Here is a 121896-nt window from a genome sequence, read left to right as displayed (position 1 = left end):
TCTATGATGAGATACCCCCATCCCACTGACTGCCCAGGGGAGTGTGAGGAGGCATCTATGTGGGGTAACCCTCCCTCCCCGCATAGGGAGGTAAGGATGCCAATTTTGCTTGGACGTATTCCTGGAGGTTTCATCACATAAGCTAATCTTTAATTAAAAATTAATCTTTCAATTCTTGGAGACTCCAGGACAATCCTGGAGGCTTGGCAACCCTAGTGGGAGGGGGCAGCTATGCGGTAACCTCCCCCCCCCTTATGTAGGGAGGTAGGAAGAGGCATCTGCGTGTGCTGTCCCGCACCTGTGCAGGGAGAGGGCTTCGGCGTGTGATACTATCTCGCGCCACATAGAGTTCAGCAGGGAATTGAGAGAGAGAAGGAACACACGTGAGTCCACGGAATGCTCTAGCCGTCTCAAGCGTTTGCTGTCTCCTGTCACCTAATTGGCCTTCCTGTAAACCTTTGACCTCTCACCCCCCTTTTTACTCCAATCGCCTCACTCCTTTCATGGACGGGGGAGGTGGAGGGTGTGAGCTGTGGGGGATGGAATTCTCAGAGCACGAGTACGCTGCCTGCGTTGGGCGGGCCTATTGTTGTGGGCGGAGGGCTCGGGGCGGTGCTCTATTTGCGTAGGGCCGGCCTCGCAGGGGGAAGGGAGGGCAGGAGGCTGTCCCGGGCCCAGGTGAATGGAGGAACCTGACAGCTGGGGGGAGTGAGGCGGCGGCGGGGAAATGGCGGCGGGAGCAGCACAATGAGACGCGGCCTGTAGCGGGGAAGCTCTGGGCTGGGTCCAGTCCGGAAGGTAGGAGGCGGCCCTGGCATGCGCCCTCGTCGACGGCTTCATGGCGGGCTCGGGGCCCCAGCACCGGGGATGGGCAGCTTCTGCCGGGCGAGTGGTCACGGCCCGCTCCGGACATGTGCGCGGCTCAGCCCCCTTCCCCAGTCCTTGGCGCCCGGCTGAGACTCCCTTCTCTCCCGCCGGCTGCAACGCATGGTCCACCTGCCGGAGCCGCGCAGGGCCCCCGGCATAGCCCCCCGCCTGGCACTGCCTACCCCGGGCCCAGCCATCCCCCTTGCCGCCGTGGCCCCGGCTCAGTGGCGCCCACGGCGAAGGGTCTCTGACGGGGGCCTGCGTCCCAGCCCTTCTCGCTGGCTTTGTCTTCTCTCGCCCGAAGGCCAGCAGCACTTGGGGCCTGCTGGGGCGTGTGCGCTCGGCTCCTGGGCCCCGTCCCGGACACCGCTGCCCGCTCAGACAACAGGCCTGTGGCTCCCGGGAGCTGTTTCCCCACCGCTACTCAGGGACCGTCTGCTAAAGGGGCCCTTGTTCTGGGTATGAGTTGCGGGCGGAGGAGGGAAGTAGTTATAACTTAAAACTCGCCAAGAGTAATATTTTAAGGATCTTTATTATCTTTCGCTTCCTTCGCCACCTCCCCCAGTTGAAACGGCGGGGGCGGGGGGGGGGGGGGGCTGTATGCTGTAAATATACAGTGATAACATTGAAAGATCCTCTTCCAAAACCTGTCTGTAACATATTACAAAGTGAAAGTAGTGCCATTAAAGCGTTTGGATATTCTAGTGCCATATGCTATAGAAAGGTCTACAGTAGGGGGGAAAAAAAGTGGGTCATGTATTGATATAACCTGAAACAAACTCAGACGCTTCTTTGTGTATTGGTTTTCTTCCAGAGGTAACAGGCCTTCTTCGGTAGAAGGTATCTTGTTGATTAGGTATCAGGGGGTAGTCGTGTTAGTCTGTATCCACAAAAACAACAAGGAGTCCGATGGCCCCTTAAAGATTAACAGATTTATTTGGGCATAAACTTTTGTGGGTAAAAAAAAACCTCTTTTTCAGATGCAAGATTAGGTTGATTAGGTTAACTTTAATATTAGTAGTTATGGCTGTTCATTTTTTTAAACATCAAATGATTGTTTAAGCCCAGTGACAATGCATTCCATTAGTGGGTGAGAAAGTTCCTGGCAATTTAGTTTACAAATCTAGGCACCTCTTCTCCCTCCCCCCCCCCCCCCCCCACAAAAGTGAAAAAAACCTTGACCTATATCTTTAGTCAGCCAGTCAGTATATGTTTAGTAATGCTCATCCTCCCTCTTCTGAACCATTGTCCTGTGTCTTGTTTTTCTCTGCTAGATTGTTAAATTCATTGGGACAATGAACATGTCTTTTATATTTGTGAAGTGCTATGTACAGAAGTAGTGTTACATACATATTTTTAATAATGGGTCTTTTTTGATGGTTTGATGTAGGCACATATAGGAACTGAGTATATTTTCAAATAAAACAGGAGTACTTGTGGCACCTTAGAGACTAACAAATTTATTAGAGCATAAGCTTTCGTGGACTACAGCCCACTTCTTCGGATGCATACGAAGAAGTGGGCTGTAGTCCACGAAAGCTTATGCTCTAATAAATTTGTTAGTCTCTAAAGGTGCCACAAGTACTCCTGTTCTTTTTGCGGATACAGACTAACACGGCTGCTACTCTGAAACCTATTTTAAAATACTTTTCTAGAGGGAAGGACTTTCTACACTGGTCACATCTGTGGGGTCACAATCTGTAGTACTTAATGAAAAATATGAAAATGTTCCTCTTTAGTCCTAAGTAGCTCACCCAGTAAAAAGTTGTGATTTTTCCCCCTGTTCCTTCACTTTTAATTCATAGAGATAATGGTGCTCAAAACTATTAGATTGCACTAATGAGAGAGTTCCCCATTCAAATATTCTAGGCACTGAGCCTGGAGTTCAAAATTTTATATCCATATTTCTGCTCACTTCATAGCCTTTATTATTGAGTAAGGCCTTATATCCTGCTCAAGAGGTCTGTAAAATATCATTCCTTCCCATTTTACAGATAGCTAACTTGAGGTCATTTCCAGCAGAGCTGAGGGTAGAGCATGAGCCTTACCAATTCATCCACACTCTTTCATTATGTGTTTATCAAATTAATGTTCCTATTTCTCACTAAATGCCATGCTAACCACAGGAGAAAGTAAATCAGGAATGTTTGTCTATTCTTTTTCTTAGTATAAGAACAATAGGACAACTGGAGAGACTGAGAGATTGAAAGTTAAAAATGATAAATGGAAATACTTTTTCACACAATGTGTGATTAGCCTGTAGGTCTAACTGCATGATATAGTTGAGAGCAAGAGCTTAAGAGGATTAAAAAAAATTATACAGCTATATGGATAACTAGTTATTGTAAATATGAAGAGTATAGGCAAGAGTTTTGGGAAGAATATAAACCCTCATGCATAATCTAATCTCTGACTGTTCGGAATAACTACCTATTAGTTATTTTTTTCTTGGTTGTTTTCTTGGTCTTTTGTATCTTCATCTAAAGTATCTGGTACTGGCCACTGTTAGTGACAGAATACTAGAATAGATGGACCACTGGTCTGATCTAGTATGATGGATCCTTTATTCCACTCCCAGAACCAGAGGGTCATAATCTCCAAAATTCTGCTGCTATTTGAGAAATATTGTGTCACTTACTGATAATGTGTCCCGTCTCCTTCTCGTGCTTAGTTCATGTAGAACAGAGTTGCTCAACCTTTTTCAGATTACCACCCCTTTTTTGAAGTAAAAAACATTCACAATCCTCTTACATTTTTTACTCTTATTTTATGTAAGTGCATCAATTTTTAACAAGCCTATTTAATTTGTGTTTGTCTTTCAAGAGGATGAAAGAGAACACTTGAGCTTGAAGGGTAAGGGTATGTGTGAATGGGGAAATGATATTTTCTTTGGTTTAGATTGTAATAAAATTTCTAACACTTTATAACTCCCCTAGGAGTCATGACAAACTGGATGAGAGAGGCTGACATAGGGGTAGAGTACTACTTTAGCTCAAAAGATAGAGGCTTGTGGTGGGAATCTGAAGGTCTAGTATTCAAATGGTGCTGGTGACTTATGCGGGAAGAGCCTTATGGTTGTACATGATGAAATTTCTAGTTTCAGTTTTCTGTTTAAAAGATGGTTAGTTTACACAATGTAAAACTGTTTTTTGTTACTCATTTATAGAGCAGCACACTAGAAAACTCAGGTGTTCCACAGTTTGGTCAGTTGTCACACATTTTCAGGTTTGAAGGGTTAGCAGGTATGCCCAGGATCATCTCTTGCTGCTTTTGCTCTTTACTACAGATTGCATCAGTTTAGTGAAATTGATCTGATTTTGTAAGGGTATGTCTACACTACAAAATCATGCCCACTTAAGTTATGTCAACATACAGCCACTGCAGTAATTAAATTGTTTTTGCATGTCCACACTACACTCCTTGTACTGGCAGTGCACATACTTACCAGGAGTGCTTGCACTGATTTAACTGTCATTGTGGGACAGCTTATGAAAGGTGGTAACAGTCGATGTAAGCAATGCAGTGTCTGCACTGACTCTGCATCGACCTAACTATGATGATCTAAGCACTACACCTCTCACAGAGGTGGAGTTAAGTTGGCATAGTGGGCAAGTTACATTGGCAGGAGCAACATTTTAGTGTAGATGCTTACTGAGTTAGATCAATGTAAGCTGCTAAGTTTCATATTGCTGATACTCTTGGGGTAGAGGAGCTGTAACATAAGCCTCAAGAAGGTTGCTTTCGTTGATGCGCCTGCTTATGTTCAGGAACAGCAGTGACAACAAACATGTCTTTTTGCTAGTGTGCAGGAAAGAGGCAGAAAAATAGTAATATCGCTTCTTAGGTTGTCTGCAACAATCTTGTTGTGTGGAGACTAGATTATGTGTTGCTTTCTTCCAACTCATCCTGACTCAGTGTGTCCTTGGCCAATTCACTTAACTTCTCTGCACTTCTGTTTCTCTTATGTAATATGAGAATAATTGTTACCTCACAATATAGGGATAGAGGAGCATTTTTAAAGATGTGACCATAACATGTTCTCATGTGTGTGGGGTGTTTTTTTTTTTTTGTGTGTGTGTGTAAACTCTATTATAAACTTTTCTGGGCTTGGGTTTGTTTAGAGCAGGGGTCGGCAACCTTTCAGAAGTGGTGTGCCGAGTCTTCATTTATTCACTCTAATTTAAGGTTTTGCGTGCCAATAATACATTTTAATGTTTTTAGAAGGTCTCTTTCTATAAGTCTATAATATATAACTAAACTATTGTTGTATGTAAAGTAAATAAGGTTTTTTAAATGTTTAAGAAGCTTCATTTAAAATTAAATTAAAATGCAGAGCTCCCCAGACCAGTGGCCAGGACCCAAGCAGTGTGAGTGCCACTGAAAATCAGCTCGCTTGCCACCTTCGGCACACGTGCCAGAGGTTGCCTACCCCTGGTTTAGTGGATAGGCTGCTGACCTGGGGACTATCCCTAGCTCTGTCACTGAACTGCTGTGTGACCTTGGGAAGTTACCTAGCATCTGTGCACCTATTTTTCCTTCTTTCCTTTGTATATCCTTTCAATTTATATTGTTAGCTCTTTGGAGCAGGGATTGTCTTTTACTGTGATTGTACGTTGTCTAGATGATAATGCCTGTAGATATAAATGTAATACAAATTGGTAGTAAAACATGTTACTTGGGAATTTTCTTAGGCAACAGGCCCTTAAAAATGTTAGTTTGAAATTTGTGTGTGCCATGTAGTTAAAAGTATGATCACTAATCGAGGATGCTTGGTGTGGGTTTTTTTAATTTATGGGGATAGCAATAAGTGTGGTTATCTCCAAGATTTTAAAAACAATGGTGCTATCTGAGTTGCATACATGGATGCAAGAGGGAGATGCAAAGGTTCCCTACAGCAGATTTTTTTAAGAAGTGGCTTCTACCATTTTTATTGCTTTATACTGTGTAAAGAGGGCCTGAAAAGTTCTTTCTAAAAAGGGAAAAAATTAGAAGTATTTGGATTACTAAAATTGGTCTTGCCACTGTTGCTGGAGTACTTCTTGGTTGTCTCAGAGCAGGTGTATTGTGAGCCGTCTTGATTGAAGTGGCAGGGATGTACAATTTTTGGCTAGGACTTCCTTTCTTCAGAATGTTCATTATTAACTGGTGTTAAACAGGTGTTAACAAAACCAAATTATTTTTAACAGCCATTCTAAAAATTCCTTCCTTTTTCAGTTGCTCAGCTTTCACTCTCCTAATTCATATATTATAATATCATTAGTTCTCCAGTCACCATGGGCTTCCGGATTGGGCCACCTGAATCTTTTGTTTAAGACAAAAACATCTTTCAGATTTTATAAATTGTAGAGAAGCAAAAAAGCACAGTGAACTTTGCAGGTTACCTTCAAAGCGCTTAAATTTTAGTTGAGGTAGGTCCCCCTAATCCACTCTTCACAGGAGTAAGACATCAAGGACAATTCACCCTTTGAAAGTTAAAATTACCACTTGCTGTTAATATATCTTAAATTTGGATCAGTTCAATTCACAAGGCTGGATCAAGGTATTTTAAATCCTAGGATTATGCTTTGAATAAATAAATAAATTCAATTAGACAGAATTGAAAGTAGTTGGGAAGCCATCAGAAGATGCTCAGTATGGTGGAATTTCTCTTGAACAGTGGTAACTAGAGCATTTAATCAGGAATTTTCCTACTGGGATCTTTTGGGGAAAAAGCGTGAGCTGTAACAGATGACAAAATTTTGGAGGAGCAGGTGTTTTTTTGGAAGATTATAGGCGCTCTAGGCCTGTACTTTACCTTGAAGTAGTTCATTGAAAGGAACTGGGAGAATGCCAAAAAGGTTTATGAGCTTCATTGGTCTTGGAAAGACATGCAGTCAGGTCCCAAAGGACAAGTAATTTTCTCTGTGGCTTACTTCACATAGTTAGTGCTTTATTTGTGTAGGACCTGAGATGTGAAACCTGTGTCTTGGTTAATAATGAGTGCTCTGGCAAAACTGCAGTCTGTTCAGGACTGCATTTTACTTATGCAGAATGGAAGGGGAGTTCCAGTAAGGAAAGTAATGGTTTCAGTAATTCTGTTTACAGACAGCCTGATTGCCTTTATCTCAGTGGATAAGGGCCTACAAGGAATTACTGGATAGCATTTAGTGTATGTTGTGGCTGGGACAGGCAGCAGGTGTTTTTTTCTGGCAGGGTTTCAAGCAATATGTCTAACTATTTTAAAAATGGAAGTTGATTCCCAAGAATATTTATAATTTCTAAAAATGTCCATCAGTCCATTCTCTCCCTGCTGCCCACCACCACTAATGTTCTCCCCTACTAAACTCAATCACTCTCTCCCTGAATAATCAATAAGGGACTTGCTTCTGGAACTCTACATTTATTGCCATTAGAGCAAGACCATTAACACAAGACAGCAGGACAGAAGATAAGTTAGTGTGTGTTTCTCTGTAACAGTCAAAAGCCTGTTATCCAAATCTCTCTCTCAAGCTAAGTAGCTTCATGTTCCATGATATATAAAATACCCTCTTTCCTTTATTCAATTAATTCTATATCCCACACTCCTCCCTTTCTCTCACTTTCCATTTAGATACTTAGCTTGTTTTTTGTAAAGAGAGATGCTTGATTAGGATAGCTGGTGCAGTCATCTTGAGCTGCTTATGTCACAAAAATTGGCTAGGTAAAGCCATGATTTGGACCAAAGTAAGTATTCTGAAGATTTTCTGTCTAATATATCATCTGGGAAGAAGCAACTAGATTGAACAAACTAGTGTATTTGGCTATCTAATGAAAGATTTCAGCAGCTTCATAAGCAAAAAGCTAGCTACTGTAAAATCTAATAACAAAGGTTTAAATTTGGAAACTCCCACGTCTAAGCTTTTGGTTACTCAAAGCAAGTCTGGAAAGGAGTAGTAACAGAGCAGGGTGGATAAAAATCATGATTTAAAAAAAATTTTTTAAACGTACATGTTGCTAGTGTTTATACTTTCCATTTTGAAGTCTTAAATTGCTAAAGTGGATATTTTGTACTTGTTTCTCTAGTTTCCTAATTGTTATATGTAAAATCTAAAATTATACTATCTTTTTTTCTAAGAAGTTTCTCATTTAACAGGATGATCTATGGAAAGATTAAGATCTCATTAATATCCTGACCATGAGAATAACACAAAATTGATTAGCAAATAGTCTGCACTATATTTACCAGTAGCACCATCTTCTGACACACTGAATTTCCACAAATCAAGAAAGCTGAACAGCTTCAACCTTGTTGTATTCCTCTACCAGGCTTTATCATTTGAAATTAATGGGACTTATGCTCCAAAGTCACTTAAGTGCTTTTGACAGTGTCAGCCTTAGGTGCCTAAGTATGGGCTTTGGAATCTAATTTTAGATTTCAGTGTTTGAAAATTTTGGCCTGTGTACAAAAAAGTTCACAGTAACTTTGTTAGTGTACTGAAAGTCTAAATAACTTTTCATTGTTAATGCTGCAGCAGTTTTGTTTTGAAATGACAAAGATTTAATGTCACTAAGAAATTTTTAATAAAAATGCAGCTTTAGTGCCTGATGCACATAGCATGCTTATCTTTAAGCATATGAGTAGTCCCATTGACTTCAATGGCACTAGTCATGTGAGTTAAGCTATGTACTTGCTTCTGGCCTGGTCTACACTACAAACTTAGACTTAACCTGGCTTATGTCAACCTATCTAATAATATGTGTCTACACTACCGAGCCCCTTCTGCCGACCTAGGTGGCCTCTAAAGTTAACTTCTGTACTCCACCTCTGTCAGAGGCATATCTCTTAATTCGACATCCACGAGTCGACATAGGGATAGTGTAGACACTGCGTTGTGTAATTCAAATGAATTGGCCCCCAGGAGGTGTCCCACAGTGCTCCGCTGTGACCGCTCTGGAGAGCACTTTCAACTCCACTGTATGCCAGCCAGGTACACAGGAAACAGCAGCTCCCCTGTTAAAGCCCCGGGAACTTTTGAATTTTCGTTTCCTGTTTTATAAGCATGGAGAGTTGGCCAGCACAGCTGATCATGGAGACTCAAGGCCGTAAACGCGCTCCAGCATTGAGTACACAGGAGGTGGAGGATCTTATTGCTGTGTGGGGAGAAGTCTGTGTAGGCAGAGCTCCAATCGAGCAGAAGAAACGCTGATATCTATGCCAAGATTACATGGGGCGAAGGACTACACCAGGGACATGCAGCAGTGCCACGTAGGGTGACCAGACGTCCCGATTTTATCGGGACCGTCCCGATATTTCCTTGTTTGTCCCGCGTCCCGACCGACGTGCGGTCGGGACAACCGGACAAACAAGGAAATGCCCCGAGCCTCGAGCCCGGAAGTGCTCGTGCCCCCCCCCCCCCCGCCCCGACTCCGCCCCCTCCTCCCCCGATTGGCTCCCTCCCCGAATCCCCGCCTCTTCCCCGGGCTCACCATTCCCCCTCCCTCCGCAAGTGCTGGAGGGAGGCCCGGGAGACTCAGAGGCAGCGCGGGGCCGGGGTGAGTAACAGTCCGGCCTGGCCCAGTGCAGGCAGGACTCGGGTGGTTGGGAGAGGAGGGGGGCGACCCGCGGGGGCCAGGCGACGGGGGAGGAAGCGGCCATGGCGCTCGGCGGCTCTGGCGCCCCCGAACCCCCCGAGCCGGGGCCTGCAGCAGCGCGTACGCTGGGCCCAGCCCCTGGCTAGGCACGTCTGGGCTGCCCAGCTGGTGCTATCGCGCGGTGGCCCCGGGGTGGAGGCATCGGCCGCCCAGCCCCGTTCGTTCCCCTGCGGGACGGGGGGGCTGGGGCCTGCTGCCCCCACTCCAGGGCCGCCGCGCGATAGCACCAGCTGGGCAGCAGCCCAGACGCTGGCCAGGGGCTGGGCGCAGCGTGCGCGCTGCTGGGTCCCCGCAGCAGGCCCCGGCTCGGGGGGTTCGGGGGCGCCAGAGCCGCGGGCGCCAAGCGCCATGGCCGCTTCCTCCCCCGCGGCAGTGGGAGCTGCAGCAGCGGCTGCTCCCGAGTCCCGCTGCCCGGGGGGGAGAACAGCCGCCTCCTGGCCCCGCGGGCCGCCCCCCTCCTCTCCCTACCGCCCGACTGAGTCCTGCCTGCTCGGGGCCAGGCCGGACTGTTACTCACCCCGGCCCCGCGCTTCCCCTGAGTCTCCCGGGCCTCCCTCCAGCACTTGCGGAGGAAGTTTTTTTTTTTTTGGCCCCGCCCCCCGCCCACGTCACCCCCCCCGCCACGCCCCCCCCACGTCACCCCCCCCCCCCCCCCCGCGTCCCGATATTTGTCTTTGGTGATCTGGTCACCCTAGTGCCACGTGAAAATAAAGGAGCTTCGGCAAGCATACCAGAAGACAAGGGAGGCAAACACTCGTTCTGGTTCTGCCCCATAGACGTGCTTCTTTTATGAGGAGCTACATGTGATTCTTGGTGGCGACCCCACCACTATCCCAGAACACTCCCAAGGGACCTTGAGCAACAACGAGGAGGACATTGTTAACTAGGAGGAGAAGAATGTGAGGCAGGCAAGCAGAGGATTCATTCTCCCCGACAGCCAAGAACTGTTTTTAACTCTGGTACATCCCTTCACAGGACCAATTGACAGCAGAGTGTGATGTTGGGGAAGGCACCTATGGTGAGTACACATTTCCAATCAAACTGTAGGGCAGGGGTAGGCAACCTCTGGCGCACGTGCCAAAGGCGGCACAGGAGCTGATTTTTCAGTGGCACTCTCACGCCTTGGTCCTGGCCACCCATCCGGGGAGCTCTGCATTTTAATTTAATTTTAAATGAAGCTTCTTAAACATTTTAAAAACCTTATTTACTTTACATACAACAATAGTTTAGTTATATATCATAGACTTATAGAAAGAGACCTTTAAAAAGGTTAAAATGTATTACTGGCACGTGAAACCTTAAATTAGAGTGAATAAATGAAGACTCGGCACCCCACTTCTGAAAGGTTGCCGACCCCTGCTGTAGGGGTTACACGTTTGTTTGTTTGTTCGTGAATCTGAACAAAAAATTAGGTGTAATGGGTATCTGAAACATTAAAATACAATGCAGTTTGCTCAACTGTAACAAAGATAACTTGTTAGACAAATGGCAATTGAGGGAATGTCTACAGAGCAACTAGATGCCCGTGCCAACTGACTTGGGCTTGCAGGGCATGCGCTGTGGGGCTGTTCCATTGTTGTGTAGACTTCTGGGCTTGGGCTGTAGCCCGAGCTCTGGGACCCTCCCACCTTGCAGGGTCCAGATGCCAGGCTCCAGCGCAAGCCCAGAAGTCTACACAGAAACAAAACAGCTCCACAGCCCCAGTCCAAGTCAGCTGGCACAGGCCAGCCATGGGAACTCTGCTGGCATCATTGCAGCACACAGCATTGTAGCATAAGGGCCAGATCTCTGTACCCAGAGTGATAACGTATATGGTCACCTAGGGGAAACGGGGACGTTTTCAATGTTAGCCCTTAAAAACTGCGAACTGTTCAACAAGTAATCGACCCCCTTTCCCCCCATTTGGTGAACTATGGGTGACGCAATCATGCTTTTCCCAAACATGATGTGGTTGGAGGGGATCACCGTATATTGCAAGCAGTATTGGGGGAGGGGAAGGGGGGTGGCAGCTTCCTGTTTGTCTCCCCCCCCCCCCCCCGACCCAGTGCTGCTTATGTAAAAAAAACAAACTATGTGTGGGGGGAGGGGAGGTTTACTCTGGTGCATGTCCTCAAGCACCATCCAGGTTGCTAGGGGAACGGGCCTTTTTTCAAGTTCCAACCTATGATCCCAGGGATGTCTTCATGAAAGCAGCAGCATAAGACTTCTTGCCCATGCCTCGTGGTCTTATTCACCATGGTTGAAGTAGCAAACCGACTCTTGCAATAGCCAGCAGTTGTGATTATGTTGTGGCTTGCAGTGAAGTGTATTGAGGGGTGATTTTTTATTTATTTATTTATTAAAGTTAACCTTGCACCAGAAACAACGTATGCATTGTCAGTGCTCCCCTTGTGCTTTGCTGAAATCTGGTCGGTCGGTGCATCCTTCACACAGACTTTCCCAGATTAGAAGGCGAAAAAAAAAGATTTAATGCATGCCTCCGAGAGTGACAAGACCGAGCTCAGAGCATGGAGGATGAACCTGGATGTGGACAGGAGAGCATACAGGGAACAAGAGTGTGCCATGCAGGAAGAGATGCTGTGGATTATGAAGGAGCAATCAGACATGTTGAGGTTCAAGAAAGGAAGCTGGATGCTAGAGTCCCTCTGCAGCCTATGCTGAATCTGCCGCCATCATCACCCAGTTCTACATTCTCCTGCCCAAATGTCCTATGAGGTGTCGGAGGAGTGGTTCAGTATCCCTTGCACTCAACACCAGGGGAGGGTACAAGGACCAGAAGGCGCTCATTACCACACCTTTGATTGTTGTTGCAGTGTAAGCAACAACAGTAAGCAAATTTTCCTTGTTCCCCCCTCCCCCCCCAGTGTTAGCCCTTTTGCTCCAGGTTATTTTACTTTTGTGTGTGTGTGTGTGTGTGTGTGTGTGTGTGTGTGTGTATAATAAAACTTAATGGATTGAGGAGAAAAGGCTCTTTTTTGTCAATCAACAAATGGTGGTTGGTGGAGGTGGAGTTTACAGGGGAAAAAATGCAACAGAGGGGACACTTTGGTAAGGAACAACATAGATAAGTGTCATATTACTCTGGCTCATTGCTGAAACTGGTTTTCAAAGCCTCATGGAGATGCAGAGCCCCTCGATGTGCTCTTGTTGTTGCCCTGGTGTCTGGCTGCTCAAAATTGGCTGCCAGGCAATCTGCCTCAACCCCTCACCCCGGCGGAAACTTTTTTCTTCCTTTGTTTCACAGATATTATGGAGCATACAGCAGGCAGCAATAACAATGGGGATATTGCTCTCACTGAGGTTCTAACCTAGTAAGCAAACAGCGCCAGTGACCTTGTAAACGTCCAAAGGCACATTCCACCACCATTCTGCACTTGCTCAGCCTATGATTGAACCGGTCCTTACTGCTGTCCAGGCTGCCAGTGTATGGCTTCATGAGCCATGGGAGCAAGGGGTAGGCTGGGTCTCCCAGGATCATGATTGGCATTTCAGCATCACCAATGGTTATTTTACAGTCTAGAAAGTCCGTCCCTGCTTACAGCTTTCTGAGCAGACCTGTTGTGTTCCTAAAGATATGCGTGTCGTACACCGTTCCCGATGTTGGTGAAACAGCCCCTGTGATCCACCAGTGCTTGCAACACCCTTGAGACGTGCCCCTTTGGTTTATGTACTCTTTGACAAGGTGGTCTGGTGCCAAGATAGGGATATGTATTCTATTTATCGTCCCACTGCAGTTAGGGAACCCAGTGGATGGTTTTGCCATTACGATGTCCTGCACATTGCCCAGAGCCACTACCCTTCTTAGCAGAAGTCTGTTAAGGGCCTGCAAACTTGGATCAGAACGGATCCCACGATAGATTTACCCACTCCAAAATGATGCAGTGCCAGACTGTTACCGGGCAGTGGGGCAAGCTTCCACAGAGCTATTGCCCCTTGCTTCTCCACTGTCAGAGCAGCTCTTATTTCAGTATTACTGCGCTTCAGCGCTGGGGAGAGCTCTTCACACAGTTCCTGGAAAGTGGCCTTATGCATTCAAAAGTTCTGCAGCCACTGCTGTCATCCCATTGTTACCCAGGGTTCTTTCAACCCAAAGCTCTTGGTAACTTTTACTGTGCAAGGAGGTGTCAGGAAATAAATTGGGAGACATGGCTGTCCGACGGATAGAGGGCTGGCACAAACAGGACAACACAACAGTGCTTCCACTTAAAGCTAAACTTTTAGACTCAAGCACTTACACACGTCCGCAACAAAATTAGTAAAATACCCCCAACCCTTTAATTAACAAAGCTGAATGAGGCTCTCGAGTGGCACAGTGGCAGCCCGTCTGCCAGTGGGGTACACAAGATGCATCCAGAGGGAGAGACCAGTCCCAAAGAGGTCCCCCCCCATCTCAAGCTTTTTCCCCTTATTTATACATTATAGTAATGCAATGACATGTCCCTTAAAGAAAACTTGTCAAGCAAGCAGTTCCCATGGGCAAGCAAGAGGCTCCTTCTGATTATTGATTAACTAGGTGTGGGTCTTTCCAGAGCCTGCAGCCTTGAGACCCCAATAGACATTCCTGGGGGTACATCCTGCTCTTTTAAAATGAATGTATCAGCAACTTTAACACAATTCTTATCAGGAAGGACGTGGGGTCAAGCTGCCCTTGCTGTGGCACCCCCAAACCCCCTCCCCTCCTGCCTTGGTCAAGCTGAGATTGCTGAATGGCCAATTTACAGCTTCCTGATTGGCCGCCTTTAACAATAAGCCATAGTGGTTTTAGGCACTTTACTGGTTTGCCATAGTCTCCCCATACACAATGGGCGCATAATGATGCGGTCCCACCAGCCAGTACTAGTTTCCCGGGCCCAGAAATGGCACTCAGCAGTGTCAAGGTGATGCGTGACTGTTGCCAGCAACTGCCAACTGCTCCGCCCTGTCTTCCAGCAGGGTTGCTTGTGTGACATCACATTGTTCCACACGGCGGCTCCAGTATAGGCTGTGTAGATGCTGCAGGATAAGGTGCAAGGTGTTTGTAATGCTCACAACAACAGTGTACAGCTGAGTGGGGTCCATGCTTCTCGTGCTATGGTATCCGTGTGGATAATCCAGGCTTACGAAAAAAGGTGTGAAAAAGGCTTGGCTTGTTTACTGTTGATTTCAGAGAGGGAGGGAGGTAAGTGCCATCATGGGAGGCTAACACCATGTTTCCATAACCACCCATGCCAATGTTTTGGTCCCATAAGGCATTGCAAGCCCAACCCAAAATTCTACTCAGCTAGGTGCGCTGTGGGATAGCTACCTATAGTGCAGTGCTCCATGTGTCAGTGCATCCTCACTAGCAAGACCTACATCCCGCTGACTCAACGAGTGTAGTGTGGACCCGCAGGATTGATTTGCTTAAATTGGAGGCTCGATGTCAGTTTACAGAAAGTTGACTTAACTTTGTAGTGTAAACATGGCCTCCGTCTTTGCAGGTCAAGGCCCTAATTTTCATTGTTTTGTTTTTTGCTTGTAGCAGTTCTGTAAATCTCAAATAAAAGACCTACTAGTAGTGGTATTTAACACCTGTTCCCCTCCTCTCCCCTACCAAAATACAGTATTTATAATTTAGTTTGTCATTAAATAAAATCGTTTAAATCACTTTGGTTTTATTTGCTCCACACAGAAACCGAGAAGGCTTTAGTATTTTGTGACGTGCTTGCTAAACAATTCTTCTCTCCACATTTGGCTTAAGCTTCTGGCTACAGGACCATCTTAAGATTTTTGGAGAGTGCCAAAGTTCTTTAGGACCTTCCTTACCTCCCTTCTCCTCCTTGCTATAATAGTACCTTCTGTGTAAAAGAATTGAAGGGGGAAAATTTTGGACTGCCACTAGCCTCTTTCTCTGCAGAAGAAGAAATCCAGTTGCTTATATGGATCTGTTAATGACTATACATTTACATTTTTTGGGACAGTTCTCCAAATAAGGTGGGGATCTTCTTCGAGTGATTGTTCATGTCCATTCCAAGCAACTGTGTGCACGCCAGCCGGAAGATTTCCCCCTAGCTGCGAGAGCGAGCAAAGTTCTAGCTAGCCGTCACCGGCGGTAAGAAGGAACTGAGGGGGTGGAGGGTCAGCGGGCCCCTACATAGGGTGCCATGAAGGCTACACTCCGGGGGGCGCATAGGCCGACCCTATGGCGCTGCTAGGGGAAAATCTTCCAGCTGGTGAGCACGTGGTGTGCACATACCTGCTTGGAATGGACATGAACAACAGTTACAAAAAGGTGAGTAACCATTTTATTTGGAGGTGCAAGGTCTTCCTTTGTCCAAGCATTTTGCAGACATTTGGTGAATGTTAGGTTCTTTTTTTCCTAATTATGTAACTCTAGAATCCAAATTATCCATCAATATTATGCAGTCATGACATCATAGATAAGGATCCCTATAGGAAGATATTTTAAACCTTAATTCAAGGGCTTAAGATATCCATTCCGCTCCTTTTCTCTCAAACTTAGAGAGAGTGAGTACATAAAGGAACATAAATTAAATATGCTAACCTAAAAGTTGTGCATCTTCCTTCATCCCATTTTTTTCCTCCTTCCATGCGTGATCTATTTTATGCATCTACATACCTAAGATTTAAGACACTTACTACTCGGAGTAGGGGGTGGGCTCTGGTGAAGGCTAGGGTAATGCCCGGGTGAGACACCCAGACCATACCCCCTTGAAATAACTATAAGCAAATGGGCCCTTAACTCCCGTTTTGAAATTAATCATCTTTGATCCCAAACTATCCACAACAAAAATCATGAACTGTATGGGAAATTGTAAGCAGTAGCTACAAGGTGAGCTAGATTGAGATAAATAAAAGTGAAAATCACAAATCAGGGTAACTTTTTAGTGACTTACAGGTTAAAAACAGCCTCTTCTCTTTCCTCCCTCCCCCGATATTGCAGAAATATTTTTGTCTTAATAGCAAAAGTGGAAAATTTCAGGTCATGGAAAATTTCCAAGCCATAGTTTTAGGGGGCCCCAAATAGGGCTTCATAATGAAAGTTGGTTGCAATCTTTAATAGGAGAGGCTACAAACTTTATAATATATGAAAAGGAGATAAATGGGTTACGAGGGATAGCATGGGTGAGATAGGAGCCTTTTACCAGAATTCCATCAAAAACTAAATTGAGTCGCTTCCAATGTTGGTTATTTGGAAGCCATTATTGGGGTTAATGCTTGCGTGGTTTGTGTAGATTGTAGTTTAGTTTATCAGTTTGTATTTACAGGCTGAATAATTGATGTCAGCCTTACTGGCAGTTACTGACATTATTGGAGCTAGTTTCACAAGTAACAGTTTGAGAGTTAACATCTGTAATATTTCACGGTTCTATTGAACACTTTTTTGTGAAATATTTATGTGAACACTTTGTTGTAAGAAGTAGGGCTTTTACACCTCTAAAAATGTATGCAATTAGACTTCAAGTCTCCTCTTGCTGTTTACATTGAAAATTCCTGACTTAGTGCCATAGGATTAAATAGAAGAAAACGGATTGCTATGTTGCTAAACAACTTTGAATATGTAAATTTATAATTTAAAGCATTTGAAGAGCAAATATAGCTTGACTCTAAAGGAACAAGAAAAAACTAAAGTACAAAGGAAGTTGTATTTAAACACTTTTTAATCTCATTTTATAACACAGAGAGTAGTTAATACAAATTTTCATCTTCAGCATGTGTTTTATAACATTAACTAAAAATAACAGACTCAAAGACTCTAAGGCCAGAAAGGACCATCATCATCTAGTCCAGTGGTTCTCAAACTGTGGGTTGTGACCCCAGAGTGGTTCAGGGCTCTGTTTTAATGGGGTTGCTGGGCCTGGCATTAGACTTGCTGGGGCTCGGGGCCGAAGCTGATGCCTGAGACCCACTGCCTTGAGGATGGCGTGGATTGCACCCTCAGCAAGTTTGCAGATGACACTAAACTGGGAGGAGTGGTAGATAAGATGGAGGGTAGGGATAGGATACAGAGGGACCTAGACAAATTAGAGGATTGGGCCAAAAGAAATCTGATGAGGTTCAACAAGGACAAGTGCAGAGTCCTGCACTTAAGACGGAAGAATCCCATGCACCTCTACAGACGAGGGACTGAGTGGCTAGGCAGTAGTTCTGCAGAAAAGGACCTAGGGGTTACAGTGGATGAGAAGCTGGATATGAGTCAACAGTGTACCCTTGTTGCCAAGAAGGCTAATGGCATTTCGGGCTGTATAAGTAGGAGCATTGCCAGCAGATCGAGGGACGTGATCATTCCCCTCTATTCGGCATTGGTGAGGCCTCAACTGGAGTACTGTGTCCAGTTTTGGGCCCCACACTACAAGAAGGATGTGGAAAATTGGAAAGAGGGTAACAAAAATGATTAGGGGGCTGGAGCACATGATTTATGAGGAGAGGCTGCGGGAACTGGGATTATTTAATCTGTAGAAGAGAAGAATGAGGGGGGATTTGATAGCTGCTTTCAGCTACCTGAAAGGGGGTTCCAAAGAAGATGGATCTAGACTGTTTTCAGTGGTAGCAGATGACAGAACAAGGAGTAACAGTTTCAAGTTGCATTGGGGGATGTTTAGGTTGGATATTAGGAAAAACTTTTTCAGTGGGAGGGTGGTGAAGCACTGGAATGGGTTACCTAGGGAGGTGGTGGAATCTCCTTCCTTAGAGGTTTTTAAGGTCAGGCTTGACAAAGCCCTGGCTGGCATGATTTAGTTGGGGATTGGTCCTGCGTTGAGCAGGGGGTTGGACTAGATGACCTCCTGAGGTCCCTTCCAACCCTGATATTCTATTCTATATTCCATAGTCTATGAAGCCCTTATGCTTTGACCCCTCTCCCCCCCCACCCCTTGCACCTAGGGCGGTGGGGCTTGGGCTTTGGCACCTTCATCCCCACCCAGAGCAGTGGGGTTTTGGCAGGCTCAGGCTTCGGTTCCCCCCTCCTGGGGTCATGTAGTAACTTTTGTTGTCAGAAGGGGGTTGCAGTGCAAAGAAGTTTGAGAACCCCTGATCTAGTCTGATTTCCCGCACATTGCAGGCCACAGAACCTCACCCCCCACTTCGGTAGTAGGCCCATAACCTCGGGCAGAGTTACTGAAGTCCTCAAATCTTAAAGACATCAAGTTACGGACAATCCACCATTTACTGTAGTTCAAACCAGCAAGTGACCCATTCCCCATGCTGCAGAGGAAGGCAAAAAACAAAACAAAAATCCCAAAACAACCCAGGGTTTCTGCCACTTTGATCTGGGGGAAAATTCCTTCTCAACCCAAAATATGGCAATCAGGTACACCCTTAGCATGTGGGCGAGACCCACCAGCCAGACACCTGGGAAAGAGTTCTCTGTAGTCACTCAGAGTCCTTCCCATCTAGTGTCCCATCTCTGGCCATTGGAGATACTTGCTGATAGCAGTCACAGATGGCCACATGCCATTGTAGGCAATCTCACCATACCATCCCCTCTATAAACTTCTCAAGCTCTGTCATGAAAGAAGCTAGGTTATTTTGTCCCCACTGCTCCCTTTGGAAAGCTGTTCCAGAACTGCACTCCTCTGATGGTTAGAAACCTTTGTCTACTTTCAAGCCTAAACTTACTGATGGCCAGTTTATATCCATTTGTTCTTGTGCCAGAATTGGCCCTCAACATAAATAACTCCTCTCCCTCCCTGGTTTTTATTCCTCTGATGTATGTATATACAATAATCCTATCTCCCCTCAGCCTTCGTTTTATTAGGCTAAACAAGCCAAGTTCCCCAAGTCTCAATTGTAAGGCAGGTTCTCCATTCCTCTGATCATCTTACTAGCTCTTCTCTGTATTTATTCCTGTTTGAATTAATCTTTCTTAAACATGGGAGACCAGAACTGCAGACAGTATTCCAGATGAGGTTTCACCAATGCCTTGTATAATGGTGGTAACATTTTCCTATCTACACTGGAAATTCCTCACCTGATGCATCGTATGATTGCATTAGCCTTTTTCACAGCCGCATCACATTGGTGGCTCATAGTCATTCCCCTTCTTTGTCGCTTTCAACTAATATATCCCCAGTTTATAGTAAAAATTCTTTTTGCTGGTCCCGAAGTGCTATTAAATTAAACCTTGCATTATTAAATTTCATCCCATTTCTGTTACTCTAGTTTTCATGGTTGACCGTATCTTCTTGTATGATTCCTGTTGTCCTCCATATTGGCAGTACCTCCCAAGTTTGTGTCATCTGTAAATTTTATTAGTGCACTCCCACTTTTTGTACCAAGGTCATTAATGAAAATGTTAAGTAGATTGGTTCCAGGACTAATCCTTGAGGAGCTCTAATTGTAACCTCCCTTTCCAGGTCTCACTCCTGCTCTTCTTTTCCATCTCATGGCCAGCTAAAGGAATTTTCTGTTTTGTAATAGAGTGTAACCGCTGGAATGGATTCACTCCCTGAACACCAGATGTTTTCCCCATACTTTCTCTTGCAGCCAAAGGTCTTTGGGTGCCTTTTGAATAGCTTCAAAATGAACTGGGGCTGATTGAGACGGTCCAGCAAGGTGGTTTTGGCACCTGAACATTAGTCTCCACCTCCCCCCCACCTCCTCTTTCCGGATGACCATTTTACTTCCAGTGGAACCTCTACTTTGCTGGCAATCAGTTTGGGATCACACCGAGAGAGCTGCAGAGCAGTCTTAGAGATAACACCCTGCCTATCTGCTGCTGTTCCAGAACCTGCATCATACTGGAAAGACTACAACCATATTCAGATAGGAGGAGGAAAAACACCTTCAATGGCACTTCACACAAATACCCACCATAACTACTTCCACTTGTCCTGAGAGTCTTGGTACCAGTACCCTCCCCCCCCCCCCCCCCTGCACATACTCCTTCTGCTAAACCCTTAAGTCTTGTAATTCTCAGAAATGCTCCCTGCAGTGTACTTCAAAGCTATGTATACATGCTCCCTATAGTCGATTTACAACTCAATAACTGTCTATAATACAGTCAATTAAGGGGAAGGAAGTAATTTCCTGTGCCCGTGGTTGTGTGTTGGTTAGTACTGTGCGGTTCCCTTTTAACTGAAGGTCTCTCCCAGCTCTATGTGTACTTAGCCTCAAAGCAGTTTGTTAGACTATAGAGAGAGTTAGGGCTAGTTAGAAAATTTTGTACTGTCTTCACTTTCAGAGCTCTGCAACAGGCTTTTATGAAAGGTTGTGGAATCCCCATCAATGGAAGGTTTTTAAGAACACATTGGGCAAACACCTGTCAATGATGTCTAAGTTTACTTTGTCCTGACACAGCACAGGGGGCTGGACTTGATGGTTTCCCGAGGTCCCTTCCAGCCCTACATTTCTATGACTATCTGCCTCTAATGGGTTTTCTAGCCCTATTCAAAACTCAGGTAGGAGTAGAGAAGTTATTTTACCTCTCTGTTTGGCACTGATGCAACTGCTGCTGGAATACTATGTCTAGTTCTGGTGTTCTCAATTCAAGAAGGATGTTGATAAATTGGAGAGGGCTCATAGAAGAGCAACGAGAATGATGAGGATTAGAAAATCTGCCTATTAGTGACAGACTCAAGGTGCGCAATCTGTTTGGTTTAACAAAGAGAAGTTTAAGGGGTGACTTGATTACAGTGTATAGACAACATACAGTTAATAATGGGTTCTTCAATCTAGCAGAGAAAGGCATCACACAATCCAATGGCTAGAAGTTGAAGCTAGACAAATTCAGACTGAAAATAAGGCATACATTTTTACAATGAGAGCAATTAACTGCTGGAACAGTTTACCAAAGTCGTCATGATAGTGAGAATTAAGTGCCCCACTATAGACCCCTCAAAGAGACCTGACTTTTCAGAGTAGAAAGTCAACATTTCTGAAAATCAGACTATTTAAAGTTGTCTCAGGTGGGAGCACTCCAAAAATGAAATCCCTAGTCACTTCTGAAAATATACACCACTGTTCTGTATAATCATAGTGGGAGAAATGTTCCCAAGTGATCAGTAGTTCGGTTCACAGTAGTGATGAGGAAAGACTTTCTTAATGTTTGCCCTTAAACTATTTGCTTAGGAGGCTACTTGGAGCCTGATGTGAGTTTTGCTACTGACTTCAATGGCAGAAGGATTGGGCCCATGGTTAGTAAGAAATCAGACAGTAAGGGTAATTGCTGACAGAATTTTAGCCCTACTCTTATACGGGGCTGGATTTAGGAAGTGCGGGGCCTGATTCGAATACCCGGCGGCGGTTCGGGTCTTCGGCGGCACTTCGGCGGCGGGTCCTTCACTCGCTCCGGGTCTTCCGCGGCACTGAAGGACCCGCTGCCGAAATGCCGCCCAAGACCCGGAGCGAGTGAAGGACCCGCCGCCGAAGACCCAGACCGCCACCGGGTGAGTAAAAATTTAAAAGGCGCCTAAGTTAGGCGCGCTTCTTTAGGGCGCGGGGCCTTCTTAGGTGCGGGGCCATTTTCGGGGGAATCGGCCTAAAGCAGGCCCATCTCTTATAATTAGGATGGTATTTTATTTTACTGTATGTATCTTTTTGTGTACAAAACGTGTCTATTTATAATGCTAATAATTTCATCTAGTCAAAGAACTAATTTTTTTTGGTTACTGTAATAGTGTCATGGCTTTGTTTTGTTGCATTTTGTTTTCTAAAGAATAATTTACATTTAAACACTGCTTACCTTAGGAAAAGGTTTATTTGCTACTTAATGTTACTATGGGCTGCCAATCACCCTGAGTTGTCAAACCATTTTATTCCTTCTGAATGCTTTGTTTGGTACTGAATGGGAAGAATGAAGATTTTTTTTTTTTTTAATCCCGGAGCTTTTGCATAAAGTCTTTAGCAATTTTAGAAATGACTTGGCAACTGTTGACATAAATACTGTTCCTGCAATTGGACCCATGCTGGCAACCCTTACTCCTGCATGGAGATCGATTGACATGAGATGAATTGTGCAGATCCAGCAGCAGAATAGGGGCCTAATGAGTGAATTTTGTGAATTATTTTTAATATTTCCATGATTCCCTATGGTTTTATTAGAAAATTAGTGTAGCAATTTGAGGGGGGAAATTTCTTTATTTCAAACTATAGAAGATTTTTAAATCAAACAGCAGCTTTGATAATTTTGTGTTGGAAAACACTGTCATTGCCACACTTCTGGAGGTTTTTTAATTCTGAAATTCTATTTTGGCTTTTTTTCTGGCAATCTTTGAATTACTAACTATAGATAAAATAAATTAAGTTTTTATTCTTTTTACAGCACAGCTCTTTTAATTACTTTTTAGGTACCACAATGCTTGTGAATCAGTGTCTGCCCTTCCTACTGGCCTGGTGTGTTTTGGCTAAGTTTACTGACATTTGGCTGAACTTTAAGTAGCAATTAGACAAAATGCCTGGAAGATTCTTGCCAAGGTTTTCAGAAGTGACTATTGAGTTTGGAAATTATATTTTTTGAGTGCTCAACTTGAGCCACCTTAAAGATGCCTGATTTTTAAAGGGAGGGTCCTCAACACTTTCTGAAAATCAGGACCCTTTAAAATTAGTATAGTTAGGCCTCCCAAATCAATAGTTACTCTTGGAAATCTCAGCTTTTAGCTTTAATTATAAATGAATTTTTTTATATTACATAAACAACTCAAAGAAAATTTTAGTTACATACTGCTAAACTAACCTTGTAAAACTTATGAACCAATCATAGGAAGTCCCCATGTTATATTGTTCTTAATGAACGTTTGTCATTCATTTTACCTTTATTAATCACAAATGAATGTGTGAGTCCTATTATCCTACAAAAATGAAAAACTTACTTTGGCTATACAATTTCTTTCTCCACAGTAACGCCATTGTACATTAAATATCTTCTCTTTCTAGTTTTGTCATTTAGCAGTGTCATGGTTTCCCCTTTTCTTCTTTGTGTTCATTTAACACACTTCCCACTTACTGTAGATTGCTTGTTCAGTGTATAGTAAAAGAGACCTTTGACTGTAAAATTTGACTGGTATCTGCAACACACTTCAGTGAAGGAAGGGAGTGGGTTTTGTAGTTTGTTTTGGTAACCATTCGCTATTGCCATCTTTCAGCAGTGCTCACTGGCAAGTTGTTGATTCCTTTGGCCTTCAGACAGGAAGGGTTGGCTGTCTGCTGCAACAGGTCTTTGTCCAAGGTTTCAACCAACATCATTTAGATGCTAATGTGTTGTAAGCTTGCTGTTTTGTACTAGAACTTGACTGAGTTTCTGGTATGTGGCCTATCTGGGATACATGTTAGTTTTGGCCTTAAAAGGCCTATCGTGCTGAAGGGCGGTCAGTGTCTGTGATTAATTGATGCCCATCAATTAAAATTTCAATCCCCTGTTTTACAGCTATGTAGTGTTAAAACAGAAGTTGTCAGTGAATTTTTCATGAATCAGTGATACTTAATCCATTTCCATTTTGTCACCTTAATGTGTTTGCTTCCTACATTAATAATCAAAAACTAATATTATGTAGTATATGAAGTTAGATATTATGCCGAAGGATTCTGTCATTTTTTTCTGTTCAGATTAGTACATCACTGGAAATTAAAAGTTTAATATTATAATAATATATTTTGACTACCTCTCTGCATCAGAGAAAACATTCTGCTCCCCTTGTAGAGAGAACCATTTCTATCTTTAACAAGGTTTTTACCCGATTTAGCAATTTTACTAGATAGTATATTATTAAAGGAATCATTGTTTTCTAACAGCATCTGAAATGATTTTACTGTTAGACCATATGCTATTTCAATAGAAATCATGCACGCTTTAGACTGTGTGAATGAGCAATTTGATGGTAACTAACAAATTAGACATAACAGGAACTCATTAAACTTCAGCACTGATCACTAAATGTACCAAGTGGTTGTCTGTACTTTTCTGGAGAAAAGAAAGGAAAAAAGAAATTTTATCCTGGAGAAAAGGGTCTTTACATGAGACAGATGTTTAATATGGTAGCTTGGGATATAAAGTTCAAGCAGTTCTCTCTTTTGCACAAGAGTGCAAAATATATCATTTGATTTTACATATTTTCCTGAATGTAATGGAAAACCCTTTTGTAAAATGAAGTAATAATTGTGTTTGCATTTATTTCACCATAAAACTAATGCATGCTGTAAGCCTTTTAAAGTATGGTCAATATTAAGTTTCTTTAAAACTCCATTTTGGTAATAACTGAAACACACAGTGAAGTGTGGCTTTTTTGTTTGTTTGTTTTGTTTTTTAAAGCTGTAAATCTAATTGGACTTTAGCAATTACTTTAGCAAATAAAACAAAAAATATGCAAATATCTCCTGAGCACTTAGAACCGATATTTCAGACACTCACTGTCTGTATCCCCAGCCAAGAAAGGACATATGATGATTAGATTTTGAAGGACCATGTGCTGTTGCCACAGAGCTAAATATTAAAATGCAAGAAAACAGACTACCACATGGCATGATTGATTTTTATGGGAGTTCATGTTAAAGTGTTCTCTTTTTATATTACCTTATAGGTTACCTAGGGTGAAACAAAATTACAGGCTTGGAAACTCTGGAAAAGCTCAGTAGCAGCATTGGAGGTAAAAATGAACACACTGAAGTAATCTTTAGGAATGTCCTTTTTTGTTTACTTTATTAAAACTGATTAGGATAGAAATTCTTATCAAGGTTCATTTTGTATTTTATCTTTTCAGTAACAGTTTGTTTACAAAAATGGATTTTAGAGCTTTTTTCTTTTGGTGAATGGTTCAGTCATTCTGGGAATAAATTGAGTAACTTCTGTTGCTCCCTTTTCTCTATGGGGATGTATATAGTGAATACACGAAGTACAATTGCTGCTTAGAGACTATCCATACTTTTGTGGTTCAGATGCAAATCTGTGGAGCAGCAATTACAATGTTTGTATTAAACTAAATTATTTGTTAAATCCTGATAGTTGCATTTATACAAATGACATTTAAATATATGGATACTTTTTAATTTGAACTTCGATTTTGGACAATGCACCATCTTACTAGATATTAATCAATAAGATATTTTAAAATTAATTCAAATATGAATGTATTGACATGTTCAGGAGGCAGTAAAATACACTCAGTGCTTTTTCATGCATTGAGGGCGTTTTTTGAGGCTCAAATTAAAATTTGCACAAAACATAATTTGAACTGTTTTTGCCTTTTTCGTTTGTTTATCACTTAGAAGTGAAATGAAAGGAATTCTGTATTGGTGTGTGTGAAAAATGTAGCATAATTAAACGAGATACAGAACTACTGCATTTCTCTTCTAATTGTCATTCTTGTTGACTACTAAAAGCCTATTGGTTTTCAGCAGTTGCTGAATTTAAAATATGATTTTTTGTAGTAGTTTTAAAATGTCCAGGTAAAATAAATCTTGTAATTTGTCTTTTCACTTCTTGCTGAGTCTTTTCCTTTTTTGAACTTTCATTTCTTGAAATATTTTTTACTCACTTTAAAAAATACAAATTCTGAAATTTTTACATCTGATTCTCACTGTTAAACTAAAATACTGGAGAATATGTTGTCACTTTCAGGATAGACCTTTAACATAAGAGCTTACCTTTCCTGTGTACTGATATAGATATATCTCTCTGGATGGTTTTGAGAAATTACATAAGGGACCTTTACATTACTACTTATGACCAAAATATTATTGTCCGTTCTTTTACAAATTCCTTGTATTTTGCACTATTTACAGAATTTTTGAGCTATCCTTTTTTAATTCCACACCGATGATGTTAATTTTTTTCATTTTAGAGCAGAAGCTTGCAAATGATGCAATTAATGTACAAACTGATATCATGATGTCAAAATGCAGTTCAAAGAACACAAACACAGAGATCTCAGAAATTAAAACGGTAAGTCTGCTTTATAATATGAGAGAAACAGATTACAAACAAGTATATGTGTATCAAATTAGGCATTAACATGTTTTATTGAATTTCTTTAAATGGCTAAACCTTTAGAACAATACTGTAAAGGCTTTTTAGGTTCACAATCTAGGCTAATATAAATATAAAATTATTGAATAATCTGTAGTTTAATTTTATATACACACACACAATTTTTACGAAGTAGTAGCATTATTTTCTCCATAAGTGCGGACTATGTAAGAGGCAGGTAGCTAACCAAAAACAATTATAAATGCTTACTATTAGATTAGTCATAAACTACAGACCTTTAAAAATCATATTACGTTTCATAAAATTAGAAATGTTTAACTTATTTTTAAATTTCAATGATTTTTTAGATTTAAACATTTGCAGTATTGTGAACTCAAGCATTATGATGCAAGTGAATTAGACTCAGAATGAATATATACTTTTTAAAAAAGGATGGAGAGGTGGAATCTTGCCAGTGTGCTTATCTAAACTGAAAGAAATACAGGAAGTAAATAGCACAAAATATGTCAGACTTGATTAAAAAGTACTTTGTTTTAATGATAAGGCAAAAAAAAGTAAGGATTTGCACTTGACTCAATTTTAGCTCCATATATAACTTCAGGAGAAGAAAACACTGTCAAAATTATTTTTCATAGTGGGGGGGGAAAGGTGGGGTTTTTTTTTAGTTCTCTAGGAGGTTTCACAATGAAGAGTGATGCAGAATTTATTTATTTATTTTTTTAATTTGCAGTAGTGTGCTTCTATCTGTGCTACATTTTTAGCTAACCTGGAACTCTGCTCAGTTAGCTGATGGGGTGAAGGTGTGCTGTCCTGATTCTTGTGACTGTTGGGAGCCGGGGCTGCTCTGACATAAGCTTGAAATGGCCCCAGTGAGCAATCACACGAGGCTGGGTCTTCTGGAGCTGGGTGCTTTGGCTACTCTGGCTCTGTCAAGGCTAATTCCTCACTCAGGCACTTCGAGTGCAGAAGGTGGGGGCCTGCAAGGATTCTAAAAATTAATACTGGCCACTTGAGGCTTGTATTAAACTCCCAAGGTTACAGCTTTTCTCTGACGTTGGATTAGTAGATGCTGCCACCATCCAAGTGCAGAACCCCTTTGAGAGCTCAGGAAGGTGCACTTGGGAATTTCTTCCTGTTGGGTACCCTCAAGCCCTTTTACCCCCCCCCCCCCTCCAGGGAAGAGCTGAGAGAGAGAGAGAAAAAAGGAAATCAGCTGTTGCCACCAGCTAATTAAACAACATCTGCACAAACCTCTTAAGACACACAAATCCAATTCTGTTCTTAAAGGGAAATTTTATTTTAAAAAAAGAAAAGAAAATGCATCTGGGAACTCAGGCTATTGCTAGATTTTAAAAGAGCAACTACAAGAATTAAGCACCAAGAATAGCTTTCTTGAGGTCCAGCTTAACGGTTGCAAGCAAAACAAAAGCACTTGGGGTTAGCACAGAGGAATCCACAAGCCATAAAGAAATAAAAGGGATAAACCTAATTGTGTCTTCCTAGCCATTTCCTGATCTACTTACATATCTGGGGTTTTAAATGAGTAGTTTCTAGGTATGATACTGATAATATTTTCATACCTGGCCTAAGCTTCTTACAGCATAGTTGCTGCCCTGTCTGCCCCTCCCCAGGAGAACAACCACAGACAGACAAAAAGGGGAGTTTTTTCTTAATTTTAACAAGTTCTAGCTTTCCCATTGGCTCTTTTGGCCAGGAACCCACTTACTTCCTTTTACCTATGAATACCAGTGAGACTTTTTAACCCTTTACAGGTAGGGCCATTAGAGAACAGCTACTAAGAGGGATTTTATAGCTGTTGGCTAACTGGGTGTCCATAAAAGGGAGCTATTCCTCCCCCCCCCTTCATTTATCACAGCCTCCTACCGTCTGAGCACCCCCAGTATATCCTCTGTGTCAAGGAGGCCATAGAAGGGGAATCTGTGTAGTGCCAGCTCTGCACCTTCCAGGGCAATCCTTAGCTGTCTGTTTAGGGCAGCTTTAGAGCCCCTCTCCTTCACCCCTTTGCAGGGTGGTACAAAAGGGCTATAATGTGGACCAGAATCTGGCTCTATGTATCTTTGTTCTGCTAAAGTGGGAACTTTCCTTTCTAAAACTTACGGACACTGTTTTGTTATTTCTAAGGCCGGTCTGCATTCGAAATGTTTGCTGGCATATCAGTGTCAGTTAGGAGTGTGCCAATTTGTGCACTGGCAAAAGTATACACATTATATGCAGCTGTGCCAGCATAAAAGCCCTTTTGCTGGTATAGCTTATTTCACTCTGAGAACTGGTTTAAACTATGCCGGCAAAATCACTTTTTTGCTGGTATAAACTGCATCTACATTGGAGGATTTGCTGGTATAGCTATACCAGTAAACATTTTCTAGTTTAGACCTGACCTTAGTGTCAGTTCTTTAGTCCCCTTTCTCATTAGAGATACCGCAGTTTTAACCTAGGATAAGGGTGGGCAAACTATGGCCTGCGAGCTGTTTCAAGCCAGCCTGCGAGCTCCCGGTGGGGAGCTGGGTCAGGGCTGCATCAGGTTGCTCCCGGAAGCCGCGCCATGACCCCACTTTGAGGGTCGGGGGCCGCTCCACACCTAGGAGCCAGAGAAGGGACATGCCACTGCTTCCGGGAGTCGCTTGAGGTAAGCGCCGCTCGGAGTCTGCACCCCTGAGCCTCTCCCCATGCCCCAACCCTCTGCATCAGCCCTAATCCCCCTCCTACTCTTCAAACCCCTCGATCCCAGCACAGAGCACCCTCATGAACCCCAAACCTCATCCCTAGCCCCACCCCAGGGCCCACACCCCATCCAGAACCTGCACCCCTTCCTGCACCCCTGCCCCAGCCCTGATTCCCCTCCAAACCCCTCAGTCCTAGCCCAAAGCACCCTCCTACACCCCAAACTCCTCATCCCCAGCCCCACAATCAGAGCCCTAACCCCAATTTTGTGAGCATTCGTGGCCTGCCGTACAATTTCTATTCCCCGATGTGGCCCTCAGGCCAAAAAGTTTGCCCACCTCTGACCTAGGATGAGGGACTTCAAAGGTCCTTAATTTGCTGAGACTAAGTTCTAAATTGTCCACCATTTCAGCAGGTCAGGAAGAATCCGTCAGGAACTCCAGCTATTGACAATACTACATGGGTTATAGAAGAAGCTCTTCAGAGGCAGGTCAGTCTAACATGAGCCTCAACATAATCCTGATCTTATTAAAATTATTAAAGAGGCTTTGCTGAGCAACAAAAAAACAGCCTTTTATTCTCTCAGTATGCTTGTTGAGAAAGCAGTATTCTGCTTACATGTTGTATAGCGTGTATATAAAGATGATATCTTGTTGGTTCACATCTTGTTATACATTGCCTAAAAAAGTCTAGGGTTTTTTGGTTCAAGAAGGGAATTAAAAATGAAGTTAAATAATTGCACCATATTTCCAGTGAAAGATACCTCAGGGAAATTTGTTCCTAGAGGGCTTTTGAGTATTTCAGCTACAATACAATCTCTTTGCACTTTTCTTGAGTTTAAAGAAAACAAACCTGAGATCCCAAACTTTTCTAAGAGACTATTGGAAGACAAAACAAAAACTAAGCCCTGGTCTACACTACAGGGTTAGGTCACATTTAGCCGCGTTAGGTCGATTTTATAATGAAAAATCTACACAAGCAACCCCGTTCCGTCAACCGAAAGGGCTCTTAAAATCAACTTCTGTACTTCTCCGCGGCGAGGGGAGTAGCGCTAAAATTGACCTTGCTGAGTCGAATTTGGGGTAGTGCAGACGCAAATCGACGTTACTGACCTCCTGGAGCTATCCCAGAGTGCTCCAATGTGACCGCTCTGGACAGCACTTTCAACTCTGATGCACTAGCCAGGTACACAGGAAAAGCCTCGGGAACTTTTGAATTTCATTTCCTGTTTGGTCAGCATGGTGAGCTCCATGCTTGTGGTGCTATGGCGTCTGCACGGGTAAACCAGGAAAAAAGGCACGAAATGATTGTCTGCAGTTGCTTTCATGGAGGGAGGGGAGGGGAGAGGGAGACTGATGACATGTTCCCCAAACCACCTGCGACAATGTTTTCGCCCCATCAGGCATTGGGAGCTTAACCCAGAATTCCAATCGGCAATGGAGACTGCGAGAACTGTGGGATAGCTTCCCACAGTGCACCTTTCAGTGAGTTGATGCTAGCCACGGTAGTGAGGATGCACTCCGCCGACTTAATGCGCTTAGTTGGGACCTACACAATCGACTGTATAAAATCGATTTCTAAAAAGATGAAAGAAACTGACTTTACACAAGACTCTGAAGTGCAATCCAGAATTCTTAACTCTTAATTTTGGAAATATTCAAGAAATCAATTACTGTAGAAAGGAAGAGAATCCTATTTCAATGAAAGTGAAACTTTTCTCACTCCATCTGGTTATTATTGAGGTTTTTCTCCAAGGTTAGAGTGTCTTTCATGTAAGACGTCTACTTCTCAAGTGAAAAACAAAGTGAAATCTTAGGATAAATAATCCCAATACTGTTTTAATTTTCAGTTCTTATGGTCACCAAATATATCTTTGATAAAGCAAATGGAAACGAATAAATGTTTAATGCTGGTTTTAAAATTAGCTAAAAATGTATATGCTACCTTTTGTTAAATATTAGTATTGTGAAAGCTATATTGTGTGTGCCCCAAGTTTGGCAAAGAAAGGACAACTTCTGCCTCAAAGACGTTATTCACCAGGATGGCAGCAAATTTAAAAGCAAATAAGTCATCAAATGTACAAAAATAGGTATAGAATCTCTCCACATTTTGCAGGAACTGGCATGGAATGCTTCCGTTAATATTTTCCATTTCATGGTTTAATGTTTACTTTCATCTGTTGATGCTCAAGTTCCATTACATTTTCTTTCTTGATACCCAACAGATGGAAATGATATCATTTTTGATCTTTCTGGGTTTTATTTAAAATGATGTATTTGGCTGATATATATAACTTATTTTTCTAAAAATAAGTGTTTGAGTATTGTAGCAAATGAGAGCAGTTAAGCAGAGAAATTCTGATGCAATTTTTGTATAGTTGATGAGTGACTTGCTTTTAAATTTGCTGCCTATCCTGTGGATCCATTCCTGGAAACACATTTCCTGAACATCTGAGTGTGTTATTTAGAGGGGAAACTAGAAGTTTGTTGGTAGAGTGAAAGCTAGGTACAGAACTTTAACATCACTAGGATTATGTCAGATAGAAATTCATAGATTAAGATTAGTAACTGCTGAAAGAACAGATTACTTAACTATTGGATATGAAAACAATTATCTTCTGTTGATGAAACAGAAAAATCCTAAAATGTTTCACAGATTCATGTATATGATATATTACACATACAAGAACTATGTTAAAAACATTAAGTTGCAAAGTCAAGTACTGAAAAGTTAGGAAATGCATATGCAACCTTAATTCAGCCCCTTTTTGGTTACATGATCACATACTAGTTTTTCCACAGGACTCCTGTCCTCATTTAGTTCACAAGAGAGACAGTGCTTACTTACTGAGCACCTACTCTATATTTTGTTTTCTCATTGTTTGTGACCCCAGGTCTTATTTACTGTATATTATACCTCTACCCCGATAGAACATGACCTGATATAACACAGTAAAGCAGCGGGGAGTCCCGGGCTCTTTAAATCCCCACCCGAGCCCTGCTGTCAGAGCTCCAGCAGTGATTTAAAGGGACCGGGGCTCCCCGCAGCGGCTGGAGCACCGGACCCTTTAAATCACCGCCAGGGAAGCTGGTCCAGTCTGGCACGGCGTACTGGCCCCGATATAACGCAGTCTCACCTATAAGGTGGTGAGATTTTTTGGCTTCCGAGGACCGCATTATATTGGGATAGAGGTGTATTCAAATTCTGCTCTGAACACGGAATTATTAATTTTCTTTGGGTTTTTCTATGGCACTCAACACTATAGTATCCAGGAGCTTCACAAACATTAACGAATTTATCTTCACAACACTTCTTTGAGGTGAGGGGATGGTATTATCCCCATTTTACAGATGGGGAGCAGAGGCACAGAGATTAAGGTCAAAAGTTTCCACTAACTTTGGGTGCCTAATTTGAGATGACTGGGACATGATTTTTTTCAGAGTACTTAGCATTTTGTAACACTTTATATGTTCAAAGCATAGCTCCCAGTCTTCCTAACTTGACATTTTCTAAATCAAGTGATTTACTTTGCAACTTTAATATGTTCTTTTAACATAGTTTTTGTGTTTGTAATATGTTTTATTTATACACATGTGCACACAAACACTTTTTGTGTAAAATCTATACAGAAAATAAAAATGTACTCACCTGCTGCTGAAGTGCAGCTACCTCAAGAGTAGAATATAGTAATTTTTAATGATGAGGCTAGTTACTCAAACTGAAATTACAAAGAAAATATTTACTAGGCAGAGTGTATTACTGAAGTAGTAATGTGAGCAGGATTCTGGAGTTAACATCTTTTGCTCTTTCAAATCTATTATGGAATCTGTTTAATGAACGGGCTAGTCAGGACCTTGGTTTTAAATTTGATCTGAAAGATTTCAGCTCCATCAGCACATTTTCTCCCCATGAGACTCAGAAAGGGTATAATTTCAATATTGCTGTGAATGGAAATACCCCCTACTGAATCACAACCACTCTTTGCTGCATCTGGGTTTTTCTTGGAGGTCTCCCATTTAAACAGTCACCAAACAGTCACAGCCCAAAGTGGTATGGCTGCTATCCTACCAAGGCTAGTAGGCCTAAAATTGAACCTGTCAGTTTTGTTTTGACACAGCAAATAAGCTTGCATGTTGTGCTGCCTCTGCTCTGTTTTTGTGAGCCAGCAGATAGCTTATACAATAATTCTGAAGTATTTTTTCCCTCCCCAAGTTTGGCTTCAACAGCTTCTTTGGGTTTTCTTTTTCACTTCCACTAATTTACAAAGTAATGTAGAAGATAAAGATTAGCAGGTATGTTCATTGCCCACACTGACCTGGCAGGCCAACTATTTTATTTTGTCCAGCTGTTGTCTGCTTCCCTTCTTGGATAGTTTCAGGGTCCAGTTAATTCCTCTCAGTAGATTCTGAACACAAGTACTTAGTTGTTGACTGTTTCCAATCATAACCTTACATTTTTTTCAGATAAACCGATACATTTTTTTTCTTGGTTTCTAGATACTTCTGTACTATTTCAGTTTATTAAAGGACTTATTGTTTTTCTTGCTTTTGAAATAGAAACTTTGAAGGGTACAAATCTTTCATTATTCTTCTTCCAGAGCTTGCTCATGTCCATTCCATGTTAGGTATATGCATTCCGCATGCACTGTTGCCAGAGATTTTTCCCTCAGTGGTGTCGGTTGGGAGCTGCTGGCCACGCACCCTCTGTTCCATCTTATCGCTCATGACGGTTGCTGGAACGACCCCTCTTTCTTCGGCAGGGCTTCTTCCCAGTGGTTTTGGGGTTCTAATCCCTAGTTTGTTAATTAAATCTAGTTTTCAGTGTTCATAGATTTTTGTAGTTGGTGTTAGTGTAAATAATTAGTGTAGCGATATAGTCCCTATCATCGAGGGACTTCCTTTGCCCCAGGGGCCGGGCATGCCCCGATCCCCGGGTTTCAAACCCTGCATAAGTGCCAGATTTGTCAGGACTTTAGACCCCGCACCAAAAAGGACAGAATAATAAAACTGAAGGCTACCCTAATCTCAGACCAGCTTCAGAGCCAAGTTGCTCCGATTCTGCACCGAGCACTTTGGCTTCAGTATGAAGCCCTTCTCCGACACCGCACTCTTCCTGGCACCGTTCACCGTCTCCAGTGCTGAGGAAGAAACACAAAAAACAGGGTGCTCACCGGTGCAGAAAAAAGCAAAGCATGGGAATGGCAGCACAGTGCAACCTGCACCAGGCTACTCCTTCGACCCCTGTCCCATGGTGGCACAGTTGACTCCATTCAGAGCATTGAGTCTGGTGCAGGACCCTTTGCTGACACCCAGAAGCTACTGCGGCTCTAGCAGTCTCTCTGTCCCATCAACCCCGGAGGCATTTGCAGTGGCCAGAGATTTACTTTCACTCCCGGTCACCCCAGCTCCAATGGGACAGCTGTCTCCTCCGATGACTGAGAGCAGGAAAGAGCAGTGAGTGTCAAGCTCCTTCCTGCCACCGGGCCCTGTGGCACCCTTTAGAGGCAAACTGGCCCTAATCCTGTCGTCGCATCCATCTCCATTCTGCTGCCAGTTCCTGTACCCTCGGCACCATATGGAGGCAGAGAGAGGTACCGCTCTGGTCACCAGGGGAGGATTCTTCATCAGAGTCCGAAGGGGAAACGTATGTGCAGCCTAAGAATCCCCACCAGTACTCAGCCTATGTGCCACCGGACATCGGTGTGGGTCCCCTCGCTGGCACTGGCCCATGATTCAGTGGCCTGTGCAGTGGCCATACTGGAACCATTGGGGAATTACTCCGGTACCAAGTCCTCCCTCCCATTGATCGTATTCTGTGGTTTCATAGAGGCGGAATACTGTACCTTCCCGCTCGGCACTGGACCTTGACTCCGGTACAGACATGCAGGAGTTGGCTCCCATGGACATTGTTGATGCTGAAGAAGAGGAAGGAGCCCCATCTCCGGTGCAAGCTGCCTCCTCATCCTCCCCAGACGAGGATGTCTCAGGGCCCAGTAACTCGCTTCCGCAGGACATCTTCAAGGCATATCAGGATCTTCTGGGGCTGGAAACTGAGGAGCTTAAGGAAACATCCCACAGCCTTATCGACATTCTGGCTGCAGCAGCTTCCTCCAAAGTGGCCTTCCCCATTAATGAGGCTGTAATGGGTCTGGTCAAAGCCCTGTGGCAAACTCTTTCTCTGCCTTCCACCTCAAAGAGGGCAGAGGAGAAGTACTACGTGCCAGCAAGTGGGTTTGAGTACCTGTACTTGCGCACGCCTCCCACTCCCAGGTTCCCTAGTTGTGTCGGCAGTCAATGAGAGGAACAGGCAGGGCCATTTGAGCGCTACCCCCAAACAAAGACACCAAAAAACTGGACCTGTTTGGGAGAGAGGTTTATTCAATGGGTAGCCTTCAACTGCATATCTCTAACCAGTAAGGTTTGTTAAGGAGATACAATTGCAATCTGTGGGACTCCCTGGCCAAGTTTGAAGGCTCTCTGCCTCAAGATTCAAGGCAAGAATTCTCTTGAAGGAGTGTAAGAATGTGGCCAGGACCTCTCTCCAGGCAGCTCTGGACATAGCTGACACAATAGTCAAGACAAAGGTCTCAGCTGTCATCATGAGGTGTTGCTCTTGGCTCCAGTCCTTGGGACAGCCACCTCATTTCTTGGTGCCATCTCTGACAGGAGCCTTATAAAAAGACAGGGAGGGTTTACTAGTGGCATCAACCTCTCCTGTCCACCTCAACTTCCCAGCCAGGGTCTCCTAGATACTCCGATGGGCCCAAGCAGGCCTTTAGAAGGTGTGCCTGAGCGCGCTATACCAGCTCACTTGTCAGATCCTGCCTCCTGTTTATTTTTGGACTGTTTGTCGCACTTCAGCCTGGTGTGGTCCTGCGTAACATCAGACTGCTGATGTACAGTGCTAAGTACAGTGACCGTTGGCTTTACCCTTCAGTTTTCATCCACTCTTCCCTCTCACCCATGTCCTCCTTCAGGGCGGATCACCTCAGCAGATCCTCTTTCTCTGATCATAAGTGGTCCCTTCATCTGGAGATCTCCAGGTTCTTCTTCCAAAGGTGGGGTTCTCCACAGGTAGACCTGTTCACGACCAAGCAGAACAGGAACTGCCATCAGTTTTGCTCGCTGCGCAGGCTCAGTCTAGGCTCCGACACCTTCCTATTCCCATGGATAGGGCTCCTGCTGTACGCTTTTCCCCCAGTTCTTCTGGTTCACAAGGTCCTCCTGAAAATCAAGCGGGACAAGATGAGGGTTGTTATTACAGCCCTGGTGTGGCCACGTCACATCTGGTTCGACACACTGCTGGATCTATGAATAGGATCCGCTCTTCCACTTCCGCTCCATCCGGACCTCATCTCAGAAGACCACAGCTGGTTGCTCCTCCCCAGCCTTCCTCCCTTTACCTAATTGCATGAATGTTACATGGCTGAATCCAGAGGAGCAGGCCTGTTCGGAGTAAGTTCGACAAGTCTTATTAGGTAGTAGGAAGCCTTCCACTTGGGCTACCTATCTGTCCAAATGGACGTGCTTCTTCCTGTGGGTATCTCACGGAGATCTCTCTCCCGTTTTGTTCTTCCCTCCAGGCTATCTTGGACTACTTGCTCTATCTAAAGCAGCAAGATCTGGCCCTGGTGTCTCTCAAGGTGCACTTAGCAGCAATCTCGGCCTTCCACCTGCCTGTGAACAGCAGATCAGTGTTTTCTAATAAGATAATGGTTCGGTTTCTCAAGGGATTGGAGAGATTCTACTCCCAGGTACGCGAACCGATCTCTCCATGGGACTTAAACCTGGTTCTGTTGGGGCTCATGGGCCCTCCTCTAGACACACTAGCATTGTGCCCTCTACTACTTCTCTCTTGGAAGGTTGCCTTTCTGGTCACCTCATCCAGAAGGGTCTCTGAAATCAGGGCCTTATGTCAGAAGCACCATACACAGTGTTCTTCAAGGACAATGTCCAACTGCACCTCCACCCGTCTTTCCTGCCAAAGGTGGTCTCACAATTCCATAGCAACCAGACAATTTTCCTGCCAGTCTTCTTCCCAAAGCCTCACGAGAACTCTGAGGAGCAGCAGCGTCACTCATTAGATGTTAGACTTCCCTTTGCCTTCTATATTGAGTGGATTAAATCCTTTTTCAAATCTAAACAACTCTTCGTAGCAATAGCAGAAAAGATGAAAGGGCTTCCGGTATCAGCCCGGGACCTCTCTCCAGGCAGCTCTGGACATAGCTGACATAACTGGATAACTGCCTGTATTTGGGCTTGTTATGAGCAGGCAAGTGTCACACCTACAGCCTATCCTAATCATTTACTCCATGGGAGATCAGGCCTCTTCATTGGTGTTCCTTGCACAAGTCCCAATCCAGGGCAGCAACTTGGTCATCAGTGCATACTTTTGCATCCCACTATGCCATCACTAGACAGGCTCAAGATGATGCCAGGTTTGGAAGACCACTGTTGCAGTCAGCATGTCCATGAACTCCAAGCCCACTTACTGAGGGTACTGCTTGTGAGTCCCCTAAACTGGAAGCAAGCACTCAAAGAAGAAAAAATGGTTTCTAACCTTCCATAGCTGCTGTTCTTTGAGATATGTTGCTCATGTCCATTCCACAACCCACCTCCTACCCCTCTGTTGCAGTTGATTGGGAGGAAGGAACTGAGAGGGTGTGTGGCAGGCAGCACCCTTTAAAGTAGCACATGAGCACGTGGCTTGAGAAGGCTCTAGAGCCAGCCTGATGGATACCACTGAGGGAAAAATCTCCAGCAATGGTGCACACACCTAACATGGAACGTGAGCAACACATCTCGAAGAACAGCAGTTATGGAAGTTTAGTAATCGTTTTTTATGGCTTACATCCATACCCATTTTAGACTGTGATCTGGTCAAATCTTAAAGCTAAGCAAACATGTCCCTGCCCTTTACTCGGATGTGAGATATATAAGGAAAACCCTGCTGCTGTAGAAGATAATGGTAGTGGTTCAGAAGGAGGCCTTTTTTCCTCAACTTAACCCAAATTCCCATGACATTATGCTATTTCAGATGCCGTTTACCTGATGAGACAGTGTACGTCATTGTATGGCATTACTCATGCCATTTGTGCTCATTAGAGATCCCATGGTACTATTTGTTTCACTGTAGAGTGGTGGTTGCTTCAGTAGTATGACCAAAAAAAATCCAACTATGGTAGTTATCTTCTATCTTCTTACATTTATCCTGAGTTTAAATTGGATACATAATTCTTCATTTGCCTCCAGAAAAGACTACTGCTCTGGCAGAGGGAGATTGCTGTACTTTAACCCTAGAAATGGCAACTTTTCCTGATAGGCAAAAAAACAAAATTATGGTTTTAGAATAAATGTGATGTCCACAGTCTTACAAACACAGCCCAAACTGCTTATGAATATGACCTTTATGCCATAAATTATAGACGTCTCATCAGATAGATGGCATCTGATAAAGCATAATGTCATGGGAGTTTAATGTCTGGCTTAACAGTGACTAACTTCCTGCAATTCCATTTATCATAGAGGGGTATGAAAGAAGGGAAACATGCTCCATTTCTGGCTTTATGTCCAAAATTGAAATTTTTTGAAAGTATTTTGGTCACTGGAACATGTTCCTGGAAAAAGAAATAAACGTTCATACAAGTTTTCTGAAATGAGTTTTGATGTCTCACCAAATTTTATACCTGTATGAACATAACCCATAGCATCCCCAACTACAAAATTCACAGTATTATCAACTTCCCCTTTGTTTGAACTGCACTTTCTTTTTTGGAATTCTGTAGCTGTTCTCTTCCAAACTTGACAATTTCTACTTAGTGGAAACTAAAATGTTCAATCCAGTCGGCCAAATTTCAGCAATATTGTCATACAGTTCTTTGGCTTGTGTGTGTGTGTGTGTGTGTGTGTGTCTTCTCCATCAAAATACATTTTGGCCTAGGGAAAAGTGCGTTGGGCTGGGAGCCTGAATACCTTGAGTCCAAGTCTTTCCTCTTTTGCTGACTGGTATTAATTGAGTGATTCATAGCACTACTTATTGAGCAAGGTCTTGGGTGTCATGCCCCTGAAGTGAAGACCCTGAGACACTGCTGAGAATAGAACCTTTATGACAGAGCCAAATCTCATCAGGTAAACCAGACTACCTCTCAGAATAATTAGGCCAAAGCTTCATGCTTGCCTGTGCTGTCTATGAAATGGGACTACTCCTGCCAATACCACAAAGCACGGTGAGGTGCAAAAATGAAGGATCCTGTTGAGCTATGGAATCACATACCGTTTTCTACAAGGTGGTGAAACAGGATTGCTATGGTTTTTAATTCTTTGCTACACATTTTTGAGGTCCTTGATACACACTTAAATTTTAAGTATCTATTACACCATTACAAAATTAAAATATTGATTTGACCTCTACATGTGTCTGGCTTCAAAATCAATATATTTCTTGCTGTCAAAAACTTTGTACCATTGTACCCAATGAGTTTCTAGTTTCCCTAATCTGACTGATATTCTGCATTGTTTTTTCTTCTGGGGAATATTCAAAGGGAAATCTGTGTCCTATTATTTCCTCATCAGAATTTTTCCAGCAAAAGAGAGACTTTTCAGAATTTTAGAGAGACAAGGTGCGTGAGGTAATATCTATTATTGGACCAACTTTCCAGAATTTTATCATCTTACTCTGTTTCACTTAAAGTGGAACTAGCACAAGTATGTTATTTCTCATATCTTGTAATTGAACATCTTTCTGGACCTTGTAAATAGAGACTGTATTAACAGAATTAAGACAAATTCAAGAATGTGAACTTGACGTTACTCTGGGTTTCCCCTTAAAAATGCAGGTTCTCTGAGTTTCTGTTACATAGGTTAATAATATGCTGTCCTCAGTATAAATATGAAATTGAAAAATGACTGTTTATTTAGACCTCTTAGTTTACCTCTTACTTATTGTTACTATTCTGTAGATATGAGTAAACAAAAAGCTAGAACTTCCAAGAAATAAAATTCCAGTAAAGGTGTTCCCAGATAAACTCATACCGAAAGCCTGTCTTTTGCTTTGTGCTTTTAATAATGCATGATTTTAATGCCTTATTTTTTTCATAGTAAGCTGTGCTGGAACAAAAATGCAATGAAAAAAACACTGGATGAATGAATGAATGAAAAGCCCTGCTTTGCAATACCTCAGCATGGCAGGACTGCAGCTTATGACCCCTGCTTCCTCACCAATGGGTCCTTTTTTTGGACTGCCATGGCAACAAGAAGCAATTCATGATAACATTTACACACCAAGAAAATATCAGGTACTAATGACAATATTATTTTTCATTGTCTATGCAAAAGATTTAATTTTCATTTTATCTGTTTATTCGAGATAACCTTCTTAAGACTGGTTTTCTTGTTTTATGTGCATTTGTGTTAAGAGCTTTCCATTGCAGAGGGACCACTGGACGGTCGAGATGATAAAGGAGCACTCAAGGACAATAAGGCCATTGCAGAGAAACTAAATGAATTCTTTGCATCGTCTTCATGGCTGAGGATATGAGGGAAATTCCCAAATCCGAGCCATTTTTTTTAGGTGACAGATCTGAGGAACTGTCCCAGATTGAGGTGTCACTAGAGGAGGTTTGGAACAAATTGATAAATTAAACAGTAAAAAGTCACCAGGACCAGATGGTATTCACCCAAGAGTTCTGAAGGAACTCAAATGTGAAATTGCACAACTACTAACTGTAGTTGGTAACCTATCATTTAAATCAGCTTCTGTACTAAATGACTGGAGGATAGCTAATGTGACGCCAGTTTTTAAAAAGGGCTCCAGAGGTGATCCCGGCAATTATGGGCCAGTAAAATTGACTTCAATACCGGGCAAACTGATTGAAACTATAGGAAAGAACAGAATTGTCAGACACATAGATGAACATGATTTTTGGGGAAGAGTCAACATGGTTTTTATGCCTCACCAGTCTGCTAGAATTCTTTGAGGGGGGTTAACAAGCATGTGGACAAGGATGATCCAGTGACTATAGTGTACTTAGATTTTCAAAAAGCCTTTGACAAGGTCCCTCACCAAAGGCTCTTAAGCCAAGTAAGCTGTCCTGGGATAAGAGGGAAGGTCCTCTCATGGACTGGTAACTGGTTAAAAGATAGGAAACAAAGGGTAGGAATAAGTGGAGAGAGGTAAATAGTGGTGTCATCCAAAGGTCTGTACTGGGACCAGTCCTATTCAACATATTTATAAATGATCTGGAAAAAGGGGTAAACAGTGAGGTGGTAAAATTTGCAGATGATACAAAACTACTCCAGATAGTTTAGCAGACTATGAAGAGCTATAAAGGGATCCCACAAAACTGGGTGACTGGGCAACAAAATGGCAGATGAAATTCAATGTTGATAAATGCAAAGTAATGCACATTGGAAAACATAATCCCAACTATACATATAAAATGATGGGGTCTAAATTAGCTGTTACCGCTCAAGAGAGAGATCTTGGAGTCATTGTGGATAGTTCTCTGAAAACATCCACTCAATGTACAGTGACAGTCAAAAAAAGCTAACAGAATGTTAGGAATGATTAAAAGAGAGAGAGATAATAAGGCTGAAAATATCATATTGCCGCTATATAAATCCATGGTACGCCCTCAGCTTGAATACTACATGGAGATGTGGTTTCCCCATCTCAAAAAAGATATATTGGAATTGGAAAAGGTTCAGAAAAGGGCAACAAAAATGATTAGGGGTATGGAATGGCTTCTATATGAAGAGAGATTAAGAAGACTGGGACTTTTCAGCTTGGAAAAGAGACAGCTAAGGGAGGATATGATAGAGGTCTATAAAATCATGACTGGTGTGGAGAAAGTAAATAGGGAAGTGTTATTTACTCCCCTTCTCATAACACAAGAACTAGGGCTCACCAAATGAAATTAAGAGGCAGCAGGTTTAAAACAAACAGGAAGTATTTCTTCACACAGTGCATAGTTACCCCATGGAACTCTTTGCCAGAGGATGTTGTGAAGGCCGAGATTATAACGGGGTTCAAAAAAGAACTAGATAAATTCACGGAGGATAGGTCCATCAATGGCTGTTAGCCAGAATGGGCAGGGATAGTGTCCCTAGCCTCTTTTTGTCAGAAGCTGGGAATGGACGACTGGGGATGGATCACTTGATGATTACCTGTTCTGTTCATTCCCTTGGGGGCACCTGCCATTGGTCACTGTCGCAAGACAGGATACTGGGTTAGATGGACTTGGGTCTGACTCAGTGTGGCCATTCTTATGTTCTTATTGCAGTGCTCACTCTACTTCTTAACAGTTGCAGTAATGATAGGGGTACCATACCTCTAGCCAACTGGAAATTCAAGACATTATTTTTCTATACCAGCCACTGTTTCGTTTGCAGATTGGCCAGAAAGCATGGCTCAGGAGTATTGTCATGCTCATTTCTTTAATTATTTGAAAACCTTATGTGTGACGAGTGGTCTGAAACAGCTGCTTTGATGACCTAAAATGTTGGTCATCCAGCTATTAGAATAAAAATTGCTTTAAGTTGATGTAAATTTTTCATCTAGCGCTGTGCTAGGGTGAATCATACAAGTATTTCAACATGTAGAAGCCATACAAGTATAAATGTGTAACCCATGTTAACATGCTATGGCTCCTTGTCCTTCTCTAGTGGCTACACCACATAGAGATTAGAGACTGCTGCTGCCTTTGAGCTAATGGATCTGGTCTTTTTGCTCAACTGGTGAGGCTCATATTTTTTGATCCAAAAGTCATCTGCAGGAATTAAACCAAGGACACAGAGACATCATTACATGTAATAAAGATGTATTTAATCAGATATTTACAGGACTAGCAAAGTGAGGTACTATAGCTTTTAAAACACAACCTGGTTTATAGAGCTGAAAACTTGTTTCCATGTTTTGAGTGAAACCAGACAATGTGCTTTGTGGTAAATAAATTTCTTGTACTATAAAGTCAGTGGCAGTTCTCGGGGACTAGTTAGCTTTAAAAATACCCATTGGCTCATCCACAGTTCATACAGGTACAACTTCTGTAGATAATTTTTGCTTTTGTTCATTGTTTTTAATTACTCCACCTGTGCAAATAGTGACTTTTATCATTTGTAAATTTAGGTTGAACTGCTTGAAGCAGCTTTGGATCATAATACGATAGTCTGTTTAAACACTGGCTCAGGGAAGACTTTTATTGCAGTACTACTCGCTAAAGAGCTGTCCTATCAGATCAGGGGAGACTTCAACAAAAATGGAAAGAGAACAGTTTTCTTGGTCAACTCAGGTAACAAGAAAATGGGGTTTATTTGTTTGGTGTGTGTGTTTGTTTATTACGGGAATAATCCTTAATAAAAATTAAATAAAAGTGACCAGTTTTGTTTCTGACGTGTTGCACAAAATTGCAGGATAGAATTACGCTTATTCAGTCAGGCATAGTTTCCATAAAGGGTTTGAAAGCTTCTGTGTGTTCTTTACCGCCATGACTTTTGTCCACTAGAAACTCCACATTTTTTTTCCTGTTGTTTTGCTAGTTCGCAAGACCAGACCAAGAAGTGAGTGAGGGCCAATTTACTTTGAGATGTTGTTTAATTTCTGATCTCTCTTGGTGGGGGATGAGAGACAAACATGGAATGGTATTGTGAACCATTATGCTTCTCTGTATGGTGCTTGATTTTTGTCTTCTTATAATTGTGTATATCTAGTTTAGTTAATTTGTTTATCTAGTTTTATACTAATTTTAAAGGTGTTATAAAACTCATGGATACAATGGCATGTACACTTAAGACTAAAGTATTTAAAAATTCTTTGCCATTTTGTAATTGAAAACTGTAAACTTTTTTTTTTTAAAGCAAATCAAGTTGCTCAGCAAGTGTCAGCTGTCAGGACCCATTCAGATCTGAAGGTGGGGGAGTATTCAGTTTTAGAAATAATTGAATCATGGACAAAGGAGAAGTGGAATCAAGAATTTGCTAAACATGAGGTAAGATATGTAATATAACTGCCAAAAAAGTGAAAAGTTTACAGTACAGGTAATCTGGGGAAGAAACAAATTTTTACCCAAACTAAATGCTATGTTTTGATCAAGTCCATCTCATGCTTGGTGCAAAGTTCACCATACTTATTTAGATGCAAACATAGAGATCCAATATTCCTGAGAGTACCCACTGTGTGTCTTTGAGAAGCTGGGCTTTCAGTACTCCTTTTTTCAATCACCATATCTCTGATGATGGTGCCCAATCAATATTGGTATTGTTGAAATCCCCCATTATTATTGGGTTTTCTGAGCATTTCACAGTCACCGTCACCACACTGGTCAGGTGGTTGGCAGTATATTCCTACTGCTATACTCTTATTATTCAAGCATGGAATTTCTATCCATTTTACTATATTTGACTCTATGCTTTCTTTCACATATAGTGCCACTCCCCCACCAGCACAACCTACTATGTCATTTCTATATAGTTTGTACCCTGGTAATACTATGTCCCATTGGTTATCACATTGGCTAACATTGGTACCATAATAGAGGTGCAAACTATATGTATTCTCCAAATAATAATAATAACAAAAACAGTAAGAGGACCAGAAAAATGCCAGTATGGCTAAACAGAGTAAAAGAGGCAGTTAAAAACCAAAAGATATCCTTTTAAAGTTGGAAATCTAACATCCTACTCTGGAAAATAGAAAGGAGCGTAAACTCTAGCAAGTCAAGTGTAAAAGTATAATTAGGCAAGCCAAAAAAGACTTTGAAGAGCAGCTAGCAAAAGACAAAACCTAACAGCAAAAGTTAAGGTACATCGAAAGCAGGACGCTTGCCAAACCATCAGTGGGACTGCTGGGCAATCGAGGTGTTAAAGGAGTACTCAAGGGGAAAAGATTGTTGCGGAGAAACTAAATGAATTCTTTGTATTGGTCTTCATTGCAGAAGATGTGAGAAAGATTCCCATACCTGAGCCATTTTTTGAGGTGATACTTCTGAGGAACTGTCCCAGAATGAGGTGTCAGTAGAGAAGGTTTTTTGAACAAATTGATTAAACTAAACAGTAATAAGTCACCATGAGCACATGGTCTTCACCCAAGAGTTCTGAAGGAACTCAAATATGAATTTGCAGAATTACTAACTGTGATGTGTAACTGATTAAATCAGCCTCTGTACCAGACTGGCAGATAGCTGATGTGACATTAATTTTTTAAAAAGGCTTGTGAAGCAATTCCAGTAATTACAAGCTGGTAAGCCTAGCTTCAGTACCATGCAAATTGGCTGAAACTATAATAAAGAACAGAATTATCAGACACCTAGATTAACTCAGTATGTTGAAGAAGAGTCATCACGGCTTTTTTATAAGGAAATGATGCCCCACAAATCTATTAGAATTCTTTGAGGGTGTCAACAAGCATATGGACAAGGGTGATCACAGTCAATATAGAGTTCAGTACTTGCACTTTCAGAAAGCCTTTGACAAGGTCCCTCATCAAAGGCTTTTAAGCAAAGTAAGCTGTCATGGGATAAGAGGGAAGGTTCTTTCATTAATTAGCAACTGGTTAAAAGACAGGAAACAAAGGGTAGGAATACCTGGTCCATTTTCACAATGGAGAGAGGTAAATAGTGGGGGTTCCCCAAAGATCTGCACTGGGACCAATATTGCTCAATATATTCATAAATGATCTGAAAAAAGGGATAAATAGTGAGGTGGCAAAGTTTGCAGATGATACAAAATTACCCAGGACAGTTAAGTCCAAAGCTGACTGAAGCGTTACAAAGGGATCTTTCTAAACTGGATGACTAGGCAAGAAAATGGCAGAAGAAATTCAGTGTTGATAAGTGCAAAGTAATTCACATTGGAAAACATAATCCAAGATAAACATACAAAAGGGTGGGTTGTAAATTAGCTGTTCTCACTCAAGAGAGAGATCCTGGAGTCATCCTGGATAGTTCTCTGAAAACATCTGCTCAGTGTGTAGTGGTAGTCAAAAAAGCTAGCAATGTTCGTGGTAACGTGCTAATAGCTAGTATTTGTTGCATTTCTCTTTGTATTTTTAGGTTCTGGTTATGACATGTCATGTCGTTTTGAACGTTTTAAAAAATGAATACTTATCCCTGTCAAACATTAATCTTCTGGTGTTTGATGAGTGCCATCTTGCAATCCAGGACCATCCGTATCAAGAAATTATGAAGGTAGGTCACCATTATTTAACCTTTTTATCTACAGCGTCTCTAATTTCACTGAGGTTCAGATCACAAATCTGTTAGTGAAAAGGTCACTGGCTAATTTGACTTAGTGTAAAGATTATTACTTAAAATCATTTTGGTATGTATTGCTCTCAAGAAGGAAAATATTTGAATTGTGGCTACCATTTTATGAAAGAATGATGTAGCAACTGATAGTCAATGCTTTAACGCTATTCAAAAATGTAACTCTTCATAAAATTGTTTTATTTGGTGCTGTGTAGGTTTTTGATTAGTCAAATTATAAATATACTGTAGAGTTTCTTGATTAGATAATTTATTCTAGTGTATTTATCTCAAATAATTTTATATTCTTATGGTGTTCCCCTTTAAAATATGTTTAGTACAATTGGGGCAGTAAGAACAATAGCACTTTATTTTTTTTCATGTAGATAACATGGGCTTCCTTCATTAAGCAAGTTGCTTGGAAACAAGAACTTAACACTTGTTTGTGGTAAAATTTCAGACTAGAAACGTGAAATGTATCTAACTTTTGCATAGCAGCTAAAATATGGATTTGTATCTTAAAAGGTATTTCATGTTTTTAAAATAAAATGCTTAAGTGTCACTCCTCTTCACTACAAAACTGAGGATGAGAAACAATGGAAAGTGTACAGTGTATTTTGGGTTGCTGAATTTACTGAAGAGTTATTGGAGTAAATTGACGTCATTGATCCATAGAATGGTGAAACCAGTATCTTTACCTTAACGTACATTGGTGATTGGTCAGGAATTGATGTAGTAGTGCAGCTAATTTTATTGTGAATTTAAAATTGAATCTTATTTTGAGTAAATGGAATTACTGAACCTTTAAAAAGCCATTGATAAAATAACCATTTGAGAGAGTGTGGATTTTTTTTTTTTTTTTAAATACATAGGTACTGATTTTTAAAGCTTTAAGCTTTTGTTGTGAGGGCATTTTTGGCCCTGTGCATTATTTGCCCTAACTGAAGTGAACCAAGCAACTCAAAGAGCATCTCCTTCTGTATCTCTTTTTTTCTTCATCCTTCCTTCTTCCTCCACTCCTTCCCCAATGAATGACAGGCTTAACCAGGGATCATGTGGTAGGTTTAATTTTTTTTATAGTGGTATTTTAATCCTTTGACATGTTGTAAACACTTAAAATGGGGTCGTTTTTATGGTATAAATGTTGACAAGGTACCTCAGACCTGCTTTTATGTGCTTTGAATATCTCTACTTAATAGAATGTTTAGCAAATTTCTGCCTTTGCATACTTTTACTAAAACAATAAAAGTTAAAATTTTATATTTAACATGTTTCAATTTTCTAATTTAACTATAGTTGGTTAGTTATATTAGATTGAAAATATCCATTGTTCTTTTTCTGACACCTGGTGCTGAAATACTAGTTGAACCTGAGATCTAGATATTTATCTGTAAAGATGCACTCAGGATGCGTTGGTGGAGGAATTGACAGTTTTATTACCCTGCTGTTCTGGTTTACTTCACAGATCTGTGAGAACTGTCCATCCTGTCCTCGAATCCTGGGATTAACAGCTTCCATTTTAAATGGGAAATGTGATCCTGCTGAGTTAGAGGAGAAGATTCAGAAACTGGAGAAAATCCTAAAGAGCAATGCTGAAACTGCGACTGATTTGGTGGTCTTAGATAGGTAAATTTTAATACACAATTGTCAGTGTTAAATTTATATTTGTGTTTTCATATCAGTAAGACTGAGGAAAGAACACTATTAGTAGCTATGTTTTTTATGCTCATGAATATATATGTGTGTATATATAAAATTATACATACAGTGCCATCACTTTATTAAAAAAATCGATGCTAAGTTTCTTTCTGAATAGTGAGAGCTTTTAAATATTTTTAAAAGGAGCAGTGAAGAATTACCTAAGAAGAGATTTCTGAAAAACAACTGTTCCTTAGATTGAGAGCTTTTGGGGGCAGGGACTACAATTTATTATGTTTGAAAAGTAACTAGTATATTATCGAGTTTCATAACCTGTGAGCTGGTTTTGGCAGGATTTTACAACTCCCACTACAAGGTCTTGCAGATTTTAAAATTTTACTGTGGTTATTAAAAAATGACAAAAGCAATTCAGAAAAACTATCGCAGATAAGGACCGTTTTCCGTATATTTGTATAGAGTCAAGAACATTGTGGGTGCTACCTAAATACAAATAAGTAGTAATAATAGTATGCCTCTTGCTTGTCAAGTAGCAGAAGAAAAATGTGTACGTTCATCAACTTTTGCATCCATAGTCAGTGAGTTAATCGTAATTGACCCCCTTCTCCTCCCCTCCCCCCCCCCATTTGGTTGGTATAAGCATAAGTAGATGCTTTATTTAAGACAAAGTAAAAGATGGTACAATCGCTTTATCCACTAGTATACACTTCAAAAGGAGCTCTTATCTAAACTTGAACAATGCTCTTTTGCAAAGCTCACTTTCTTCTTTGAGTGCTGGTTCCTATGTGTATTTCACACGTGGGTATGCATGTGCACCATGCGCATTCACCCAGTTTTTCTTAACAAGCACTGTCTGTTGGCCTGCATGTGAGCATTTGCTCGCCTCGTGCTCCAGACGAAAAGCATAAGAGACAGTGTGGGCCGATGCCTCTACAGGACCTTCTTACCACTGCATTGCCTGAGTCAGAATCCTCTGTGTCCAGTTATCTTCAGATTCTTTCTTCTAATATCCTGTAAATAGATATTGTAAATGCGTTTTATATTAGAATAATTAGTTTTTATAGTATAGTTAGTAGAGCTTGCTTTTCCTTTTGCTGGGGAGCCCCTTCCCTCGTTCTGGGACTGTGCTCAAAGTCTCGGGGTTCAAGAACGTTGCATCACTTGCCCTTGCTCCTTCTCCAAGAGTGGTGACCACCAACATTGCCTCTGCTGTTTGGATGATACTCAGATTTCTGCAAAGTGCAGCATCTGTTGCTCATTTCCCCCTGCAAACACACACAGCTCGTGAACCTTAATTGAAGAAACACCTTCTGGAGAAGGCTATGAGACCTCACTCTGATCTCGGTCAGGGAGACCCCTGTACATCGGCCCCAACGGACAAGCAGCACAAGCTTGGGAACGGAGTCAAGAGCTGCTAAGCTCAAAGACTTTGTATGAGAGAAAGTGAAACTCATGGTTATGAGGACAAATCCCTGTCCAGGTCTCTTCCTAAGAGAAGAGATCCCTTTCCAACACCAGACAGGTCGAGCAAGTCTTTGCGTGCAGATGTTAAGGGCTCAGGACTGCTTAAGACCCCCTAGCAGGAGGGTAAAGCATGAAAGAAAAAGGATCCATCTGTTCCATTGGGGTAAAGACCAGCATCCCAGAACTGTTGGATGGAGTTGGTGATCTGACACTTCAGCAGTACCATCTCGTCCTTCAAAGGACCGGCCTACAGCAATGTCTCAGGACACATCGTCACTTTCGGTCATGACCATCGGAGCACCCTGAACACTTGGATGTATGGACACTTATGTCTCCTGAGAGGATATCTTTTTTCCCTTATCCTCAGTCCACTCTCCTGTTAGGCCTGATCTTCCTGTGAAGGACTGCCATACCAGAGGGTAAAACTACTTCAGTAACACAGGAGCCATCTCCACTTTCACCCTCAGAGTCAGATGCTCCTGCCAGTCCTTTATCTCCTCATAGAGAGATGAGTCCTGGCAGGGAGTCAAGGAGATCTGGACTCCCTTCTCCCTGGTATGACTTTCCTAGGGATTGCTGGTACCCGATGCCATGGGAGCCCCCTCAACTGGTTGACCCCTCATATAGGCCTTATTGGAGCTTTTGGGATCCATATAGTAGACTCCTGGATCCATCCAGGCACGTCTCCCACTTGGCATCCTTTGGATCTGTCGAAGTAGGAGGTGGAGGAAATTGATCTGGATCCATAGGAATCAGTGATACCAACATCCTCATTTCTGGATGAAGGAATCCCTCTGTCTTCACCGGACAACCACAAGCAATACCAGGAGCTACTGCAGAGAATAGTGAATGACCTTCATAACCCACTGGAGGAGATCCAGGATTCCCAGCAGTGACTGCTTGATGTTCTGCAACCCACAGGTCCAAGCAAGGAGGACTCTGAGGTTGGACCTGTTGGGAAGATAGGTATTCTCCTGTGAGCCTGCAATTCTGTATTACGATCTGGCTTTGTTACCATAAAAAGATTTTAACTTCTACTTTAGACTTGCAGACTTTAAGGACAGAGCCCAATTTCAGTCCTTCATCGAGGAAGGCCGGCTAGTGGCAAAAACATCCCTACAAGCTGCAGTGGATGGTGCTGACGTGGCAGCCAGAGTGCTAGCCACTTCTATAGTTATGAGGTGTAAGTCTTAGCTTCACTCTTTAGGGTTCCCCAGAGAGGATCAGAACATACAGTGGACTCACCATTCAACAAATCAGATTTGTTTAATGAGAAAACTGATTATTTATGCTTGTTGAAAGACTCTAGTCTAGATCAACCATCCACACCCTGGGAATTTACACCCCGGCCCTGAAGAGAAAATACTGCAGGCAGGTGTATAGACCAAGACCCACACCCTCCACAATCTTTTTATCACCAGTGTTCAGCCAAGCCTCTGTGCAAGCAGCAGAGGACTCATGGGCTGAAAATCGAGTCCTCTACCACCATGACCTCCACCCATCCACCCACCTGTAAAGGGTTACTTTTGACTCTTCGGTTGAGAACCTCCCATCGTTATTGATGCCAACAACTTCTAGCCCCCATCTTTGGGGGCCAGCTCTCACTTTTTGCCCACAATTGGAATGCTATCACAACAGATATTTGGAGTCTAGAAATTATCCACTATGGTTAATCCATCAATCTTCTCTCCTATTCTTCCCACAAATCCACTTCCTGGTTCCTCTTCAGAGATCACTTTCACAAGCAGATTCTTCTCCAGAAGGTGGGTTCTGTTCTCCAACAAGGGGCGATAGAATGACTGCCACCTCAGTATTGAGAGAGGGTTCTATTCCACAGACTTTTTTTTTAGTCCTCCAAACAGATGGAGAGTGGATACCTATTCTGGACCTTCAAAAACTGAACATTTTTATTCAAACGTCAAAATGCAGGATGGCTATATTAGCATCAATAATTTCCCTCCTCTATGTGGGGAGGAGTGGTTCATGACTCTTAACATGAAAGATGCTTATTTTCATGTAGATATTCATCCATCCCACAGAAAGTTTCTTCAGTTCCTGGGAGGTCAAGTGCGTTAATGATTCAGAGTCCTTCTCTTTGGACTAGCAACAGCGCCCAGGCTAGCCACAAAGATTTTCTCTGGGCTGGCAGCCCAAATGAGATGTCACAGTTACTTCCCATATTTGGATGATTGTCTCCCAATAAATTGCTTCAACAATAAGTCAGATTGGTGACTTTGTTACTGCTTTATCTTCTAGCAGCGCTGGGTGTCTGCGTGAACAAAGAGAAGTCCATTTTGATCCCCACACAGACAATAAACTTTATTGGAGTGACATGACTTAATTTCAGCAGGAGCTTTCCTCCCCACAGAAAGATTCCAATCAGTGAGCAATTTGATATCACAGGTTACTTGCAAACCAAAGACTACGGTTAAAGTATGCTTATCTTTATTAGCCCACTTGGCCTCTTACATTTATGTGACACTATTCGCCAGACTTCAGCTATACTGACTACTGGCTTGGCTCTGGTCTATCTACTCACCAGACAAGGACCACATCAACAACAGAGTGACCGTTCCCATAAGGATCATCACCTCTCTTACCTGGTAGTCGAACCTGGAACCAGTGCAAGTGGGAGTTCACATCACCATTCCCATCCCTAGTGCCTCCATCATAATGGACTCATCCCTTCTGGGTTGGTGTGCTCACTTGAATAACCAAACCATACACTTGGACGCCACAGGAGGCCAGACTGCACATCAACCTGCTAGAAATGAGAACAGTCTACCTCAGCCCATTGTCTTGCTCTCTTGGTCTGCAATCCCTCTCTTGCTTCAGGACAAAAAAGACTTTGAAGAGCAACTAGCAAAAGACACAAAAACTAACAGCAACATTTTTTTTAAAGTACATAAGAAGCAGACCAAAGAATCCATGTGGCCACCAGATGACCGAGGTGCTAAAGGAGTGCTCAAGAAAGACAAGGCCATTGCTGAGAAGCTAAATGATTTTTTTGCATTGGTCTTCACTGGAAAGGATGTGAGGGAGATTCCCACACGAGCCATTCTTTTTAGGTGACAAAACTGAAGGAACTCAAATTCAAGACTGCAGAACTGCTAACTGTGATAAGTAACCTATTGCTTAAATCAGCCTCTGTAACAGATGACTGGAGTATAGCTAATGTAACACCAATTTAAAAAAATAAAAATAAAAAAGGCTTGAAAGACAATCCTGGCAATAACTTCAGTACCAGGCATATTGTTTGAAACTATAGTAAGGAACACACAGATTAATACAGTATGTTGTGGGAGAGTTAACACAGCTTTTATAAAGGGAAATCATGCCTCACCAATGTATTATAATTTTTTGAGGATGTCGTTAAGCATGTGGACAAGGGTGATTCAGTTGATAGTGCACTTGGACTTTCAGAAAGACTTTGATAAGGTCCCATACCAAAGGCTCTTAAGCAAATTAGGCAGTCATGGGATAAGAGGGACTGCCCTTTCATGGATCGGTAACTAGTTAAAAGATAGGAAACAAAGGGTAAGAATAAGTGTTTCATTTTCACAGTGGAGAGAGGTAAATAGTGGGGTCCCCCAAGGAACTGTATTGGGACCAATACATATTCATAAATGATCTGGAAAAAGGGGTAAATAGTGGGGTGACAAAGTTTGCAGACAATCACGTCCAAAGTTGACTTCGAAAAGTTACAAATGGATCTCACTAAACTGGATGACTGAGCAAGAAAATGGCAGATGAAATTGTGTTGTTAAGTGCAAAGTAATGCACATTGGAAAACATAATCCCAGCTAAACATACAAAACGATGGGTTGTAAATTAGCTATTACTGCTCAAGAAAGGGATCTTGGAATCATCCTGGACAGTTCTCTGAAATTATCTGCTAAGTGTGCAGCAGCAGTCAAAAAAATCTAACAGTGTTAGGAACCATTAGGAAAGGGATAGAAAATAATACAGAAAATATAATGGCATTATATAAATCCATGTTACACTCGCATCTTGAATGTGTGCAGGTTTGGTCACCCCGTCTCCAAAGAGATATATTAGAATTGGAAAAAGTATAGAGCAGTGCAACAAAAACTATTAGGGATATGGAACAGCTTCCGTATGAGTATAGATTAAAAAAAACTGGGACTGATTAGCTGGGAAAAGAGGCAACTAAAGGGCTTTATAATAGAGGTCTATAAAATCATAAGTGGTGTGGAGAAAATGAATAAGAGAGTTTTACATACGCCTTCACAAACACAGGAACCAGGGGTCACCCAATAAAATTAATAAGTAGTATGTTTAAAACAAGCATACAAAACACAGTCAGCCTGTAGAACCCATTGCTAGGACATGTTGTGAAGGCCAAAGGTGTAAGTAGGTTCAAAAAAGAATTCGATAAATTCATGGAGAATAGGGCCATCAATGGCTATTAGTCAAGATGGTCCGGGACATAACCTTATGCTCCAGGTGTCCCTGAACCTCTTGACTGCCGGAAGCTGGATTGCATGACAGGGGATGGATCACTTGATTAAATTCCCTGTTCTGTTCATTTTCTCTGAAGCATCTGGCACCGGCCACTGTTGAAAGACGGGATACTGGGCTAGATGGACCATTGTTCTGACCTAGTATGGCCATTTTTATATTCTTATGTTCTTTAAAATATGGAAGAGTCAAGTAGGAACTGCTACCTAGCTAAATGGAGATGCTTCTCTACCTGGGTGCAGGTCAGTCAGTCTTCCTCAGACTCTGCAGATATTCCAGTCATGTTAGATTACCTCCTGTCATTGAAGAACTTGGGTCTGTCCCTTAGCTCACTGAGAGTCCATCTCACAGCAATCAGTACTTTCCTTCCTCCAGTAAATGGATGTTCCATTTTTACTCGCACAACAATAGTGAGATTCATAAAGGGCCTTTCCATCAATGGTCAAGCCTTACCTCAATGGGATCTCAAACTTGTCCTTTTAGTACTCACCAGAGCACGATTTGAACCTTTTAGATATATGTTCTGTGTTCTCACCTTTCTGTGAAAGATGCATTTTTAGTTTTTAATTCAGCCAGAAGAGTGAGCAAGATGGGGGCACTCATGGCAGACCCACCATATACAGTTTTTCACAAGGAGAAGGTTTCCCTTCACCTTCATCCTAAATTCCGCCCTAAGGTAATTTTCTGAATTTTTTTGTCAAACAACCGATCCACTTACCTGTTTTCGTCTCAAAACCTCATGCTTCCATTGGAGAGAACCTTCATTCCCTGGATGTCAGATGTGCCCTGACATTCTATTTTCAAAGGACCAAGTCAATGAGAAAATCACTAAGACTGTTTCTCTCTCTATAGCAGAAAAGTTGCAAGGACCAGCAGTATCTTCTCAGAAAATCTCTAAATGGATTTCTGATCACATCACCACGTGCTACTAGCGTATCCATCCTCTGGATGGAGTAAGGGAATACTCAACAAGAGACAAAGCTGCTTCTACAGCATTTCTGTGGGAAGTACTGATACTGGATGTATGCAGAGTGGCTATCTGGAGTTCCAGTCACATTCACAAAACATTGCATGCTAGTTCAGGCCTCAGCTTCAGTGGCAGCGGTGGGGACTTCAGTCCTTCAAGCATCTTTACTGCCAGCCTTCTCGAACCCTGTCTCCAGTCTGAATACTGCTTGTCACTCACCCACATAGGCACTAGCACTCGAATAAGAAATAAAGGTTTACTTACCTGTAACTGGGAGTTCTTCAAGATGTGTGGTGTCTAGCTGTAGTCCATTACCCACCCACCGTCCTCTCTGCTTTGGATCCCATTGGATTCACAGTTAAGAGGAACTGGAGAGGCATTGGCCCTCACTGCCTCTTATACCCTCAATCTGGAGCACAAAGAGAGCAATTGGGCACTGCTTGTTGAGAATCTCCAGATGCGGGCACGTGGCAGGCATGCATACCCACGTATGAAATATAGATAGGGGTCACACATCTCGAAGAACGTCAGTTACAGGTAAGTAACATTCATTTCATACATGACTTTGACACATACTCACTCATTCCTGAAAAGTTCAAATATATGTGTTTGGCTCCTGCATAGCGTGTGAATTATATTTGTCGTCTTTTTTGAGAGATACTAACTCTTAAGGCATTAAAAAATAAGTACACTATTTTTGATGTACTATATAATATCTTAAACTGTGTATTCATTTGTTTTCTGTTTGTTACTACTAAAAAATTAAAAAAAACTCAAATTGTTTATGGCTGTCCTTCCTGCTTAATGTATAGCCTTCGTAGCTAAAAGCAACTATGACTTTCAACAGCTATAGTTGACCAAATCTTTTGCTTCTCTCAATGAAGATATACTTCTCAGCCATGTGAGATTGTGGTAGATTGTGGACCATACACCGACAAAAGTGGGCTGTATGAAAGATTGTTAAAAGAATTGGATGAAGCACTTAACTTTCTAAATGACTGCAACATATCTGTACATTCAAAAGAGAGAGACTCTACTTTAATTTCTAAACAGGTAAGGACATTATGTCCGATGTGAAACACATACTTAGATTTTTATCGTTGCTTGTTCATTGCTTTCCAAGTTAATTACAGAAGCTTTTATTTTAGTTCAGCCAACCTAAAATATATTAACAACATTAATCTTAATTTCCTGTGACTGATTGTGAAGTTTTTCCTTTGAACCGTGGGTGAAATCTATTGAAGTCAATAGCAGAACTCCCACTGATGTGAATGCATCCAGGATTTCACCCCCTAATTCTGTGACTTTAGAACTTCGTCAGATTTGTGGATCATACACCTCTACCCCGATATAACGCTGTCCTTGGAAGCCAAAAAATCTTACCGCGTTATAGGTGAAACCGCGTTATATCGAACTTGCTTTGATCCACCGGATTGCGCAGTCCCCCGCTCCCTCCTCCCCCCCGAGCGCTGCTTTATCGCATTATATGTGAATTCATGTTATATCGGGTCGCCCTATATCGGGGTAGAGGTGTATTTTCTTTTTCATTCTGCAGAATTATTTTATTGCTTATATATTGGCCATTATTGTTAAGGCCCAGTGACTTTTCCAAATAAGATTTTAATAGTGCAATAAAAAAAAAAAACAAAAAAGGGAAATGGTACTTCAGGAAGTATTCTGAAAAAATATCCCCAGTTGGTGTCACAAGATGAAATAAACTCTCAGCCAAATACTCTGCTTCAAACTCTTCCACTTCTTTCAGTTCCCACATTCTTTGGGTCTCTTCAGTTACAGGAGCATTGCCTACATTACCTGCCAAATAAGCTGTAGAGAAAGGAGTGCAAAATTGCACAGGGATTGCAAAGAGTCTTCCTGGTACCTCTGAGCAGTCAGGAACGGAGAGGCAGAGAAGAAGGGGAAGAGAGAAGGATAGTGTTTTCAAGTGGAATTTTGTAGAGCCATAAGAAACCTCATGGTGCAATATTTTAACTGTATTGTGATGCTTTCATTGTAATATTGCATCAGGATGTGATGGGTCATGAATCTGTTTTAGTGATATAGCAACATCACAACACAATGTCAGGATGTCACAGTATAGTGTTTTGTGGCATTTGGCCGCTTGACTCAATGACAAAGATGCCTTTCGAGCAGGTTAAGTAGTGTTGCACTAACCCTATTTAAATTAATTGAAATGAACTTTATTTTTTCTTTAAACTGTTCTTTTCTCTGTTTAAAGTATAGTTTTCATTTTCTTAGTTTAATTAAAAAGATTTCCTTTGATAGAACAGACGTCATGAGCTCTAGTTAAATACAGTGAATAATATATAATGAATCGAGATTGTTATTTGTGGAATTTCTTGGCAAATTATCAGTCTCAGATAATAATGCAGAAGTGTCTATTGAGAATATTGCCTTGTTTAAAAACTTGTTCCCCATTAGACTAGGGGGATAATACTGTCCAGTTGCTCATAACTGCATTATGAATTATTTTTTAGCATAATTATTTTGAGGCAGATTTCCAGATTCAGTGCCATCTGACTACAAAATAGTAACTATATCCATCTTGTCCAAGGACAAAAGTGATAAAATACAGAGTGTAGCTCTAGCGGCTGGTGTTTCTGGTGAAGTATTTTTACGTTTTCTCCTATCGTGTTTGTGGGGGACTTCTAAATGAAATAACTGTAGATATCTTTTACAAAGAAACCAACCACTATTGTGCTTACAATGAGGATTATCCTCATATTATAAATGAAAGCCCAATATAAAATGAATAAATTATTTACTATATCCTGTTGAACTGGGGTTTGAATTCATTTGTTATAGATACTGTCAGACTGTCGAGCTGTGTTGGTGGTTCTGGGACCTTGGTGTGCAGATAAGGTAGCTGGAATGATGGTGAGAGAGCTACAGAAGTACATCAAACATGAGCAAGAGGAGCTGCACAGGAAATTTTTATTGTTTACAGACACTTTCCTAAGAAAAATACATGCACTGTGTGAAGAGCACTTCTCACCTGCCTCACTTGATCTGAAATTTGTAACCCCGAAAGTAATAAAACTGCTTGAAATCTTGCGCAAATATAAACCATATGAGCGGCAGCAGTTTGAAAGTGTTGAGTGGTATAATAATAGGAATCAGGATAATTATGTGTCTTGGAGTGATTCTGAAGATGATGATGAGGATGAAGAAATTGAGGAGAAAGAGAAGCCAGAGACAAATTTCCCTTCTCCCTTTACTAATATTTTATGTGGAATTATTTTTGTGGAAAGGAGATACACAGCAGTCGTCCTAAACAGGTAAAGCTTTTAAAAATGAAAATCTTAAAGAATGTAACACATTGACAAAGGGAAAGGTGTGTTGTATTTCAGGAAAGCCACTCCATTTTGTATTTGAGTCAAACAAGAGACCTAGAACATTTTGTCCAAGAACCAATATGAGCTTTTGAGTAAAATTTTCAAAAGTACCTCAGTCACTTTTGAAAATAGGACTTAGGCTCCAAAATCACTTAAGCACCTCTGAAAATTTTATCCTGTGACCATATATCAATGTGATTCCAGCTTAGTGGAGCCCAAGCTTATAATTGTAAGTTTAAAAAAAAGTTTATACCTGCAATATTGGAAAATTTGGAGTTTACAAAACTCCTTATTCAGTAAAATGTCAAGTCCTTGTGTTCCTTATCAGCAACAAAAAAGGTGGCCACTGGGGCATCTGCCAAAAAATATTGAAGATGTGTGCAATACTCTTGTTGCATAAGGTATTTTTTTTTCCTGAAAAGGTGATCTGTATTAGCTATACAAAAACACCACTTTACCAGTAAGTGCTGATTGCCCCAAGTAAACAATGAAAGAGGTACTTCAGCAAATAAATTAACTTTTTTTTCTGTTTTTTTAAACAGCTAATTTGCTGAAAAAATTCCCCCATACAATTTATTTTGTGCATTCATCACATATTAACATTAAATATTTTTTCTTAAGTTATAAGTTTAAACAAGATCTCTCATGGAAGGAAATGAAAAGTTATTCAACCTAACAGTACATGTCCTCTACTCCACCATGCACAAGCACACCTTGCCATTTCCACAGCTGTGGTACACCACAGATCTTGCTCCACAGCTTTAGCGCTGTTCCGTTTTCACCCTTCTGTTCATATCATTGTACCAGAATATTTTTTCCCCAACAATAGAAGTTGGTTGTGTAGGAAGATACTAAAGGGTTTTATGCAGAAGGATGGGTTTTTTTTGTGGTAATTTCCTGGGTTGTTTCTACAGCTTAATTAGGGAGGGTATCACACCTGCGGGGATGCAAGGACAGCAAGAGAATGTTATCCTTCAATAGTTGTGCATGAACTCTTAGTTATAGGATAAAATCTGTAGAAAAACCTCCATGGGGGAGCAACCCTTATGTGCAACCAACCCCTATCAATCAAGTTTGCATTCACCAGTCCCTATCAATCACGCTTACATGTATCTTCCCTCTCCTCATTCTCTCTTCCCTCTCCTCACCCCACCAAATCAATCAATGGGATTTGTATGAGTCTGCTCCTTGCACGCATCTTTCAACCCCTCTCTCCCTTTCCAATCAGTCTTCTGTGTACCCAGTCCCCATTCAGCAAGCAAGGTTATATGCCCCATCAGTCTGGTTTGTGTTCACTCCAAATACATTTTCAGTTATAAAAATAGTGGATAATTGTTAAAAGTGACCCTAAATCCAAAACTGTCTTTAAAAACAAAAGCACACTCTCTTGCATTAGGGCTCCTCAGGATCCACCTCTCTGCCAATTTTTTTGTAGATACCTGTTAGACAATATTTTTATCAGTCAACAAGGAAAAGTTTCAGACAGAGCCCAGATTTAAAGACTTCCTGTTTAGTTTCTTTTCATATTTTTTTTTACATATTTTCCATAGAAAATTCAGAGGACATAAAAAGTAACTGTTTGAAACTTCACACCAACTGATCCTCTTCCATTTAGAGAGAAACAGGATTTTATGCTGACTGTTAAGCCCATTTTGGAACACAACTGTGGAGTCACTACTAGGCACCTCCATAATTTTTTGTGGGGTCAGTTTTCCCAACTGTAAGACACATTGGCTAAAGTCAAGATTTGGTAAAACTTTGTTGCACTCATAAAATGTTTGCATATCTAATTACCTGTTTGCCTCCAGAGACACATAAAAGAAAATGTTTGCCATGGATGCACATATGAATTTTGAAGAGGCATAAATTAAGTCATGTCTGTTTGAAGATTTGGCCCACATTTTATTGAAAAGCCTGTAGTAGTTACAACAGCTTATTGATATTTGTTCAGTGGAGTTTTCAGTAAATGCTTCCTATTTTTTTTTAAACTGCATAGCTAAATAATTTTATTTCTTTTGGAAAGAAACGTAATGTTCTGCACCTGCCAGTACTTAATATTTATTTGGAATTTGGGCCTGATCCAAAATCCAAGTTTTGGATCAGAACATTTATGAAGTGTGTGTTAATTGAATGTGCACGTTAATTATTTGATCACTGAACATATCCTTTGAACTGTGCATTTCCCCACATGCACACTTTCAGTGTATTTTATCCTTTTTCTTTTCCTTTTTGCACCCATAAATGGATATGTTCATGGAAGTGTATTATGTGATACAAGTCAAGTCTTCAGTGAAATGAATACATGTTTTTAATAATTTTTTAAAAGGTCTTTACATTTAATGAAATCTGATAAATATGCCTGGCAACCTGAAATAAATATTACATTATACTTCAGGGAGTAAAGGGGATTATGAAGCCACAGTTAATATAGACTACTAAATTATACATTATACATTTGATTCAAATGCTATTGTACATACCTGCATACTTTACATGATTTATAAATCAAACTACACCCTGGCTACCATAACACTTCAAACTTACAGTACATTTTATTTATTTAGATTGATAAAGAATTAACAAAAAGGCACTTATCTTAAGACTCCGGGCAACCTTCACATCAATTATGGTGACCAAAGTATAAAATGAGTATTGAGCATCTAACTCCCCCTCCAAAAGTCAACCACCGAACAAAGATTCTCAAAAAAAAAGTTTCCCCACCCTCACGCAAGTTCCAAACTTAACCTTCATCAAACCCTTCCCTCTGCATAGAATCATATGGTTAAAAGGTACCGTAAGGGTCATCTAGTCTAGCCCCCTGCCAGATGCAGGATTTGTTGTTTTTAAACCATCCAAAACAGATGGCTATCCAGCCTCCTTTTAAAAACCTCCAGTGAAGGAGCTTCCACAACCTCCCAGGCAGTCTGTTCCATTGTCCTACTGTTCCAAAAACATTTGTGAATAGATTGGGTTTACAGATTATTTGGAAGGTCAGCAGATCCAAGGTGTTTCAGACCAATGGCTGAAGACCTCTCACTACTGCCAGTTCCCTGTCCTTTCAGTTGAGAGGGATTCAGCTCAAAGGCATCTGCTAATTGCAGTTTCAGCAATAGGGCACACAGAGAAAGGCAGTCTTCCCAAGTTGGAAGATCCCAAAACATTTAGGGCTTTATACGTTTTATAACCAACACCTTAAATTCCACCCAGAAGCCAATAGCCAAGCCCTGCACATCACAAAGTGGGGCCAGATCAATATATAGGCACTATTGACGTGTTTTCCTGCTGTTATAATTACACTTGGTCTACAGCTCCTGGAATTATGTAATGGAGTCTGATACTGGTGATAAAAAGGGGTGCATGGATATGTCTACACTGCAATTAAAAATCCTCGGTTGCCTTGTGCCAGCTGACTTGGGCCATGTTTAATTGTGGTGTAGACGCTCAGGCTGGTGGGAGGGTCCCAGAGCTCAGGCTGCAGCCTGAGCCCGAATGTCTATACCGCAGTTAAACAACCCTTTAGCCCCAGGCCTGCGAACCTGAGTCAGCCGGCACAGGGCAGCCTTGAGAGTCTAATTGCAGTGTACACATACCCTGTGGCAGAAACAGGTAAGAATTTAATATGAAATGATACTTAACTACTAATCCCTTTCTTCAGGACCTAGTATTATTGCCTAAATTGTAAATATTACTGGTCAAACCAAAAATTTGCCTAATCTGTGTATAGTAATGATCACATATCATTTTCACCCACCAGTTACAAATGCACAACAAAATCAGTTGTGTCATAAATTATTAGATGTGTGTTAAAAGCATTTGTTCATTCATTGCCATAGGTATTTTTTAACTTGTATTTCAGTTGTATACCTCAGGGAAACATGGGGGAAAAAATCTATTTAAGAAGGTTTTTGATATACTTTTTACTGTTTTCGTTTGTCCATATAGGGAAAACACAGTATATGTGTGACATTCCTGGGTACAATCCAGACTAATGAACAGTTCTGTCACTCCTGCCTTGCAACATGGGATGCCTTACAATGCCTTACTGAAGGGTCTCCCACCTGTGCCACTCACAAGCAGCCTTCCAGCATGCAAGCCACACCCTGAGTGTTTGTGTGTAGCTACAGCCTGCCAGCCACACTTGGGTTATACTCTGGCTCTCCCCAGCCTTGGTTATACTGCAAGGTGCCCCAACACACCCTCAGTCTTAGATTTCCCCCCAGAAATGTATGCCCATTACTGCCCAGCCCTCTCCTGAATAATACAAGTTTTATATAAAGTCCATTATTACTTTAATAGAAATAATATGCATGCAACTTGCCATCCCAATTGGATTTTCCCAGAGACTTCAATTTAAACACACTTGTTTAGATAAAACAATAAAACAAGTTTATTAACTACAAAGGGAGAGATTTTAAGTGAGTACAAGTAACGAGGCATAAAAGTCTGAAATGGTTACAAGAAAAACAAAGATAAAACACAGCTGGTGCCTAACTTAACACACTGTCACATTCAAAGCAGAGCTTTCTCTCCACATCCTTCTTAGGATCAGGTCAGGACCCCATCTCCCAGAATCCAATGAATGCTCTCTTTGTTGCTTCAGGTACTGCCAATGCAATGGATAGAGAGAGGGAGGGAGGTGCCTTGGGGTGTTTAACCTTCCTTTTTATAATTTCAGTCCCCCCTTTGAAAAACATTTCCAACTGGGTACCAGGGAACCAAAAGCCTATGGGGAAGGATGTTCCCTGCCGCTTGTTCCTCACCAGTTTGAGCTTTCTTTGTTTCCCTTCCTGGTTGATGACTCTGTTTATTGCTTAAATGCAAATTAAACAGATCACACATTCCTTTGTTTGAGACAGACCTGTTTTCCAACCTCAGTGTGGAACATACGGCGTTTACACCATATTGTAGAATCTTATAACTTCACATACAGTGTTACCCCACACATTTTATCAGGAGGATACTGACCAGCAAATTGAGGTTTTCAAATGATACCTTACAAGACATATTTGTACAGAGATAATTACAATACTGTGTAAGTTGTGAATATATGGATACATTCTGTCACAGTATGTTACTAGTTTATGGTTAAAAATAGAAGTAAAGCTCTTAATACATTTTCCTGTAAGTAATTGCCTATAAAGTTGTGCACTCTGAAATGTTATATTGCAATGTCATTAATTGTATATTTCTCTACAAGTGAAGTGCATTTAAGACCTTATGGAATCTTTAAGTAGAAATCCAAATTTGAGATTTCTTACTTTTGATCATCTTTGATGGAATAAAAGAGCTTTAGAGAATAGGAATATCATCTATAAGAAGAAACAATGGTAAAGATTTTCAGGGTCTGCCTCCCGCCCCCCCAAATCAGGCACATAACTGCCCTCCCAATTTTCTGCAATATCCCTTTCTAGTGGCTGGACCAGGGAGGGATTGATGTCCATACAGCCTTTGAACTAACAGACTCTGGGTCTTTTAACACAGGCAGTAAAGACACATTTTTAGACCCAGAGATTCCAGGTTCATCCCCCACTGCAGAGGACTCACCATGGGGCATTGCATTTCACAAGCAATTACTGTGATTATACACACACACACGTGTATTTATACAGACAGATGGCTAGTTGCTTAACTTATTCATGAAATCACAGTGTTGTACAGACAAATTTTTAGCTTATTAGGCCTATAAGAAGAAGGGGAAATACAAAAGAAGAGACCTATTTAAAAATGAATGCAAAAGGATGAATAAATATGTATAATCATATAATCCATGTTCAGTATTATTGAGGAATTTATTATGTTTTCAGTTAGTTGGTGAAATTAATATTTAGATTAAATAAGAAAGATACAGGTCTATATTTTTAATCACAGTGCTAAACATATCTATATTCTCATTTCTCAAAACATTACAGCAAAGTCTTAAAACTTTTTGTCATTATCATATATGAACAGAAAATATAATTTAAATTGCGCAGGTATTATCCTTAACATTAACCTGATGATCTTGCAATCCAACACAATTATCCATAACAGTAAAACAATTTCTGTATATCTCACTTTCTAATACTACCTTATTTAAGCTGTAAAGAATCAAGTGAGTCTTGAACTGTTTTGTGTTGTGATTGTGGAGTCGGTATTCTTTCGAAAGCATTGTTAATTTACAGAGCTAAGCCTTGATCGAACAGCTAGTTCCTTGGTGCACGGGGTCCACCCACACACAGATAGTTCCAGGATACGGGACCTTACATTTCATATTCAAGACGTGTGTGTGTGTGTGTGTGTGTGTGTGTGTGTGTGGTGTATACACACATACGCTTTTCAGTTTGTTTTCTATTTATGAATGTGTGCATATGTACACCTATACAGAATACGCATTCAATGTAGTTGACAACGCCACAACAGATAAAGGTGTAAAATGTTTGAGTACAGAGGTTTAACATTTGGAATAGATGTGAACCCTTGGTGCTGGTTTCTTAGTTTCTGTTCTTTGTAGATTTTAACAAATGACTAGTGACGTGGGACCCTGAGTTCTAGGGTGTCCAACATGAGGTACCTTGGGGTATGTCTACATAGGAATAAAAAACCTGCTGGAGCCCGAACTTGAATGTCTACACTGTGATTTTTAGACCCACAGCCCGAGCTCAAGTCAGATGATGCGGGCCAGCTGCAGCTGTGTTGCAGGTCTTTTACCCCTATGTAGACATACTTTACGAGGGGCCTTTTTATTCCAGTGGGGATACTTGGCACTTCCTGAAAAGTAAGCCCCTTTAAAGGTGTCTCAGTTTGGGCACCCAGAAACTGAGGAATCCCAAAATCACTGGTCCCTTCTGAAAATCTTGGCCTTCAAGTATAGACTTTTCCATAATAGACCCAAAGCATGTGCGTATATATGCAGTCCATCTTTGATTATCCCTTCAGAAGTTTTCACCATAAACTTTCACTTTTAGAAAAAAAAATACTAAGGTCATCTGTATATATGTTAGCAAAATACCCGATTACCAAACTTCAATTTTTAATATAGGTCTTACAAACGAAAGATTAACTTTCATTTTCTCACCTGTGCCCGACTCCAACATGTGTGTAATATTCTTAGGTTGATAAAGGAAGCTGGAAAACAGGATCCAGAGCTGGCTTACATCAGTAGCAATTTTATAACTGGACATGGCATTGGAAAGAATCAGCCTCGTAACAAACAGATGGAAGTGGAATTCAGAAAACAAGAAGAGGTAACTTAAGTGAAAAGAATTATACCATAGTACTATGTTCAGAATCATTTCATTTGCAGGCAAAATCTGTGTTCAGTAACTCCTGGAATCTCAGGAAGTATTCTGACTTGACAGATCTGCACACTTATTTGTGTTGCAGATGTTTTTTCAAAAAAATATGTGTTTAGAAAAATTGGGTGTTCCAGTTATATAATTGAATAGAATTTAAAATGGTCTGTATAACTAGTTTCTTGTCTTGTCACATAATCAACCACTTAATTCTCCTCTAATGGGTTAACAGTGCTACATTACTGTTTCACAGAAAATAAAGTGTTTTGGAATTTCCTGACTGCTGTGTACAATATTAAGCTCTTTTGTAATAACAGTAAATTGTTGATCATTAAAAGCTCAGATTTACATTGAGTCTACTGTAGAATAAAAATGCATTGTCTTGAATTTCATGTTGGGACCTTTTAAAAAAAAAAATAGTTTTAACTGCATTTTGGATTTGAACTTGATAAAAGCCATATTTATAACCTGAACCCCAGTAATTGCCTTATTAAAAAAATTAAAATCACCTACCCTATTACAGCCTGACGTACTTTGATACCATTAGCTTATTAAATTCAAAGAAATAAAATGTAACACTTTTAAAAATACAAACATAGCTTCCAACTTGATGATAAAATCTATGAAAATGGCACATCCTTGCACTCTGAAATCTGTATTTGATTAATTGGGCTGGGTGACTGATTAATTTTGCATTACAAGGTTTGTTAGAACGTATTATTGGCCAGGATCCTTTTAACAATAAATGTTGTGTGAAATGTTTGTTTGGGCTGTATCCATGATAGGGAGTGGGGGAGCATTCATAAATGAAAGACTTATAATATTGCTCTGTATTTTTCAAGGCTGTTGTTAAATGGTGATGTGGTGTAATAGGTATTAAGTAGAGTCCATTAATGATTTAGCAACCAACTCATTTAAAAAGCCAATAGTTATTTTAATAAGATCCTAAAACAAAAGTCGAAGAGGACCAAAATTAGGGAGATGATTAGTGTTTTAGCTGAAGGGAAAATATTTAGAAAGAAGCCTCATATCTATCATTTAAAATACCTGCAATTTAAAAACAGTTGAAAAATTAATCTTTGTTAATCCTATTTCAAAACGGAATCTCTTTTGAAAATTAGTATGTCCAACATTGCCAGAAGCTGGATATGGGCGACGGGATGGATCACTTGATGATTACCTGTTCTGTTCATTTCCTCTGAAGCACCTAGCATTGGCTACTGTCGGTAGACAGGACACTGGGCTAGATGGACCTTTGGTCTGACCCAGTATGGCCGTTCTTATGACCTTACCTACGTTGAAATTTGGAATTAGTAAATACTGTTGGCAGTTGTTCAGTAACAAACTTGATTTAAAAAGTAGCCTAAAACCACATGAACTGCAACAAGTAGTTTACCGTAGTTTATTTTGTAGGGGAGGGAGGCTATTTCTTTCACACATAGTATAATGGGCTATAAATTCTTATGGTTGTTTTTTTTTTTCCTTTTAAGTGAACCTGATTTTTACTTCCTTTATATTCCTTTCCTGGGTTTTACAGTATAGTTTGACATTGTTCTTTTTGCAAGTATTTTTGTCTGGATTTCTTTGTTTGTTTGTTTTTATATATCTGTTGTGACTTTTCTTTTAGCAGGTTGACCATAATTAGCAGAAACATCAACTGTGGAAATTGTCATTTCCAAAGTGATGCTTCAACATCAGAAATGCTGATTGGTTATTCCCAAATTGATGATCAGAAATGCTTTTCTGAACACAACATTGCTGGAGCATAGCCAAAAGATATGTAGCATTGTAAATAAGCAGGTTTTCCCCACCCTCATGATTGGAGGTTCCCACATTTGTTTAGATTCCCTCATAATTTGATATTTAAGATTTAATTCCTAGGAAGCCATACTGTCTTTTTCATTAAATGTTGTTGCTCTAAGAGTCTCTGAAAAGATTTTTTTATTGTTGTTTATTTTGGTTGAACAATGTAATCCTTCTGATTCTTTTTAAACATGTTTTTAGAATTCCAGTTCCATCCTTTTGGGGTTTTTTTCCATAGCATTACAAAATTCATTAAAAGTAATTCAAACATATGTACAGAACTGATTTCTTAGACATTTCTTTTCTTGATTACTTTTATAGGTACTTAGAAAATTTCGAGCACATGAGACCAACTTACTTATTGCTACTAGTATTGTTGAAGAGGGTGTTGACATACCAAAATGCAATTTGGTGGTTCGTTTTGATTTGCCCACAGAATATCGTTCCTATGTGCAATCCAAAGGAAGAGCCAGGGCACCAATCTCAAATTACATCATGTTAGCAGACACAGACAAAATCAAAAGTTTTGAAGAAGATCTTAAAACCTACAAAGCAATTGAAAAGGTATGTATCCAAAGGAACATACTTCTTGGTTAGCATAATAGTAAAAAAAGTTGCCTGTTTCTCATCACATACTGTTCTTAAAATGTTAAGATCCTCAGAAACAAATGCTCGAAGTCCGTTGATACTAGTGAAACTGAAACTGAACCCATCGTGGATGATGATGATATCTTTCCACCCTACGTGTTGAGGCCAGATGATAGCAGTCCAAGAGTTACAATTAACACTGCGATTGGACACATCAATAGGTATGAGGCAAATTCACTTTCTTCCTTTCACTTTGACATCTTCAGATACTGAAGTTCTCCATTGACTCTCACAACAGGGCAGCATAAGGCATGGCACTGCAAACTTCCCCATAACACTATACCAACATGCTTCAACTCTATTCTCAATGAGATCACCCCGAGTTAGAGAGGGTGACCTGTTGTCAGATCCATTCAGTCCTTGTCTGAGACTGCCAACAAGGATACCAGTTCTGATGGTTGGTATTAGTGATGTGGATTGACTTTCTACTAGGAACTGCACAGGGATATGAACATGAGATGACTGTGTACTCCCATTGCTTAATGCATTGCTGGAATGTACTGAGTTACTATGGTGATATAGGCTGTATAAAAACCTTTGTAAAATAGAGACCACCAGCACATTTAATAAAGTCCACCATTCAGCTATCCTATGGGTAGAGATGTAGTTGCTTTTGACAAGGCCAAATTTTAAAAAGTGCTATAGTTGAGAGAGGCCACATAAAATCCTCTCGCTCACATTTCTGATAGTTTATGATCTGTTGCCTTATTTTAAAAAGGGTATTGGATGATGACATTAAATCATTTTACTTTACTAAATATTAATTTTGGGAAATTCAAGAGATAGGCAGAACTAAAATCTTCCATACTTCCTGCATTAGTAATTTGAGAGTCCCTCCAAGCTGTACATAGGATCTTGCTTTTGGATTTAGAAAGATAGGCTTTTTAAAATCTATTGTCAAATTAGGTACTGCGCAAGATTACCAAGCGATCCATTTACTCATCTGGCTCCTAAGTGTAAAACCCGAGAACTATCTGATAATACATTTTATTCAACTCTCTACCTGCCAATCAACTCACCTCTTCGAGCCTCTGTTGTTGTAAGTATTTGCCATGGGGATGGAAATAAGTGAATTATGTATGTATATATGCATGAATGAATTTTCCATTGGCATTAATTTGTAGCCAGTATATATATGCTTTTTTCTTTTGCTGTAACACACTCTGTAACTACTTTGCAGACCACTTCAGCTTCTTTTATTTGTAGTCTCAGCAACTTCCTTTCATTGTACATCCCAAAGACTTTTGTTGCTTTTCCTGCAGCCTCTCTTCCTACACATTTGCTTATTTGAGTTGTGGGATGTGCTTCAGATATATATTTCTGCACTTTGCATAGGCAGTATAAGAGTTGATAATGTTTTAAAAAACAGTAACTCTTTTGTGATGAGTTTTAATGTCTCTTCTGTCTGAGTTTATGAAACCATTATAATGTTAAGTTCTGACCATTTAAATATATTAGTGAAGTATGTACTGTTAAAGATAGATTTAAGATATTTTGTGAAATATTTTGTAGGGTCCTCCAATGAGTTGTGCAAGACTGGCTGAGAGAGTGGTAGCTCTTATTTGCTGTGAAAAACTTCATAAAATTGGTAAGAGTCTCTGAAAACAAGGATCTCTTCAGTTAAGGAAAAAAATCTTTATATTGAGGCATTTGGAAAGTTGTAGGTAAAGACTTCTGTCATATATAATATGGTAGTGGAGTTAATGGTTTGACCCCCATTGCGCAGTGTTCTGTGATATAATCATATAATGAAATAATTTAACATGCATCCATGTAGAGGTGTAGAGTTTAAGGTTGTCAAGGGAATCTCACCACTGAATTTCTGTGGTTTTTAAAATGGTAAATTCAATATCAGTTGCGGTAACATGGAATATGGTCTTTATATAGGAAAAAATTTCAGTGTCAGCTAGCTAGCAAATCACATTTCAGAGTTCTGGTGTAATTTGAGAGCTATATTTCTCAGCCTTGAGATAACCATAGAATATTATTTTCTAAAAGTTCATTATAACAGCTTTTGTTATGTACAATCCAAAATTCAATGCTTTAAGTGGCAGCTTCTCTAGTTAACTACAAAATATTTGAGAACTCTAAGTTCTTCAAATGCTGGTCCCTATGAGTGTTCCCTGTGTAAGTATGCATGTGCACCATACACCTGAATTCACAGAGATCTTGCAAGTAGTGTCCATTGGTCTGCCTCCAAGCCCAGGTTTCCTTTGGGTTCTGCACCAGGGATATAAGGGAAGGTGTGGACTGGCTCCTCCAGTTCCTTCGTACCACCACGTGGCCTGAGTTGGAATCCTCCAGTGTCTGGAGCTATCCTCACATCAAGTTTGTCTTCATCTTGTAAATATAATTGTATATACTTTAAGTGGTTTTATAGTTTTCTGTATTGGTAGTGTAGCTTAGTTCCTCATCTGGTGGGGAACCCTCTCTGTCTCCCCTTTTGGGAGTAGGACTGTGCCAGAATTTCAGGATTCAAAAACTCTTCATCCTGCCCTTGCTCTTTCTTGGTCAGTGATGGCCACCTAAGTTCTCTCTTGGCTGCGTGGCGGGGCAGCCTGCACACCAAACCCCTCATCCCCAGGCCCCACCCTAGAGCCCTCACCCCCACACACCCCCCAACCCCCTGTCCCAACCGCCTTCTGCACCCCAAACCCCTCATCCCTAGCCCCACCCCAGAGCCCGCACCCCCAGCCGGAGTCCTCACCCCTCTGCCCACAGCCCTGTGAAAGCTTCCATGATACCGGTACCAACGTTGGTGCTGACCACAGCCTTAAAGAGTCGAAGTACCATCAGCTGCCAGTACCGATGAGCACCAGATGGGATCCTCTCTCCCCAGCTGTACCAACCCGGTCCTGAAAGCACCCACCAACAACTAAGTCTGTCATGGCACCGGATCCAACAGAACTGACAACCAGGACTGTTTGTACTCCAGAATGGACTGAGACATACACTACACCAGAGGAAATCTTCATCCTCCTGGACTCACAATTTCCTCTATTTTTTGGCCTGGTCCTTCTGAGGCCCATATTGACCCCAGAAGAGGACACCACTTCAAGGAGGAGGAGTCACTCCCCCTATTCCATCCATAAGCCAGAGTTTTCTTCCACTGGTACTGACAGTACTGCCGATGGAACTGGATCTGTCCTTGCCGTAGACTAAATCTGATGCCCAAGGCAAAGCATCATCTCCTCAACCTATGGAGGTTATCCCAGACAGGACTTTGAGAGTGTCTTGGACCTGTCCTCTGCGCAAACAGGGTTACCCTCCAAGAGAGCGCTGGTACCCACTGTCCTGAGGTTCATCCCAGCCAGCCTTCAACCCTTCATACTGGCCCTGTTGGCATCCATGGGACCCTTATGCATGACATACCGAATCCATGCACTCAATCAAAGAGTCTCACCGTCGTCCTCCTACTAGACAACAGCAGCCAGCTCTGCAGGAGTATGTGGAAGAGGAAGATGATGAACTGGATCCTCTGGTACTAGCAGTGCCAACAGACCTCATATCTTCCTCAACTGATGAGGTAGTTGCCCTGTCTTTGCTCTCGCCCAGTGGGGCAATACCAAGCACTGTTGCAGACATTGGCAGCAGAGCTTCAAATTCCATTAGAGGAAGTTCAAGATATGCAGCACAAACTCTTGAACATCTGGCAGCCGACTGGACCCAACTGGGTAGCATCCCTGTGAATGAGGCATTTATGGAGGCGAGCTAAAGTGGTATGGCGTACACTGACAACTTGTACCCCTACTCCTAAGGGGAAGAATTCTTGTTCACCAGCTCTACCTCTAACTCCCTAGTAGAGCAAGCAGCCATGGAAAGATCCAGGCAGCGACACCCAGGAACTACCCAAACGTACAAGGGAGCTCAACATCTTGACCTCCAGAGAAGGAAGGTATTCACATCCATCAGCCTTCAGTTGAGAATTTCTAACTACCCGGTCCTTTTATGAACGATGCAGTGTTACTGGAGTTCAAAGATAAAACTCCTCCAGGAGGACAGGGCTCAATTCCAGACCCTTTTTGAGGAAGGTAGACTTGTGGCAAAACCTCACTGTAAGCTGCAGTCGAAGCAGCTGATACCGCACCAAGATCTATGGCAACCACAATAGTAATGTGCCAGGAGTCATGACTCCACTCCTCAGGGTTCCCAAGAGAGATTCAGAACACCACCAAGGAGTTGCCTTGTAATGAAACTAATCTCTTTACCGAGAAGACAGACAAGTCTTTGCACTTGTTAAAAAAACTGCAAGTCAACCCACTGCTCGCGAGGCATTTATTCTCTGGGCCTGAAGAGGAAACATCATAAATGATCATATAAGCCAACGCCTCTTTCCTTATCCTTTCTATCACTGATGATTCTCCAAAACTGCGCAACAAGCAACAAGTTACAGAAATCAAGATATGCAGTCTCCATATCAGTGATAGCTACCCAACCTCAGCCACTAGCTAAACTATAGAGTGCCACCTCAGCATCAAGGGAAAGGGTTCTATTCCAACTGTTTCATATTTCCTAATAAAAGGCGAGGCTGGAGGGATTCTTGACCTACGTCAGCTAAATACCTTTATTTACAAATTAAAATTCTGCCAATGGTTATATTGGCGTCAATAACTCCTTCCTTGGAAAAAGACGCATGTTTGCAGCTATCCACATACAAGATGTTTGCTTTCATGTGATCATCCATCTATCCCACAGAGCGTTCCTCAGATTTCTGGTAGGTCAGGAACACTGTGAATACAGGGAACTCCTGCACAATCTGGCAACAGCACCCAGAGTCTTTGCAAAGGTCTTTTCAGTGGTGGGAGCACAGATGAGATGAAACAGCTATACCATCTTCCTGTACTTGGATGACTGGCTTCGAACAAGTAGATAATGCCTAGGAGCTCTGTTGGCAACCTCGTCCATTACTCTCTTTTTTGGCATTGTTGGCAATCTGCATTAAAAAAATCTATCCTGATTCCATGCAGATCAAAGACTCTATGGGGGTGACCCTGGACTCAACTACATCAAGGGCCTACTTTCCTGTGAACAATTCCATGCCATGAGCAGTCTAATAAACCAAGTCACTTTCAGATGTCGAATGGCCAGTTCTGTCTTTCTGTGTTAGGCCACATAGACTATTATACCTATGTAATGCCTTTCACCAGGCATCTCCATTATCTACATGTCTGGCTCCTGTCAGCGTATACAGGCACACCATGAACTTTGTAGTGACAATCGCTGTCATGATCAGAGCTTCATTTATCTGGTGGACGAATTTGGGACATGTATATGTTGGAGTCCATTTCCTAGCTCCCATATCCAACATGACAATAATCACATTCACATCCCTTGTGATCTGGGATCCCATGTGGATGGACACCTTGGAAAGCCAGTATGCATATCAACCTCCTAGAACTAAGAGCAGTCAGGTGGGCCTGCAATGCATTCCTTCCATTTATACAATCCTAACATTTCTGGACAAGGAAGGACCTTCTAACTCAAGAAAGCAGCAGGGTCAGGCATCTCAACCCAGATTCTCTTCACCTCGCAGGTTGGTATTTGGATAGTTTTCAAACCCAAAGCACTCATGTTTGGCAGTTGAACTATTCTGAATAAAGGCAGGGAAGATTCTATCAGAAGATGTTACCTAGCAACAGGGGGGCATTTCTATATCTAGGCACAACAGATTCAGTATTATCAGAGTCAGCAGGTATTCCTGCTATTTTAAGACATTGAGTCTCTATATTAGCTTGCTGTGGCCTCACCTAGCAGCATCAGTGCATGCCATCCTCTGATTGATAGCTACTCTTTCTTTACTCATTTGGTATGAACCAGATTCCTAAAGGGTTTAACCAGGACTGATCCACCAGTAATGAAGCCAATGCCACAGTAGGACATCAGTCTTGTACTTTCAACAGTTACCAGGCCACCTGTAGAACCGTTGGCCATCTGCTTAATGTCCTACCTATCAAGGACGGTCGCCTTCCTGGTTGCCATTATGTCAGTCAGGAGGGTGAATGAGCTGAGGGCTCTTATGGCTGACCCACCCTATACTACATTTCATAAAGATACAGTATCCTTCTCCTTCATCCGAATTCTACATAAACTAATAGATTCACTTACCAGCATTCTTCCCAAAGTCTCACACCTTGAGAAAGGACAGGAGACTTCTTTCTCTTGAGCTCAGATGAGCACTGGTGTTCTACATGCAAAGAATGAAACCTTTTAGGAAATCTCCTAGACTGTTTGTTGTTGTTGCTTGACCTCATGCTTATTCTGCTATATCTTGTCAGAGACTCTAATGGTATGTCTACATTGTAATTAAAAACCCACGTCTGGCCCATGCTAGCTGACTCGGGCTCATGGGGCTCAAGGTAAGGGGCTGTTTAATTGTGGTGTAGACTTCTGGGCTCAGGCTAGAGCCTGGGCTGTAGAACTCTTCGAGGTGGGAGAGTCCCAGAGTTCAGGCTGTAGCCTGAGCCCAAATGTCTATTCTATAATTAAACTGCCCTGCGAGTCTTAGTCAGCTGGCACAGGCCAGCCATGGGTGTCTAAATGCAGTGCAGCCATACCTTGCATGGATATATATATATTTTTTTTAACAAGCGCATCTATTCCACTAGAGCACAGAAAGCCTAAGTAGCTTCTCTCAGAGAAGACCCTCTACTGGACATTTAAGGTGGCAACCTGGAGTTCCAGCAACACTTTAGCAAAACATTATATATTGGCCCAAGCCTCTTCTGCTGACATAGCCTTTGGAGCTGCAGTGTGGCAAGCATATATACTGCCTGCATCCTTGCATCCCTCTCCTCTTTGAATACTGTTTGTCAGCGATCGTGTGGAATACACATAGGGACCAGCACACAAAAAAGAAATGGAGATTACTTACCTGTAACTGGAAGTTCTACAAGATGTGTTCCTATCTGTATTCCCCTACATACCCTCCTTCCCTCCAGCTTTGAATTACAACTGGATTTGTGGTAGAGAAAGAACTGGAGAGGCGTTGGTCCGCACTTCCACTTATATCCCCAGTGCAGAGCACAAGGGAAACCAGGGCGCAGGCATGGACCAATAGACACTATTTGCAAGATTTTTCTGGTCTCGGGCTCATGATGTGCATGTGTACCCACATGTGGAATACAGTCAGGGACCACACATCTCGAAGAACTTCCAGTTAAAAGTAAGTAATCTCCATTTCTAAAGAGGGCAAAGCAGATTTTCTCTGAATCATAGAACATGGTCAAAAAATGAAAATCTCATGCTGACTTCAGCTGTATTGCTGCTAGTAAATATGTCATAAGTACATTTCTCTATTAGTGTGTTTTTTAAACCAACATCCCATAGAATATTGCTAGAGGTGCTGTAAACCAGTACAGAAAGTCTGTACCTATCCAAAGAAAAGGGAGTAAGAAATCCTGGGTAGTTGACATTACTGTGTGCAAATTAGTTCAATCAAGTAATTCAGTCCCAGCCTGCCTTTAATTGGTGTGGGAAGTTGATTTTTCCATGACTACTTCGGCACAGGGAGAATAATTACATTTATTTTAAATGTACTTTGGAAATCTTAGAGTTCTGCATCAGTATTATTTTTACTTAGAACAAATTAGCAACTTTAACTGGTAAGAAGTTAATGTGTGAACGGTATCATAATTAGCATGTTCTCACTACTATTTAGTCAGGCCACCTAAATATTATGTAGCCTCTAAGGGTATTTTTACACTTTAATCAGACATTGCTGGGTGGCCCGTGCCAGCTGACTCGGGCTTGCGGGGCTTGGGCTGTTTAATGGCATTGTAGATGTTCAGGCTTGAGCTGCAGCCTGAGCTCTGGGACCCTCCCAGCTCACTGGGTATTACAGCATGGGCTCTAGTCTGGCATGGGCCAGCTGCAGATTTTTAATTGCAGTGTAGACATACCCTCAATTCCAAAAAACCTGCAAGATGCTAGTTATTTCATTGAATGAACACAGCTAATCCATAATATTTGAAAAATTGAAATGTGATTATTCATATTACTATTCACCTGTACTCATTAATAAAATTAGGTGAACTGGATGATCACTTGATGCCGGTTGGAAAAGAAACGGTTAAGTATGAGGAGGAGCTTGATTTACATGATGAAGAAGAAACCAGTGTTCCAGGAAGACCAGGATCTACAAAACGAAGGCAATGCTACCCTAAAGCTGTTAGTATCATTCATTGCTGTCCACATCTAAGATTTAATAGATTCTGTTATAGGCAGGAAAATAAGACAAGCTTTCTAAGTTTAAGTCTCTAACTTGTCTGACAAAGGAGTGTTTTTCAACTGAAGGTTTTATTTTAAGGTGTGTTTCAAACTTTTTAGCAGGATGGTCTTTACATTAAAAATATATATAGTACTGGCTTCTCTCTGCATGTCTGTCTCTCTTTTAGAGAAAAGAGGGTAGGTACTAGCTGTAAAGGTAAATCTGTTCAGAGGAATGAAAAATATTTTGCATGCTAGCTAGCACTCTTTTTTGTTTAAAAAAAATTAGCTAGTTGCATTTTATCCCATGTATAATTACTATGTATAGTATAGCTTTCAAAGCTGGTTGAAAGAAACAAAAAGAAATTGTGAAATTTTGGATGACGTTTTTTCCCTGTTTTTTTTTTTTTCTTTTGAAAAAAAAAATTGTCTAGTTGTAATATCCAGACCGTTTTTCTTCTGTACCTCACAAAGATAGCTCTCTATCCCTGATGGAGTCTTGAAAATCATGGACCAAATTCTCTGTTATAACAGTGCAATTCTGTTGAAGTCCGTGAAGTTTCACTAATGTAATTGAATGGAAAACATGTCCCAAAGAAACTAACAAGTGTCAGAAGAAGTTTGTAAAACTTCAGCATCCAGTACAATATGTCAAAGTATAGAATTTCGTTTTCTAAAGTCTGTGAAATGAAGTCATGTGACTCAGACTGTTGTAGTGTTGTGGGTAATTTTGACTTTCGGACATTTTCAGAGGCAGAACTTGCTGCTTTTTATTAATTTCAGATATTTAATTTTGATTTAAAGATTTACCATTTGAACATGGAACATCAAATTTCGGTTTGAACCTTAAGTTGGTAGAGATCACTTTTTTCAAATAGAGATTTATTAAGGCACAGTGTTGGTATAAGTCACGTTATTTCATAAACATGTTTATCACTCTACAGGAGTATTCTTCTATTAGATTTGTTTAACATAATATATAATAGGACAACTAGTGCAGAGTTGATCTGTCACTTTGGCAGGTTTGTTATAAGCTGCATTCTTTATTCTTCTTCATGGAAAGTTCCAAAGATTCATTATGATGGGTCTTCAACTTGCTTCCATGGATGTAGAACCAGCCCTGTCAGTCACTGGTAGCAGAAGAAGGCCCCATTCCCTGACATTCCTTCCAGAGGATTGATAATTAGTAGTACAGGATATATCCTTTCAACAGTGTATTTTGTAGCTGCTCAGGAGGGCCATGGCAACCTCAATTAAAAACAGAGCCAAGAGACTGGAAAAACAACCCAAAGGTTCTACCATATGCACCAGTCCAGATCCAACCTGGTGTCTGTCCCAGAAATAGACTTGGTGCACACATGTATCTCACTCCTCTCCATCAAAGAGTTGGTGATCCCAGCTGAGGGAGATTTTTCCACCAAAAAGACACCATGGATAGGAGAGTGGACTCCTTAATCAGAAGGAGTTGCAAGGTGACTGTGGACATCCACAACCTCTGTATACTTTGCAAGAGAAGTTTTGTGTCATCTTTCTGGAAAAATTCTTTATCAACAGTCACATCTAGGGATATCCTATTGCTCTCACCCAGAGCAGTGGGATACAATACAATATCATGTAGGCATATGTAGCATCAATCATAGAGAATATTTGTCCAGGTAAATCAGCTTCTAGAAATTCCCACACACTCCAGTGGGAAGCTTTTTGGAAACCAATGGATAAGGTAGTCACAGACATCAGAAAAGTCTAGGGAAAACTTGACCCTAGTCAGCTATTATAGAAAGGAATATAGATAACATGAAATTTTCAGTCTCAGAAGTACAACAAAAGAGACAACCTCTTCAGAAGCAGTAGATTGAACAATCCAGGGTAAATGGGGAAAACCTATTTCTTACAGCACTAAGAACTCATCAGTTTAAACCACTGGAAGAGGTATTGGGAAGGACACTCTGATGGAAAGGAAATATGACAATATCTATCACCTCAATAAGGTGACTTTTTGCAATATGGAGTATGCTCAAAAGGCTCGGTAAAATACCTGTCGTTCTGAGATAATTTTTCAAACTGGCAAAAAGAAAACTTTTTTTCATAGAAATCAGGAGTTTTTCATGTGTTTTTGTCCCAACTCTTTGCATCTGGAAAAGAAGCTTTAGCACACTTCAGATCTACAAGAAGCACTCAGTGTTTTTTATGTAAAACCAGGAGGGTATCTAAAACGTCTAGTTTTTTTATTAAACCAGATGGATCATTTTTCACTCCTACAAAATAGTAAACCTTACTCATCTATCAAATATCAAATCCCATTTCTTAAGAGCAATGATGAGCACAGGAGCAGAGAAGTTGTATCGTTTCTACAAGGAGAGCTGGAAGGCAGTCACATAGTCACCATAAATGCATATGTTCACTGAAATCCTCAGATTGGTCATCCAAACTTCAGTCAGTGTCATTTTAGGCAGAAGAATTCTGTGGCCAGTGCCACAGCCAAGGAAAGGTGGGGTGTAGATATAGTTTGCCTCATTTTTTGGTGTACATAAGTAAAGGTTGAACTTGCTTCTCATTCTGGAGGCATACTACTGAGAAAATCCTAGTGCAATGGGTCTTTGAATCTTAGCAGAATGTAGAATGGGAAGACTTATCCAACCTTTATATAAAAGCTGCCTTTATTTGAGAAATAAGGTCCAGAGAGCATGGACACAAAGGGCTCATCCAGAGGTGGATAGATATGGAAAATGGCATTCAGAACTTTCATTTTATTCATAGGGAATATTGTTCTGGTGCTCTGCAGTAGGAGAGACTTTTGTTTTTCAGCGTAGAATTAACACAATTGTTAATTTAGGAAAGTAATACTTGTCTCAGCTAGCAGGAAGTTCTGGGCATGAGGCATTCTCCTCCTGGCTAATGACTCTGAAGTCTGGTTTTGACCCCAACCTGCAAGTAGGCTGAAGACCAGTTATAATGGGTCTTGTTGTTCAAAAAAAAAAAAGGGGGGGCGGGGAGAAATTCAGGTTAGTTTGGGTGAATTTTCCTGTTCTGCCTTTTAGAAACATATCTCCAAAGGTTTTAATAAAGTATTATGATTTTGTTTCATACCAGTCTCAACAGATCTTATGAAATATTTATTCTAGGAATGAGAATTCAATGAGAATTTGCTGAAATAGTCATATTAACATATTTTTCTCTCTTTGATTGTAGATTCCAGAATGTTTGAGAGATAGTTACCCCAAACCTGATCATCCCTGTTATCTGTATGTAATAGGAATGGTGTTAACTACCCCTTTGCCTGATGAGCTCAACTTTAGGAGGCGAAAGCTGTATCCTCCTGAGGATACAACACGATGCTTTGGAATACTGACAGCCAAACCTATACCTCAGGTAATGAATCTGACTTTCTCTTACCTATCTGTGCCTGACAATCCTCCTACTATTCATGACTCAAAGCACTGAGGCAGGCCAGAGACCAGAGCACATGTCAATTCTGCCTTCCTGGCGCAATCTTGAAAACTGGATCTCCAATTATCATAGAGTATTGTGTACAGTTATTTCCACAGTTTAACTTCTTCCTATCAAACTTTTCTCATTGTAATTTTATATTCTCTGATTGAGAGTGCCAAATTCTTCTTCTAAGGTAGGACATTTCTGACTAGCCTCATCTGAGCTGAAAATGGGAGATAAGGCTAAGCACAGGCTGAGGAAATATACCTCTTCCTTTGCTTTTTCCCAACCATCCATCGAGAGGAGATCTGTGCTTATGTTGTGCTCAGAACAAATCATGTTCTGTTACCTGTTCAGAGGGCTTGTCCACACAATACCAACCATGGCCCTGCACTCAGCTGTATCACCAGCACTCTGCAGCTCCTTCAGCACCTCCATAGTAGCAGGAGTCTGTGGCATCACAGTGCAGGGGTTATGGACACTTTTAGAGCTCTGCTGCTCCCTCACTGTAGTGTCCACCTAGCATTCCTGGGGTGCCTGTCCCACATTCATCAACTCCCTCACTCCCAGAAGTTTTCATCTGACTATTGGTAAAGGTAATATCTCCCTCCCCATAAATCATCCCATAGATTTTGTGTTTTATAGGGATACAAGCCCCATTACACATCCTCTTTCTCAGCACACTCCTCCCCCAATGTTGTTAAGACCCTTTATGCCACTCATTTATAATTCTATGCCCTTCTGGGCACAGAATCTTATCAGACTCTAGGAAACTATGTAATTCCAATTTCACTAGTGCCTGCTCTTTGTGTATCAGCTCGTGCACAGCATCACAACCGAGCCCGTTTCTAGCAATGGCTCTCCACACCTGCCTCCTCTAAAACTTGCTGACAAGTTGAGAAACAAGTAAAATCTTTCATGCTAGTTCTCAGTAGCGCAAGGAAAGGGATGATTGCATTGTTTTTGATTCAGATTCTGATCAATCCTGAAAGAAACAGTTAGGGATCAAATCCAGAAGAAAATGTCCTTCACCTAGTCTCTCTCCACAGGAGAGAATGAAATCCTCAGTGAAGACATGAGGATAGCATTGCCCTTGTTATTGATAAGAAAATGCAGGGCAATTAAGAAAAACTCTAGAGAGAAGCCAAGGTTTAAAAAGGGAACTTTATCAGGTAGGCCCTGCTCTCTAAAAAAGGGTCATTTTCTAGGTTAGAGAGAACTTAAACTTTTCTGAACAGTGAAACTGTATCAAAATGATGGCTTCCACTTGCATTTCTGTATGTGTAAATTAATGTTCATTAATACCTAAATCCTGACAAAAACATGAATCACTGTTCTATAGGGACAGTCCTATTCTGGAAGAAGTACATATGGTATTTTCTAAGACATCTTTCAGTATCTAATTTTTGTTATCTTTTCGTTTCTCTTTATATACTTAGATTCCTCATTTTCCTGTGTACACACGTTCTGGAGAGGTTACTATATCTATTGAGCTAAAGAAGTCTGGTTTTATGTTGTCTTTACAAATGCTTGAGCTGATCACAAGACTTCACCAGTACATTTTCTCACATATTCTTCGGCTTGAGAAACCTGCACTAGAATTCAGACCTACAGAAGCTGATTCAGCCTATTGTGTTCTACCTCTTAATGTTGGTAAGGATTGAGTTTCTTTAAACATTCCCTTTAGTTTGCTTTATAACAACAAACTAGTTGCTTTAGTATTTTGTCAGCCTTCAGAGTTATCATATTTCCTATATCATTTTAATATAGTAACAACAGCAGAAAATATGTTAGTATGCAGGTTGGTTTCTGTTACCTTTCCCCACTTCTTTGCAATTCTAAATGTGTTTGAAATTAGTACAAATCATCTTTTAGCAGTATGTTTTCAGGTGAACCAGGAAGAATCTAAAACTATCTAAATGTGCTGTTATAAGTGCAAGGTTTTCCTCAAGATTTTAGGGAAGAGGGGAGGCAAAGAGTGTATTGACAGCAAATAGTCTTTGCAAGTTAAAAATAATACAACTTCCATTTTGGGAAACCCAACAAAATAAATGAAATATGTCTTTTCTTTTTAAGTTGATGACTCCAGCACTTTGGACATTGATTTTAAGTTTATGGAAGATATTGAAAAATCTGAAGCACGTACTGGCATTCCCAGTACAAAGTACACAAAGGAAACTCCATTTATTTTCAAATTAGAAGATTACCAGGATGCAGTTATCATTCCAAGGTGAGGATTGTATCATCTGTGACGTTCAGTGTGTAGAAAATGTATCATCTGTATAAATATTTGCCATATAAGTTATGTAACTTATGTATTGGAGCAAAGCAATTGCCTGTATTTAGTATACACAATTAACCTGATGACATTTGAAGATAAATTACATTATTTAATAATAGAGTCATTTTGATGACAAGTTTGTGGTATGATTCATACAGAAATATAATACTGGGATTTTAATGTATTGTCACTACAAAATCTGTTACATCCCCATAAGGAACAGAGCAAGTACCACATAACTTTCATAGTATTCTACCAAAAGCTGACACAATACCAGCAGCTAGTTTACTGGAACTATTTTAAATTGGGGAGACTGGTGATGAGCCTGTCTCTAGTTACATCTCCTTGATACAGAAGTCTTGCCAGAGCAGTCCCAAAGACAGTGAAGAATGACCCTCTCACTGCAGCTCCATCAGCAGTATCAATGATGGGAATGATTGCAGAGACAAGCTGCTAGTGGCCACCAGTGTTTTAACCACCATGTCATCTAAGAATGGCTTAATGACATGGGGGTAGGTCCTAAACTGGCATAAATGTCATAGTTGCATTGACTTCAGTGAAACTATGACTTTTGATCCCAGCTGGGGATTTGCCCAGTTGTGGTTAAAAGACAGTGGATGGTCTTCACTAGCACCCCCTCTGTTACTACCCCCAGTGGAACTGCATTGGTAGTAGTAACAATGGGAGACTTAGGAGTTGAGGAGGGGGAGACTTGAATTACATTCCTAGCGAGAATTATTTGTTGCCAACTGGTAATGGCTAGGCAAGGTGAGTGGACAACACAGACTACTGATATAATTGAATATTCTGTCTCATTTGTTTGTATCTTAAAAGAGAAAACCTCTTAAAACCTGCAAATAGTGCATGTATTCAGTTTACGTAAACATGTTTCTATCACAGTTACTCTTGTTATACCCCTGTTTGACTGCAAGGGATTGTCTCTTAACTATGTGTTTGTACAGTGCCCAGAATCATTAGAGTACACATAATAAGTAAGCAAAGGCTGATAAGTTAAACGAGTTTCCTGAAGGCTGCTTTAACTTAAGCATCCACAGTTTTCTAGAATTTTGAAAAAAATTAAAAAAAAAAAAAAGATGGTCATGGAAAGTAACAGTCTTGGTTGCCATTTTGGAATAAGGTTGAAAAGATTAAATAAATTATTAGAGATTTTACTTCATTTAGAGAAGTCTACTCAGATATGTAAATATTTAGATAGGAATTGAAAATGACAGACACATCAGAAACTAAGACCAAAGTGCCAAAAAATAAATATGCAAATCTCATAGTTAAGAATATGTCTTGCTAGCTATCTCAATTTGTGCAAAATGGTGTGTGAACATCACATGTATACTAGCTTTAAAGGGCAGTACTAAACCTCTGGAGTATTCCAGTGCTAGAAAATGGATATTTGAAACTTTTTCTACTTTTGTAAGAAGGAAGAGGCCATAAATGGGTTGAGAACCAGACTCAAATGCCAAGTGTAGTATTGGTATAAGTTTGTATCATTCTGGCTTCTGTGGAACATTCACCTACCCTATGGGAACATTCACCTACCCTATCCTCCCATCTTTCTTCAAGGGATTTTTTAATTTTGCATTTGGCTTGTGATGTTTTTGGTTTGTCTTAGGGATTTTTTTATTTATTTGAAATAACAGCTTGTTGAAATAACAAAAAAAATTCTGTTTATTTAATCATTCTAAAATTGTGTGATAGGACCAACGTCTTTTTATAGAAAAGTTTAAACATATTTAAGAGCTCCTGAAAAATTAAAAATGTTGGGACTAAATTTATATATTGGTTAACAAAAATATTTATCATTTGTAAAATAAGTGCTCAGATTGAAGCAGACAGTCTAAAGTATATATTTATTTCATTATATATAACCCTTTTAAAATTGATACTTAATTTTATTAAAATTAGGTGTTCTGGGTTCCTATTTCTTCACAGAAAATAATTGTATAGGGTAATTAATTTTTTTTCTACTCTGTTGTATATAAGTTCTTATACTGCACTCCTCATCACCATAGTCTTTGATCTGGCACATCTATTCAGTTTCTGCACAAAGAACTAATTACTTGAGTTATGTAATAACTTAGAATCATAGACTATCAGGGTTGGAAGGGACCTCAGGAGATCATCTAGTCCAACCCCCTGCTCAAAGCAGGACCAATTCCCAGACAGATTTTTTTGTCCCAGATCCCTAAATGGCCTCCTCAAGGATCGAAGTCACAACCCTGGGTTTAGTAGGCCAATGCGCAAACCACTGAGCTGGCCCTCCCCACAATGCAGAATCAGAGCCTTAGGTAGAAAATTTGCTCAAAGAATGCTTTTCATTCCAAACTATCTGATTTTGTTTAGGTATCGAAATTTTGATCAGCCTCATCGATTCTATGTAGCTGATGTATACACTGATCTTACTCCACTCAGTAAATTTCCTTCCCCTGAATATGAAACTTTTGCTGAATATTATAAAACTAAGTATAATCTTGACCTGACCAATCTCAACCAGCCACTGCTGGATGTGGACCACACGTCTTCAAGGTGAGGAGATTCTGAATAGTATAAACCTAGTTTAACTCTTTTTTTGGGTTTTATATCTTATGGTCTTGCAACATTTATAATGAACCATTTTGTTCTGTTGTAAACTGTGTGATAAAGTTGACAATCTTATTTTCAAAAAATGTTATGTCATTTTTTTTTGGGCAGTCGTCATTAAAGGGCCTGATTTTCAGCGGGCAAATGCTTTCTGAAAATAAGTTGTTGTTTTTTTTAAAAGTGTTGGTGGTCAAAATCATTTGAAAACTTAGTTCAACATGGTTTAATTAGAATTTTTTGTATATTTACATTAAAGGAAATATTTTCACAATATATTTTTAGACTTAATCTTTTGACTCCTCGCCATTTGAACCAGAAGGGGAAAGCTCTTCCACTAAGCAGTGCTGAGAAGAGGAAAGCTAAGTGGGAAAGTCTGCAAAATAAGCAGGTAATGAACTGCTCTCCATTCTAAATTGTTTAATTCAGCTTACTTAATTAACCATACTTTAGAGCTTTTGAGATTATTTTTAAAAGTAAAACTCTCTCCCTCCTTCAAAGATATTGGTTCCGGAACTCTGTGCTATACATCCTATTCCAGCATCGCTGTGGAGAAAAGCAGTTTGTCTCCCCAGCATACTTTATCGTCTGCACTGCCTGTTGACAGCAGAGGAACTGAGAGCCCAAACAGCCACTGATGCTGGTGTAGGGGTTAAATCACTTCCTGCAGACTTCAGGTATTTACTATGCCACACATATATGCATTATAAATCTTCTTGAACAACTAAGTGAAAATTTGCAAATGCTGCAACAGTGCAAAATTGATCTGCTCTGTATGGCTCATATAATTTTTTCAGTTGGGCATATAGCTAGAAAATGCTTGATTGTAAATAGTGGAGTTCGATACTACAATGATCTTTCTTTTTAAAAAAAATGCCCTACTTTTTTAATATGTAAAAATGTACATACATAAGGAGTTTTCTCATGCCTTTGCTTTGAGATAGTTTTTAATCAAAATCAACATTTATTTTGCAGATATCCTAACCTGGACTTTGGGTGGAAAAAGTCCATTGACAGCAAATCCTTCATCTCTATTCCTAGCTCTTCTTTAGCAGAGAATGAAAATTACTGTAAGCACAGCACAATTGTAGTCCCTGAAAATGCTGCACATCAAGGTGCTACTAGAGCCTCCTCTGCAGAAAATCATGACCAAATGTCTGTGAACTACATAACATTGCTCAATGAGTCACCCAATAAACTCCAAATTGATGTATCGGTAGAACTTACAGCAATTAATGGTGTTTCTTATAATAAAAATCTTGCCAATGGCAATTGTGATTTAGTTAACAGAGACTTTTGCCAAGGAAATCAACTGAATTACTGCAGGCAGGAAATACCTGTACAACCAACTACCTCATATCCCATTCAGAATTTATACAACAGTGAGAACCAGCCCAAGCCCAGCAATGAATGTACTCTACTGAGTAATAAATACCATGACGGAAATGTTAACAAATCTACCTCAGATGGAAGCCCCAAAATGGCAGTGACCACCAATATTTCAGAAGCTCTTAATTTTTCAAAAGACAGAATGGATTCTGAAAAGAACTGTTCCAGTGGATACTCCTCAAAAACTCTTGGCCCAAACCCTGGTCTCATTCTTCAGGCTTTGACTCTTTCAAATGCTAGTGATGGATTTAATCTAGAGCGGCTCGAAATGCTTGGTGATTCATTTTTAAAGCATGCCATCACTACATATTTGTTTTGCACTTACCCAGATGCTCATGAGGGACGCCTGTCATATATGAGAAGTAAAAAAGTGAGTAGCTAATGATCTATCACTATTTTGTTAAACATTGGCAACAAACATGATTTATAGATAAAATATTTGAACACTGAATAGGTAATATGTTAATACATATTTATATGTACCAGATATTGTCTGTCTAAAAGAAAATTACAGCCTGAGTTATAAATTTGCTTGCATGCATGTTAGGAATACAATTGTACAATACAATCCTCTCTTCTTTAAAATGACTAAAATAATTCATTTGATATACAGTCAAAATAAATTAATATCTGGATTATATCATAATTAAAGCTACATTTATGGACAGACTTCTCCTCAGAACTATTAATTTTTTTTTATGCCAAGGTTTAATTTAAACAATGGGCTTGTGATACATCTTGTTAAGGTAGTAATCAAGAATGCTACTGTATAATGGGATGTGTATTGTGTACATTTTTACCGTTATTCAGAAAGTTATAATTTTATTTATAAATAAGGCTTTAACTTTTCAAGAAACTATAGACATAACTGTTAAAAATTTACTTCTGTTTTTAGGCCAGGATTTGGCCAGTCACAGGTACAATATTAGGAAGGCTGCATAATAACCTCTGAGAACTGGAAAATATATCTGTATATAAATTATTATATGCGTGTTTTATTTTAAATAAGAAATGCATGACTGTTTTACAAATATGCTATCATTTATTTTAAAGGGACAAGAATTTGTTTAGGCATATAAAATTGACTATATTTGTATTCTCATATACTTTTGTATGCATGTATACGTAGATGTTTATAAGTGGTTTTTTCTTAAAGGTCAGCAATTGTAACTTGTATCGTCTTGGGAAGAAGAAAGGGCTGCCTAGTCGTATGGTGGTATCTATTTTTGATCCACCCGTCAACTGGCTCCCCCCTGGTTACATAGTAAACCAAGACAAGAGTAACGCAGACAAATGGGAGAAAGATGAAATGGTAAGCGCTCATTGAAATATGTTAAGACTTAAATATCTTTTTGTATGTAATATTATATCACAAAGTGGAGGGACGGGAAAACTAGCTCTCATTTTATCAGGCTTCAGCAAAATGTAGCTTCCTACATCTTCATTTCCTACCTTTCTTTAAAATATCTATATCATTTATGAAAAATATGGGGGAAAGAGATGTTGATGGAGAACTTAGGAAAGGCAATTTGTGAAACAAATTACTGAAGATGGTTCAGAAATGAGTGTATATCTTAGTGGCATAATAGCTTAAATATTTTAAAAGAAAGCTTCCATCCATTATTCTCAGCACACTTTTGTGGAAGCGTACGTAATTTGAAGTGTTTTCCCCCCTCATGCAAACTGTGAAATATATGCATAAATGATGTTTTTGACTAACATTTCTGTACTGCACATCATTTTGCTGAAATATGAGCCCATCTTTGGCAAAATGGGCAGCACACCATCAGATTCTGTGAGCTAGTTTTTGTCCTGCTTTACCAGGTGCCCTAACTGCTACCTAGTACAACTAGTATTTTCTTAGTTGTGTGATTGAGTGGAGGTGATGATTGGTTTGAGAAGTTTCTCAATAGTAATTGACTGTTGCCAGATGGCATTTTATCTTTAATGGTTAAAGATTGATCGTTCCTTTTCTACAGTGGTCTCAAACAGAACCATTTTTCTTTTTTGAAATTTAAACTTTAACTAGGTGAGAGCTGAAGAATCTGTTTAGCTCCTATCCAGAGTGAACACAAAAATATCTTGACTACTTTTGATAATGTTGATAATGGCAACTCTCAATTAAAAACTTTGCAGATTTCATTTTGTAAATGACTTGTAATACCTGCATGTTTCACCCTATGAACTCTCAAACAGAGTAAAAATGGGTGCTCTTGCTTTAAAAAAAAAAAAATCACTAATCATATGGCATTAATGACTTAATCTGGTAAATATTCAGAATGTTTTCTTTTTTTACTCAATACAATACTCTGAATACAGAACCACCAGAGGGCACACAAGAGGACTGTTAAACAGATGTACTGTCTGACTAAATCTTTATTGAAGAATAAAATCTGATTATTGTAGTTCTGTATTCTGCCAAAGTTTCATTTCAAAAGGATTTATCATTATACTATTCTAAAACTAAAATGGCATATTTGAGGCTGCAACTGATAAATTACTTGGGGGGGGAAATTATTCTTCGTAACCCTTTAACTGCTTATGTCCTTGCCAGTCACAGATTTTATATATATTTCAGTCCAATACTCATATTGGACAGTGATCTCACAAGATACATTTATTGCGGTCAAGTGTAAAATAGTAATTTCACTGTCAAGGAATAAATTCCATTCTTCTTGGGGAGAGGGTTAACTAGAACTCTGATAATACTTTGAATAACTGTTGTTAAAACATTGTAGACAAATGCTGGGATTCTTGGCCTGGCCGAACCATATAAGAAAAATGCAAGTAGTTTAGTTGTCTGAATTAAATAACTAAATTTGAAAAAGCATAAAAGGAAAATTTAAGCATATTTGATCTTTGGTTTGAAATATAAGTAGTGACAGGAAAAAAATGTGTTTATAATTTATTTAAAATAAATTATAGGGTTTTTTTGAACTGTGTGGGTTTTGAAGCCTAGGGGCAGTAGTTTCTGAAAAAGTGCTATCTAGCACAAAGCAAAACGATCAGAATTTGGCTTCCAAATGATTATATAATGAAATATTAGGACTAGTTTGTTGTTTCTCACAGAGTTCACGTATCTATATCAAAACTCTCTTTTTTGCTCAGAGTTCAGGGTGGTAGTGATGGTGTTTTTTCCTTTGGGAAAATTTAAAATTGATAGATCTCATTCATAATCACTTAAGTTTATTTTGAAACTGCTGTTTGGGCATCTGTCATTCTTAATTGGAGTGGTCAAAATTCTGCTTTCAGGCCAGATATGGAGTATGGAGCTTTTACCATTCATTTTCCTTTCTAATATGGAAATGTGGCCTCCTAATACGTTATTTTCCAAAATACTATATGCTCCTTTCTGATCAGATTATTTGGAGCACTGCATGTTAGGGCCATAGTATCTCCAAGCCATTCATCCATACTTAAAAATGAGGGCAAATATAAACTCTTCCATTTTATTCAAAGTGGAATGGTCCTTAGGCTTGTAGGCCCCAATCCAGGAAAGTGCTTTGGGTCTGATCCTGTTCCCATGAAATGGCAAAACTTCCATTGGCTTCAGTGGTGCAGGATCAAGCACGCAAGCAACTGCACTGACCTTAAGTGATTTCTTGGGTGAGGGCCTTAGCAAGCTGCCAGTGCAATCCTTAGTTAGGTAACATTTTGACATACCTGTTTTTGATGATTTACTCCAAGCCATACAAATTTGATACCTGTTATTTTTCATTAATCATATGTATCACTAATTTTTCCTCCTTTCAATGACAAATTCACAGAGCAGAAATAAAATCGAGCAACAATGTAAAACAAAAATTATATCTACTTCTAATTAAACTAAAATGTAACCCAGGAGATTTTGCTTAACTGAATACCTCTTAAGAGAATTAACAGTCTCTTAATGTATCCCCTTTGGAGTAGTTTTTGAGTTATTGTATTGTTTCACTCAATGTGCACATTAATATTTTGTCCAAAAATGCAATTTTTAAGAAACATGCTGTTTCAATTTGTGTTTTCTCCATTCTTAGCCTGATCTTACGAAATATTTGCAATATTACAATAATGCATGACAAATTGGAAAAATCTTTTTGGCAAAACAGAGTGTGGAAGGTTCTCTGTTAGAACCTACATTGTCTTAATTTTTTTCTGATTCACTTTTTTCAAATACAGCTCGTATTGCATAATCAAAAATTGGCCTGTGCTTCCCCCCCCCCCCCTTTTTTTTTTTTTTTTTTAAGTTAGATGACTTACCAAGTTACGAATCCCCAGCACAATCTATCCAGGCCATCACCCACATTAAACATCAAACTTTTGCCAAACTGCCATTAGAGCGCCTGGTTTTTTTTGTCTCTAAATTTGTTTTCCTTCATGTTTGCCAGTAGACTACAAACTACTTGATAATGTGGGAAAACTGGCACTTTGCTGCTTAGAGAACAATTATTATAGTAGCCCAAGGATAAAAGGGATTTTTATAATTGTTTCACTGGAACCCTTTTTCATGTTTCATGTATGTTGATGTGAATATCTCAAAAGCATGAATATGGGGCAGCTTGCCTATGATTTACCTCTAATAAGGTTTGCAAAAACCCTATAATAAAATTTATGTACTGTAGAAATGTTATTCATATTACCTTCCTTGATAGTGTATGGTAGCATTACTTAGCAACCAGAGAGAGAGAGAAATAAATTTTGGTACATCTAATGTCACTGTTTTAAAATTGGTGTCATGTCTTCCCCCCACCCCCGTTTCTATGTGCATAAGTGGGTTATGGGTGGTTTTTATTTTTTTTAAGCGACTTCTGTACTAGACACAAGTAAACAAAAAAAATCCTCTGCTTTTTTTGTATTCCTATGAAACTTAAATGCTTATTGTAAGAAATTATATTTAATATATATTGTAACAATAAAGGTTGCTTATAGAAAATTTCATTGTACTCCAAGGCTTTAGTCTTAGAATGAGAATAATAATTGGTATTGCTCTTTGCATCTGATTAAACAAGTTAATTCATATCAATTAACAAAAAACAAATGGTCATGCTTTTAAAGTTAGCTGACAGTGGTTATAACTGAAAAGTTTTATCTCTTGTGCTTTCAGAGTTATGAAACTCGTTTAAAAGGTAATTAATTATACTTTTTTTTCCCCCGTGCCTCATTTTATTTCTTCTTTCAGACAAAAGAAAGCTTGTTAGCTAATGGTAAACTTGATGACGATTATGACGATGAAGAGGACGAAGACCTAATGTGGAGGTTACCCAAGGAAGAAGCTGACCTTGAAGATGATTTTTTGGAATATGATCAGGAACATATCAAATTCATTGATAATATGTTAATGGGATCTGGGGCTTTTGTGAAGAAAATTTCTCTCTCACCCTTTTCAACCACTGATTCTAGCTATGAATGGAAAGCACCCAAAAAATCATCCCTGGGTAATATTCAATTTTCTTCAGATTTTGATGATTTTGACTACAGTTCTTGGGATGCTATGTGTTATCTGGATCCTAGCAAGGCTGTCGAAGAAGATGATTTTGTAGTAGGCTTCTGGAATCCGTCAGAAGAAAACTGTGGTGTTGACACAGGAAAACAGTCCATCTCGTATGACTTGCATACAGAGCAGTGTATTGCTGACAAAAGCATTGCAGATTGTGTGGAAGCCTTGCTGGGCTGCTATCTGACTAGCTGTGGTGAAAGAGCTGCTCAGCTTTTCCTGTGTTCATTAGGGTTGAAGGTGCTCCCAGTAATGAAAAAAACTGAGTGGAACAGCACTTTGTGTTCTAGCAGGGAGAATTTTAACAGTCAACAGATAAATCTTTCACCAAATTGTGCTTCTGGCTCTGTAGCCAATTCAGAGTGTTCTCTGTGTAAAGAAATGGAGTATGGCTGTTTGAAGATTCCACCAAGGTGTATGTTTGATCACCCAGATGCTGAAAAAACCCTGAATCACCTGATATCTGGTTTTGAAAATTTTGAGAAGAAAATTAACTACAGTTTTAAGAATAAGGCTTATCTTCTTCAGGCATTTACTCATGCCTCCTACCATTACAATACCATTACTGGTAAGTTGTCTGAAAGAAATTACTTCATTTCAGTATTAGATTGATATAAATAAAGGATGTACAGTGCAGATTATTTTTTGTGCACAGATCTTGACTTTTTTTTATATGTGAAAATAATTGCCTCTTAATACAAAAATGAATACCAAGAAGGATCTTCTTTCTGCTGTTTTTAAGGGATCTGCCAGTTAACTGTGTGTGACCTCTCACTCCCTAAAATGCTATCAGGGCACATGAGCGACTCACAATTCCCTAGACCAATTGCGTGGTATAGGGCACCATAACACAGGGTTTTTTTCTAGACTGTGGAGTTTTTTCATATTTTACCTCTGTCCCCTCTCTCATCAGCTGTTATGTGCTCAATACTAATCCTACATTCAGCAGGGTGACTTAGCAAAGAACCTCCAAAACTGCAGTGCCTCTAGAACTGGCCACCGTGGTTTTTTTTAAAAAAAAAAAGTTTTTTTTAAAAAACAGTAGTTATTTCACTGATTTTCATCCCAAGAGCATCGCCTTGACAATATTCACGAACCACCTTGACTTCACTGGAGCCGAGATTTCACTTGTAGGCTGAATTAATCTGTTTTTCGTTGGAGTGGCCAAGTTTGGGAATTCTCAGGAGTACCTTTAGAGCCCAGTCCTAGGGGGTATATGTATTGAGTGTCCTCAACTCATACTGAGGTCAGTGGTAGTTGAGGGGTGTTGTACCTAATGGGATCTAGATTTTAGGAAAGGATCACTTTCAATCAAGTGACGTCTTGACCAAACGTCATGGGGCCTCGGAAAGTGGGAGTAATGATTTTCCAGGAGAAACTCCTCTCAAAAAATCCTCAGCTCTTAACACAAATCCTATTGAAATGTTAATATGCTACGATAGCGGTCTAACAAGGAGAATATACGTAGTATTAAAAATTAACATAGCATTTTAAAGTGCTTTACCTGGAGAAAGAGCTGTTCTTCTACAAACATTAAGCTTCACAGTACTCATATGAGGTAAGTGGTAGGTAGTTATTCCTATTACACAAATGAGAAAATTGAAGCATAGTGTTTTGACCAAAGTTAAACAGTCAACGGCAGAAACTTGAATGGAATCTAGGAATTTAAATTCCCAGTCTCCTACTTTAGTTGACAGGGAAGAAGATTTTGGGGAAACTATTAATGTTAGTGATAAATGTTTTCATGAAAAGTAAAAGTTAAAATGTGTCAGGATCCATATTATAGGTACTGAAAACTGCTTCATTCTAGTCCTTTCATTTTTAAAGCTTTCTGTTTGTTTCATTTTTTTCTTTCTTTCTTAACCCATTTCTCATGCCTTTCTAGATTTGTGCTGGCTTTTATTTATACATTAACAACAAAACCCCTAATTCAAAATTAAAAACCTCACATCTGAGAGTTAAACATCATTGAACACTTAAACTACAAAAAATCTAAAGGAATAGAAAATTAGTTCAGAAACATTAATTATGAAAGTGTCCCACTTTCTTTTTTTAGTGTATTGATTTCTTTATTGAATTTTTGAAAGCTTGGTTATCATTGTCTATTCAGATGAACACAATTGTACTATCACTTGATGTTCTTTTCGATCAGTCAGATTTAAGGCATTTGAGCCTTCATTATAAGCCCATATTTTTGCCACGATGCTGTAAGTATTTGGTTCAGAAGAAGCTTCATTATTACATATAATTTGTGAAGCTTTTTCTTATATTTGGAATCCATTAAAACAGGCAGAACAACCTTTTAAGATAACACTGAAAATAAAATCCAGTAAAAAGATATCTATGTTTAAACATGGATAGATATTTATCTTTTTTTGAGCATTGGTTAACTTGTGGTATTTACATAGTAAAAAACCAAACCTTCTATCCAGAGAGGCCAGGAAAGAATGTGTTAGTTAAATAAACTTAATTGTATTGCTGTACATTTTTTTTTTTATTTCCAATGCTTTAAGATTGTTACCAGCGCTTGGAATTCCTGGGAGATGCGATTTTGGACTACCTCATAACCAAGCACCTTTATGAAGACCCACGGCAACACTCTCCAGGGGTTCTAACTGACCTACGATCCGCTCTAGTCAATAATACCATCTTTGCATCATTAGCTGTAAAGTACGACTACCACAAGTACTTCAAAGCTGTCTCTCCTGAGCTGTTTCATGTTATTGATGACTTTGTACAGTTTCAGATGGAAAAGAATGAAATGCAAGGAATGGATTCTGAGGTTAGTAGTTTTTGAAAGTATTTGTGTTCAGTGTCTGATTTTAACATGTCATCAGAATTCTTAGCACAATACAGATTTTTATAATGTTAGTTTTGAATGTATAGCAGCCAAAGAAGCATATGGATGCCAATAATGTAGTAATTTACTTAGCATAACTGCATGCTTTTATTAAGCAGTTTTTACTAAATGAAAGTGCTCAGAAAATAACTTCTTAATTGGATGGAGACCAGATTTTACGCCTGGGATCTTCTGTGATATCCAGTGAAGGTGATATCACACCATGCTTATACCAGAATTTTTCCCCACACCACTTCAACAGTGTTCATCATCACTGACTGAGAGGCCCTGTTTCCACTGGCCAGGGAAACACTGTTAGTATCTTTCAAGTGAACTATTTTAAGAGCAATTTGGATGGAGATTTGTAAACACAGGCTTTGGACTGGCCAAGAAAACTTAAGTAAATTACATGTTGATGGACACTTGTTTGCTGGGAAAGGAACTAAACCAAATCATTTCAGATAAGCTACTAAACAACCACATCATGGCAATGACTTTCTGTCTCCGCTGATCTGGGTCAGATTCAAACCAATTACCTAGAAAAGAAAGATGAGACCCTTCTTTCTATTATCAACCCCATCCAGTCTTCCTTAACATTTTGGGTTGATCTTTGTCTGATAAGTGTCTTCTGTAGTAGTCTTAAAAAGTGTGGTTTAATTGCTTTTAGAGCAAGAACCTACCTTCAAATAATAGTGTTGATTAAATCTGTGACTAAATACTTGCCATCTTTATCTTCAGTAGTTTGTTCACTCCATTACTCAGTTTAAAGGAGACAAAGGAGTTGAATCCATATAGGTATATATACATTTTTGTCGCCCTTGCATTTACTACAAACCAAAACCTTTAAATTTTCCTTTGCAAGATGAGAAAACTCAGGGGACAAGTGTCAAATGATGTAATCACAAAGGATCAGACTCTGCCACCGTTGTATTGTGTAGTATTCATTACAATGGGTCTACCCAGTATGAGTAAGTGGCGTAGAAGCTAGATTTAAAGTTTTACAACAGTGATTTTTTGGCTTTGTGAAAGTGACCTAATCATTTAATATGGTTGAGGTGGTACCTCAGAAACACCAGCAGGTTATCAAATGGCTTGAGTTCTTTAGTTCTTGTTTCTATCTACTACTCTACCTGCTCCCTGTGCTAGCCTGGCACTGGGTTACTGTGTCTCTTCCTTTAATTTCATCACAGTTAATGCAAGAACCTTTGCTTCAGCAGATCCTGCCAGTTGGACCAATCTCCATGCATCTCTCCATGTCACCAGCTCTTCTTTTTTCAAATCTCACTCCTAAAACATCTTTTGTCCCTTACCTTTGACCTTACTTTTATTATTTATAAGGGGAATAGAACTTCCTAAAGTGTTTTGCAGTACATTTAGTGTGAAATACACTGCGCAAATACAGGTGCATATTTGTTTAACAATAAGATTGCTGTTTGAAGAGTTTGCACATTCAGTCTAATTCCCTGTTAGACCTATTTTAGGAGTAAATGTTGGATGGGACTAATACATGGAGTAATACTGTACCTTTTAAGAGGTCGGATGAAGTATTTGCTATAGAATTTTGAACTCCTGAACGACAACCAAGTGAGTGAGAGGCGGCCAGTAGGGGAAGAGAAAAGATAGGAAAATGTTCATTTCCATTTGTTTGGGGGTGTGATGGTCAAAAACAGTTTTATTCAATTCAGCTTCCTGTGTTATTTGCGCTAAGGCAAAATGTGGACAAAACTGTATATAATTGAAAAAAATATTATTGTAAAGGACTATATTCAAATCAAGATGTACACATAACACAATACGTACACCTTTTTACAGTGCAAAAATAACAGAACTGCATAAAAGCAATAATAAACCATTGAATAAAACGCTGCATATATGTTAAAAGCAGCCTCTCTGGCATCAAGTAGCTAAGCATACAAATAGTATAAACTCAGTCTGACACTGAGTTGTTGTTAATGACTCATTTCAATTACACTTATGCTACACCTGCCTTTTGTAACTAAGAACGTATGGAAAGAGTGTATGTGAGTTACATACCATTTAAACATGGTCTATTCAACCAAAAATTAGACTTAGGCTTTGAAAGCCTCCTTATAGGAGATGTTTAAAATATGAACTCTCTTGGTTATGCATGGCTTACTAGCATTAACTGACAGACGCAAGTCTGTTTCTTACTGGGAAAAACAGACCTATGGTGAAATTCTGCAGAATTAGTACAAGTGGGATTCAAAAAGCATATATGGTATCTGTATGTGGTGGGTTTATTTTATTTTACTGTTTACACTCACATGTTTGAAAAAGATTAGATCCAGCTACTTGGTTTCATTTGGGAATACAGCAATGATTTAGCTGTGGGAAGGTGTCATTGAAAGACTCAAAGAAGGCACATAGGACAGGGCATTGGAGAGAACTTCCATATCTAAAGATTGTTTCTTTTAATAAAAAAAAATGTTCAGTGTAACAACTGTCTCTTATAATTTCAAACAGCTCAGAAGATCTGAAGAGGATGAAGAGAAGGAAGAAGATATTGAAGTACCAAAGGCCATGGGAGATATATTTGAGTCACTAGCTGGTGCCATTTATATGGATAGTGGGATGTCTTTGGAAATGGTTTGGCATGTGTACTATCCTATGATGAGGCCATTAATAGGTAATGTGTCAGCTTTCATAGAGAAAAAAGTTTTAGTATTTAATTGTCTTGTAAGGGGGGAAAAATCAAGTTTACTTTTTTTTTTAACTATAGAAAAGTTTTCTGCAAATGTGCCTCGTTCCCCAGTGCGGGAGCTGCTGGAGATGGAACCAGAGACAGCCAAATTTAGGTAAGAGTAAATTTGCTTGGTAAGTATTGCTGTAAAATATTTTTTAAACCATGCTTCATAGACTACTGAGAAATTTTAATGGATATTGATTATATTTAATCTGTCCTATATTGAGCAAGAAAGATATTTTTTGTGCTTACTGATTACTTTTTTAGGACATTTTCCCTCAGAAAACTTTGTAAGTAAAAGATGCAAATAAAGCCTATTTAATTATATATTTTATACACATTATATATTTTATCCATAGGAAGACCATGTGAAGAGTCTTTTTTCATCTCTTCTTATGTTGGTGGTAATGTGTATGTTTGGTTTTTTTGCAGTCCTGCAGAAAGAACTTACGATGGAAAGGTCAGAGTAACAGTGGAAGTTGTAGGGAAAGGAAAGTTTAAAGGTGTTGGCAGAAGCTATAGGATTGCCAAATCTGCAGCTGCAAGAAGAGCACTACGAAGCCTCAAAGCAAACCAACCTCAGGTCCCAAACAGCTGAGACGCCTCTTTAAAAAAAAAAAAAATCCCACAAAATAATTTTTTTTAAAGTTGATGTTGAGAGGAACAAATTGAAGACAGAATTTAATGTTTGTTTGATAACAGAATAGCTAACAAAACATTTAACGTGTATAAAATTTTGGAACTAATTGTAGTTATAGGTTTTTGCGCAAACACAATCTTGTCTTCTTTCCTCACTTCTGCTTTGTTTAATCACAAGAGTGCTTTAATGATGACATTTAGTTAGTGTTCAAAAGAATTGTTGTCAGGTTTTTTTGGTTTATTTTTATTGTCAGTACAGCTTTGCTTAGTGTTAGAAGGCCAGGGATCTTATGCCTAATGCAGATGCTTGATTTATACATAGTAATCTTGAAATTCCTCAATCTGTGCACTAGTGCCAGTCATAAAGCAGTTTATAAACTGTACAGGATGATTTGGTATAAGAGAGAATAAGTGTGCCAGTATTGTTGTCCCTACACACACACACACACACACACACCCATGTCATCTTTGCATCAAGATGACATTCTCAGTCATTATTGCACTTATTTGTTAGGGACAGGTTTTTAGTTGAAATGGCTGGCATACTGGCAGAAATAAATTTCAACTTCCTGATGCCACATAGTCTTGCATAAAAAGGTTCTTGCCTTAAAAGTAAATAAACCCTCATTAACAATCTTTAATTTCTGATCTTTTTGGAGCAAACTTGTTTTACATTCCCTTCATTTTTATTATGCATTTTATGATGATGCAGCTCTATATTTACAGTACAACACATTAGTATAGCTGTGACTTAACTTATTACAGGATTATAATAGAAATTGTATTCATATATATGTAATGAGGTTATTTTTAACAATTCAGAGGTGGTGGTAAGTCTACAGAATTTTTTTTTTATACTACAAACAAAAAATGGTCTTTGGCTAAAATTTCAGTTTTACACAAACCTGCAAACTAGATAGTTCCAAGACTTGGAAACAAGTAGTAATGAATAACTGCACAGTGCAGACTGTTGCTCTAACAAAATAACCTTAGACATATCACACCTAAAATATGCTGCAGATTTTATAATCAATTGGTTACTTATTTAACAAATGGAGCACCTTTACACTTGGAAATATTTCCACCTAAATTTCTTACTGTGCTTTTCACAGAGTTGCATGCATATTTCACTTACCAAAGCTGTGCTGTTAAATGCCATGAAAGCTGATGTTTGAGATAAACTGCCGTACTTTTGATAAATCTGTGATTTAGGTCCTTAATTTAGAGAAACTAGCTCATTGTTGTTTCAGTCTATTTGAAAAAAATCATACATTTTTAGGCTTTGCCTAAATCATACATGTTTCTTTAATTAGATTTTTGTAGGCACTCTTCACTTAAATACCTCAGTTCTGTTCTGTTCTTTTCTTTTTTGCATGCATTGTTTTTTGTTTTGTTTTTGTTTTGGTGCTATGTTTATATATTATGCTTGAAATTTTAATTTTTTGCACTGTAACTATAATACCTCTTAATTTACCTTTTTAAAAAAGCTGTGGGTCAGTCTTGCACTCCCACCAATATCAGCAGAGATTTGCTGCAATTTTGCCCTGTTAATTATGCTTGAAGTTTGAGAAAGCTGAGCAAGGTGTTTTAATGTTTTCCAGCACATTGGTCTGAACTTGGTGCTGTTTTATGTGTTTAAATTACAAATAAATACTGTATTTCCTGCTTTGAAAACCCCACTCCCTTCCATACGCTCTCACTAAATAAACAACAACAACAAACCAAACCCTGTCAGCTCTAGCTTTCTAGAAAAAGAAAACAAAAAGCCTTCGTGCAAGGGATGGACATTAATCTTCTCTGAAATACAGAATTTTGTAATTAGATTTTCTATCTCAATTTTTTTTAATCTTAAAATTATAATAATTCTTACAGAAACCTGAAAACAAATTCCTGGTATCAATAGTATAATAATACAAGTGCTATGTTTTTAAAACAAAATAACATTACTGTTTTTGTTCTTTAATCATGAGAGCAAAAAGGTATCATAGGAAGTTTAAAACCTGCAAGTCTTGAAATATATTTAAATTAAACTTGTTTTATATAAAAGAAAAAAAAGAATTAACTTTGTATGAGTAAATTGGTATGAACCACCACACAATTAAACATTTATTGATAACCATTTCGTTCAGTCAGGATTTTACAGCACACCAACGGAAAGTGGATTATCACTAACATGAAAATTCCATGGCACCTGGCCCAAGGGTCAATTTTTAAAATAAGTCATACCATCCCTAAGGCTTAAAAAGAATAAAAGTTAATTATATTACAATGAATAATATAAAATAAAAATGCTGGGGTCCTCTGCAAACACTTTAAGAAATAGGTTTCTTTCTTGGATGCCTGAAGGTCATGGATTCTCACGGTTTTGAGGTAAATCTGTTAGCAGTAAAAAAATGATATGGAAAATCAAACTTTTGCTACCAAGTGTTTGATGTAAAGAACACAAACAAACTGAATTTGGTGTTATGCTCTGTATTTCAGCAGTGGCCAATGATCCCCTTGTTCCGTGTTTCCTATGAATTGGTAATAAGAAATGTGTAGTGGCTGACTATAGTTTCTGCTGCTGATGTTTTTTAAATGCCGTAACTCTTTTCCAGTGTGACCTCATTGAAATGTTTCATATCCTTTGGGATAGAAAAATCATCCTAGTTTCCATGCTGTACAACTATGTGTTTCACTCTTCAGTTGATATGATTGTGATATTGGATAGCGTATGCTATTAAAGACCTAAATCTGATCATTTGAAGGTTGGGATAGAAATCACTTGGCAATGCTGTAAGCACAAGTGTAAGTGGACTGTTGCAACCCATCTTCAAAAGCAACCACACAGACTCCTCATAAATAGTATGGGGGTTAGTTGGCATGAATCTTGTTTTTGATCTTCTTAGTTCTATTATACTGTACTTTAAACAGTCCTCCTAACTATGCTGCATTTTTATTTTTATGGCTTTTTTTTTTTTTTTGCGCTGTTCTATTCATGTAGCACAAATAAGCATTGCACTTGGTACCATGCTTTACCTCATTTCAAGGAAAAAAAATATGCTTAACAGAGAGGAAAAATGTGGTTTGGCCTTGCTGCTGTTTTGATTTATTGAATTCGAAAAAGATAATTATAATGCCTGCAATGTGTCATTTACTTGCACAACTTATATAGGTCATTTGTAATGTCTGTGGCATTTTTACTGGGTATGAAAATACAACAAAGACGTTATGAAAATCTTGATTGTATTTTAAAGCTATTGTTTTTTATTACATCATTTTTACTGTTATGTGAAGTAATTAAAATTAGAATGACCTCTGACACTCCTGTAGTTATCTCTGAACAAACCAACATGTTGTGCGCATAGTGTAGTTTTTACGAGAAGACAGCTCATAGCAATTTGGTCAACTTTAACTAAATCTCCCCTTTTTCTGGATATTGAGGGATCTGTAGTGACTTCTGAAGTGTTTATTCAGCTTGATGCTGCTAACATTTATATCAAAAGGCCTACTATTTTTCAGTCTCATTACATGAAGCTATGCTGTGACCACAGAGTACAGAATTTAACAAGAATTCAAGCCAATCTGAGTACCAGTTCAGAGTATAATGCAAAGCCTAATAGATACAGGGACAGATCCTTAGTTGGTGTAAATTGGCGTGGCACCATTAAGGTTTAGAGTCATTTCAGTTTACATCCGCTGAGGATATGCCATTAATTGTTTGTCTGAGCTTGGGTTTCTGTCCCGGTGTTTAAAAATAGTCATCATCTGGGAAATGTGTTTGCTTATGTGTATGACATACGTACTATAGACACACCTATCTATATAGAAAATACAAGAGGCTTTGGATCACAATCTTAGCAGCACTTATGAAGCTGAAGACAACACATTCCTATGTAATTTGCAGTGATGTTACATTTGTCTATATTTGGCCACATCCCATTCACTTTTTTTTTTTCCACATGAACAGTCTCATTGAAAATCAGTGGATCTGTTGTGAGTCCAGTGAGAAGGATTTTTACCTGTGGTACTTGATTATTGACACATTTTGTATTTTTCAACCACTTAAATCCATTTAACTTCTTGAAAATTAATCTTTATTTTACACATTAAGTTAAAAAACATAGAACTACAATTTACGACCCTGAAATGTAATCTAAATATCAGCTGTAGCTCCATTAGAATTATGTTGGCAAATATGAGTAGAGGTCATTGTTGTATACTCCACTAGCAGTTAAAATTAAGTTATTTCAAAAATAACTAAAAATATATACACTTTACCCAATAAATCCTTTAGATCTCTTCCCCCTTTTAATTTGGATAGCAACCACAGACTATTTAATTTGCTTTGTAGAGGCACTCAAAATGCACTGCAGCAACAAGTTATGTAGAAAAACAAAAGCAAATGTTTGTGAACAAGAACTGAGAATTGCAGGTGTTTTTATTGTATATAGTTTGATATAAAAGATGGTTAAAATCAAGTAGAATGAATAACAAATAAAATTTGATGAACAATAAAATATTTACCATCACATGCTGCAGCTATCTTTAAGGGACATAAAATGTAATTCATTCATACTGTAATCATGCTGCAGAAATGTGCAGCCTGCACCTTATGGATCACAATTACCTTTAATAGTTTTTTGTAACAATTGTAGCTGAGTATATCTCCAATAAAGTTATGGTCTGTTCACTGAGAGTTGTCTTTCTTTAGTTTAATTAGACTGTTAGAGCCTTTCAAGAAATATTAATCTTTTATTACTCACAATTTTTACTTTTCAGTTTGAATCTAAATAACAATCTTGTTATGTAAATGTAAAATGTATTTAAACTAGACTAGGAAATAATGTGTGTGTACAGTTCCACTCATCCCATCCCATTCCACTGATGGCCAGTCAGAAAAAAATTCTCAAGGTTTCTTTGGAATTATTTAAAAAAAACCCTATATACCTCTTAACTCAGATATGAAATAATGGCCCTGCAACCACAACTGGATCGGTGTGGGTGTGCCCTTACACCTGCACAACATCCCCTTAAAGTCAGTGGGACGTGTATGCACCCAGGTCTGTCTGCACAGGTGGGATTGCACAATTTGGGCCAATATTTTTAAGAAACAAATTTGTTAACCTATGCAAATAAAAATACATTGACGGTAAAACCATTTTTTCCCCCATTTATGGTGTTTTTCTTTTGGCATCTCACTCATCTGGGATACTGAAAACAGACTAGTCCAGCTTGTGCACTAGTCCCATGCTGCAAAGTTTAAGGAGGCAAGAGAGACCTGTCAGTCACCAATCAAGGATTTGCTCGCCCTTCTAGAAAATCCCAGTTTGATCTGCCTCTTGGCATCAGCAACGGGCAATTTCCAGCCGTCCTCCTCCTCGCTAAACTAAAAATCATAAAGAAACTCCTACTAAAATGCCAGTGTGGCGCCACCATTTTTCTTTTCCTTTTCCAACCTGGTATTTGGTTAATGGGTATAAAGTTAGCCATCCAGACAATAACCAGCATAGTTAAGTAAATAACTGTGCTCTGGACCATTTTGATTTTTTGGGGGGGGGGGGGGGGAGGGCATGAGGGGGACAGCCTAGAACGGGGGTTCTCAACCTTTTTCTTGCTGAGGCCAACCCCAATATGATATAAAAACTCCATGACCCACCTGTGCCACGACAACTGGGTTTCTGCATATAAAAGCCAAGGCCAGCATTAGGGGTTAGCAAGCAGGGCAATTGCCTGAGGCCACCGTAAAGCTATGTTTCTCAGGCTTTGGCTTCAGCCCTGGGCCCCAGTGAGTCTAACACTGGCCCTGCTTGGCAGACCTCCTGAAACCTGCTTGTGGCTAATTGGATGATAATTTCATGGATTCCATTTAATAGAGTCTAAAGTACTGAGTTATATGAAGAAGATGCAAGACCACCACTCAGACTGCCACATTTCTTAACATTTAAGTAAAATTATCAAAGTGGCTTGTGTGCATTCCCTTAAGGAAAATGACCTTCATACTTTCAGGTGACATTGTACACAAGAAGAGGGCAGCATTATCTCCTGCAAATGTAAACAAACTTCTTTGTCTGAGTAATTGGCTGAACAAGAAGTAGGACTAAGTGGACTTTTAGGCTCTAAAGCAGGGATCTCAAACTCAAATGACCATGAGGGCCATATGAGGACTATTACATAGGCCCGAGGGCCGCATCACTGACACACACAGAATCCACTACCCCTGGCCCCACCCCCCTCCACCCCTTCCATGAGGCCTCACCCCTATTCCAACCCCTTCCCCAAATCCATGTCTCTTCTCCGCCTCCTCCCCCCTCCCTCCTAGAAAGCACTAAGCACTGCCAAACATCTGTTTGGCAGCAAGAAGTGCCTGGAGGTAGGCAGAGGAGCAGGATGCGGTGTGCTGGGGAGGGGAGCTTGGTGGCTGCAGGAAATAACTTGGGGGGGCCCAAGCCCACGGGGAGCTTGGCAGGCCACAGCTCATAACTCCGTGGGCTGCGGACCCCTGCTCTAAAGTTTTATATTGTTTTGGTTTTGAATGCAGTTATTTTTTGTACATTATTCTATGTAAGTTTAACTTTCATAATAAAGAGATTGCACTACAGTACATGTATTAGGTGAATTGAAAAATACTTTTTATTTTGTGTTTACAGTGCAAATATTTGTAATAAAAAATAGTGAGCACTGTACACTTTATATTCTGTGTTGTAATTGAAATAATATTTGAAAATGTAGAAAAACATCCAAAAATATGTAATACATTTCAACTGGTAATCAGTGTGATTAAAACTGCAATTAATCATGATTAAATTTTTTGAGTTAATCGCGTGAGTTAACTGCAATTAATCGACAGCCCTAATTCCTATTATTTTCAGGATGATTTGAATAGTACAGAATAATGTTCCAGCCAGCAACACTTCAACTACATAAAAGGTTGTTACAAGGATGAGGGAGAAAAAATGATGTTGTTAACTTCTGAGGATAGGACAAGAAGCAATGGGCTTAAATTGCAGCAAGGGAGGTTTAGGTTGGACAGTAGGAAAAACTTCCTGTCAGGGTAGTTAAGCACTGGAATAAATTGCCTAGGGAGTTTGTGGAATCTCCATCATTGGAGATTTTTAAGAGCAAACACCTGTCAAGGAAGGTCTAGATCAGACATGGGCAAAGTACTTGGCCCGCGGGACCATCCTGCCGAGTCCCTGAGCTCCCGGCCGGGAAGCCTAGTCCCCAGCCATGCCGCCACACAGGCCGTGCTCTGGCCCGTCACTCCCGCTGGGCAGCGTGGGGAGTGCAGCTGGCTCTGGCCGGGTGTTGTGGCTGTGAGCTCCTGCTGCTGGTAAGGGGGCGGGGTGGGGGGTGGGGGTTGGGTAAGGGAGCGGGGGGTCTTGGGAGGCAGTCAGGGAGGAGGGGGGTTGGATGGGGCAGAGGTTCTGGGGGGGATGGGGAACAGGGAGGGTTGGGAGTGGGAGTCCGGAGGGGCCTGTCAGGGAGCAGGAATAGGGGTCGGGAGGGCAGTCAGGGGACGAGGAGCAGGGGGCATTGGATAAGGGGGTGGGATCCTGGGGGGCAATTAGGGGTGGGAGGGGGCGGTCAGGGGGCGAGGAGCAGAGGGCGGTTGGATAGGAGGTGGGACTGTGGGAGTCCCGGGGGGGAGGGCTGTCAGGACAGGGAGGTTGGATAAGGGGCGGGGGTCCCGGGAGAGGGCGGTCAGGGGACCAGGAGCAGGGAGGGTTGGCACAGGCCAAAAAGTTTGCCCACCCTGGTCTAGATAATACATAGTCCTGCCAAGAGTGCAGGGGACTGGACTAGATGACCTCTCAAGGTCCCTTCCAGTCTTATGATTCTATGACTCATCACCCTCCTGTTAGGTGATGAGCAGCATGCATGGGGGTAGGGGCGAAGGATCAAATATATGTTGTCTTTTGTATGGATTAGAAGGGGAGAGATTTCTGTCAGGGAGACCAGAAAGGTAGAGATTGCAATAATCAAGACAGAAGATGATGGGTGAAGGAGGGACGAGAGGGTGCTGGGTAAAAGTTTGAGCTGTATGCACAGAAACAAAGGGTCAGGTTTTAGAGATCTTACAGAGGAAGACGCTGAACTTTGGAGACAGCCTGGAAGGGCAAGATGGAGGAGTCACAGGTGACTCCCAGATCATAAACCTGATACCCAGCAAGGTGCAAAGGTGTTGCCAAGAGTGACAATGGGGGAAGTAGAGAAGGTTTTGGAACAAAGATCAAAAGTTCACTTTTGCTGAGTCAAGTTTTAAGCAGACAGGGAGATATGGCAAGCTCAGATGCGGGACTGCATAGCGTGGCCAGATGTAGTAGTGAGCTATCATTGTAGTAACATGATGGTCTTTGCTGCTCCCATCGCTTTGTAAATATCAAAATTCCCAGAAGCTTTGGTGTAGTCCTATGATGTCTAGAATCCTTTATGAAGCAAATCTTACCACTCACACGTTGGCCTGATCATTGTCTCCATCCATAATGACTTTGTGGTGAAATGGTTTGCCTGAGCTCACTCCCATGTGGACAGTGGCTTGAGGAGATTTGATATGTACAATATTCAAAACTCTGGCTGCCCATCTCCAGCAGTGCTCTCACCAGTGGGCTGCAATGGTGGGAAAGTTTTCAGCAAAATCCTAGTGGTTAAAGGTATAAATGAGGTGACAGCTCAGCTGCTTTAGGGGTTAGAAGTATTCAACTCCACCCCATATTTATTCTGTGTAATGAAGCCAGGATAGGATTCAAGGATGCTCCTTACACCATGCTAGGACTCTTGCTTGAAGTGAGTTCTGACTGTTCCTGCCTCCTACCAGATAGGAACGCCCCCTGCCTGCATTCCCGGTGTGACCATCTTCCTTCTGCTGCTGGTTCCTGACCTCTCTCTTGGTTTTGGAATCCGTAGAAGGAATTGGGTCTTATCAGACAGGTGCCAACTGCAGAAGAGACAGTAAGAGGGGGTGAGGATCTTGTCTGAGAGGCAGGTGTTACCCGCCACACACACTAGAGCACCCGACTTTTAGCCCTCTGTGGGGTCAAGGTGTAACCCAATTAATTTAGGCACCCCACCCTTTCCCAGTTCGTAAGGCTCAGGGCCTAACCTGGTTAATTTAAGTACTTGCCCTTACCCAGTTCCTAAGACTCAGGGCGTAATCTTCTGTGGGTTTGCAGGGCCTTTTGCCAGTGAAAAAGCCTTACACAGTAATATCTGTAACTTCTATTTATTAACAGTTACCAAAACAGAATGCACACGCTAAGCATACAATACTCACCACTTCCAAAAAGGCAGACCAACTTTTCCTGGTGGCAAGTCAGGATCAGGTTGTACGGGGATCCTCCAGCTTCTGCACAACATGGGTGGAAGGGTGCTGAGGGCTGGCAGCTCTGATTTTGGGCTGTATCCTGGAGTTAGGGTCCAAAAAACTTCTCTTTGGACCCCAGTTTAAATAGTTAAACTTGAGTCCTGCTTAGCTAACCCTTAACCAATCATTGTAAACGAAAGTCCGACGAAACAGCATTTTCCACCAATCCTAGCCCATTATGAAACAATTCTTTAACCAATCAGACCCCACCCCCTTAGTTGATTTAAATCTTGCAAAATTAGTTATGTAACAGACAGAAACAATCAAAGAATCGCACAGAACCCATGCAGATAAACAATAGAGAAGTAGGGACCGTAAGGGCAAAACAATAAGAAGTATAGATTTCACAATCACAACTGTTAATAAGTGATGCCATCAAACAACATTCTCTTTCAGTATCTTAAGATCTGTTTATCTATTAGGCCAGGAGCACCTTCTTAACAGCCTGATGTTACATGGTTTTCATGTAACTCTGTTTCTTAGCTTATGCCTGCTGCTGCTTACTAAAGAAAAAGGCCTCAGACCTTACAGCAGCAGCTGACTAGATTAGTGGTCTTTTGCCATCAATCAGTTGAAAATCCCCAGATGATGACTATACTCCTTGTGAGTGTTAATGTTTAGTGGCACATGGATTCAGCACCTTTCCCACATGAACAGGATCCTAAATCATGCTCTGCAGCAATCTATCTGACATGCAGCACAGCAAAATTATTTGGCTCAAAAAAGAGAAGCAACTGCTGCTTGTCATTTCAGCTGCCTGGTTGAGGTAAGATAGGCTGATCTAATCTATTTGAGATTTAACTCTTTGACAGAGTGGCGCAATCTTTAGCTCCCTATCGGGCGGTCAGTCCTCTTACTGAGTTAAATTAGCTACCCTAACTTAAAGAAGAACTTGACTTCTCCCAGAAAGTAGAGAGGTTCTGAGCAGCTCTGAAGAGAGTAGGGTGCCCAGGTGCCCAGTTTTCGACTGAAACACATGGTCAAAAAGGGATCCTGGTGGCTCTGGTCAGCACTGCTGACCAGGCCATTGACTGTCCAGTTGGTAGCACTGCGCAGCGGGGCTGGCAGGCTCCCAGGAAACAGCTGGCATGTCCTCCCTCCGGTTCCTATGTGTAGGGGCACCCAGGGGGCTCTGCACGCTGCCCCCGCCCCAAGTGCTGCCCCTGCAGCTCCCATTGGCCGGGAACTGCGGCCAATGGGCGCTGCGGGGGCGGCGCCTGCAGACAGGGCAACACGCAGAGCCACTTGGCCGCGCATCCATGTAGGAGCCGGGGGGGACAATCCTCTGCTTCTGGGAGCTGACTGAGGTAAGTGCCGCCCGGAGCCTGCACCCCTAAACTCCCCCCAGTGCCCCAACTCCCTGCCCCAGCCCTGATCCCTGTCCCACCCTCCAAACCCCTTGGTCCCAGCCCAGAGCCCCCTCATGCACTTCAAATCCCTCATCTCCAGCCCCACATCAGAACCCATACCCCCAGCCAGAGCCTGCACCCCAGCCCCGTGCCCCAGCCCAGAGCCCCCTCCCACACCCCAAATCTCTTATCCCCAGCCCCACATCAAAGCCCACATTCCCAGCTGGAGCCCTCACTCCCTCTTGCATCCCAACCCCTTCCTTCAGCCTGGAGCCCCCTCCCACATTCTGAACTCCTCATTTTTGGCCCCACCTCGGAGTCCACATCCCAGCCCCCTGAGCCAGCCCGATGAAAATGAGGAAGTGGGGGTGGGGAGAGCAAGTGACAGAGAGAGCAGGGATGGAGAGAGAGGGGTGTGTGGCCTTGGAGAAGGGGTGGGGCTTGGGTAGGGTCTCGGAGGAGGGGCGGGACAGAGGGTGGGGCAAGGTGTTCAGTTTTGTGGAAGTAGAAAGTTTGCAACCCTATAAGAGAGGCCAGACTGAAGGATTCAGTGTTGACTTGAAGCCAGTGGAGGTTATTTTGGGTTCCATAAATATAAGTATGGTGAAGCTGGATGGATGCAACAGTGACAGAAATCAAAATCGGCAACGTGAAAGCTTTTCAACAGCGTATGGAACAGCAGTCTTTGATGGCCAACTTCTAACTGGATCAGTGGCCTGATCATAAATCATAAATTCCTACCAAACTGTCATTGATTATTTTGGACAATTTAACTGTGGAGTCAGCTATCCATTCCCCAGATTTCTGTTCAGTATGTCTCTGCCGCTACACTAGCCCTACGTTCGTTAGGTTGGATTCCCCGGGAGTGTAATTAGCAGTACATTTTAGGATTTTGGGAGACCCTGTGTGGTGACAGCAGGCATTGCAGGCTCTGTTGATTTGTGTGGGAGCTAGAGAGCTAGAGAGAACTAACTACAGGATCTGATCTGTAGTCAGCAGCCCTAACTCCCTGAGCTCGCAGGGACTGCTGTCCTCCAGGCAGGATTCATCCTTGCTGTAAGGCACGTGTGTTTGCACTGCCACCTTCCCTCAGGGTTTACACCACAGGAGCACAGCTTTGGTGAGTGGTTGGGGCTTTATAGAAACCTTGCTGATGGTGGCTTTCCAGGCACTGAATTAGCATATGTTTCAGCTAACTTGGCGACATGCCTCCCTTGCCTGTCATGTGCCTACTTATGTCACGTTATGCTCTTGATACTTGGACATCATTTTCTTCACTTCCCATCCAAACCATCCATCTAACCTGCCAGCATGTGTACCAGTTGTGTACTGTGACTAAGCTCTGTTAATGCAGTGTTGTTGTAGCGGTCTTGGTCCTGGGATACTAGAGCAACAAGGGGGCGAGGGACTATTAAAGCACATTCCACCCTATAAGCAACTGTGAATGGTGAATGAACTCATCCCCACGTGTATGATTTTTAAAGTGCTTTGGGGTAGAAGGTGCTATTGTACAAGATACTGCTGAAACAGGAATCAATGCAATGGTTGATAAATGTTGATACTGTATGTTTAATACAGTACGGTGGGTGTAAATCCAGTGAATTACTGTAGGCATTTGCTATGCAGTGTATCTTGATATTTCACACAAAATGTGAATTATATGATCGCTTAGTAATATTTCATATTGGACTCCTATACACTATAATTAGCTTTTGAAATCTTAGTCAATGGCTGAATTGTTTGCTGGTCAAGTTCATACATAACAAGGTAAATGAAACAGCAGTGTAGGGTGAAGGGGTCTGCGGAGGTGGATTTCAGATTTATTCCTTAAAGTCTTACATTTTAAAGAAGCAGAACTCGGGAGATTTCTAACTGTATTTTAATACGCTTCTTTACACAGACTAGAAGGACTGTATTTAGATTACAGTGATCAAATAGTTCTGTGAAAGTTTGTGTTCAGTGGCAATATTATTAATAATAAACATAATGAAGACATTTCTGTACTGCAGATATTAATTGCATTTCAGAGAATTTGACTTCTCTGGGTATATTTGAAATAAGATACCAAATTGGTTTAATCCAGAACCTAGGATCATTATTTTTTGTTTTTGTTCGACCACAAAACTCTCTAAAACTTAAAAAAAAAAAAAAAATTCCCACCATCTCTGAAGAAGAGGTAAGTGACGCATTTCAGTATTCCGTCTGATTTTACATTACTAGTCACGTTTCCTCATGAGCTGGAATGAGACTTAATGAGGTAGCAACACACTGTTTATAAGAAGGGCTCTTTTAGCCCAAATGATTCTAGGATTCTGTGAAGGGTAAATTGTTATTAATGTACGATTACTACAGTTCTTTTGGGTTCATAGCCCTTTGTTTATTCTCCTTGTGAGGGCGTGTGTGTTGCTCCTGGTATATGTTGTTCTGTACACCACACCATAGCTGTCCAGGGCACTTTCCAACAAAATAAGACTTATAGCCTGATTTTTCGGAGTTGCTGAGCACTCACAACTCTAGCTGAATTCAATGTCCCCAGAGAGCGCTTAGCAGTTCTACAAAAATCGCTCAACTTTCCTTGTCATGCAGAGCTTAGGGCTCAAAGCATCAAGGAAGCATTCCTCTGCCACTAGAGTCAGTGGGGACTGAGGACCCCTACTACCTCCCAGGATCAGGGCCCTTAGTTAGGCCTTGACAGCATCGAAGTACAGCATTACAACCTGGTAGCTCAAATGGAGGTTTATTTAAACATTTTGTTTCCATTTGACATGTAAGAAAAACTTGTTTGCAGTTCTCTTCCCTGTCCGCGCCGCGCTAGCCTGTGTATGTGTAAAATGTGCCCTTGGCCCCCAGATGATATGTTTGCATTTTATAATTAATGCTGAACTTGACTTGAGGCAGATACCAAAGGACAATTTTTTAAACAGATGTTGCAGGTCACTTGTAAGTTATTTGTCAAATAAGTTTCGGAACACAAGCCGCTGCTTTTGCCATTGTAGCCAAAGGCGTATGCTGTTCAGCAGCAGTAATTACAAAGCCAGGGCATTGCAGGGAAAATTCATCTTATTTAAATCTGCTTTAGTGTCACTAAACATCTTGCTTGGCCATTAGGCAAGTTTTGTTAGACACATTCAGCTTGAGGTTTTTAATTTGTTTGAAGTATTCTCTGAAACAGAATTATGCTGGAGTTTACATAAAATGAGAGAATGACATGAAAAGTTTTAACTTAAGCAGCAAAATATAAAGGCTAATCTTATTTAAAAGTAATATGTGTGTCTTGATTGAGTGCCCAGATACACTCAACTGGGACATTTTAGTGGAATCGGTTCTAAGCTGTTACACTGAGTTATACAGAGTAGGTTTTCCTGAGCTCACATTGCCAGACCTGAAATACTCTTGTGGCTGCATTTAATAAAGAAACGAAAGTCTTGGGTAAGGGGATATGATTTTTTATGACAGAAGGAATGCAAATAACTTTTAGTCTCATTGCCTAGACCGGGTTTGGGCTGATTTGATGGAGTTTAATAATGACTTATAACCTGTGCTGACAATGTGCAGACCCGCACAACGTCATTTAACTCATTTATTCTGCTTGCTGTAAAAACAAAGAGATGGCAAATAAATATATGGAAAGTTCATTGTTTGTCAGAGGGCCCAAGCCAAAAGTTTTCAGTGACCTTTTAAAATATGGTCCCAGGCTAGTACTAAAATGTCTGTCACTCAGCGCACACACTTGCACAATTTGGCCTTTTAACCCATGCATCTTGTTTTTCTCTCTTTCAACTGGTTGTATGAATTTCAAATCAGCTGCAGCTATTTAAGTTTTTGCATTGGAGGATTACTGTAAATTGCAGTCTGACAATTACAATGTACAGCGCACTAGAGAGTTATTAATGGATAGGCCTACTGATGGCCTTTCAGCGCTGACTTGGGCCTGGTATTCTTCAGTCATAATTAGATCCAGTGGTTGAGGCCTATATGGATGATGCAAGGGAGGGGGCTGTCTGTGGAACTCCACTTTATCAGAGGAAGATATCAATTGATCATAGATAGTTACTATCGGCAATGTCTAAATCTCTAATTCACCTTCTTCTTAATGACTTGTATTGGCTTAAGAAGCTAAGTTATTTGACAGCATGGAGCTCAGCTGACAAAGGCTTGCAGGTGGTTTTAATAGAAGATTGCTGTTGCTAGAGATTTTACTAAAGACAGAGCAACAGTTCAACAGACACAATAGAGGCCAGTAAAAAACCAGTCTGTTACACCACTCACAGAGAATACTAATAGGACTGTAGCTGAAGTTAACCATCACTTCCATTTACTTGGCACTTTTTTTCTTTACAAATCCTGCACAAGGCTTTTCTCTTGGGATTCAGTATTTATTTTAAGGAATGAATTATGTGTGGGCATAAATTATATTTGACAAATGCAAACTTTTTTTGGAGGAAAATAACTTTAAAACATTTTTTTTTTACTGCCCTACAAAAAACATTTTTCAGAGCTCCTGAAAAATTAAATATATATCTTAGTGTAAAGATTCAAATGGCCAGGAAGAACTACTAGACTTAATAAAAGTTGAAAATAACGGTCAATTACTCGGAATAAAATAAGGATTAAAAAGGCAACAGATAGATCATTTGGATTATATGTGATACCATGAAAAATAGTTTTAACTTTTTTTAAAGTACAAGAAAGACTCTTCTACACGAGCCCTATTAGGAAAGTTTTATGTGTTCTAAAGTTTGTATCCTGCCTGATATTCACAGTATTTCCCATCCTGTTTTTTATATTTGTATTATTTGTACTTATGACAAACATTATTAAGGGTCTGTTAGCTTTTTCAGTTATTTTCAGGGGGTTTAAATCTTGCCTCAGTCTTTTAAAAACATATTGAGATAAAATCTGATTGTGTAAGTTATTGGCAAAGGTGCAAAAAGTTTGTGTTATGGAGAGCTCCAAAATAAATCTAATTCTTGAGTTTTATATATTTTTTGTAATGCTGCAAACCAAAAGCAGCCTTCAGTGTTTTATTTTTCAAATTGCTACATTTTATAGAGATGCATTTAACATCGTGGAGCAAGCCTTTTAGCAGTTTTGGAAAGAAAAAGTAGCATAACTATAATATTAAAGAGCCACTCAGCAAACTAGTAAACTATAGTGCTTTATTATCTGAGGATCTCAAAATAATTTTCAAGCGAGTATTAATTAAAGTTCATAACACTTTGCTGAGTATTATTATTCCTGTCATCAATGGGGAAACTGAGGCATGGAAAAATTAAGTGACTTGCCACGGTCACATAGCAAGTCAGTGGCAAAGCCAGGAATACAAATGTGAAATCCTGGCTGCATTGACATATATGGCAAAATTCCCATTCACTTCAGTGGAGCCAGGATTTTACCCAAGAATTTCTGACTCATTTGTTTATTATTTGTGTTGTGCCAGCACCTAGGATCCCCAGTCATGACCCCATTGTGCTAGGTATTATACAGACATATTCTCTACTCATTAGAATAAGCAGCCACCAACCAAGACATTACATTTGCATGGTGCTCAATTGTTATTGAAATTCTTATTTTAGGCATCAATACAAAGCTTCAGGTATTAAAGAGAAAGTGGGTTCATTAATACATGGGATTGACAATGAAATCAATGACCAAAATGACAGAAATCTGGAGTGCTTATAGACCCTGATTCAGCAAAACACTTATGCACTTATTTAAATCCATCCCTGTTCAGCAAAGCACATAAGTGCATGGCGATGACCCATTAACTACAACAGAACTTAAGCATGTGCTTAAAGTTAAGTACGTGCTTAAGTGTTTTGCTGAACTGTGGCCTCAAACGTGTCTTTCAAAAGGATATAAAAGTTTGTAATTTCAGGGCCAGGTTGTGAACCCCTTGCTCATACTCCTCAATGTGAATAAGGCTCTCACAAGCTGACCCTTAGGAAACAGTGAAGATTTTGTAAAGGCAGCTATTGAGACACCTGGGTAATCTGAACAGAGCATTAAAAACCAGAACAAGTTGAGGGGGAAAAAATCACTCGACATTCCTGGTGCAGACGGCTGGCATAAGATGCACTAACCACAATAGGGTATATGGCACCTTGCAATCTGTCCTGAGTAAGGGGCAGTGCAGGTGTTGAATTGTGGCTTAGAGAGTTGACAGGTGTACTGAGGGAAGTTTGGGTGGATACAAGCTCCTCTTAAGTGTATGGGATGGGGAATATTAGGCTGCCAACTTCTCTCCCCCAGTCTCCTTGTTGGGATCTCAAATGTGGAAGTAAAGGTGTCTGATGTCCCCTTACTTTCCTGGGCAGGTGTTATGTTCACAGTCTGCACACAGACAAGTTAGAAAAAACACAAAAATACTGTAAGGTAAAAATATTCTGCAAGGTTGCAACATAACGCCACTGTCTTTTTTAGAATCCAGAATCCAATATGGAAGAACTAAAAACAGAGACAGACAAAGCAGGCTGCTCCCTAAGGCACAGTTCAACCCATCTTGCTCTAGGCTGGCTTGTCTTTGCAGATTGTCCAAAGAGGACCAACATCACATGATTTCTCTCAGAACCCCAGAGCCTGCAAGCAGGGTTAGGAAACCCCTTATAATTTAAAGTGATAGCGTGCAATTTTAACACAATTTTTAATACACGAATGTGTAGGCCAGCTCATGTTTGAGCCCTGTGTTCTTGTGCTTTGTGTATTGTAAGTTCTCCAGGGCAGGGACAGTCTTTTCATCTGTGTGTGTTACAGCACCCAGCACAACGAGGCCCCAACACTGACTGAGGTCTTTGGGCATGACTGTGATATTTATTATTTTTTAATAACTTTGATGGAGGTTATAGGGGGAGTGGATCCACAGGGGCATTGGTCCCTGCATGCCACAGAGCAGGTCTCCCCAACACCCCAGAATAAGCTCTTGTGTAATTGAGCTGGGATAGGCCTGGCACTCAGCCCCGCAATCTCTGATTATACTTATAGACTCATAGACTTTCATGTCAGAAGGGACCATTATGATCATCTAGTCTGACCCCCTGCATGATGCAGGCCACAAAAGCTGACCCAACCCCTTTCCCTTGACTCTGCTGTTGAAGTCCCCAAATTCTGTGATTTAAAGACTTCAAGTCGCAGAGAATCCTCCAGCTAGCGACCCCCGCCCCATGCTGCGGAGGAAGGCGAAAAATCTCCAGGGCCTCTGCCAATCTACCCTGAAGGAAAATTCCTTCACGACCCCAAATATGGTGATCAGTAGAACCCCGAGCATGTAGGCAAGATTCTCCAGCCAGACCCTCATTGGCCATTGATACTATTTACCAGCGATGGCACGCTGTTGATTTGACTAAAATCACGTTATCCCATTAAACCATTCCCTCCATAAACTTATCTAGCTTAATCTTAAAGCCAGACAGGTCCTTTGCCCCCACTGTTTCCCTCGGAAGGCTGTTCCAATATTCACCCCTCTGACGGTTAGAAACCTTAGTCTAATTTCAAGCCTAAACTTCCCCACAGCCAGTTTATATCCATTTGTTCTCGTGTCCACATTAGTACTGAGCTGAAATAATTCCTCTCCCTCCCTGGTATTTATCCTTTAAATACCAGGGAGTATATATTTAAAGAGAGCAATCATATCCCCCCTCAGCCTTCTTTTGGTTAGGCTAAACAAACCGAGCTCCTCGAGTCTCCTTTCATACGACAGGTTTTCCATTCCTCTGATCATCCTAGTGGCCCTTCTCTGTACCCGTTCCAGTTTGAGTTCATCCTTTTTAAACATGGGAGACCAGAACTGCACACAGTACTCCAAATGAGGTCTCACCAGTGCCTTGTACAACGGAAGCAGCACCTCCTAATCCCTACTAGATATACCTCGCCTAATGCATCCTAAGACCGCATTGGCTTTTTTCACCGCTACGTCACATTGCTGACTCATAGTCATCCTGCGGTCTACCAGGACTCCGAGGTCTTTCTCCTCCTCCGTTACTTCCAACTGATGCGTCCCCAGCTTGTAACTAAAATTCTTGTTAGTCATCCCTAAATGCATCACCTTACACTTTTTACTATTAAATTTCATCCTATTTCTGTTACTCCAATTTACAAGGTCATTCAAGTCTCCCTGCAGAATATCCCGATCCTCCTCCGAATTGGCAATACCACCCAACTTTGTGTCATCCACAAACTTTATCAGCCCACTCCTACATTTGGTTCCGAGGTCAGTAATAAATAGATTAAATAAAATGGGACCCAAAACCGAACCTTGAGGAACTCCACTGGTGACCTCCCTCCAACCTGACAGTTCACCTTTCAGTACGACCCGCTGCAGTCTCCCCATTAACCAGTTCCTTATCCACCTCTGGATTTTCATATCGATCCCCATCGATCCCCAAACAAGCAAACGCTGAATGAGCTGTTATTGAAAAAGGAAAGAAATCGGATTCTTGGAAAGGCAAAATATTGGTTCCAATTTCAAATGAAGTAACATTTATTTGTTTGTTTGTTTGTTTGTTTGTTTGTTTCGCCCAGGCTGAGCCCAGCTCAAGGGATTTTGCTCAAACTGAAAAAAGAAAAAAAAACAAAAACACTTCACTTTGGTGCAGAGACCCAAACTGGAGGATTTCAACATTAACGTTGAATGTTTTGGAAAGTTCTGAGAGTACTTGAACAAGGCAGGGTCAGATCTTCTGCTGGTGTCAATCAGTTTACTGCCACTGACCTCCATCGAGCTATGCTCAATTACACCTGCTGAGGATCTGGCCCTGGGTATTTGTTTTACAGCCATCTCTGTACCAGGCATGGCTGATCGGCCTCTGTAATGTGCTGGACAGTGTGAATATACCAGTATTGTTTCAGCCTGCTGGCATTGTAATCTGATTTGGTGTAGCTTCATAGAGAAACTCCATCTGAGAAATTCTGTCATTTGTGTGAGTAGCATACATATTAGGGTTGCCAATGCTCCAGGATCAGAGGGGTAGCCGTGTTAGTCTGAATCTGTAAAAAGCAACAGAGGGTCCTGTGGCACCGTTAAGACTAACAGAAGTATTGGGAGCATAAGCTTTCGTGGGTAAGAACCTCACTTCTTGCATCTGAAGAAGTGAGGTTCTTACCCACGAAAGCTTATGCTCCCAATACTTCTGTTAGTCTTAAAGGTGCCACAGGACCCTCTGTTGCTTTTAACCCTCCAGGATTGTCCTGGAGTCTCCAGAAATTAAGATTAATATTTAATTAAAGATTATGTCATGTGATGAAACCTCCAGGAATATGTCCAACCGAAATTGGCATCCCTAATACATATGTTACATATAATATAGTTTAATTGTGAAGTTGCTGATGTTGGTTAATTCTGCCTTCTCTCTCTTCTAATCTTCTAATTCTGAAGTTGTAATTGGTTAATTCTTCTTTCCCCACCTCTTCCTTCCTAATGATGAGGGTTCCCCACCATGTAGAATTTAAATGTGGACACTATTAAAACATTTAACAGCTTTTAGGTCAGCTGCTTTCCTGTTGAAAACCTGTTAATGTGATGGAGTTGGACTATAATGACTAATTAGTCAAATGTAAAATGCGGTAGGTGACTTCATTGTACCAGTGTGTCTAGGAAACAAGAATGAAAAATGACTTACAGTACATCTTTACCATACGTCTACACCTTGCTCTTCTTCCCAAAGGTACAAAAGTTTATTACTTCAGTCTTTGGCATAGCTGCTCATATATCAACTGCACGTCCATCCAGTCGATGACAAAGCAAAGCAACCACTTCCACAGATCCTGACTCTAAGCATGGCTGCAAAAAGCATTACAATGAGTAACTGACTCCTGTCTTCATGGTGGCTTCATCTTTTTATTCCTTTTTCAAACAAGCTCTGTTTTGAGTGCTTTGCTGTACTGTTAACTGACAGATACAGTTGAAACGTTGGCAGTGATATTAAACGCTGGATTAATATGGGTTTGTTATTTTACTAGCACATCCAAAGACAAATATTCCTACTGGACTCCACTCTTCAGCTGCAAATCAAGATGTAAATGAACCCTTTCTTTGTTGTTTTAAAGTAGTTAAGGGGGCTCAAAATTATACTTAAAATAATTGCACTCTCATAGAATATTGTACAATTTCGAATTCTTTCTTTTTCTAAAATCCACCTTTCTGCTGCTTAGAAGTTTTAAAGGAAAATTATAGCCACTGTTAATGCCATGGTACGACATAAATGTTCTCATGATCAGTTTAATACTAGGATCACTAGGCCTCTGGAAATAGAACAAATGCTGTACCAGGTAGAGGGGTGAAGAAATAATGCCAGATTCTCTGCCTTGCTCTGTCAGCTTTTGTGGCACAAAAGGGATGGATTCTTGGTATTACCTCCCTAGGAATTCCCCAAGTGTGGGGGAGTCCTCAGGAGGTGTTGAGTTGGAAGCTGCTTTTTCAACCCCTTCTCATTGTACGATCAAGGCTGGGTTACTAGAAAAAATCCTCTGCACCCAGAAATGTGTGTGTGTTGTTGTAGGATAAGAAGCTGGCAATCGTGGAATTAGCACACCCTATGGGCACTTTTGTCTTTTCTAGGAGTATTTCATGACCCTAAAAAATGTTGCCATGAATGTATCCCAGGTTTTTTTTAATTTTGAAAATCTGTCACCTTAGACTTTTCTCATTCCTCAAAGTAAGAGAGATGGAATCTGAGAGAGAAAGGAAAGCTCCGTATCTGCTGATCTGGTTTGAGATGTGATGGGTTCAAAAATAAGGCAGGTCTTCTCAGGAAGATAAGAATGACATGCTGTCAGTGTTAACCGCGGCTACAGTCTTACTACACAGGCTTCCAGAAATGTCCCATCTAATCTCTCAAAGCAGGGTCTGGTACCGTGTGGGACTTTTCTCTAGTCTTCCAAGTTTTGCATTTCATCACCCGTGTATAATCTATAATAGCTGTCCCCAGTCCTTTATGTGTTGTATGGATATTGATCTCAAAGGCTTAAAGAGTTAAAAGTGTTTACAAACTCTTTCACTGTCCAACATTAAACAGTGATAGGTAGGTTCGGGGTTATTTTAAACAGGGGCCTTGGTTTTACTCAGTTACTTATAGATTTATAGATTCTAGGACTGGAAGGGATCTCGAGAGGTCGTCGAGTCCAGTCCCCTGCCCGCATGGCAGGACCAAATACTGTCTAGACCATCCCTGATAGACATTTATCTAACCTACTCTTAAATATCTCCAGAGATGGAGATTCCACAACCTCCCTAGGCAATTTATTCCAGTGTTTAACCACCCTGACAGTTAGGAACTTTTTCCTAATGTCCAACCTAGACCTCCCTTGCTGCAGTTTAAACCCATTGCTTCTGGTTCTATCCTTAGAGGCTAAGGTGAACAAGTTTTCTCCCTCCTCCTTATGACACCCTTTTAGATACCTGAAAACTGCTATCATGTCCCCTCTCAGTCTTCTCTTTTCCAAACTAAACAGACCCAATTCTTTCAGCCTTCCTTCATAGGTCATGTTCTCAAGACCTTTAATCATTCTTGTTGCTCTTCTCTGGACCCTTTCCAATTTCTCCACATCTTTTTTAAAATGTGGCGCCCAGAACTGGACACAATACTCCAGCTGAGGCCTAACCAGAGCAGAGTAGAGCGGAAGAATGACTTCTCGTGTCTTGCTCACAACACACCTGTTAATACATCCCAGGATCATGTTTGCTTTTTTTGCAACAGCATCACACTGTTGACTCATATTTAGCTTGTGGTCCACTATAACCCCTAGATCCCTTTCTGCCGTACTCCTTCCTAGACAGTCTCTTCCCATTCTGTATGTGTGAAACTGATTGTTCCTTCCTAAGTGGAGCACTTTGCATTTGTCTTTGTTAAACTTCATCCTGTTTAACTCAGACCATTTCTCCAATTTGTCCAGACAAATTGGCAAATACCCAAAAGCATTCATTCAAATTAAAAGTTTATTGATAAAACACAAGAAAGAACAAGAAATCAAGACAGACATTTGTATCGGAACTCTGGTTGGGTGATTAAGAAATCAAGATAGACATTTGTATCGGAACTGTGGTTGGGTGATTAAGAAATCAAGACAGACATTTGTATCGGAACTGTGGTTGGGTGATTATGGAAAACAAACTTAATTAGAACTCAGGGGGGCCAACTTTCTAACTTCCCCCCGGGGTGCTCGACTCCTGCTCTGCCTCAGGTCCCCTTCCCACTCACTCCTACCCCCAAGGTCCCACCCCGCCCCGCCTTTTCCCACCCCAGCTCTACTCCCACCCTAGCTCTGCTGCTCCCCGCTCCAGCGCCTCCTGCACTCCGCTGAATAGCTGATCATGGAGGGCGGGAGGTGTTGGGAGGGAGGAGCACCCATGGAGTTGGCACTTATGTTAGAACCTTTAAAGCCTATCTCCTTTTGGAGGCAAAAATGTCAGAGTCTCTTATTTTCAAAGCAACTTCTCTTTGATGAAAACCTTTACTCTCAGTCTTGACGTGTAGAGGGCATTCACTTATCCTGTGCTTAACAGACAGACAGTCACAAGGTGGAGGGAAGATGGGGTCGAAAAGGGGGTGAAATACGACTTTTGTTGATGTTTTTGGACTGCTGCACCGCTGGCTAGTTACGAGTGGATGCTGTTGGATGGTAGGTCGACCACGACACCTACTGTTTGAATCCTGTTTTACCATCTGATCAGGGACATCATCTGATTGAATCTTTTCTTCTTAGACAAGGCAGATTTGGATGAATTCAGCATAGTTGACTCCATGAGTCTATGAAAAACCAAGAGAGTGGGCAATAGGACAGAAGGAAAGAAAGGCGGGGAGGGAGCAGAAAATAACACCACAAGAGAAGGGAAAACAATGCAGGATCTTATCTGCCTCTGCAGTACTGGCAGTTAGATAACCCCATTGATTGGTGGAGAATTGGATTTCATGATAATGTGATGGCTTTTGGTACTCACAGGTGAAAACAAAGTTCCTTGAACAAGGTGAAGGCCAGCTGGCCTTTCTGACAGGAAGAAAATCCTTTAGATCAGTGAAGATGAGTTGAAGGGCTGGCAGTTTCAGAGATGAGCTGGGATGCAAGGTGGGACAGGAAAAAGAGGGAGAGTTGTACTGAACTGATCTGAATAGAACTGATCCTGTCTTTTTTAAAAGTCTTGTTTTAAGGAGCCCCAAAAGAGGACATGTGGGTGTCACAGATCATCTCTTTCCTTATTTTGTCCACCAATTAGGCCTAATATCCGTCACAGCAATTTTGGTCTATTAACGCTAGTTCTACATCTTTTGTTTTTACCAAGCATAATTTCAACAGTCCTAGGATTATATCAACGTAGCCTTTTTGGTTTTGACCAGTCCAGCTTCTTTGTCTGGGTGTTGTGACAAAAAGAATGAGGAGTACTTGTGACACCTTAGAGACTAACAAATTTATTTGAGCATAAGCTTTTGTGGGCTAAAGCCCACTTCATCAGATACATATATATACAGAGAACATGAAAAAATGGGTGTTGCCATACTAACTCTAATGAGACTAATTGATTAAGGTGGGCTATTATCAGCAGGTGAAAAAAAAAAACCTTTGTAGTGATAATCAGGATGGCCCATTTTAAACAGTTGACAAGAAGGTGTGAGTAACAGTAGGGGGAAAATTAACATGGGGAAATAGTTTTTAGTTTGTGTAATGACTCATCCACTCCCAGTCTTTATTCAGGCCCAATTTAATGGTGTCCAGTTTGCAAATTAATTCT

General features: G+C 40.4%; 1 protein-coding gene across 18 annotated transcripts; it reads left to right on the top strand.

Moving 5' to 3' along the window:
• The first annotated feature begins 568 nt into the window (after positions 1 to 568).
• DICER1 (dicer 1, ribonuclease III) lies at positions 569 to 99208 on the top strand. Of its 18 annotated transcripts, none has more exons than XM_005307506.4 (30): positions 601 to 798; positions 24969 to 25034; positions 26229 to 26329; positions 29469 to 29546; positions 40153 to 40349; positions 43181 to 43343; positions 43909 to 44039; positions 46101 to 46235; positions 47758 to 47918; positions 55746 to 55914; positions 57685 to 58157; positions 65305 to 65437; positions 67610 to 67852; positions 67943 to 68097; positions 68843 to 68975; positions 69449 to 69524; positions 75963 to 76102; positions 79331 to 79510; positions 81010 to 81223; positions 81647 to 81800; positions 84210 to 84392; positions 84729 to 84834; positions 84945 to 85120; positions 85419 to 86202; positions 86989 to 87144; positions 90991 to 91873; positions 93819 to 94087; positions 96629 to 96791; positions 96885 to 96960; positions 97281 to 99208. In XM_005307506.4, exons 5-30 carry the CDS (start codon positions 40206 to 40208, stop codon positions 97444 to 97446), a joined length of 5766 nt encoding a protein of 1921 aa, XP_005307563.1. In that variant the 5' UTR covers positions 601 to 798; positions 24969 to 25034; positions 26229 to 26329; positions 29469 to 29546; positions 40153 to 40205; the 3' UTR covers positions 97447 to 99208. The 18 variants fall into 18 exon arrangements, 17 of the variants coding, with proteins under 17 accessions (XP_023958945.1, XP_005307563.1, XP_042714609.1 ...); XM_005307507.4 differs by having other exon boundaries at positions 615 to 798; positions 29472 to 29546; XM_065593541.1 differs by having other exon boundaries at positions 623 to 678; positions 29472 to 29546.
• The last annotated feature ends 22688 nt before the right edge of the window (positions 99209 to 121896 follow it).

Source organism: Chrysemys picta, chromosome 4 (genome assembly GCF_011386835.1).
Source record: "Chrysemys picta bellii isolate R12L10 chromosome 4, ASM1138683v2, whole genome shotgun sequence".
NCBI lineage: Eukaryota > Metazoa > Chordata > Testudines > Emydidae > Chrysemys > Chrysemys picta.
The sequence above is the reverse complement of the archived record's forward strand: the minus strand, read 5'-3'. Positions and strand labels throughout refer to the sequence as shown.

Coding starts and splice junctions, on each gene's coding strand:
- DICER1 (XM_024103177.3), top strand. CDS start 40,206: ATGAAAAGCCCTGCTTTGCAATACCTCAGCATGGCAGGACTGCAGCTT. Junction 65,438..67,609: donor AATTCAGAAAACAAGAAGAG/GTAACTTAAGTG, acceptor TTACTTTTATAG/GTACTTAGAAAATTTCGAGC. Junction 91,874..93,818: donor CCATTACAATACCATTACTG/GTAAGTTGTCTG, acceptor CAATGCTTTAAG/ATTGTTACCAGCGCTTGGAA.